Here is a 113,163-nt window from a genome sequence, read left to right on the forward strand (position 1 = left end):
GTAAGTTTGAGAAACCGGCTCGAGATACACTTTTTGTTATATTCCATGGAATGCTCTTAACATCCCGATAGCAATGAATATCTGAAGTGCTTTGACAAAAAATCCATACAAATCTGTCATCTGTGGAAGCCGTAGCGCTGTAAAAAGCACGACCAATCATCTGAGCCGGCCCGGCTAAAGTAACTGGATGGCCTACCTGCCTGTCAGCCTTCCATCTGTGCACAAACTTACCTCGTGCCCTCATTGGCCATGCGGTCGTGTGTGTTGGAGGAGGGGCTCTGTAAGGAAGTGGCAGATTTTCTCCGGTTGTGTATTTTCAAATTCTAGCGCACTCGAGCTGGTTTCTCCAAAATTACCTACCCCACCTTTAACAACTAATTGCAGTTAATATTGTTGTTATTTGTGTGATTTTGTTGTTCCCAAAATGATCTGTAAACCAATGGAAAAAATATAAATCCATAGCATTAATGTTAATCATGATACATTTATACAGATACTGCCTACCTGAAACGCCTCAATTAGACTCCCTTGTTAACTTAGTGACATCACTGTGTAACACATGCTCACGCTCCAACTCATTGTATATGATTTGCTAAGGGGCAGGAAGTTTATTAATCAGTTGACCAATCAAAACAAAGCCAGCTTACCAACCAGAGCGGATTGGGCTTTCTTTATCCTCAAGTAGCCTCCTTGCAATGTTTTTTGTTAAGTTTTACCAAGTGCTAAGGGGAAATAGATGAGAGGAAATAGAACTAATAATAAAACGCAGCCAGAGACTTGGCCCCCTGGTAAGTCTCCCTGACTTGTTCATCTGTTTTGATGAGTTACTGTCCTCACACAAAGCTGGGAAATGTTCACTCAAAGACAAAGAAGGAGAAAAAGAGCATTCTGGTTTTCGAACCATTATCTTCCATTTGTCATATATCAATATATCATCAAATGTTTACCTAGTTTTAACTGATGTTTAGACTAAAATAACCATTTATTAGCAAATGTTGGATTATTTTACGGGTATTTGATTGTTTAGGTGTTTTTAGCTTGTAAAATGTTTCTGTATTTTACAGTATATGAAATGTCTCAAATTATAGATTTCTAAGTAATATATATCCAATACTTTCTGTTTAGTGTCTGGGCTCCTATATTCTCAAGTCTCATTTTACATACCTCCATTATTTCTTAAGCGTGTATTTGTATTTTTAACAAAAATTATATTTGTGAACATTTGAATTGAATTGAAATTGTTTCCAGGTTTGTGGACCCAGTATTAACTTGTGATGATTTTCTGTTGGTTTGTGGTATCCACAAAAGCAGCCTATGGACATCTCACATCATGGTGAGGGGAAATGTAATTGTGGTAAGAAATGTGTAGCCGGCCACAAGTAATCACACGTGTGCCTCAGAGTTTCCTAATTGCTGAACAATTTCCTGTTTGACCTCAAGAAAATAACGCTCACAGTTATTTTCAAATAGGGTGCATGAAACTTGAACTGATTCATTAAATATATGCTTTTTTTAAATTTCCGATCTACTATTACATGGAGATTTCAGAAATATAGCTGCCTTTGCTTTAAAACAACAGTATGGGGAAGATTTACCAATCACGTCTTAAACACATGTCGGCAGTTCATTTGTTCAAAATCATAGAGGATAAATTGATTTTCAGTGGAATCATTCAGTTTCACAGCAGGAAGTAGTATTATACTGAAATCTTGGGTTTGTATATTATCAAATCCTTTTAAGTTAGTGAGCATTAACTTTTCCCAGCTATATAAGACCACAATCATTTTCTAACCTTAAAGGAATACTCCACAAAACATTATTTTTTAAATATAAAATACTTTGACTTGCACATCAGCTTCAATCAGTTTGGAGTCACTGCGAATAAACGCTGTTCTGTATATTCAGCATATTCCAAACAACTGCTTCTACTGCAATACGATGCTAAGTGTGTTACTCTTCAAGCATATTAACTGTGATTCTTTGAAATATATGGACAATTTAGCCCAAAGCCATACACATACGCATTACTACACTGAAAAAATGAAGCATTGATTTTAATTAAATGTATTATGTCAACAGGTTCCACATAATTGTATTTGGTCAGTTGAAAGCAATAGTTTTAAGTACAAACTATTATTTGTTATTTAAACTTAATATTATTGCTAACCTAAACAATTATATGCAATTTGTTTACATAATACATTTATTTAAGTTGACGTTTCAAATGATTTTCAGTGTAATGAAATTCTTGATAACTACTCCATCATTTCCAAAATGTATGAAGAAAGTTCACAAAGCTTCAGATTCTGTTTTTTGTTGACGCCTTAAAGCCAACATCGTATTGCGACCGGATTTCATCACATGCATATCACTAACATCGAGCACTGAACATCTGTCAGAATATGTGAATAAAATGAGTTGTTGGTGTGTAAAGTTGAACTTTAATGTCTTAAGCAGTTTGAGACCGTCTCATCTACTTCATTTTGTATTTCATGTAGAAAATGCAATTTTAAAAACACTGCAACGCAGCCTCTGGCCTTATCTCTGAAGTATACGCTTCTTTATCACTCTCCTACCAGATGGTACAAAATATATATATTTAAATTAAGTCCTCCAAATAACACTAGAAGGATCTTAAATCTGATACATAATTTAGTCAAATTAACATTTAAATGAGGGTAATGAATGTACGATGACAGGGTTTTCTTGGTATTTATTAAAGACACACTGAATTTAAGCAGGAAAGTGTGTTCTCCTTTCTCTCCACTGGGCATCGTAAAATTCCATGGGATTTTATTTGGTTCCCATTTGTTAACAGAGTTGTTGTCGTCTAGATCCATATGTTTTGATGTTAGCCCGCTAATGGGCATGCGAACTAGCAAACTGGCCTCCAATGAGAAAATAAACAACTCTTTCACTGAGCAAGGAGTCCCATTAGGAATGATTCCCTGAACACTGTATGCACGACAGGTGGTAAAGTTGAACTTCATCAGATGTGTTTTTGTAATGAGGATATTAAGCATTGTTTGGTTGCTAGGGATCTACTGTGTATCAAAGTTTGTTTCTGTGAATCAGTCAGTAAGTCATGTGAGCGTTTGTTTGGAAAAAAAGGACTGGATCATGTATACAACATTATATTGGCTTACACACAGTTATTTATATTGTTTGTCCTGTATGAAATGTTATGGTTTATTTTAGTTCACACGCTCGCGCATACACACACACACACACACACACACACACACACACACACACACACACAAACACGACAAAAGAAATACTGTTTCTACTTAACAAACTTTTGGAAACACGAGTAGAGAGCAATTCATTTCAGCAGTACTACAAATAACAGCCTTCAAAATGTATTCAATATGTGTGATAATAATAATAATCGAAATAGTGAGTTTTTATCCCAGTTTATCTTTTAAAGTGGCAATGCAACACATCAACATCTCTTACTACTGCTCCATTGTCCTTAATGTGTTTCTCATGGTTGGTGACTCGTTAAACATTCCCATTGGGGGAATTGCATGCCAACACACTCCCCCCCCCCCCCCCCCCATGCCTTCTCAGCTGATGTGACTCGAGCTGTCGCTGTGCCTTCTTGACAGCAAGCCAAGGTTCCCAGCCGAGCAGATGGTGAGAAACAAAATCCTTTCCAGATGTTCCGACCCACGGCCCTCATTTATCCAGTGAGGAGCCAAAAAAAACAGGGGTGATTTCCTTTCAATCTATAGCAGCAGGACTCGTCCCTGGTGTCCCTGATTGGGGGTGAAACTATATGTCTATTTCTATGGTCTCACGCGCTGACCCCTGAGAGTGCCTCATACATTTGAAATAACACAACCCTGTCAATGCATGGTGCTGACCGGCAGCCATGTTTACATGTTAAATAAGGAAAGGGAAAAAGCACATCTGACCATTAGATCAGATTGAACCTCTTTACTGCATGACAGGAATATTGTTTCGGACTTAATCAAGGAGTCTACTTCTTGTTATAGAAAAATAAACATTAGATTTTGTGGCTCATGCAGTTTCAGACATCTGCTTCAAGCTGTCTTTTCTCGTGTTTCGATTTCCTTCCTTTTCCTACCTCACTCATGATGGACACCATGCTTCTGTCAGGCGACAGTGCAGATTTCTTCTAATTAATAAGATTATGTTTCTACTTTTAATGTGATTAAAACACTATGCCCAAATCTCTGGAGAGGGATAAAGTTGATCAAATCCAAACAAAAAATGAATAGTTGTACTGGCAAAGATCACTGATATGCTAAGCAGGCTGCTAATAACTCACATTTCTGATGATAAATGGGGTGTGAATTGATGTCGGGTATTTATGGGATTAGTTTTGTATCATAAAGACAAAGCAACACTTTCTCAGAATAAAGCAACACTATGAGTTTAAAAGAAAAAAACTGAGTTAAGCAAAATAAAATGTTCTTTGTTTTAACATAGGTTTTTGTTTGCAGTTCTTGTTTCTTCTTTCTCAATGATCAGACTTTTGCTCTTGATGCAGCTCTTCTCGTTTGTGCTCCCTCATTTTTTGTTTGAGATTTTGAAACAAACATCCCAGGTGGGCGGGACTTTCAGGGGTGTGTCCCCATTGGCTACTCAGTTTTTGAGTGACAGCCCACTACACCACAGATCATACAGTGCAACTCATGCAGCAAACTCCGGAGTCCACTCGGCCACGTTATGGTGCATTTCCACTGCAGCGGGTAGCCCCGTTTAAGCGTCCTTAAGCGTCCTTAACCGTCCTCAAGCGGCCAGGCCAGTTTTTGGTGGCCTTTCCATATAGCCTAGTACCGGCTAGCGGCTACTTTTTCCCTGTTTTTCCGGCCCCATAAAATCGTGGTTCTATTTATCAGACCAGGCCAGGGCTGTGACGTCAACACTCTCGACTGCTGATTGGTCAGAGAGAATCGTCACAAGATCGCGCGCGAGTTCATCCCTAGCGTCGCATATATATTTAGAAGCAAGCTTGCAGCATTTTTATAAACAGCATTTTGTAAACGGAGGAGCTACAAAAATGGCTACGTTTTTTAAGAAAAGCACACCGTGGTCGACCGAGGAGGTGACGACGTCCCTTCATCTCATTGGGGATGATAAAATCCAGCGGGAGCTCGACGGAACAATGCGAAATGTAAAAGTGTTCCAGGATGTCTCTGCACAGATGTCCGAACGCGGATTTTCCTGCTGTGTAGGGAAAAACTCAAAAAGATGAAGAGTGAATATCGCCAAGTAAAGGACAACAATAACACGAGTGGTGCGGGTCGCAAACAATGGAAGTGGTTCGACTTGTTGGACCAGATTTACGGCCATAAACCGGCCAACGTTGGGAGGGAGCTAGGCCAGGGGGGTATACTGCGAAGCAGGATTTTCGCTTAGCCGGCTAAATTCAGGGAAAACTCCGGCTTTCCGGTCCTACGAAGCTGGTTCTCTTTTTAGCAGGCTAGATCTCCATGGTAATATATGCTAAGCAGCTAACCTGGTCGGGACCAGGTTAGGTTGCAGGCTAAGAGCTCAACTCAGTGAAAGCACCGCCTGCTGACCAATCAGAGCTCAGTGTGCGGAGTTTAAAGCGATCAAGTCATATTACAGGAGAAAGGAAATACAGAAAAACTGCCGTCGCAGGAAAGACGGCCGGCAAAAATCACCGACTGTGTGAACGTGAACATTAATAGAATATCGCCTCCCATCTTCAGAGCAATCTGACTATTATAACATTAGCGTTAAGAAAGCTTACTTAAATATCGGCCACAACATAAGTAACCGGATCAGAGTACATTAAGTACAGTCCGGGGCATATCACTTCATAATGTATCATATATCTCCTTATCTGAGTCAGCTGAGCCGTATCTGGCCGTGCAACACTCACAGTGTCACATACTGTATGCAGAAGTATTATTTTAAGCAACACATAAGTTGACGAAACACTCGAGACAAATGTAATTGAAGTCAGATCGTGTTTTAGACGGGGCAGTGATATCATAAACCTGTTAATGTACGCATTCAAACACTTTTTCTTTTGCCAGCTGTATTCACCTTGCAGGTGCAGCTATGTGGCTTTTATCCTGGATAAAGTGTTTAAGTCATGGATGTTTAAAGTTTAACTTCTTCATTTTTGACTAGTATTAAAGTTCACTTTTCATTCAGGAAGTATGACGCTGCGCTGTCAGTGCGCTTCTCCATGTTTGTGATTGGTCGAATGCTCCAAATACCACCCCTTTCATGTGAACGCGCACCTAACTAGATAGGACACGGTTGGCTTGAGCGATCCACTTGATAACCAGCGTCGTAGTACAGTTTAGCGAGAGCGCGTATGTTTTGGATTAAGCCAACCGGCTAACTCAAACATATCCAGGTTAGGTTGAACCAGGTTCGCAGTATAGGCCCCTGGACTCTGCAACAGCTTTACTGGAGTCCCTGCAAGGTACGCTCACTTCTAACAAAGAAGTCTATTTTATCCTTACATTAATGTTCGACAACCCATGCTTTTATGGACCCCCGAAGAGCTACATAGCTAGCTAAGGCAGATAGCCTAGGCAGATAGCCTTAGCTAGAGCTATTGTTTGCTAACACCATATGTGCCATTGTTTACGTTCAGTTTTTCTTTTCTATAGTTGTTGTTGCTTTAATAATAATAATAATAACTGGGATTTCTATAGCGCCTTTCAAGGGATCCAAGGTCGCTTTACAGGAATAGGGCAAGCACAAACAAAACAAAACAAAGGTCAGACAGACAAACAACAGATAGATTTAAGTATTGTGCTGCAGTAGTCTATTGTTTGCTAACACCATATGTGCCATTGTTTACGTTCAGTTCTATAGTTGTTGTTGCTATTTAGTATTGTGCTGCAGTAGTTTGTGGAATTAACAAGTCATTTTGCTGTTCTAGATGATTACATTGGGACTTGTGAGGAGGAACATTCCCGAACAACGGGTGATGGCAGTGTTCCGTCCACATCGTCATTGAATCCAGAACGGACCCCAGCCGAAGACCCTAACCCGACTCAACCACCAACACCGAGTGCCATCCCGACACCGCAGCGTGTGGTTCTAGGTAAGAAATAGAAATGGCAAAACGACTGGAATTGTGTTTTGTTTTTTTAAACCTTGGATCATCCATCGTCAGTAATTAAAATAAGCTATACCACTGTGTGGAAATGCTCTGTTACAAGTAAAGTCTTAGCTAGTAAGCAGCTAGTACAGTTGTGTGTGACATCCTATCATGTACATATATTTATATTTATATTCATTATCAATAGGCTGGACATAATGTAATTCACTTTCACAATCATTGTAAACATCTAGGGCCAGAACTTTCTTTCGTTCACCTTACTGTTGTTCTGTTTATACATGTTATTCTTATATCCTTGTGTGACCTGTACCAGCAGGAACGGCACCATGAACAGCACATGGCCCAGCAGGAACGGCACTTGGACTGGGCCAAAGTGTCTGCTGAGCGGAGATGGGAGTTGGATGCGGCCTTGAGAAGGGAGGAGGCCGTCTTGAGAAGGGAGGAGGCCGCTCAAGCAGAGACCTTCAACCTAGCCTTCCTGCGCACTCTTGGCGAGGTGCTAGGGGGACTGGGCAGCCAACGTGGCCTGTCTCCTCCGTGATACTACAAATAACCTTAATAGTTATTGTACATATTATATTTTTTTTTATCTAGTTAATTTTTAAATGCAACATTTGTACTTCCTTGTTTATTTATTTTCTTTAAAATGTTCATTTTATATTTATTTTTACAATGCCATCTGTGAAGAAAATATTTTAATGAGATCTGTGCATGGGAGAATTTGAGTGTTTTCCCTATGTGTCCTGTTTGTAATTTACACGGGGCAAAAGGCCCTGCCTTCCTGTGGGAGAGTGTGGCTAATACGCAGATGGTGTTAACAGACCAGTCCTTTGTGTTTGACATGTGTGATATCGATTAGGATGGAAAGCGTGCGAATATAGGCCACTCCTATATTCTCTGTGTAGAATTGCGCTGTTCTGCTCTGAAATGGGCAGTGTTGACTTGGGATTCTCATGATGAAAGTTGTGTTAATAGCTTGTAAATGCTCCGGCCGTTGACTCTCAATAAACTCCGGTGTTTGATTTAAAGCGGATTCCAGCTTCCATTTCTTTCATCAACATTACTGAGCAGAAGTTTCTCTCACACCATGTATATTTATGCTGGCTGCAATACAGTTTTACATTTTTTATTTGTATTGTTTAATGGCATGCCTTTTTGATACAATTATTTTTTTGGATTTTTATACTGCCAACAATAAAGTACTTCTTTGACTTATCTTATCTCTTGTTGATAATGAATTTCAACCAACAGAAAAAAATCAGATTCACATAATCTTGATTTAGAGAAGATATAAACATACATGAATTTATAAAGCAATAACAAACACCATCAGTTAAGAAAAAGCCCCTTAGTTTTAAGAGATTTAAAGCAAGAAATTGAGTTTGCTAGCTTGAGGTCCTCCTCTAAAACATTATTACATGTTTATTTTGTAATAGTATTAAGAATACATGATAAATACATAATACATGTAGAAATTGCTCAATTGTAATACCCTCGTTCTACTAGACTCAAACAACACATTCCTTATATATTTCAAAGACGAGAGAACAAAAGAAGAAACCTATAACCTATTCAAGCAAGCCTTTAACATGTCTAGAAGAAAGATTGAGGTTATATTTTAATATATTATTTTATGTTGTGGATACTTTAGCCTCCATCCATGTTTACAATTGTCCACACTATTTTACACTTGCATTTATGAATATAGTTTTGCTGTGTTGTACACTTTAGTATTTATGTTTATAGTTAGCTTTGATATTCGCTTAATTTATTAGAAAGATTTTCTTTTCATGATCTGATATTTCCTCAAATGTTCTTATTATGGGGCAGTACTTACTGGTGCTTGAAATTCAAATATTTACTAAATATTCAATTCAGATAAAATTTGTTTAAAACATTTGACAAACACATGTATATGAAAAAAAAAGATTTATTTATGTTCAATACAATGAATGCAAACAAGTAAACGATCGCTTCCACATCCTCCATTGTTGTGTGTGTTTTGTGAGTTGTGTCGCATTGAAGATGACGCCACTGCAGTTTTACCCAGCGTCGCTCCGCCCAAAAAGCCCGCCAAAAAGCCGATCGCCCCGCCTACACTGCGTTGCTACCCCAGGTCCTAAACTGTAATGAAAATGCGCCACGGCCTCGGACGGCCAGCGAGGCAGCCCGAGGCCTGAGCGAGGACGCTTAGGGACGCTTAAACGGGGCTACCCCGCTGCAGTGGAAATGCGCCATTAGTGTCGGTGTCTCCTGGGGAGTTTCATGAACATATCGGACTTCTCTTATGTATTGCTGTGCATTATACTTGTGTTGTGTAGTTTATACTTTATTCCAACTTTAAATATTGTAATACCTGAACACACTGCTGCTGTTAAATAATTTCCCAATTTGGGATTGATAAAGTGTCTGTCTATTTATTTATTTTAACAGACCAGACCTAGGCTGCATACCAACACAATTAGGAACATGCTCACATCTTACTATGTGGGTCTGAAGAGCTGAAGCATTCATACACAATGTGTTGTCTCATTCTATATCCTGTGAGAAAATGATAAACATTTAGCATTACTCAACATACTATTCCTAGCCTGAGGAAGATCTGAATAATCAACAGATTTGAATGGAATCTCTAACATTTTCATGTCATAAAGACAAAAGAGTGATTATACAAATTACATTTTTTGAAATTTGAACCAAGAAGAAGAAGTCTCAAAGAATGTTTTAAATAAAAGGACATAAAACAAAAAGCTGGATAATAATACAATCTATTAAATGTAAAGACATTTGGTCAAATGAAATGACACTGAGCAAGTGATAACAACAACGCGTGGATAAAGCTGCAGGTCTTTCTTCGTGCCCCCCCTCCGTGCTGTCTCCTCAGAGGAAGTGGGAAAACGGGATAAGACTCTGGACGCCACTCTGTCTCAATGATCCACACTGTTAATATGAGAGGAAAATAAATGTTTTAGGAAATGAAAAATATGAAGTTAACAAATAAAACACAGCTCAGGGGCAGTCATGGACGGTAGGTTTTCCTACAAAGTTAACTCAGCCACCTTTGATTTCCATATCAAATTAGCGTGTTAATAAAATAAGCTATCATGGCTTATACTTGCATATATAAACAGAATCATGAAAGGCTGTTGGTAGAGTCAGGCACACGAGTCCGTTTGAGTGTGTGCGGCGGTGTCTGAACGCTCACTCATTGCTAGCTATGTAGCTAACTGTTAGCTACTAGCTTGCATTGTTATGGATCTAAGGTAGTAAAAGCTAACTTTCATAGCACAGCTTTCCTTCTCACTTAACTATTACATTACTATTACATTGCATTTAGCTGACGCTTTTATCCAAAGCGACTTACAATAAGTGCGTTCGACCAACAAAATAGAAACTTGGAGAAAACAGAATCATATAAGTACATCAGGTTTCATAGAGCAAAAACATTTCAAGTGCTACTCAACTGGCTTTAGATAAGCCAGTCCTTTCTGAGTATATAAGTGCTTTGTTAATAGTTCTATCGCTCGAAGTGGAGTCGAAAGAGATGAGTTTTCAGTCTGCGCCGGAAGGTGTGTAAGCTATCTGCTGTCCTGATGTCAATGGGGAGCTCATTCCACCATTTTGGAGCGAGGATAGCAAACCCACGTGTTTTTGCTGATGGGAACTTGGGTCCCCCTTGCAGTGAGGGTGCAGCGAGCTGTTTGGCTGATGCAGAGCGGAGTGCACATGCTGGGGTGTACAGTTTAACCATGTCCTGGATGTAGGAAGGGCCAGATCCATTTGCAGCATGGTACGCAAGTACCATTGTCTTGAAGTGGATTCTAGCAGTTACCGGAAGCCAGTGAAGGGAGTGGAGGAGCGGCGTGGTGTGGGAGAATTTAGGAAGGTTGAAGACCAGACGAGCAGCTGCATTCTGGATGAGCTGCAGCGGTCGGATGGCACATACAGGTAGACCAGCCAGGAGGGAGATGCGTGAGTCTAGGCGTGAGATGACAAGAGTCTGGACCAGAACCTGCGTCGCTTTCTGTGTCAGCTGGGGACGTATCCTCCTGATGTAGCAGTTATGTTTGCAGTGAAGGACAGTTTATTATCTAGGGTCACACCCAGATTCCTTGCAGTCTGAGTCGGGGAAACAATAGAGGTGCCGATGTTGATTGTTAGGTCAAGAGTGGGACAATCTTTTCCCGGAAGGAAAAGCAGTTCAGTCTTGTCAAGATTGAGCTTGAGGTGGTGATCCACTGAGAGATGTTAGCTAGACAAGCAGAGATGCGTGCGACGACCTGGGTCTCTGAGCGGGGAAAGGACAGAATTAATTGGGTGTCGTCAGCGTAGCAGTGGTATGAAAAACCATGCGGGCTAATGACTGATCCGAGCGAGTTTGTGTACAAGGAGAAGAGGAGGGGACCAAGAACAGAGCCCTGAGGGACCCCAGTAGTTAATTGACAAGGGTCTGACTCCGACCCTCTCCAAGTAACCCTGTAGGTGCGGTCTTTGAGGTATGAGGTGATGAGGGAAGGTGCAGAGCCTGAAACTCCAAGTTCTTGGAGAGTGCGAACACAATAAAGAAACAGATCGTATAGTACAGCACAAACAACACAAATGATCAGTACTTACATATATTTTCACTTGTAGTATTATAATCATTTAAATGCTGGTTTTTCTGCGGGTGTTCTATCCACGCTCAGCTACCACGCCGCAGCTGCCTGCACTGTACAATCGCTGGAGGACTGGGCTGTCACTCAAAAACTGAGTAGCCAATGGGGACGCACCCCTGAAAGTCCCGCCCACCTGGGAGGTTTGTGTCAGAATCTCAAACAAAAAGTGAAGAAGTGCAAAAGAGAGAGCTGCAGCGAGAGCAAAAGTCTGATCATTGAGAAAGAAGAAACAAGAACTGCAAACAAAAACCTATGTTGGTTAAAACAAAGAAAAAAGACTTATAGTTTACATGATTACACAAATGATTTGTTTGCAACTTATAGTTTTATTTTTGAAATTTATTTTATTTAGCTTGAAAACTCAGTTTTTTTTTCTTTTAAACTCATAGTTTTGCTTTATTCTGAGAAAGTGTTGCTTTATCTTTATGATACAAAACTAATCCCATAGACTCTCGGCCTCCGTGGTGCGAAGCAAAGATCAAAGATCGTCTCTGCTGAGTGCTGACAGGATGAGAGGATTTTATATGTATGAATCTGTTTTTTACCGATGCAAAGATGCTACAATCGATGCATCGCGAGTTCAACCCAAACTGTAGCCGATGTGCACTCTCTCAAGCGGTGCACTCGCATCTTGAACGTTTACGCCGGTGCACCGATGCGAATCAATCAATCAATCAATCAATCAATGTTTATTTATATAGCCCAATATCACAAATGTTACATTTGTCTCAGTGGTCTTCACAGTGTGTGTACAGAATATCAGTATGACAATACGACACCCTCTGTCCTTAGACCCTCACATCGTACAAGGAAAAACTTCCGGAGAAAACCCACAGTTTAAAGGGAAAAATGGGAGAAACCTCAGGGAGAGAAACAGAGGAGGGATCCCTCTCCCAGGACGGACAGACGTGCAATAGATGCCGTGTGTAAATTGAAAAGATAATACATTTGCAACATAGGTAGTCCAAATGTTTGGAAATGCATTTGTGTATAATAAGAAGATGAATCCACGAGGATATCTATCCAGGACCGATGATCCAGGACCACAACCACGACTCGCGATCCAGGGCTCGCGATGCAGGACACAGGACCGCAGGATCATCCATGACTCCGGATCCCAGCGTATATAGACACCAAAAAGAAAGAAATTTGGGGAAGCTGGGTTAATCGGAACATGAGTGTACACAGGTATAGACAGATAGAAGGAAGAAGTAAGATGTCTCCCGACAAACTAAGCCTATATCAGCAAAACTAGGGGCTGAATCTAATCAGCCCTAACTATAAGCTTTATCAAAAAGGAAGGTCTTAAGCGCACTCTTAAAAACGGATAGGGTGTCTGCCGCCCGAACACAAACTGGAAGCTGATTCCACAAATGTGGAGCTTGATAAGAAAAGTGTCGGTGAATCTTAACATCCCTAGTGGGAAGGTATGGTTAGGTTGTGTTTGTGTAAGTGCGTGTGTGTGTGTGTGTGTGTGTGTGTGTGTGTGTGTGTGTGTGTGTGTGTGTGTGTGTGTGTGTGTGTGTGTGTGTGTGTGTGTGTGTGTGTGTGTGTGTGTGTGTGTGTGGGGGGGGAGTTATGAATACACTGATTTACATTTTAAGAACACAGACAGTTGTTCAGATCAAGATGTTCCAGAAAGGAATTGGGTGGAGGAGGTTCCAAGTATCCCTCTTATTTTGCAGTTCACATCACATTTAAAGCTGCTTCTGGTTTTCTTCATCACTCTTTGGACAGTCTTGCTGGAGAGAGCAGCACACGTTGTATGCACCATCAGTCATTTCTGCTTGACACTATTTAAAGCCTTTACTCAACCTCAGACCTTTCACTGCATCTGTGTTACTCAAGTCCATCTTTATCATGTGTGCTTTCACTAATGAGATGACTAAAATGTTACAGGGTTTCATCTCCTTGCATGTTATTTAAAAAATATAAACAAAGTTTGCCCACCTTGAGTTATGTGTTTTGCACTTTCTGTGCATGTAAAAAAATGGCTGCAAGTTGACTGGTAGATGGGAGAGAAACTCCCTCTGGAGGGAACTTGGGGATTTTGGTCTTAGCAAACTATCACCATGCACAAACACCTACATATCACTACAATGACCTCCTCATCGCAGCTGACTCAGGCTCCATCACTACACTAATTCTCCTTGACCTCTCTGCAGCCTTTGACACCATCTCCCATAATATCCTCCTCACCCGCCTGTCTGAACTCCTTGGCCTCACTGACTCCGCCCGCTCCTTCTTCCACTCATACCTCTCGGACCGGACACAGTTTGTCACACACGCTGGCTGCAGCTCCCCCTGTGCCTCTGTCAACCATGGAGTCCCCCAAGGCTCGGTGCTCGGTCCCCTTCTATTCATCACAATATACATCCTTCCGATTGGTGATATCATCCGCAGCCATGGTCTCTGTTTCCACTCCTTTGCCGACGACACCCAACTGTACATCAGCACAAAACCTTCTGCCCATCTCCCCCTCAGTCACTAATCAACTGCCTACACGAAATTAAAACCTGGATGACCACCAACATACTCAAACTAAACAGTGATAAAACTGAGCTCATGGTTGTGGCCCCCAAGGCACTGCTCGGGAAGGTTGGAGATCTGCTCCTCAACATCGACGGTTCCATCATCTCCCCATCCCCTCAGGTCTGCAACCTTGGTGTTGTCTTGGATTCAACCCTCTCATTTCAAAACCACATCAAATCCGTTTCAAAATCAGCCTTCTTCCACCTCAGAAATATTTCAAGACTCCGGCCATCACTGTCCGACTGTTGCTGAGAAGCTGATACATTGTTTCATCACCTACAAACTCCTCCTCCTCACCTACAAATCCCTCCATGCCTTCTCCCCTCAGTACCTCACAGATCTCCTCCACCCATACATCCCGTCCCGCACCCTTCGATCCTCAGACTCCGGCCTGCTCTCCATTCCCCATTCACGCCTCCGCACCTTCAGGGACTGTGCCTTCAGTGTCGCTGCCCCCACCCTCTGGAACTCCCTCCCTGCAGAAATCCGCAACGCCCCTTCTCTCAACATTTTCAAATCAACCCTTAAAACTAATCTGTTCAACATCGCCTTCCAACAATAACTCACTTCCCCCCCACTTACACTTCCATTTCTGCCCCCTGTTTTATGTTTATGTTTTGTATGTCTTGTCCTTGTATGTTTCTTTGTAAAGCGACCTTGAGGTTATGAAAGGCGCTATATAAATTCAAGTTATTATTATTATTATTATTATTATTATTAAGTGAAGACCCCTAAAAGCATAATAAAGCCTTTTGAAGCAAACGTGACCAACAGATTTGACTCTTAGCATTTAGATCATTGGCACAAGACTGTTGTTTTGGTGAATACAAAGCAGAGAGATTTCCAGGTTTGTACTCGTTATTACTGCCAAAATATTAGGCATATGTGGTTTTAAAGCATTTGACTCCAAAAGTGTTCGAACAATCTCCCAGTTTTGTTTATTTGTTTCTCAAATATCACAGATCCAAGTTCTGTTGAAGCCTATTTTGAGCTTGGGAAGAGAGCTTCTGAACTATTTAATTAAATGTATAATTTTACATGAGGACCATATGAATTCTTAAGTTAAATTAATCAGTAATTTACCCTTTTTCATATTTACTGTTTGTAATAAAAACACCCATTGCAGCACTGCTCTAATTTCACATATACAGTGTGCCCTGTAGATGAATCTTTGCCCTGTATGTCGTAGAGTATTAATATATATCCTTCCATACATTCTTGGGGTCAGAGCGGAGCAATAAGAGACAATTTGAGGAAAAGGATATTTCTACATGCACTTCCTTAATGCTTGCCCCATTCAAAGCAAACACATAAAGTGGCCTTAACCCTGAAGCCACTTGAGTTGTTTTAAATTAACTGTACCACAAAAAGAACATGAAAGACTTCAGCTCTCGAATGAAAAACAGCAAATGGTTCACATAAAGGACATCATGGACTTCCTGCTTTAAACCCATCTGCCTCAGAGCAAAAGGAAAACATATGGGAAAATTGTTCCCCTGTTGAGTTCCCAACTTCCAGTTTAATGTCACTATTCATGGCCTGTGACGGAGGCATGAAGTCAAGTGGCTGGGTGTTCAATTCCAGGAAACATACATTAAAGATCACGTGACAAATGCAAATATTTTCTTGTGGAAACAGAAACAGTTTCCCTATAAGGACCAAAATCCATCTGCATATCGACATACTGTAGATGATGTAAGATTAAAGTATATGGAATGTGGCCATGCATACTCAATATGTTATTTTTGAGATAAATAATCACCCACTAAGGCAAGCCTCTCTTTCCCTCCACATTCACTCACTCTATGAATCACTGAAAAGGTTACTGATCCGTAATTCCTCTGTGAATGATGTTTTTCTTCTCCCCATGCCCAATATCCAGCGCTAACACTAACACCTTTCACCGCTCTTGTAGAGGGACCATTTGTGGACTGTCAGTCAGTTTGATGAGGTGTGGATTAGCTCCCTGTGAGAGACAGCTCAGTCTTGTGAGGCGGCATTTTGACAGGAAAACACTTGCGTGCTCCTATGACGGAAACAGGATGCAACTGTAAGAAGTTGATGTTCAAGGTGTTTTTCTATAAACACTATCAGATAACTGGAATAGCTCAAGTTGTTATGTTATTTTATGTTGTTGGCCTCTTTAAATAAGCATGATACATATAAATGAGGTGGACATATGCAAACCCCTGTCTTGTTTATCTTTTCTAAGGGACTTGTGAACTCTGGAGGATAAATCCAACTGACGTCTGACTTTTACTCCAGCACCATTAAGCTTACACTCTTATTTTAACTGACATGTCTAGCAGTGTGGTTGTAGATTCTTCTTAGACTGTATACCGCACATTTTAGCCGTAAAAGGACATCAATGAGCTGATCAAAGTTTACATCAGGACAGAGGAGGAGATCAGTCTGTTGAGTTTATTGGTTCAGATAAAGCACAGTACTGTGATGATGAGATGATTATAATAAGATGACAATATAAATCATATTGCAGATAAGATCAAACCCTGAATGAACATTAAATAACCTAATATGACTGTTGAAATGATGAAAAGATTAAATGAACATAGTTTTAAGTCTGTTACATACCAGGACCGGATGGGAATGTTAATAAAACTGGGGGAACAAATAAAGCATCCTACGGTAAAGGGCCAAGAGGCAGGCAACAAAAAGGATAGGGGACACAGATATTGTTTGGGATTAGAGCCATACTCTACACAAACTTACATTTATGTGTAATATATGAGACATATTTAACAAAGCTTCATAGTCACCCGTGATGTTATCTCCTTTAACCTCAGGTGTATTAATAATAACAATAAGAATGACCTTATAAAGGACACACAGAGGGAATGCATAGCATACTAAATGTGAAACAAAACACACAACAAATTACATTACATTACATTGCATTTAGCTGACGCTTTTATCCAAAGCGACTTACAATAAGTACATTCGACCAGGAAGACACAACCTTGAAGAAAACAGAATCATATAAGTACATCAGGTTTCATAAAGCCAAACATTTCAAGTGCTACTCAACTGGCTATAGATAAGCCAGTCCTTTATTAGTATATAAGTGCTTTGTTAGCAGTTCTTTGTTAGTAATTCTATCGCTCGAAGTGGAGTCGAAAGAGATGAGTTTTCAGTCTGCGCCGGAAGATGTGCAGGCTTTCTGCTGTCCTGATGTCAATGAGGAGCTCATTCCACCATTTTGGAGCCAGGATAGAAAACCCACGTGTTTTTGCTGATGGGAACTTGGGTCCCCCTCGCAGCGAGGGTGCAGCGAGTCCAGGATGTAGGAAGGGCCAGATCCATTCGCAGCATGGTATGCAAGTACCAGTATCTTGAAGTGGATTCTAGCAGTTACTGGAAGCCAGTGAAGTGAGCGGAGGAGCGGAGTGGTGTGGGAACATTTTGGAAGGTTGAAGACCAGACGAGCCGCTGCATTCTGGATGAGCTGCAGAGGTCGTATGGCACATGCAGGTAGACCAGCCAAAAGGGAGTTGCAGTTGTCTAGGTGTGAGGTGACGAGAGCCTGGACCAGAAGCTGCGTCGCTTTCTGGGTCAGCTGGGGACATATCCTCCTGATGTTGTAAAGCGTGTATCTGCAGCAGCGGGTTGTAGTAGTGATGTTTGCAGTGAAGGACAGTTTGTTATCTAGGATCACACCCAGATTCCTTGCAGTCTGAGTCGGGGAAACAACAGAGGTGCCGATGTTGATTGTCAGCTCAAGAGTGGGACAATCTTTTCCCAGAAGGAAAAGCAGTTCAGTCTTGTCAAGGTTGAGCTTGAGGTGATGAGCAGACATCCACTGAGAGATGTCAGCTAGACAAGCAGAGATGTGTGCGACGACCTGGGTCTCTGAGCGGGGAAAGGACAGAATTAATTGGGTGTCGTCAGCGTAGCAGTGTAAAACCATGCGGGCTAATGACTGATCCGAGCGAGTTTGTGTACAGGTAGAAGAGGAGGGGACCAAGAACAGAGCCCTGAGGGACCCCTGTAGTTAATTGACAAGGGTCGGACTCTGACCCTCTCCAAGTTACCCTGTAGGTGTGGTCTTTGAGGTATGAGGTGAGGAGGGTGCAGAGCCTGAAACTCCAAGTTCTTGGAGAGTGTGAAGGAGGATCTGATGGTTCACCGTGTCGAATGCAGCAGACAGGTCCAACAGGATGATGACAGAGGAGAGGGATGCTGCTTTGGCAGTGTGCAGTTACTCAGTGACAGTAATGAGAGCAGTTTCTGTGAAGTGACCTGCCTTGAAACCAGACTGGTGTGGATCCAGAAGGTTGTTCTGATGGAGATAACAGGAGAGTTGTTTAAAGACAGCGCGTTCAAGTGTTTTAGACAGGAACGGGGACAGGCCTGTAGTTTATAACATCAGACGGGTTGAGAGTGGGTTTCTTTAGGAGAGGGTTTACTCTTGCCTCCTTAAGACTATTTAAGGCTATGATAATGGGTGAGAAACGGTAGAATATCAGGAGCGATAGTCTGAAGGAGGTTTGAGGGGATAGGGTCCAGAGGACAGGTGGTAGGGCAGGCAGAGGTAATGATGGTAAGAACCTCACTTGGAGAGAGAGGGGAAAAGGAGGTTAGTGTGTGGGTGAAATGTGGGTCTGGTGACCCAGTGGTGAGTAAAGGTGAGTCAGAAAAAGAAGAGCGAATATCATCAACCTTTTTTCAAAGTGGTTAACAAAGTCGCTTGACAGAAGGGAGGAGGGGGAAGGGGCTTTGGGAGGATCCAAGAGAGTGGAGAAGATGGAAAATAGTTTTGGGGATTGGAATAGGAAGATTGGATCTTATCTTGAAAGAAAGTGCTTTTTGTCTGAGAGATCGAAGCAGAGAAAGAGGAGAGGAGAGCCTGATAGGTTAGGAGGTCGAGTAGAGAGGAGAGTTTCTGCAGCAGAGTTTGGAGGCAGGAGTTGGAACGAGTCAGAGGAAGGGAGAGCTGAGAGCACCGATGAGGCAAAGGTAGAGGGGGAGAGGGAACGGAGGTTACGGCGGACAGGTGCAGGATGAGAAGAGATTAGTTTGTTATGTTTGGAAAGGGGTAGAGAGAATGAAATGAAGAAGTGATTGGATGTGTGGAGCGGGTTTACATAGAGGTTAGAAGTAGTGCAGTTCCTTGAGAATATGAGATCAAGGACATTGCCAGCTTTATGAGTTGGTGGGGATGGAGACAGTGAGAAAGCAAAGGCGGTTAACAGAGATGTTAGTTCGTCTATCTTCCCTGTCTGGAGGTTGAACAAATACAGCCTAGGCCAGAATAATGTATCAAAGCCTGCATATACATCATAAGATAAGATCTCTTATTATGGCACTACACTTTGTTGAAGTTGAAGTCATCATCGTGATAGGCCACGATAAGTCTCTACATGCTTCTTCTATAATTACACCACAAGTGGGCAGTATATAGCTGGGTACAAAATGCTTTAAATATAAACAAATTGAGAATTTACAAGTGAGCATAATAACTTCTGATATCTTTATCATCTGAAAAGTCATTTGACAATCGTTACCCAAGATATGTCTCGTTACATTCTTTGAGAGAATTACCAGATGATAAGAATTCCAGAAATACTATTCTGTCTTTTTTTACTCCCAACAACCAAAATATCAATCTTCGTAGCAATGTACATCATACAGTTGCAAGAAAAAGTATGTGAACCCTTTGGAACTACCTGGATTTCTGCATAAATTGGTCATAAAATGTGTTCTGATCTTCATCTAAGTCACAACAATAGACACACACAGTCTGCTTAAGCTATAACCACACAAACAATTATATGTGTTCATGTTTTTATTGAACACACCATGTAAACATTCACAGTGCAGGGTGAATCCTTGGATTTAATAACTGGTTGACCCTCCTTTGGCAGCAATAACCTCAACCAAACGTTTCCTATAGTTGCATATCAGACCTGCACAACGGTCAGGAGGAATTTTGGACCATTCCTCTTTACAAAACTGTTTCAGTTCAGCAATATTCTTGGGATGTCTGGTGTGAATCGCTCTCTTGAGGTCATGCATCTCAATTGGGTTGAGGTCAGGACTCTGACTGGGCCACTCCAGTTGGTGTATTTTCTTCTGTTGAAGCCATTCTGTTGTTGATTTACTTCTGTGCTTTGGGTCGTTGTCCTGTTGCATCTTCTGTTGAGCTTCAATTGGTGGACAGATGGCCTTAAGTTCTCCAGCAAAATGTCTTGATAAACTTGAGAATTCATTTTTCCGTCGATGATGGCAATCTGTCCAGGCCCTGAGGCAGCAAAGCAGCCCCAAACCATGATGCTCCCTCCACCATACTTCACAGTTGGGATGAAGTTTTGATGTGGGTGTGCTGAGCCTTTTTTCTCCACACATAGCGTTGTGTGTTCCTTCCAAACAACTCAACTTTGGTTTCATCTGTCCACAGAATATTTTGCCAGTAGTGCTGTGGAACATCCAGGTGCTCTTTTGCAAACTTCAAACGTGCAGCAATGTTTTTTATGGACAGCAGTGGCTTCCTCCGTGGTGTCCTCCCATGAACTCCATTCTTGTTCAGTGTTTTACGTATCGTAGATTCGTCAACAGAGATGTTAGCATGTGCCAGAGATTTCTTTAAGACTCTCGCTGACACTCTAGGATTCTTCTTCACCTCATTGAGCATTCTGCGCTGTGCTCTTGCAGTCATCTTTACAGGACAGCCACTCCGAGGGAGAGTAGCAACAGTGCTGAACTTTCTCCATTTATAGACAACTTGTCTTACCGTGGACTGATGAACATCAAGGCTTTTAGAGATACTTTTGTAACCCTTTCCAGCTTTATGCAAGTCAACAATTCTTAATCGTAGGTCTTCTGAGAGCTCTTTTGTGCATGGTTCACATCTGGCAATGCTTCTTAAGAATAGCAAATTCAAAACTGGTGTGTATTTTTTATAGGGCAGGGCAGCTTTAACCAACACCTCCAATCTCGTCTCATTGATTGGACTCCAGGTTGGCTGACTCCTGACTCCAATTAGCTCTTGAAGAAGTCTTTAGCCTAGGGGTTCACGTACTTTTTCCACCCTGCACTGTGAATATTTACATGGTGTGTTCAATAAAAACATGAAAACATATAATTGTTTGTGTGGTATTATTTTCTTGCAACTGTAAGTGTTTTTGATGGATGGAGTTTTTTACAATTTACTATACATTCTATCATGTATTTTAATGATAGTATACATTTTAGTGGGGATTGTTTGTACCTTCAAAATCAAAGTCAAATCAAGGTAGACAGGACACAATATAACATCAGAGGGAGATGGCTGGCTAGTTGGTTTTGAAACAACTCCTCATACAATTGCTCCAAACCGAGAAAGTGACAATTTGAGCAAGTGTTGCAATAACAAAGTAACTACTCTTTTTGCAACAAGGATTGGTGGCTTAGAAAGTCTAGCTTAGTATTACATCAAAACATCTTATTTGCAGTGGCGGAGAGCTCCAACCAAGATAATTGCCTGTCATCTATAATCTGCAAAATACCTGCAAAGACAAGAAAAATGTCTGTGTCAGCGCTTGTTTCACAAATAAAGACAGCATATAGATTTTTAGAGGTTTTTTTTCTGTTGCTTAGAACTTTTATTCAGCCTCTTGACAATTGGCTGTCAAAAAGATTGGCTAATGGTTCACATATAACAAGCACCTGGGATTTGAATTGACATATGAGTCAGGCTCATTGATCCTGGCTCAAAAATATCCCAGATCCCAGCAACCGACAGCGTCACAAGCATGGATTGTTGACTCCAGATATTTCCTCTCGCAACAGGGTGGTTGAACTCAGTGGACCTGCACAATTCAGGCATCACTCAACAGTCGGTGTGGTCTAAGATGTAGGTATATCCTGTGTTGTAGACTTATTTATATACTATTTTTGTCAGTGATTTTTTTGTCAGTGATTATGATGTATGTGCATCTTTTTTGGACCCCGACCTCCAGCCTCTCCGGTTGATATTCTGGGCTCCCTCAGTAAAAATATCCTCCCCTCTGTCATGAATCTTGGAGTGACCTTCAATAGCGCTTTTACATTTGATAAGCAGGTCAGCACCGTAGTCAAGACCTGCTTTCTTAAAATACGACTATTGGCCAAAACCAAGTCGTTTTTATCTTTTAAAGACCTAGAAAGGGTTATTAACACCTTTGTTACCTCGAGACTGGATTACTGCAATGCTCTGTATGTGGGTATGGACCAGGCCTCAATTAGACGCCTCCAGCTAGTGCAGAACGCAGCTGCACGTCTTCTAACTGGCCATAAAAAGCTAGACCAGAGCACCCCAATTCTGGCCTCATTGCACTGGCTTCAAGTTCGGTTCAGAATAGATTTTTAAATCCTTTTATTTGTTTTCAAAGCCCTAAATGGGCTGGCTCCGGCCTATGTAGCCAAACTCCTCCATCGCTACACCCCAGACAGAGCCTTAAAGAGCCTGTGACACCATCCCAACAACTGTTGTGCAATGAAATATTGGGCTACTAGTCATCTCGAACCGTCAGTTTAAAAAAGAAAAAGCGATACCGTTCCGTTAAATATCAATAATTTCGAACATCGTGGGAAATTCCTTCGACTCATTTTGAAGTTTTGGGGGAAGCCGGAAGTGACGTCAATGCGGGAACGCTTCGAGAGCCAAACACGGACAAAGTGTGTTGTCATGCGTAGAAATGGTGAATTACTGAGATTAGGCACGTTAATAACGTTTTAATGAAGTTGACTACAGTATATTCATATTCGTCAGTGCTTTCATGTCAATTCGGCGACATAAACATAAATGATCGTGGTGAAGATGATGATTACATTAGGAATACAAATCGGGAGTGAGAGCTGCTGAATTTCCTCCCGTCGGATGTGATATAAAAACAAATCGATTATTTTTGTGGTTGTAAACTCAAGTGGATGAAACTACATTTATTAGTGCTTTCATGTCAATTCGGCGAACATATGATACATTAAATGATCGTTTGTTTGAGCCGGTCTGCATTTCCTGATGAGAAAACAAACCGATGCTTTTTGTAGTTGTAGTACACCAACAACGTGGATTAAACGTGTGGTTTTTTTACCACAATGTTGGTGAAATGAATGGATAAAATGCACGGATTATTATTATTATTCCCACTCCGATCGGGACACTAGGTCCACCGTTTCCCCGCAGCGAGGCTCCCCCCGTTGACAGTTTACGTGGGCTGGGTGCAGTGGCGGACTGGCTATCGGGACGAATCCCGATGGGCCGGTACCGAAGTGGGCCGGTCGGATAAGTAACTAGCACATCCCCCATAGGCGGCGCGTGAGGCTCAGGTTTGAGAAGGCTAAATAACTTCTTTTACCTGACGCTGCCCGCCTCCGGCGTCTATAGAAAAGAGATCAACTCAGTGTGCGGAGTTTAAATCTCTCAAGTCATATTACAGGATAAAGGAAATACAGTTTAAACTGCCGTATGCAGAGAAGACGCCGACGTGTCGCACTTATCATTCATATGACATCATCAATCAGATCATCGATCATATAATATCATAATATATCATATATTTCCTTATCTGAGTCAGCTTCTCCAGCCTCATCTGGCCGTGCAACACTCGCAGTGTCACAGACTGGATGCAGAAGTATTATTTAACACATTATGTTGACGAAACACTAGAGACAAATGTAATTAAAGTCAGATCCACTCGTGTCTTAGACGTGAACGCGCTCTCAGCTGGAGAGAGAAACCCTGGCTTGATTTACCGAGTTGATAACCAGCGTCGTAGGACCCGCCGCCCCTGACATCCCCCACTCCCCCCGTTGACAATTTACTAGCGGTACCGAAGTGGGCCGGTCGAGAGTCCCGGGATGATTTTTAGTCCCAGTCCCACTGGCTACATGACCATATGATCGCCCATATTGACGCACCTCATTCCTAAACTTCTAACAGATACAACATAAACCGATCCTTCAGCCTCATATGAGCTCTCAGACACGTTCAACATTAACCTGTCATCGCTGTCTGAGCTTGCTGCTGTGTGCGCCGTCGTGCGTTTACATCTGACTGTATATATATAAAGGTTTACATGCAGATGCTGGGATCCTGGACGGTGCAGCTGGAGCGCTGTGCCCGCAATGACGTCACCCATCATTTGGCGGGACTTGAAGAATCCGCGAGAAGATCCAGAAAATTGTCAACATTGAAGGCAGATTAATGGTTATCAAAGTACAAATATCCAAAATCAGTTCAGTAGCGGTTTTCAAGGGGACAATATGTACTCAAATTGATGGGTTTGGATGATGGGGGAAAACCGTGTCACAGGCTCTTTAAGGTCGGCTGATCAGCTGCTGCTGATAGTGCCTAAGACCAGGCTCAAAACCAGAGGGTACAGAGCATTCGCAGCAGTGGGCCCCAGGCTCTGGAATATTTTGCCCCTCCATGTGATGTCGGCCCAGACCCTAGGGGTTTTAAATCAACACTTAAAACTCACTTTTTCTCTCTGGCCTTCTAGGCTTCTCTTATCAAGAATAACATTTATCCAGGACCTTTTCCCTCTCTAACCTTTCAAGTTTTATTAGAGGAAAACGGTTTGTAGAGTGGCTTAGACAGGCCGGGGAGTGTTACAATTCGTAGACACAGCGTACCTCCCTATCTCTCATCAATTTCCAACTAAGGCTCCAGTGGGGACCTTGTTCCCTGAGTGTGCCTCTCCAGCTATGTTTCTTACTCTCTTACTTGCTACCCTTTGCCCTCAACCTATTCTAAGGGAGTGCTCTTCCGTCTGTCTGTCTGTCTGTCTGTCTGTCTGTCTGTCTGTCTGTCTGTGTATTCTCTTGTTCCGATTAACCCAGCCACATGTTTTCTTGTTTTGTGTCTACATCTACGCCGGGATCCGGAGTCGAGGCTGATCCTCTTGCTGTGGTCCTGTGTCCTGGATCCTCTATCCTGAGTTCTGGATTAAGTTGTGGACTTCGGGTCGTGGCTGAACTTGTCTCTGCGGTCCTGTCTGGGTCTCGTCTTGCTGCCTCCCTGAAGGATCCCACAGGATTGTAGCTGACATCCTCGTGGATTCATCTTCTTATTACAGACACATGCATTTCCAAACATTTGGTCTACCTATGCTGTAAAATGTATTATCTCTTCGATTTACACACGGCATCTATTGCACGTCTGTCCGTCCTGGGAGAGGGATCTCTCCTCTGTTGGTCTCCCTGAGGTTTCTCCCATTTTTTCCCTCTAAACTGTGGGTTTTTCTCCAGAAGTTTTTCCTTGTACGATGTGAGGGTCTAAGGATAGAGGGTGTCGTTTTTCTCATACTGATATTCTGAACAATCTGTGTTATTGTATTAGCTGTAAAGTGTCTCTACTGTAGGCTATTTTTATTATATGTACAGCACTTTGGCTTGACCAAAAATCGTTTATAAATGTGCTATATAAATAATACTTGATTTGATTTTATACATGTCTTACGATCCTGTGGTTAGAAAATATTCAAATGAAAAACTCTCTTAATCTCTGAATCTCTTGGAAACTGTAACTCATAATATACATTTCCTTACATTGCTCTTTACAACACCACTATATTTCTAACAATGATCGACTGTGTTCTGAAAAAATGAAAGAAAGTACCTTGTGCCAGTTTAATTATTTTTATTGTATTGCTCTGTACTATTTTTTAAAATTATAATTCTAAATAAGGTATAGTTATTTGACACCTGAACAGAGCCAGTCAGGGTTGGATTGTATTTGTCATCTCACTATAGACTATTACAGTACTTACTGTAGCTCTCAAATGATTGTTTGATTTGTATACAATTAAAATACCATGTTGGCAAGACAGTAGCCTATAGACAGGTGAGAATACAAAAATAAATGTGTATAAAAAAAACTTGCTTTTCTGGAAGCAGAGAATGAGGCCTCGAAACATCTCAAATCACAGTTTAAAAAGTAGAACATGGGGAGGGATTTGTCTCCCGTGTGGTTGCAGTGTATTCCACATAACCGTGTTGTCCGAGGTTCAATTCCAGCCCTTGAAGCTTTGTTAGATGTCACATTCTCACTCCCCCATTCTACACCATCAACTGAAAAGCAACCCCCTGCCACCAAAACAATCTTAAACACATTATCGGATAGAGGCATGGATGGCTGTCATGGACATCAACTACATTGACTGAGTATCTTCTGAAGCTTTAAGCAGCTGTAAAAAGGAAAATAAACTCATATGGCTTACTGAATATAACAACCCGTTTCCCTATAAGGTAGAAGGAGATCTTGTGCATAAAGATTAACACAAAATGGACGCCCATCTGACCTTTGAGGCCCACATTAAACAGCTGTGCAAGAACTCCTTTTACCACCTCAGGAACATCGCCAAACTCCGCCCCACACTCACTCTGTCTGATGCCGAAAAGCTGGTCCACGCCTTTGTCTCCTCCAGGCTGGATTACTGCAATGCACTCCTCATCGGGATCCCTAACAAAAGCATCCAGAAGCTCCAGTACATCCAGAACAGCGCTGCTAGGATCCTGATGAGGGTGCGCAAATATGATCACATCACCCCCATCCTTAAAGCACTACACTGGCTACCCGTGGAACTGAGGATCGAATTCAAGGTCTCCGTCCTCACCCACCAGTGTGTCCATGGAACTGCCCCTCCCTACCTCAAGGAACTCCTCACCCCCCTTACCTCCTTGCGGACCACCCGTTCCAGCAACTCCAATTTCCTCAAACCCCCCAGGACTAAGCTCCGTACTATGGGAGACCGGGCCTTCTGCTCGGCTGCTCCCAGCCTGTGGAACGCTCTCCCCGACCAAATGAGAGCACCACAGACCGTGGAGGCTTTTAAAAAAGGCCTCAAAACCCATCTCTTCAAAAGAGCCTTTGCCTAGACATTTTTATCACCCTTTTATTTTTATTTTTATTTATTTTTATTTTATTTTTATTATTGCTTTTTAATTAATTCTACCGTGTTGTGTAATGTTTATTTATACTGTTCATGCTCACTACTTGTAGCACTTCGGGATTTGCATTCAAATATGAAGTGCTTTATAAATGGAACTCATTATTATTATTATTAATGTGTGTCAAAGATGTCTTAATTCAGTTTAATGGCATTTTGAGTACATAGACTGAGGTTGAATTGGATTGCATTATATTGGGTATTTCTGTTCATTGCTGTACACTAGAAATACATTACAATATGAGAGCAGACTTTACAACCATTTTACATTTTAAGGTTTGGATGTGAGCCCCTGCTTGCATTCTTTTATCATAACAATTGATCATTTGTCAAAATAAAATGTATGGAGCTAAAGTGTTATGTAACTACAGATCATAATAGCACTGCAAACATAAGATTTCAAGACAAATGTCACCATCAAGTGGTACACTTTTGACATTGCACAACAAACCTTCGCTTCCAACAACCCTCCGTGACTGGTCAACCAACCTTTTACACTCACAGAGGCCGCCTATTGGTTACTCGTTACCGCGAACTCGTATCTGATTGGTTCCTTCTAACCCCAAACAGCCAGCACGTTTTTGTCAGGATTCTTTCGTTAGCTTAGCTCTCTGTTCTGACTCCGACAATCAACAGGTTAGTGCTTAAGTTAATAAGCAGTATATACACATATGCTTGCGTAATGCTTAGCTTTAAAACATTACATGATTCCTTTTTATTCGACTTAACTTTATACTTCTTAGTAACCTAGCTGGTAATACTCACTTCGGTTCTGATGTGTGGAGTTTGCTAATTAGCATTGATTTAGCAGGGTTAAGTTTGTTTCACCTGAGGATAGCATTAGCTAAAGAGTCCTTCACTCTTGTAGTCTTGTTGGAAGGACAGCACAAGTGTCTTTGAACCAAACCGAGTCTTTGCTTAATAAACTGAAGCTGCAGCGACAATCCCAGCTGTTCTTGACTCTGCTACACATCCATTTTTAAATGTGGCGGTTTGCATCATTTGTGAAGTGACGACGTGGGAGGCAGCCAACGGAGGTTAGGTTGCTAGGCAACAACTAATCCAGAATATAGCTTTTGACACTGACCAAAGCTCAAGCTTTTTTATTTTATATGAGCGTAGTATGTGTTGCAGTGAGTGTTCCGTTACAGCATTTTAAAAAAACAGTAGGTTTATTGAGTTCTTAGAATTAGCAACATAGGATAACCTTTGGTATTTAGCGTTACGTTAGCATACCATTTGCACAGTTACCATAGTAACAAGATACAATATATATAGAGATGCTATAACCAACGCCGAGTAACGTCTGACAATTTGGACGGGTTCGGTTCTGTGCATCGTAATAGCATTAACATGGCTCTAGTGAAACGTTGATATGCTTTGCTGCTAAATAACGCAGAGGACGTCCTTGTTTCAGGTATGGATAATACAATGACGGTACGTGTAGCTTACTGTCGTTAGCATGACAGCTGTGTTTTTACAGTCACCTAGAGCTACATTAAGGTAATTAGATACTTAATGTTATGCTTAGTAGCATTAGTTGATTACTTGCACCGCATGTGCACTACAGCTAGGTTGTTTCACTGTATATTTTTGTATGAGGAAGAATGTTTGACTGTTTGTGGGATTTATTTAACGCTATATGTTCAAGAAACACCGCACTGTTTTATAGACTTCTAATCCGCTTTGCACGTCTTATTTGTAGGGATGGGACAGCCGCCTGTGGTGATCCTCCGGCGCCTCATGAGTGGCAGATAACGTTAGTGACGGTGCAAAAGCAATGTTGTGCCGCTGTGCACAATGAAGAAAATATTCAGCTTCACCAAGAAAAAGAAACACCCGTCCGGTACTCCTGACAACGGGAGTGTGCTTTCTGTTGGCTATGACCTGAAAGACAAGGACCTCGGCAAGGTTCACAAGGCTGCATCAGGGGGTGATCTGGCAAAGTTGAGGCAGCTCGCCAAAAAGAATGATATCAATCAACTTGACAAGGAAAACAGGTAAGTGGCTTTGAAGCACTTGTTGTCACATCTTTGAAGTTGTACAGTATGTCTTATTAACCCTACTAATATAGTCCACATGCATATCTTAATAAATGTTATTTTATTTGTATTAGATATACACTTATCTACTGTATATCTCTGTTAACACATTATGTTTAACCATCTTTTTTCACTCTTTTTAAAATTGGTATGTATAAGAGTTCACTATTGACCCTTGGCCTATTTTAATACTGTATCCCTTTGTTTAACAAATGAGTTGATTCAAAACAAAAACTGTTCCCCAAAAAGGAATGCAGCCAATCATATGGATCAATTTATTGTGCTCTTGAAATAGCAAAGCTCTTTTTAAGAATAGTATTGCAATACTAGAGCCATAGTTTTCATAATGTAGCAGGTTTAGGGTATGTTGTTGATACAAGTATTGAAACCTTGTCTTTGTATATTAGAGCTAGTACATGTTCAGTACTTTTGACTGTAAACAGCAAACTGCCGTCTTTTTGAAGCAACAATTAAAATGTACACGACACCCCATTGTTTCTTTTCTACTTATGTTTCAAAGTGGGATCTTGTTACCATTTACAATTGGGGTCTCAAAAGTGAGTTGCTTATGTATGCTACTTAAGGCACGTTACAGTATAGCTTGTGAAATATCATCATTGATATACAGTATTTCAGGCACCTCAATGAGTGCAGCTGTTCATCAAGGTGCTCTAAAGATAAGCTTACAATTATCCTTGTCAGCTAAGTAGAAGGATTTTTGTAAGAAAGAGATTGCACGCTAATGAGAAACACTGTCATTTACCATTTCAGAACTGCGCTTCATATTGCCTGTGCCAGTGGACATGCTGAAGTGGTGCAGTTTCTCGTTGAGAGCAAAGCCAAGCTTAACCTATGCGACAATCAAAATAGATCCGCCCTAATGAAGGTAATCCTGGATGATGAGACTCCACCAGAGAGTGGTTCTTCATTTATGTTGAACATATTGTGATGATCAAAGTTTGCTACTTTCCTCATACATTGTTTAAAGCCTGACCTGTGCAATCATATCAATCTCATCTCTATCAGGCAGTGCAGTGCCAGCATGATTCCTGTGTCAAAATACTGCTGGAGAATCATGCCGAGCCTAACCTGGTCGACATCAATGGCAATACAGCACTACATTTATCGGCAAACATCCCATCCATGTCAACTACTATCGCTCTGCTGGAGCACGAGGCCGACATCAATGCACACAATAAGGTGATTCCGTCTTTCTGTCTACAACAGCTCACAACTTAGTGATGATAGATGGTAGTGGTTGGACAATATTTAGGCATACTCCTGTTATCTTCATTGAAGAAAAAATAATTAACAGCCCTTATCATGCCAAACCATTATTAACGTTTTAAGCCACACATATTCGAGTTTCCTTCTATTAAAATTCAAAATGTTTGCTGGGAGATAGATGTCATTTTTGTATGCATTCAGTGGTATATCTGTAGGCGATAGTCAAATGCTAGAAAATAAAGAAAGATATTAAAACTAAATAAATGTGTCTGTCAGCTATCATATTTGAGTTTCAGTCTATGATGAGTTGTTGCTGTTCTGTTGATGAAAAAAATATAGTTGTTAACTGTGATCTCATATTTAGGAGGGATTCACACCCTTGATTGTGGCAGTCCGTGAGGACCATATCGAGATGGCTGAATTTCTCCTCAAAGAGCGGGCTGATATAAATATCATGGACCAAAGCCAAAGGTCAGTACTGAACAATGAGACATTTCTTAAGCATGTCCAATAACCTTAAAGGTGGGGTAGGTCATTCACTTCAGAAACACTTTTTCTTATATTCCATGGAATGCTCTTAAGATCCCGATAGCAATGAATACATTAAATGCTTTGACAATAAATATATAAAAAAATTCATCTGTGGAAGCCGTGGCGCTGTAAAAAGCACGACCAATCATTTAAGCCGGCCCGGCTAATATAACTGGACGGCCTAACTGCCTGTCAGCCTTCCATCTGTGCACAAACTTACCTCGTGCCCTCATTGGCCATGTGCGCGTTCGTGTGTGTTGGAGGAGGGGCTCTGTAAGGAAGTCTGAAGGAAGGGGCAGATTTTTTCCGGTTGTGTACTTTCAAATTCTAGCGCACTCGAGCTGGTTTCTCCATTCTTACCTACCCTACCTTTAATGTTGCATAATTCTTTGTTTACAAATGTTCATTTTGCTATCATTTTTTTTAACCTGCAGGTCCGCTTTAATGTTAGCTGCAGGCAATGGACAAATCAGTATGTTGCGGCTGCTTCTGAGGTTTGACGCCGATATCACAATAAAGGATACCAAAGGATGGTCAGCCGATGATTACGCTGTGATGAATGGGCATCATCCGTAAGCTCTGATTATTTTCTTTGCACATATTTCCCTAGAGTGGTATTTATTTTGCAGTTCATGGATTTGTGGAGTCTCTCTGGAGTGCAACACTGGAACAAACTACCAAATCTCTCAAATGGATAATTGTGTTTGTTTATTCATTAGGAAACAATTTAGTTTTAAAACTTTTACTTTTTAAGGCTTCTGACATTTTACATCATTGTCTTGACTCTCTTGTAGATGTTCCCTCCTGATCATTGAGCACGGTACCCAGAAGAATGAAGGGCCTTCTATATCAAATCAAGGGCTGAGCAAGAAGAAGACCGTGTTGAGTAGTCCTTCCCAAAACGTTGAAGCGGGCTTCTCTTTGGGAGGACCAGCCATTGATAAAGATGGTAGGGTGATGCATTTTTATCACATAATAATCAATAAGAGTGGTGTGAGGATATTATGGTTGTTTGTAATTATTATTGACTTTGATTATTTGATTTACTCCTCATGCATTACCTCTTGACTGGATTCTAGAGCATCGAGCAAATGAAGCAGGGGGAGGTATAACTTTGCTTAGATGAGCTTTTATAGTTCAACCAGTCAAATGCTGTCAGTCTGGTGACAGTACTGATCAATAAGTCCCTAAAGATGGATGTTTATGCTTCTTAATTTGTAGCGCCTCGTGCACCAAACTGTTTCTGCGTTTAAAAAATGACATGCTCTCCTTGTCTCTATTTGACAGATAATATATTAAAAAATGACATGCCTTCCTAAAATGTATCCACCTGATGCTGAACATAAGCTGCTCTGTTTTCTTGCAGATTTTGAAGACAATTCTCAGTCGGAGTCTTTAAGTCGGTAAGGCAGTTCTCTTTTTGTGGATTATAACCTAGGATTACAATTGCCGTCCTGGCTCAAACCATTCTTCTCACCTTTTCAGGGTTTCAAAGAGTGCTGCAGATGAATGGGCTTCATCAGATGACGATGATGAATCCGTTTTAATCGAAAAGGTTGGGTGATGTTCCTTTTCTTCTTGTAGACTGAGTTTTTTCTGAATTTTGTTCTATCCTTCAATTGTTATACTGTCTTTCAGAAACCATCGAAGGTAAACCTGAGGAAAATGATTGCATCGAAAAGAGGAAAAGGTAATACGAATATTTTACCCTTATCAGAGCCGCTTTTACACCAAGTACTTTGCCGTACTTAGTTCCCAGCACTTATGGCACATTTCCACTGCAGCGGGGTAGCCCCGTTTAAGCGTCCCTTAGCGTCCTCGCTCAGGCCTCGGGCTGCCTCGCTGGCCGTCCGAGGCCGTGGCGCATTTCCATAACAGTTTAGGACCTGGGGTAGCAACGCAGTGTAGGCGGAGCGATCGGCTTTGTTGTTCCGTCGAACTCCCGCTGGATTTTATCATCCCCAATGAGATGTAGGAACGTCGTCACCTCCTCGGTCGACCACGGTGTGCTTTTCTTTGACGTTGCCATTTTTGTAGCTCCTCCGTTTACAAAAATGCTGTGTATAAAAATGCTGCAAGCTTGCTTCTAGATATATATGCGACGCTAGGGATGATCTCGCGCACGATCTTGTGACGATTCTCTCTGACCAATCAGCAGTCGAGAGTGTTGACGTCACGAGTTCAGCCCGGGCCCTGGCCTGATAGAACCACGATTTTATGGGGCCGGAAAAAGAGGGAAAAAGTACCCGCTAGCCGGTGCTATGCTATATGGAAAGGCCACCAAAAACTGGCCTGGCCGCTTGAGGACGATTTTAAGGACGCTTTAACGGGGCTACCCGCTGCAGTGGAAATGCGCCATTAGTTCCCCCATGGAACTAAAGAGCAGATCGCGTTCACACCGGAATAAGTCCCTGAGGGAAGATTACGCAAATGAAGCCGCTGACGTCACTTCTTCTTCTTCTGCTTTGGGTTTACTGGCAGGCCGCAAACAACTTCACTGCCACCCGAAGTCCCCAGCCGGAAGTCCCCGGAGTTGGGGACTGGCTTCAGTAGAAGCCTTCCGAGTAAATCGCCAGAACGCTGACACCTCCTCATCTCCACCGCTCCCATGTTTTCTTTTGTGTTGCCATAAGTTATTCTCTCTCCGTTGGTGCGCGAGGCTAATGCTAATAATGCTAATGCCAGCAAATACAATGCTTCACAAAACTTTTCCGAGTTTTACGGGGCGTGGTTTGCAATTCGCGCAGCCAATCAGAAATTGGAACTTTTTCTCGCCAGGAAAGTCCCACCTCTCTAGCAGGGAAAAAGGGGGTAAACGTTCTCATGAACTAAGTTCTCTTTTTGGTGTGATCGCAAAATCCCAGGAACTATCGGAACTAAACGGGAAACGTACGGGGAAAAGTACTCCGGTGTGAAAGCGCTTCTTGTCAGTGTTCCTCCATAGTTTGTGTTTTTTTGGTAGTAATCTTTCATCCCTGCCTGCCTGCCTTGTAGCTTCTGCGATACCTGACAAATCCCTGAGCGCTACAGAATCTGAACCAGGGAGTGAGAATAGAGTGCAGAGAATCCCATCCCTCCTTAAGGCGTTACCGTCCAGCAAAGCTCCAAAGTACCCAGTAGATCCTTCTCCCATTTCCTTCCTGTCCAAAGCACCCCAGATGTCTTCTATCCCTCTTCAAAGCTACAAAAAGGTAAAATATTTGGTGTTGAAGCTGTGCTGATTGCATTTTTAAGATCTGTCCTTCTATTTTTTTCCCCCCAAAACACTCATTACAGCAGACGATCAGGAGCAAAGCAAACAATCAGAGCAGCCTTCCACTAGTAACACAAGGTCAGACTCACAGGAGGGAGAGGAGGAGGAGGAGGAGGAGGAAGAGGAGGAGGAGGAGGAAGAAGAAGAAGAGGAGGAGGAGGAGGAGGAGGAGGAGGAGGAAGAAGAAGAAGAAGAAGAAGAAGAGGAGGAGGAGGAAGATGATGATGATGATGAGGAGGAGGAGGAGGAAAGTAAAGAGGAGGAGGAAGAAGATGAGGAGGATGAAGAAGATGAGGAGGAGGAGGAGGAGGAGGAGGAGGAAGAGGATGATGGCAAATGTGTAGCTTCTGTTGAGGCCAACAAGACTGAATTTGAAGACAAACCCTCTGTTACTGCTGCTCTTAAGATTATTGACGCTGAAAACATACCTGGTGCTGACACCCCTTATAGCAGGGAAACCAGTCCCGGGATTGTAGGAGACTCAGAGAAAGATGCCACTGTCCACCCACCTGGAACAATTAGTTATGCACTGCCAGCAACAGACTGTATCGTGTCGGCCATTAGAGTAGAATCTAAGTTTTCTGATGAAGATGACAGCCTTGGTTCAAAAGGAGGCCCCCTCCCTTCCAGACTTCACACAGAAACTTCACCAGCTGTGGTAAAGGAGGAAGAAGGAGAAATGGATAAGGATGATAATTCCTGGAGCAATGGTAAAGGTGAAAATACACACGGTTCCTCTGATGGTGCATCAAAAAAAGAATTGTTCAAAGAGAGTAAACACAGATCTTCATGGGGCTCCTCGTTAGACGACAGTGACAATGACCTACCCAAAGAATATGAGGTAAACAATGAAACCCTTGATCAGAAAAGTGATGTTCCAGATGTACAACCAGAAGCAGAAACACTGCCTTCAAAATGCCCATTAGCTCAACCAAATGTAGATCAACCAGATACCTTGTGGGATTCCTCATCACCACGGGTACCAAGTCCAAAACGTGTGTCGCATCAGCCCCTGATAGAGGAACTTGTGTCTGCTTTGGGGTTACGTTCAAAAAGCACCCTTCAGTCCAAAAACAGACTAGCGAAAGCAACAGTAGATGAATCCGAGTGGGATTCCTCTACTGAAAATAACCATAAAGATGATGCGCATTCACCAGATTTTAAAACAAATATTGTATCTGCAAACCAGACTGGTGAGCAGCAGTGTTCTGATGACTTTGCGGAAGAACAAGATAAAGAAAGTGTTGAGAAAGTTTTAAATTACCCTTCTACTGCAGGGTCACCAGTACCTGAGGGTGAAAAGGCAACCACAATCCATACACTAGAACTAGATAACGATGAGATTGAAACATCGCAAAAGGAAGACAGATTAAAGTCGGAGAAGGAAGAAGGCGATGACAGTAGTTGGGATGATGAGGATGAAAGTAATGAGTCAGAAAAGCAGAAGTCAATGGGGACAAAGGATAATGATGTTGAAGTCTGCGGTAACGTCTTAGAGACAAATCATTCCACCCCAAACATGTCAAGGCCCACGAGCGCAATAGACAACAAGTTAGAGGGAGATGAAGATAATGAAAAGGATCAAGAATCTATTATTGATGGAAAGGATCAAATTGTAGAGAATAACGGGCTGGAGGAGGAAGACAAGCTGGTTGATGTCGACAAAGATAATGAGGGAAGTGAGGACTCTGACAGCCAGGACCAGAGACTGCTGTACGATTTCGCCAGCGCAACGGTCAAAGTGTCTGACGATGAAGACGAGGCTAGATTAACTTCATATGTTCCGCTAGAAAATAGTAGTGCCATTGTTTCCCAGACCAGAGTGTCATCGGACGACCTCAATGAAGAACCGACAAGGACAAATATGTGTTCAAGCCCACCCACTGTCGATCAACACCGTGACTCAGATGGGAACGCATCGCCTGACGATGAAGCGTTACCTCAGACGGACATTGATGATGTTGATGTGGTCTCACCTGATGAGGCAGAGAGCTTAGGCATGAACAGTCAAGAAGTCAGAAACATTGACGAGCCGGTCATTCAGGTAAAACAGGAACACTACAGGTAGTTTTTAGTTGTAGCGTAATAGTTTCTGAAATGAAGTGTGGCCTCTTAAAACCAGCACTTTACAAGCTATTTTTATATCCTTTTCCCAGTGTTTTTCATACCATTGGAGTTGCCTTGTGAAATATGCTATAGATGAGAGTAACACCTACGTCACTTTCGGGCGAAAATTACGGCCCCGCCCACTTTTTGGGGAAAACACCGCTGTCATTTGAATGGCGGTCAATCCGATCAGAAATGTAAGAAAACCGTGGATTTTTGGATCTTCAAAGAGTCCGATTACGACGGCCAGTCGGGCAAACAATTACATTAAATCCTTGGAAATTGACGATCGGGCTCGATATATGGTTAAATTAAAATCAGTAGGCAAGTTTGTAATTTCGCCAGCTGTTACTCTCATGAGCGAGGCGGAAAATGATAGTTTTAACATGCCAAAAAGCTGCTGTGTCGTTTATTGCACCTCAAACATTAAAACAAATCCAGAGTTCAGTGTTTCTGTATTTCCTCTAAGAAAAAAGGACAGTAAAAGAAGAGCTCTTTGGCTTCAGGCTTCATTGCCATTCAAATGACAGCGTTGGTTTCCCCCAAAAGTGGGCGGGCCGTAAAGTGACGTAGATGTTACTCTCATCTGTGGACATCGATCGCCTACTGCTGTATAATATTCAACCATATATTGAGCCCGATTGTCGATTTCAAATTATTCAATGTAATTATTTGCCTGTCTGGCCATCGTAATCGGGCTCTTTGACGATCCAAAAATCCACGATTTTCTTACATTTCTGATCGGATTGGCAAAAACTTCATAATTTGTATCGACCGCCATTCAAATGACAGCTTGGTTTTCCCCCAAAAGTGGGCGGAGCCGTCATTTTTGCCCGGAAGTGACGCATGTGTTACTCTCATGTATAGTAGCTTTTGAAGTTTATGCTTATGTAAAATGTATTTGTAATTTTTTTTTTTTTTTAGAAAGAAGATTCAACTGGGGATGAGGATGATGATGACCAGGATGATGATGACCAGGATGATGATGAGGAGGATGAGCAGGAAGAGGAGGAGGAGGAGGAGGAGGAGGAGGAAGAAGATGTCTCAGATGATAATGAACAACTTCAAGCAAGTGCAGAGTCCCTTGAGGCCTCAGCTGTTCCTGAAACAGAAGTCTCTAAAGATAAGAAAAGGGGTAAGGAGCTATTTATTTATTATCGATGCACTATGTACAATGCACGGCCAACTGTATTTCTAACACTACAACTTCAACATCTGGTACCTACTGGTAGTCTTTTCCTCAGTAAACAATAACAGCTTTGCACCTTTATATTGTTTGCTTTAATGACAGTCAGATACAATTTTGATTTTCTTCAACTGTAGACATTCTTACTGAATCGAGAAATTATATGATGTTTACCAAATCAACTATAGTAACTATAGGCGCATTCACACCGCAGTACTTTTCCCACAAAGGTTCATGAGAACTTAGTTCATGAGAACTCTTTTGTCGCGTTCACACCAAAAAGAGCCGGTACTAAAATTAGTTCATGAGAACCTTTTCACCCCCCTTTCGTGGGAGAAAAGGGTTCCTATTTCTGATTGGCTGGGCGGATTGCAAGCCACGCCCCGTAAAACTCCCAAAAAGTTTTGTGAAGCCGCCATTTTATTATCCTCACATTAGCATTAGCATTAGCCCAGTGCAGAAACGCAGAGAGACTAACTTATGGCAACACAAAATAAAACATGGGAGCGGTGGAGATGAGGAGGTGTCGGCGTTCTGGTGATTTACTCAGAAGTCTGAAGTCCCCAACTTTGGGCGGCAGTATACGCCGTGAAGTTGTTTGCGGCCTGCCAGTAAACCCAAAGCAGAAGAAGAAGAAGTGACGTCAGCGGCTTCATTTGCCACCCCCAGGGATTTATTCCGGTGTTTCTAGGCGCAAATTCACACCGCAGTACTTTTCCCACAAAGGTTCATGAGAACTTAGTTCATGAGAACTCTTTTGTTGCGTTCACACCAAAAAGAGCCGGTACTAAAATTAGTTCATGAGAACCTTTTTACCCCCTTTTCATCACTTTCGTGGGAGAAAAGGTTCCTATTTCTGATTGGCTGGGCGGATTGCAAACCACGCCCCGTAAAACTCTCAAAAAGTTTTGTGAAGCCGCCATTTTATTATCCTCGCATTAGCATTATTAGCATTAGCCCAGCGCAGAAATGCAGAGAGACTAATTTATGGCAACACAAAATAAAACATGGGAGCGGTGGAGATGAGGAGGTGTCGGCGTTCTGGCGATTTACTCGGAAGGCTTCAGCTACTGAAGCCAGTCCCCAACTCCGGGACTTCCGGCCGGGGACTTTTCTCCTTTGGGCGGCAGTATACGCCGTGAAGTGGTTTGCGGCCTGCCAGTAAACCCAAAGCAGAAGAAGAAGAAGTGACGTCAGCGGCTTCATTTGCCTAATCCACCCCCAGGGACTTATTCCGGTGTGAACGCGATCTGTACTTAGTTCATGAGAACTAAAGAGTTCTCATGAACTAAGTTCTCATGAACCTTTGTGGGAAAAGTACTGCGGTGTGAATGCGCCTAATGTTATTGTAAAAGTGGTTATTCATTAAAAAAATTAAGTGCTGCTGCCTTGTGTATTTTCTCTATATCTCCTACCATTACTTTTCAGTTTCAGCATTGTAATAAATCTACACCTGTTGAAACAGATTTCCTGTCCGAGCTGGGTCTAGAGCAGGGAGAGGAAGAGCAGGACTCTTGGGACTCTGAGGTACAGTGAAGACACATTATGTAATATCTATGAGGATCAGATGTTAGCCAATCAAATTCTCACAGATTGCCTTTTCTCTTTCAGTCCCACTCTGAAAACCCCAAAATTCCACAGCAAGAGAAACAAAGCTCGCTTATCAAAGTTAAAGAAGAGGTGGCCACTGTTGAAGAAGGTATTTTTTATTTTTAACTTTTTTGAATCAAATCATTCAAGGCGCCATTTCACGCTTCAGAAACAATATGACCTTTTGATATCATGTTTATAAAAAACTGCTTTAGTGTAGGGCTGCTCAATTAATCGTATTTTAATCGCAATTACGATTTTGGCTTGCAACGATTATGAAAACAACATAATCCAAATAAAACGATTATTTATTTATTTTTTATTGGTTTTTCAGTTGAATTATACTTAAAGTTCAGGGTAATCAACTGTTAAAAACATATTGTTCAACATTTTTTTTTTCAATAAATAGATGTTTTCAAAGTAAATGGATACTCGTTTTTTAATAATCGTTATATCAATTATTGACCCAAATAATCGAGATTATGATTTTTGCCATAATCAAGCAGCCCTACTCTAGTGTATAAATGTATTAATATGTGTCTGTGAAAAAAAGCTATAGAATGTGCAATGCAATACATAATTTCCATGAATCATAACAGCTTTTCCAACAATATGTTACATTTCTTTTGTAGACTTGTTTTATATTCCCTCGTTTTTAAGAGAGGAAGGAGGGAATAGGATCCTAGAGCCTCGGAGGAGTGTAGGCAGGCCGAGAGGCAGCCAGGGAGAGGGTATGAATGCTTTGACTCATAGGTCTGAGGAACAGCATGGTAACCATCACCTCATGATCACCATTAGAGAATGCATGCAGCATACAGTACGCCACTCCACCATGCCTATACCCTCAAACCCTATTATCCCACATTTTGATCATATTTATTTTCTTAACTAGCTTTGTTTCAGCAGGTTTTGGCCCAAATTATAGAAATAACTAAGTGCAGAATGCTTGGCAAATGCTGAAATTGTGTCCCAGTGTATATCAGGAATCTAATTGCCCAACCGATGCCTAACCATTGTCTCTTCACGCTAATTAACCATGAGCTTGTTTGCATGGGAATGCGTTTTGATGTTCTGGCAAACTCAGCCAGCTTCACCAGAATGGTTTTTACATAAAAAGTGTATTGTTTTTCACACATTTCACAAGTCATGTCTCTTTCAGTTGGAAACAACCATACTGGTGATAATAGACAAGGAGATGTTGAGAAAGATGATGGTGTACAGAAAGAGGTAGGTCCAGCAACTAGATGTCCTAGAAAATCAAGTAAATTGTGAAAACTGTTGGAAACATGTTCTTTTTCTTTCTTTCTTCCAGACTGAGAAGTCAAAGTGGGAACCTCTTCGTGTTTTGAGCAAACTTGAAGCCGATCACGAACAGCAGACAGGTGGATAGAATAACCTGAAGCATTGTGGTTCCTTTTGGTCTGTTGTTTTTAACATGGTAGACTGTTTCTCTTTGACAGACTTAATGGAAGAGCTCGGTCTTGGTGATGTTGATGATCTTGAAGGTAATCAATAATAATGAATTCTCCACCTTTTGTAATATTTTTTAAATATGGTGATCACAAGGCAGTTGATCCTCTAATGCAGGGGTGTCAAACTCAATTTCATCGCGGGCTTCATTCGCATAAAGGTTGCACTCAAAGTGCCGGTTGTAACTATATTATATAAAATAATGTATTATATTACATTATTGCCTCTGAATTGGATTATTATCGGATAGGATAATAACTTAGTAATTAACTTTGTCTGAAAGCAGAAGTCCAGTGCAAAATGTGCAAGTCTCTTCAGTGTGCATGTCACAAAACGAGATGCATTGTGGGACATGTAGTTTATGGGCATCCTGCTTCTGTAAAGTGGCCTGTAACTGTATAATAAACGTATTATATTTTTTGCAAGCTCTTGCCGGGCCACATAAAATGAAGGCCCCCGGGCCTTGAGTTTGACACCCCTGATCTAATGCCTTTGCCTGCCACTAAACATAATGCACATACATAGTCCTTTTTGCTGAGAAACCCTTTTTAGATAAAGAACAGACCGGGGACCCCCTTATGTACCTCTTTTGGAAGAAATTGACGTAGCCACTTTTTTAAACTATAGCCTAGTTATGGTTAAGAACAACCTTAAAAATATATATTAGAAATATAGATGTAACATTTGCTCCATCTTAACACAGAATATCCATGAATATTTAAATGAATGAATCTGATTTTTTTTGCAACAAACCCTTCTTTCAGAATCACTGATTATCAGGTCGTTTTCTGGTAGATTATATATGTCTGAGTAGCACCCGAAAGCGTCACTTTCAAATATTAAAGGTAGGGTAGGTAATTCACTTCAGAAACACTTTTTGTTATATTCCATGGAATGCTCTTAACATCCCGATAGCAATGAATACATTAAATGCTTTGACAACAATAAATATATACAAAAATGTCATCTGTGGAAGCCGTAGTACTGTAAAAAGCACAACCAATCATCTGAGCCGGCCCGGCTAAAATAACTGGGTGGCCTACCTGCCTGTCAGCCTTCCATCTGTGCACAAACTTATCTCATGCCCTCATTGGTCATGTGCGCGTTTGTGTGTGTTGGAGGAGGGGCTCTGTAAGGAAGTCTGAAGGAAGAGGCAGATTTTTTCCAGTTGTGTACTTTCAAATTCTAGCGCACTCGAGCGGGTTTCTCCATAATCATAACAAATGGTCTATCTCATTTCAAACCTTTATTTATACAGATAAAATCCCATTGAGATCATTGATCTCTTTTCCAAGGGAGACCTGCTCAAGTAGTTCCACATGAAACATAAAAACATAAATAGAACAACAAAAGGACATCATACAGCATCATTTACATAATTATCCACATAAACAGGTACCAATAGCTTCCGATTGAGTAGCATCCAACCGAGCTTTAAAAACATTTAGTGGCACCAGATTGTTCAGTTTCCATTTAATTTGCAGACTATTCCAAGACAGAGGAGCTGCGCATCTAAAAGCTGTCTTCCCTAAGACAGTCCTAGCAGTTGGCACATTTAATAAAACCACAGCATTCGATCTCAGGCAGTAGCCACTTACAATTCTCTGAGATCAGGGAGCAGATATAAGATGGAATGAATGAATGAAAACTTTATTACAGACTCAGGGTCCAGATAAAAGACAAGACATTACATAGATAAAAGACAAGATATTACATAGATAAAAGACAAGGCATTAGATATAATAAATTACATACATAGCATAAAAAGAATTCATAGTTTAAGAATAATTTAAATCAGTGTCCTACAAAGAGACAACTATACCAATGTCTCCACAGCTGCGATTGGTAGCGTGTAGTACTAAACCTTATGTTCGATAAGGCCAAGAGGATTTCATTATCAGAGTCATTAAGCCGGCAAATACATTTATACATAAGATTTCTTAAAACAGCTTGTAGAGTATTGACTCCTGCAGCCACAAACATTTCACTTGCACTAGACCATCGAGGTCTCTTCAGCAATATTCTCATGGCATCATTATAAGCTGCTTGAAGTTTCCGTAAACTTGCTTTTCTGTAGTTTGACCACAAATGTGCCGTATAGAGCGGTGTGCAATATGCTCTGAACAGAGAGATCTTCACTCCATCTGTACCAGCACCAAACTTACGTAGGAGAATGTTTGCTTGTGCAGTTTCCTTAACATGGCTTTGTATATAAAAATGTACCAGTGACTGAGCCTCCGTACAGTTAGTGAAAGCAAACCAGCCCTTGCATACAGGGTACAGTGATGAGTTAATGCTTTACAGTTTGTCACAAATCTCAGTGCACTGTGATACGCAGCATCTAACTTGACCAGGCAATTGGCAGGTGCATTCATATACATCAAATCACCATAGTCCAGCACAGGTAAAAGGTCACAGTGACGAGCCTTTTCCTGGCCTCAAGCGAGAAACAGGACTTGTTTCTGAAAAAGAACCCTAGCCTATTCCTCAGTTTTTTTAGCAGGTTATTGACATGAAGTTTAAAAGAGAGACAATCATCAAGCCAGATACCAAGGTATTTGTAACAGGCAACAACTTCAAGTTTTGTTCCTTGCGTAGTTACAATATCTAAAACAGGCTCTGGTGTCTTTTTTGCTTTTGAAAAGAGCATTACCTTGGTTTTATCCACATTTAAAAGAAGCTTTAGTTCAGAGAGCTGAGTCTGAATAATGTTATAAACAGCCTGTAATTTAACAACAGCCTCTTTAATGGAGGGACCTGCACAGTACATCACAGTATCATCCGCATAAAAATGTAAAGTAGCTTCATCCACATTATCACCTACGCTGTTAATATATATGGAGAATAAAAGTGGTCCTAAAACAGAACCTTGTGGTACACCATTAGAAATGTTTAACCACTCAGAAGACAGTCCATCAAAATGAACACATTGGGACCTTTCAGAGAGGTAGTTCACAAACCACCCCACTACAAGGCTGGATATGCCAATACTGAGTAGCCTCTGCTTTAAGATGCGATGATCAACGGTGTCAAACGCTTTGGAAAGGTCAATAAACAGAGCTGCACAACTCTGCTTATTATCTAAGATACTAGTAATGTCATTCACCACTTTCATTGTGGCAGTGATGGTGCATGCAACCCTGGCTTAACCACCCTTTCTATTTTTCTGTCATCATCGCACTTGTTGAAGCTAAAAAAAGAGGTCAGTAAACGTGAACTAGCTTGTAAGAAAGGTGAACTTTTGACCCTGGTAGCTGTAGTTACTCCTTTGAATCCTCAGTCTCATGTGAGTGCAATAGCATCCCAGCCAATACCAGATGTTTTTCATTGAGTGGTTGAGTGTTGGCTGTTGTTGTTATCCCAGTGTAAACATACCTTCATCAGCATCAATGTCATTTGTTGTTTATTTACCTACAACTTCTTGTATTTATGACACAGATGCGTCAGACTGGGACTCCGCCAGTACGGCCAGTAAGAGAACCCTGCCCGGCCGCAGAATGCCCTCCCCTGGACTGGAGGAGTCTCCAGAATGCTCTTATCCACCTAAAGAGCAGGAAGATAACCTTGCTACAGCTGCACCTCCAACAACTCCAAGAAGCATCAACCCCAACAAAACAACACCCAGCACACACCCCCAACCCGTGCCCCAACCCCAGCCTCGAGCAAAGAAGATGGTGCCTGCAAAACCAGAGAGTGAAGAAGGTAAGGCCTATTAAGCCCTTCTGTGATATCCTTTCTAAACACATATTGAGACAAAGGATATTATCACAGCATTGTCCTCTCTCTGCTCTAATTCAGAATCGGATTGGGAACAAGACAATGTGGCGTCCACTAGCAATACAGCCAAAGTTGACAATCAGCTGCAAAACCTAGCTGAGCTTCAGATAGCAGTTACACCAGGTAAGGCTGTCTGGTTTTCTTTAGGTTGACTACAGATATGTGTGTGCTCACGCCCTGTGTTCGTGATAAAGACTCTCTGTCTCCTTAGGTTCCCCTGAGCTCCCACCGAAGGCAAGAGATACCAAAACTAAGGAAGAGTCTGACCAGGAGCAACAAAAGGTGAGAAACACCCACAAACTACCATTTCTACCAATATGTTGATTTCTTATTCCTGACTTTAGTTTGTCCCAGCATCACCATTCATGCTTTCCAAGGAAATGAAACATTTGATCTGTGTCAGTTCAAACAATTATGAAATTGCAGAAGCTCTAGGCTAGTTCTGCTCGATTTTGGCAAAAATCATAATCTTGATTATTTGGGTCGATAATTGATATCACGATTATCCATTTACTTTGAAAACATCCATTTATTGAAAAAAAAAATGTTGAACAGTATTTTTTTAACAGTTGATTTCCCTGAACTTGAGGTATAATTCAACTGAAAAACCAATACAATTTAAAAAAAAAAAAAAAAAATTAAATAATCATTTTATTTTGATTATGTTGTTTTCATAATCGTTGCAAGCCAAAATCGTATTTGCGATTTAAAATACGATTAATTGAGCAGCCCTACTCTAGGCAAGATCAAAGATTGTTTTAGTAGTATTGCTCAGTAAATAACAAAGTTAGTCCATCTCTTGTCCAAAAATGTGAGAGAAAATTGGTAAAATATTTAAATTTGCAATTGTGGGATAAGGCTACAAATACTATTAGCATGTACTGTGCCAGAAATCAAATGTTCTGTTTTAAACAATATAAGCCAAACAAGTAAGAACAAATCACAAATTACCTTATCGTAAATATAATTTTTGAGCAATTCCTGTATGTTTAAATTCTGCCATATTTGTTTGATTATTGTGTGTTTTAATTTAAAGTCCAAATGTGGTTTTTGTATGTTTTGTCTTGTCTGTGTTTTGTCTTCCTTGTCCACCATGCCATCAAAGGAGGTAGATGGTGCAGTAGATATATGCGAGCTAGATCTAAATAACTCGAATCCATCTGGCCATGCGGGCTCTGACGATGGAGAAAAGGATCATATCTTTAAAGATCAACCCAGTTATGAAGAAAGGGGTGAAGCTAGTGATGGCGTCCCATGGGAGAATCGCTACGAAAAGCTCTGGGTGGAGGTGGAAAAACGGGAGGTGAAATCCACCTTCAAGAATGTTGCTGGGGAATTAAAAGAGAAGTTTGGAGAACTGCTTCGATCAAGACAGACTGCAGAAGTAGTCGTAGAAGAAGAACAGGCCACGGCGGAATCTACTTCTGCAGACGAAGAGTCGAGCGATGAAGACGAAGATGGGGAAGTGATTGTGCGCCCGACGGCCAGAGCCAGGAGTACCGTCCTTCTCACCATACCCGAGCAGAGGGAGTCTGGACATGAAGACTCTCTGGCGGATTCAACTGACAACTCGTTATGCGATGACCTGATGCAGGTTTCAGCGCCCCCCCCACGTAGTGAGACCAACATGTGCCGACAGTCAGATGTACTCACTGACGAAGCCCTTGAGGAGCGCAGATCTCCGTCACCTCCACTCACCACAGCACAAAGAAACAGCTGCGTACATCACGTTCCCACGGCTCTGAATGATGATCGTACCATGCCCATGTCCGATGTTGACCGGAGCACATTCTTAAAGGATGAGGCCAAACTGAAGCCATCCCACAAACCACATCTGGACCTAATCTGGAAGGACAGCAGTGCTAATTTAGATGATCAAAACAATGCCAGTTCAGAAGAGGACCCTGAGGAATTCGCCAAGTTTCGTCCCCCCTCAATGAGCAGACGTTCAGCATCACTCCCAGGTGTTTCTGATGAAGAGCTCGGGGAGGACATGGGAAGATTTAAACTTGAGGTAGGGGTGCTGAAGGTTGTCTTCCAGGATTTGGAGAAAGAAAGAGCCCAACTCCAGAAAGAGGTAGAGGATGGCCGCCCCTCCTACAGTCTTGATCGCCTCTTTCTCTTCATTCCATCCATGTTCTTCGTTTCATTTCTTTTAGTCAGCGGTTTTAAATGGCCCAAACTAGCCATGCATCCTATTTTCATTTTTCAACTTCTTGATAGCCATTTTCTTTAGGTTTGACTTTAAGTTGAAGTGTCCATCTTGCATGTTTCTCTGTTTATTTATTTTGTGTCTTTTTAACTCACATGTCAAATTGAATTGCTGTTGGTTGAAAGTCACATGCACTGCACTCCAGAAAAGATGTTGGTTGTTTGGCATTCTTAATACTCCTGCAACACTAAACGAAGTGTATGGTGCGTTCACACCGGACGCGATGCGAATAATTGCCCGAGTTTCACCGTGGCTGTCAGTTGTGTTTACTCGCGTGATTCAAACAAGATGTGCTGGCGACGAGGCGGGGCTTATCTTTATGTAGATACTATGGTAGATAATCAGGCCAATCGCGCCGAGTCAATCTATCCGCGTCTTTGCATTCACTTTACATATAATCGCGAACCACGCATCGCCTCCGGTGCGAACGTACCATTATGTGTTCTTTAGTACTGATTTGTCCTTAGTTCCGCATGAAACTTGCATGTATCTTTAAGTTGACTATGTTTGTTTTAACTAAGTGATGTTGTGTGATGATTGAATGAATAATGGCCTTCTTTTCCACAAAAAGAAGTGCTTTCTTGGCAGTTTGCTGGATCTGTTTTTTTCTTTCTCCGTGATATGCTTAAGTTATACTGATTTCCAGGGAAGAAAAATATTTATATTTCAGCCATCCTTTTGTAGAGTGTTTTGATACCTCCATGGAAATACAGCATAGAAAGAAATACGCTTTATTTACAGACAGTTTGTCATTGTAATTATTGGATAGAATATCTGAATAGTGTGTGAGACAGACGTGTTTAAGAGAAAGTAATACTGTATTGTTGAGCTCATTTGCAATAAGTAAAGAACCTTTGACTTCAGCTTGTTCTCAGTTTAGGTATGCCAAAGCAAGAATTGCAATGCATGGCAAAATGCATCCCTGTAATTTAACTTAAAATAGCATGTCAAATAGAGTAACCACACCAAGGTGTTAGGTCTCCAATGGGAGGGGTGACACTAAATTATGTATGACAAAGTCCCTGCTTCAAAATGCATCTTAAAAAGCCTGGCCCCAACCTGTTCCAGTTGGGAATAATCCCTCAAGTCCTGTTATTTAATATCAAACTTTGTATCTTTTCAGGTTGGCAAAGACACCAGAACGACTGCAATGGAGGTGCACAAATCCAGTACCTCTTGGGATTCTGGTGGAACGGCATTGGAAGAAGTGGGCACTGAGAAACCTGAGACCAGGTTAGGAGGCATGTCAATTCCAGCGGGAGCAATTCATCAGGAGAAGCCGCCGGCAGCCATCAAGAGGTATGCATTCATTTCTCTTGTACATTGTTTTCCACTGACATTCATCACAAGCACATGTTAACCCTTACAATTTCAGAGTCACATGCTCCAAAATTGAGTGTGATATTACCTAAAAGCTACTGTAGGATGTTACTTGTGTGTGTTTGTGTGTGTAGTTGTCCTGTTGTCATTTCATAAGTCTTATAAGTTTGATAAATGTTTTTTACTGAAACTACATTTATTTTTCAATGACGCATTCAGCCGAGAGCTGCACTTTATGTTATTGATTCTATTTGATTCTTCAGCAACACCTCCACAAGGGCCCTGACGCGGAGAGGTCACAACTTATTTTTTTTGTTTAAAAGTTTTTATTGAGATTTCCAAATCAGAGAAAATATACATTCAATAGCATTGCATACTACCCCTCCATCCCACCAGTCCCCCCCACCCCACCCAACCCTCCCCACCCATCCCCTTGATTCCAGATCTGAGATGTCACAACGTATTGACTATCAGGTGTATTGCTCTCCATAGCACCAACGAGGCACCAGTGCAATTGCGTCTCCCGCTCCAGCAGACCTACAATAGCGGCAAACAGGAGGGACCAGCTGTAGAGGAGACCCTACAGCTGGAGCTGGTCCGAGGGGCCTCGCGCAGCAGAGCCCCTCAGACCAACGCTCATGTCAATGGAGATCCTCTCTCTGTGTTTGACGATAGCACATTAAGTGAAGTGTCGGACGATGAAGGAAGGTATATATGCAGTATCAATTTCACCTCTCTGTCACTAACTCATAAGGTGTGTTCTGACTGAAGGCAAAGTGAATTATACAGGAAGCACGAATGTGTGGAAAGTCGATGGAAAGAAGTGATCGGATGTGAACAGTTACAGATTCGCTCTAGGGAGAGAAAATGATGGTCTCTAAAGGCCTTTCTGTAACCTGTAGTCGTTAACTTAAAGCAGTGCAACCACTGGCACTCGGCACCGTAACCAGTGGCACACTAGGAATAAGTGGAATAAGTGTGCAAAATATTTTAATTGTATTTTCGGATCCTGAACGAGACCGCCGCCAGAGCGCGTCTCCCCGTTACCTGCAGAAGGAAGCCATGCACGCAACGCAGCCCCGCTCTCTTTAACTCCAGTCGACTGCTGCTGCTTTCCTCCGTGGGGAAACGATCAGGGGTGAAGTGCTGCCGGAGCGCGCCCGCACTTCAGACATTGCAGTAGGCTACCCATAAGCCATACAAATGCCGCAGTTTTTGCGTGGCTGTGTCTTTAGTTGAAAGCCCAGTGGCGATCTGCTCATCTCTTATCGAAAATAATATGCTACACAGGGGCGGACTGGCCATCTGGGTGTTCGGGAGAATCACGGACGGTCGTCATTATCATTATGCCCTTTAATCCAATTATTTAAATTTGTTTAAATCGCATCATGTAAGTTGCGCTGACGAAAAGAGGTCCACACACTGCTTCCCCCCGCCCTCCTGATCACAATTTTTTTTTTTAAATTGCACTTCATATCAAAAAGGATGCCGACCCCTGACTTAAAGGGACAGTTCGCCGTTTTAAAAGAGGGTTGTGTATAAGGCACTACCAAATTCATTGTATTACTACCTCCAGTATATTACCTTCAATGCCTTCAGTAACAGATACAACTGAATAGGCAACATTAGAGAAACCACTGGAGTTGTTGGTAAGTTTAGATCATGTTGCATTGGTAGTTTTTAACATTTGCTTTGCATTCAGTCTAAACAAACTTTCTCAATACCGGTGGTGGGTGATCAGTAGGAATACATTTTCCTTCCTGCAGTACATAGGTGCATGACTAACCAATGATTTCCATAAAAATGAATAGTATACTGCATTATACCATTACACTTTCAACAAGTCTGCAATGCAGCTATCATAGCTTGGGAACAGGCAAATCAGTTTTTCAAATAACCCCTGTTTTAATTCTCTGCGCTCAGGTTTCCAGCTAGTGGACAGCAGAGAAACAAGGTAAACGACTTATTAACTTGTAGCTGGGAGTTTGAGAAAGTGAATCATATTCCCAACCGAGCTGTTTCCATATACAGAATCCTGAAGAAGTGGAGATGGCAGAAGACTTTGATGAACTCACTCAGTCGTCGGACACAGCCACGGACGACTCTCCCACTTCAGGCTATCGCCACGCATCCCTCCTCATTCAGAAGCTGGACTCGGCCACTTTGGGTACTGATTCAAATGCTAACATACATATAATTAGCTAAATACATGTAGGCAATCCACCTTTGAAAGAGACTTGCAATATTATATCCCTAGACTCGAGAAGCATGGTGAAGCTGCAGAACATTTTCCACGAGTATGAGCGCTCCATCCAAAAGGCAAGGAGTCGCCATGGGTACCTGTCAGACAAGGTGAGCCAGCTGGAAATGGAGAGGGCGGAGTTGAACAGCTCTCTGGAGGAAGTTAAAGATGTGAAATCGGCCTTGGAGCGCAACCAGCTGGAGCTGCAGTCTGAAGTCCCAAACCTCAAGTGAGAGCAACTTCCTTTCCTAGAACGACAGCTTCCTGTAGCCGTTTCTTTACATGCTCTTGCTCTCTCTTGTCATATTTGTGTGATGGCCTAATTTATGGATCTTTTTTAAATGTATTTAAAAACTATATTTCGTCTGAAACTTGCTCTAGATTCCAGCTGAAACAGGAGCAGGAACATCGCCGCAACGCCACCATGATGTACAACACGACCAGAGACCAGCTTAGAAGGATGGAGGAGCAGCACCAGGGGGAGGTGCAGGACAAGCAGAAGGTGGAGCTCACCCTCAGGAACCTGGAGCTGGAGATGAGAACACTGGTCAACAGCATGAAGCAGGTACACCATCTTAAACTCCAATTGTTTTCTGTCAGTGCGGGACCATTTTTCTTTTTCTTGTATTGATGTTGGCTAATGTCATGTTAACAATATCACATTATGTTTTAAAATATCTTTAACTAAGCTTTAATGTTTAGATCATTTCACATGTTTTGTATGATGCTTAATACTCATTATTAGGCATTAGTTAGAGCTTATGATGATGTAATGAGATTAGCTTTGTTTGGTGTAAAACAGATTGATGCATTAGTTCACATGTGTCAAACTCAAGGCCCGGGGGCCAAATCCGGCCCGTGGTGGATTTAATTTCGGCCCGCAGGATCATTTCTAATTACTATTAGATCTGGCCCGCCGGTATATTGCACGCACACCTTCCCTCAACCCTGAGGGTCTCCTCAGCTCAGAGCCTGAGCCCAGACATTGATGAACTTGCACCCGAGATGAGATGCCAAGTATCTGCTTGAGCTAGCATCACAGAGCAGCACACTGAGTGTAATGGATGTTTCCTTCTGCACTTTCTTTCTCACGACAACAGGACATGTTTGGTTTTCTCTTTGAGGGGAATAGTTTTTTTTGAAGCTGCTGTTGGCCTGTGGAAAAATGTAATCATAAGAATTGACTCCGGAAAAGTTGCAGATATTTAATGTTTAATGTTGTTTTTATATAGCTTTGTTAGTTACAGGTTTAATATGTGCAATAAGTTCATTTCAATACGTTTAGCAATAAACATTGAACCAGTCCGACCCTCCACTAGTACCCATTTTTTATTTTGGCCCACTGTGTGTTTGAGTTTGACCCCCCTGCGTTAGTTGGTTATATGTTATTTACTCCCAGCTTGAAGAGGACCACAGTGAGACCCAGAGACTGCTCGCTCAGGAGCGCAGCGCTCGGACGCTGCAGGAGAATCTGCTCAGCAGCCATCTCCGTAAGCAGCACGAGATAGAGCACGAGAACAAAAGAAACATCAGCAAAAGCAATGAGGTAATCTTCACACAGTGATATCCATCATTTTAGTTTGTTTATAAGGTTTAGAACCGATGGTATTTTAACATGTATAACCATGGGATGTTGTGTTTCTTTATATGTAGCTGGAAAGGAATATAATAAAGGTTTTGAGGTAGACTCTTAATGCAACATGTGAAATTATTGGACTTTCAAATTCAAATATTTTCCTATAAATTCTATTTTGAATTTTTATTGTAATTTGGGAATTTAATGGTAAAGTTTACAGTTTTTTCCTTTGTGACTTTATGTGAATACTTTTCTCATACATTTTCTATCTTAAATGTTATTTATTTTTTGGGGGAAATGTTAGTTATTTTCTTATCAAGCATTGTTTGGAAAATGTCTGGACTCACACACACACACACACACACACATTCCTTGTGTGTGTGTGTGTGTGTGTGTGTGTGTGTGTGTGTGTGTGTGTGTGTGTGTGTGTGTGTGTGTGTGTGTGTGTGTGTGTGTGTGTGTGTGTGTGTGTGTGTGTGTGTGTGTGTGTGTGTGTGTGTGTGTGTGTGTGTGTGTGTGTGTGTGTGTGTGTGTGTGTGTGTGTGTGTGTGTGTGTGTGTGTTAACGCAACATGTTTTTTTCCCTGTCTGTAGGCTTTGTCTCAGCTCACTGAGGCCAGTGACAGGGAGAGGGAGCTGCTCCAGCAAACTGCCACCTTCCAGGAGCAGCTGAGCATCCTCAGAGCAGACCTGGAGCGTTCACAGGCCAACAGCAGTCTCAAAGAGAGCCACCTTTTGGAGGAGAATGAACACCTCAAAGAGCAGCTGGAAGATGCTCGTCGAGATCTTAAACTCAACAGTGAAGCCTTGACCCAAACTGTGTTCAACTGCAATAACCAGCTGACCGCCTTGAAGTCTGAGTTTGCTATGACGTCAAACCGTCTGGAAAACGAGCGACAGACTCGCGAAACGCTGGACGCAGAAGTCGATTCCACTCGTGTCCGCCTGGCTGGAGCCGTAAAGGAGGCGGAGCTTTGCCTGTCAGCTCACACAGAGACAGAGAGAGCTCTGCTCCGGGAGAGAGAGGAACACCAGCGTCTTAAGGACAGACTCACAGGTTGGTAGAAATGGGCTTGGAGACCAGTGGCGGTGCTAGGGGGTGGCTACTTGGGCTCAAGCCCCGGATGTTTTCTGAAAAGCCCCGAATGTTTCACGTAAAGCTCTTAGTCTGTGTTTTATTGTATATGCAGACTTTTGTTATGTGCATCTTTGTGTCCTTCCATCTTTTTACTTCACTGAGATATGTTCTTTGAACTTACTAGCCTTTCACATCAACAGGTGAAGTAGCCAATCAACGTGAGTCAGTCAGCAGCCTTTCCCAGAAGCTGTCCAAGGCAGAGACTCGCGCTAACAGCCTGGAGAATGAAGTTCACCGAGCCACACTGCAGCTGACGGAGAAAAGCCTCCTGCTGGACGTCCTGCAGCGGGAGAAGGACCAGGAGGCTGCCCGGGTGAAGGGTCTAGAAGCGGCCCTGCAGGTGAAGGAGGAGCAGGTGAACCGCGCCGGAGCACGGCAAGAGGCCGCACAGGAGCGGCTAGCCCAAACCCAGAGTGAGAGCATGTTACTACGGCAGCAGCTCGAGGAGTCCCAAAACAAAGGCGTGGCAAAGGAGCGTGCGGTGACAGACGCCCACGATCGCTTCAGTGACCTCCTGTCCCAGCTGCGCTCCGACAGCGAGGAGAGGGTACAACTAGTGGAGGAGAGAAGCAAGGAGCTCGCCAGTAAGGCTGCTGAATTCCGAGAACAGCTCTACAAGAACGAGGAACTGAGGAGCGAACGAGAGGTAAGATCAGGACATTAACCTCTTCCACCAGACTCATAGTAAGCCTTTTTCCCGAATGCCGGTCTTTATCTCTAATCCAGGGGGTCCGCGGGGTCTTAAAAAGTATTACAAGTTGATAAATCAATTTAGCGAAAATGAAGGCTATTAAAAAGTATTAAACGGCATTTTCCAAGGTGTTACATTTTGTAGCTTGTTTTCAATAAGTATATAAATGGTCCAAAGAGGTTGTATTCTACAGTCTGCCTGAATGTAATCATGGCGTAGGTGTGTAGTGTGACTCTGTGTAGTTTATTTATGGCATCCCGTTGGATGTGACGTCATCTGAACAGGACATCGCACGCTCACTGCTTGATAGCGCGAAGGTCCGTTTACGCCGGTTGTTAAGCAACATCGTTATGGGGAAATGCAAGTCTGCGTCCAAATGGTTGGAAGATAAGGAGGAAGGACGATCAATACTGTATATAGTAAATGTGAGATAAAGTCAGCTAAAATGCAATGTAATGTAGAGTGTGTTGCCAAGGTAACCGGTTAGAACTCGAAGTGGCGATGAGGTCTTAAAAGGTGTTACATTTGACTTCAGGATTCCTGCATATACCCTGATACTCTGCTTTCTTTGGATTCTGTCTGAGCGCAGACTACCTTAAGGCATCTGCAGCAGGAGCTGGCTGACTCACTCAAGAAGCTGTCAATGAGTGAGGCTACTCTGGAGGGTCAACACACGCTATCGCAATGACCTGGAGGGAGAAGGCTCGACTCTTTAAAGACTTGAGAGGCTCAGAGGAAAGGTACAGCAGGGAACAGTGCCACCTTGTGGTGTCACGTCAGCACCATGTCTCTGATGTCAAGTGTGGTCATGCTTGTGAAGCAAAGCAAGCTGATTACTGCTCACTGTCACAAGTTGAGGTAAACTGACATTTAGGTCCACTGTTAACATTTCTGACGGTACGGATCGGATGCTTTGTCTCCGTCTTGTAGCTGGAGGAAAGCGAAGACCAGTATGTTCAGGCTGAGAGGCCATTAACGTCTGAAGAGCAGTCTGGATGAGAGGGGAAAGAGCTCTGCACCGCCGTTCAGAAACACCAGGAGGCGCTGTTAGCCCTCGGCAGCTTCTGATATCACCATCAAACAGCTGGAGGAAGCTATGCAAAGGTATACACACACACACACACACACACACACACACACACACCACACACACACACACACACAAGGAGTGAAAGATAATGAGTTGATTTTAAAAGAACTCTGAAATACTTATATATACATTCTATAACTGTGTTAAAAAGTATTGTCGGGAAATGTTTCGGTACACAGTATATGAGTATATGTGATGCAGGTGTCAATGTTACGTCTCATTAGGTTGGAGATAGAGAACGCCCGGCTGGAAGCTGCTGCAAAGCAACAGGCCAACAGAATTGAAGCTCTTCAGAAAGGGGCTCAGGAGTCTGCCATGGTGAGATGCTTTCACACACACATTCTACACAGGATCTCACTGGCGCCGTATATCCTTTATGTGTGACGTAAATAGCTAACTCAACATCTCAGTTTGTTGATTCTTAGAGAAATCTCTCTGACATCAAAAAGCTGGCGTTTGAAGTATGAAGTCATTAAGGTATCACATTTTTTTCCAGCAATCCGACTGCTCGCCTGGAGAAGGGGTTGGTATTGTGGGATTTAGGCTTAGTCCGCTGTGTTGGTTTACCTCTGTCATTTCTTTTATTACTACACATAACAACGTAAATCATATTTGATCTATTTACAGAGTGACATTCACTTGGGCTTCGTGGGCGTTTGCTCGACCAGAAATCCTAACTTTTGTGTCGGTTTTTCTTGGTGAACTAAATGATGGTTTCCTCCCTTAAAGCCTGATTTTGGTATGTGGGTTTCTGTCACTTCTTCAGTACCACTTACAATAAGACTAAAGGGTTTACCAATAGTTTGTCATTCATTTATTATTAGGTTGTGAACACTTATACATCATTAATAAGCTTTATAAGATATGAGATAAACAGGCGACTGTGACCGGTTGCTTGCCAATAGTGAGCCCACATGTATCTGTACTGCTGAGCTTTATTAGAAATGGTAGTACTCATTAATAAATGGTTACTTGTTTCACACTTTACAATAAGTGTGAAAACAAGTTCTCATCTTCCTCACCTCCCTCACCCATGGCAGTACATCTTCCTCACCTTCCTCACCTTCCTCACCCTCCTCACCTCCCTCACCCATGGCAGTACATCTTCCTCACCTTCCTCACCCTCCTCACCTCCTTCACCCATGGCAGTACATCTTCCTCCCTTCCTCCCCTCCTCCCCTCCCTCACCTCCCTCACCTTCCTCACCCTCCTCACCCATGGCTGTACATCTTCCTCACCTTCCTCACCTTCCTCACCCTCCTCACCTTCCTCACCTTCCTCACCCTCCTCATCTCCCTCACCCATGGCAGTACATCTTCCTCACCTTCCCCCCCTCCTCACCCCTCCTCACCCTCCTCACCCTCCTCACCCTCCTCACCCTCCTCACCCTCCTCACCCTCCTCACCCTCCTCACCTTCCTCATCCTCTTCACCTTCCTCATCCTCCTCACCTTCCTCACCTTCCTCCCCCTCCTCACCTCCCTCACCTTCCTCACCCTCCTCACCTCCTCACCCTCCTCACCTCCTCATCCTCCTCACCTTCCTCACCCTCCTCACCTTCCTCACCCTCCTCACCCTCCTCATCCTCCTCACCTTCCTCATCCTCTTCACCTTCCTCATCCTCCTCACCTTCTTCACCCTCCTCACCTTCCATCAAGATGGATGGGGGGGAATAAACTCGGTGAACAACAGATACCAAGGATGCTGGCTGATGAAGAAGACGAAGTAGTAGCCAATATAAGGCTTAGTCATCTTGCCAAATAGTGAGCCTGTGTTGATGTATGCAAACTATGTTAACCTAATTATAAACCCTTTATGAATCCTTTATAAGGGTGGTCTTATTGTAAAGTGGTACCCTTCTTCATGTCTCACTCTGCCTGATGCATGCAACTACATTTTAATCAAACTATCCTCTCACTTTTCTTGATGAATGATAAACAGACAACAGGAACACACACAAATATGTTTACAATGCTTTTCCTATTTGTGTAGGTGAGAGGTCATTTGGAGGAGTTGGTAACAAACCTCCAAAGCAGTAAGATGACTTTGGAAGACCAACTCAATCGAGAGGTTGGTGGCATATTTCTTTCCTTACTCGAACAAAAATCTGCTTATAACTTCTTCTGGTTTTTAATCTAGTAAAGAACAACCAGAATGAGCAGGGAGTGCTTACATTTTGAGGAGACGGCCAAAAGGGAAAGAATCAAACATTTCTAAAGAATCTTTTTTTTAACCAAACAGGAAACACTATTTGAAAAACTAGGAAAACTGTTTTCGTTGTGAACTTTTCTAGAAAGCGTACAGTGTGAAACTATTGAAGCAAATAATTTCACTAATTTAAATAAATAAGAAGAAGGTTTCGGTTTCTAATTTTTAGACTTCTCCTACTGATACATTCGAATTAAACAGATTGTACAGGTGAGAAGAACAATAGGCTGTAACAATCTGATTGGAACTTCCTTTTATAATATTTATATATAGTACATTGTATATATAATAGGGATGTAACGAGATATCGCGATAAATAAATGTTTCAATACCGTCGTGAGACTGACTAAATCTACCAGGTGGTCCCATTGAGATCATCGATCTCTTTCTCAAGGGAGACCTGTCCAACATGGCAGCAAGTAGGTTACAACATGAACATAAAACAACAGATACACAAAAGGACATCGTATTTACAGGGCTACATGTACATACCTAGAGACATTGACAAGTACCAACAGTGTTTATATCTCGCCCTGTCAATAAGCCTCACCTTCTTGGCAAAAACTGTATTGTTTTTGAAGTGGTGGAGAGACAATGCACAGTTTTACCCACTGCTGTCACCCATGGCCAAAGCATATCTCTCTGTCCCAGCAACATCAGTACCAAGCAAGAGAGTTTTTTCAACAGCAGGGGATATGCAAACGCCCAAACATCCCAGCTTCTACCTGGAAATGTGGACATGCCATATTCCTAAAAACCTGTCTGAGTGAGTGCGTTAGTGAGTTAGAGTTGAGTTACTTGAAAAACTAAAGTGAAACTTTATTTATTTTATTGCAGGGTCTACTATCCTACTAAAATGCTGTAAAAATCAGATTTATAATTTAATACAGAACATTTTTTCAAGTAAAAAGAAATATATTTTTCAATATCGCGATAAATATCGTACCGTGGACTTGTCATCGTGATATTATCGTACCGTGAGTTTTTGGTATTGTTACATCCCTATATATAATAATTAGATTTCTTGTATTTATGTTTCTCTCGTAGGTCCAGAAGCAGAGCATGCTGTCCCACACGGCGCACGACTCTCAGGCCCTGTGGGAGGAGGAGCTGAAGAGCCGCTCTAAGCTGGGACTGCGCCTGGCAGAGCTGGAGAAGGAAAAGGGAGACCTGAGCACCCAGGTGACTATGACCCATAGTCATGCCTTCATACGGGCCCTGAAGTTGTAGCAATCACTCCTGGTGATGTACCATCACCTGAGTCTCACAGCTACGGGCCTGCTTCCTGTGTTCCAGATGGAGATAGAGAAGAAGAAAGCCAAGAAGATCTCGGAGCAGAAGAAGGCTATAGACGGCCGGCTGGATCAAGAGATGCAGAGAAACACAGAGCTCCAAAAAGAAATGTACAGGTGACTCCTAGCCTCCGCCTCGCACCCTCCCTCCCTCCCTCACCTCCCTCACCTCCCTCACCTCCCTCACCTTCCTCACCCTCCTCCCCCATGGCAGCACATCTTCCTCATAATTAGACACAACCAGGATCCAGTAGAGCGCAGCTTTTCCTGGCTTATGTGGCTGTTATGTGTACAGTATATCTGGTGTAAGATTTTCCGTTTTTTATTTGAGATGAACCCTTATTGATGTCCACAACCTATATAATAGGTTCCCGCAGTGGTTTTTTGTGTATTACATGGTCATGACCTTCATTGTTGGAGTTTGCTTTTATTGAAAGGTGTTTTTTTGTTGTTGCGATTTGGTTTTCATCTGAGCTTGTCACTTTAAGTATGAATGAATGATCACTTTGCATAGTGTACGAGTAATAACAGTGTTTAGGGAATAATGGATTCACTTTGCATATCAGTCAAGCAGTGGCGAGCCGTCAGGGCCCTCTAGGCCCCCTGCTAAGATATTCTACAAAATAATATTTAAAAACATTAAAAAAGATTTAAACAAATTATATATTTTTTTTAAATATTTGTTTAGTTATATTTTTCATTAGTTTTACCAAAATAACTTGATTTAATAAGTCCTTCGAATCTGCCTGTTCAGTTTCTGTTTGAATGTGAAGGGTTAAATGAAAGAAGCTCCTCTCTGTGAGGTGAAGAGAGGAGCTGATTGGTGGTCCAGCTGTAAATTCACAGAGGGCCTGTTAGGGTAACTCAACGAGGGAGTAATGTCAAATGACAGTACAAATGACCAATCATATCGTCCCTCTAAATGGGTGGGTTTTATTATGGCGGACTTTATGACCAGTTCCCCCTGCTGTAAAGCTTTTCTTGTTTCCGTAGCAACAACAACTTCCTGTCAACAGCTTAAACTCGCCTTCAAAATAAAAGCATGCCAAATTACACTTAAGACATACAACTGCAACGAAAGTAACAAACACAATGCAATATCCTTTTCAATTTCAAAGAACACAAATTGGGTTATTTACAGGTGTTGTTTTGTGTGGTAGAGGGTCGCTGTCATTGATGCGTTTGCACCCCGGGCCGATTTTGATATTCCGCTGAAGTATACGCTGTGACGTAATATCTCTTTTTTTCTTTTTCTTTTTTCTTGAGGGAAGGGGTGGGGGTCAGAGGGCCTAGGTATAAAAGTCACAGCTCGCCACTGGAGTCAAGCTAATGGTCTTCGAGTATACCACTTGTATTAGTTTGCTACTTCATTTCAAGTTGTTTGCTGGTCCTCAGAAGAAAGGTTTGTATTAGATATTCTCTTTTTATTTATTATTATTAATGTTTACTTATATTATTTGTGCATATGTGTTTAAGGTTGCGTACTTTAGTGAAGACTGCCAAGAAGAAACTGCGGGATCAGGACACAGGTGGAGCGGAGTTTGCCTCTCCTCTGGGCAGCCTGCGGGTGGAGCAGGGCAGACACAGCCAGGCCGAGGGGGCGATTGGCCGGATGAAAGAAAGGTTGTCTGTCAGCACTCTAATAGTAAAGTTTGAGTCCCTTAGACGTAGTGTTATTCCTCAGACCTCGGCCTCTGTCTTTTCTAACCAGGTGGACGATCTGCAGGTACAGCTTGAGAAGGAAGCGTCCCGCCGCAGTCAGCTGGAGAAGGTGAACGACAACCTGAAGGATCAGCTGTCCTCCCTGAAGTGCTCGAGCCGTGGCAACGAGCAGCTAGAGAGGAGTAAGAGGCAGCTGGAGGAGGAGGTGCTGGACCTGAGACGGCGAATGGAGGCCGTTCAGATGGAGCAGAGCCAGGTGGAGCAGTACCGCCGTGTGATGCCGAGAGAGGGCCCGTCAGGAGATCCAACAGAAACTGGAGCAGGTCAACGTCTTCCTGCAGGTAAAGGCCAAGATCAACTGGTTATTATGATCAATGGCCTTCTACTTCTTAAAGGTCTCCTATTATACTGTTTTTCATCAATATATTATAGGTCTCAGATATATACAAAACATTCAGGTGATAAGGAGGGGGGGGGGGGGGTACCTTGGTTGGTGATTGGTTAATGGTTACGCAAGCAAAGGGGCCAAAATCTGATCAGCTCATTTTCAGACAGGTTTTTATATAAATGGATCAGGACAAAAGAGAGAGAATCTTTTTTCCTGAAACTTTCAGAATCTCTTTACACAGAGGGGACACATGTTGATGTAGAAGAGACACGAAAAAGTGGATTTTGCATAATAGGTGACCTTTAAAAGCTGATAATGAACATATTGTCTTTCGATAAAGAAATGCACAGTGTCTAAGCCTGATGTAATATGTATCTGTTTATTCCTCAGTCCCAGGCAGCATCCCAGGAAGCGTTGGATCAGATCAAAGCGGCCAATGAGACCAACCTGCGCTCCCAGCTGGAGCAGAAGATCCGGGAGTTGGAGGGGGAATTGAACCGGGCCCGCACCACTCATCATGACAGCCTCAACCAGAGAGACTCCACCCGCACGGAGCTGGAGCGATACCACCAACTCTACGCCGAGGAGCTGCGGGTCCGCAAGTCCCTCGCTGCCAGACTTGAAAGGTGAGACCAGCTTGCTCTGTGGTTTTGTAGGGGCTCAGTCTTTAACACCTGATTAGATAGATGGATGAATGGATGGATGAATATATAGATGGATGGATGGATGGATATATGGATGGATAGATAGATGGATGGATAGATAGATGGATGGATAGATGGATGGATGGTGGATGGATGGATGGATAGATGGATGGATAGATGAGATGGATGGATGGATAGATAGATGGATGGATAGATAGATGGATGGATGGATGGATAGATAGATGGATGGTAGATGGATGAAGGATGGATAGATATGGTGTCTCTTCATTCCATCCATGTTCTTCTTCGTTTCATTTCTTTTAGTCCGGTTTAAATGGCCCAAACTAGCCATGCATCCTATTTTCATTTTTCAACTTCTTGATAGCCATTTTCTTTAGGTTTGACTTTAAGTTGAAGTGTCATCTTGCATGTTTCTCTGTTTATTTATTTTGTGTCTTTTTAACTCACATGTCAAATTGAATTGCTGTTGGTTGAAAGTCACATGCACTGCACTCCAGAAAAGATGTTGGTTGTTTGGCATTCTTAATACTCCTGCAACACTAACGAAGTGTATGGTGCGTTCACACACGGACGCGATGCGAATAATTGCCCGAGTTTCACCGTGGCTGTCAGTTGTGTTTACTCGCGTGATTCAAACAAGATGTGCTGGCGACGAGGCGGGGCTTATCTTTAGTAGATACTATGGTAGATAATCAGGCCAATCGCGCCGAGTCAATCTATCCGCGTCTTTGCATTCACTTTACATATAATCGCGAACCACGCATCGCCTCCGGTGCGAACGTACCATTATGTGTTCTTTAGTACTGATTTGTCCTTAGTTCCGCATGAAACTTGCATGTATCTTTAAGTTGACTATGTTTGTTTTAACTAAGTGATGTTGTGTGATGATTGAATGAATAATGGCCTTCTTTTCCACAAAAAGAAGTGCTTTCTTGGCAGTTTGCTGGATCTGTTTTTTTCTTTCTCCGTGATATGCTTAAGTTATACTGATTTCCAGGGAAGAAAATATTTATATTTCAGCCATCCTTTTGTAGAGTGTTTTGATACCTCCATGGAAATACAGCATAGAAAGAAATACGCTTTATTTACAGACAGTTTGTCATTGTAATTATTGGATAGAATATCTGAATAGTGTGTGAGACAGACGTGTTTAAGAGAAAGTAATACTGTATTGTTGAGCTCATTTGCAATAAGTAAAGAACCTTTGACTTCAGCTTGTTCTCAGTTTAGGTATGCCAAAGCAAGAATTGCAATGCATGGCAAAATGCATCCCTGTAATTTAACTTAAAATAGCATGTCAAATAGAGTAACCACACCAAGGTGTTAGGTCTCCAATGGGAGGGGTGACACTAAATTATGTATGACAAAGTCCCTGCTTCAAAATGCATCTTAAAAAGCCTGGCCCCAACCTGTTCCAGTTGGGAATAATCCCTCAAGTCCTGTTATTTAATATCAAACTTTGTATCTTTTCAGGTTGGCAAAGACACCAGAACGACTGCAATGGAGGTGCACAAATCCAGTACCTCTTGGGATTCTGGTGGAACGGCATTGGAAGAAGTGGGCACTGAGAACCTGAGACCAGGTTAGGAGGCATGTCAAGTCCAGCGGGAGCATTCATCAGGAGAAGCCGCCGGCAAGCCATCAGAGGTATGCATTCATTTCTCTTGTACATTGTTTTCCCAATGACATTCAGCCAAGCACATGTTAACCCTTACAATTTCAGAGCACATGCTCCAAAATTGAGTGTGATATTACCTAAAAGCTACTGTAGGATGTTACTTGTGTGTGTTTGTGTGTGTAGTTGTCCTGTTGTCATTTCATAAGTCTTATAAGTTGATAAATGTTTTTTACTGAACGACATTGATTTGTCATGACCTTCATCCGAGAGCTGCACTTTATGTTATTGATTCTATTTGATTCTCAGCAACACCACCTCCACAAGGGCCCTGACGCGGAGAGGTCACACTTATTTTTTTGTTTAAAAGTTTTATTGAGATTTCCAAATCAGAGAAAATATACATTCAATAGCATTGCATACTACCCCTCCATCCCACCAGTCCCCCCCACCCCACCCAACCCTCCCCACCCATCCCCTTGATTCCAGATCTGAGATGTCACACAACGTATTGACTATCAGGTGTATTGCTCTCCATAGCACCAACGAGGCACCAGTGCAATTGCGTCTCCCGCTCCAGCAGACCTACATAGCGGCAAACAGGAGGGACCAGCTGTAGATGAGCACCCTACCAGCTGGAGCTGGTCCGAGGGGCCTCGCGCAGCAGAGCCCCTCAGACCAACAGCGCATTTCCAATGGAGATCCTCTCTCTGTGTTTGACGATAGCACATTAAGTGAAGTGTCCGGACGATGAAGGAAGGTATATATGCAGTATCAATTTCACCTCTCTTCACTAACTCATAAGGTGGTGTTCTGACTGAAGGCAAAGTGAATTATCAGGAAGCACGAATGTGTGGAAAAGTCGATGGAAAGAAGTGATCGGATGTGAACAGTTACAGATTCGCTCTAGGGGAGAGAAAAATGATGGTCTCTAAAAGGCCTTTCTGTACCTGTAGGTCGTTAACTTAAAAGCAGTGCAACCACTGGCAACTCGGCACCGTAACCAGTGGCGACACTAGGAAATAAGTGGAATAAGTGTGCAAAATATTTTAATTGTATTTTCGATCCTGAACGAGACCGCCGCCAGAGCGCGTCTCCCCCGTTACCATTCAGAAGGAAGCCATGCACGCAAACGCAGCCCCCGATCCTCTTTAACTCCAGTCGACTGCTGCTGGCTTTCCCTCCGTGGGGAAACGATCAGGGGTGAAGTGTCTGCCGGAGCGCGCCCGCACTTCAGACTTGCAGTAGGCTACCCATAAATGCCATACAAATGCCGCAGTTTTTTGCGTGGCTGTGTCTTTAGTTGAAAGCCCAGTGGGCGATCTGCTCATCTCTTATCGAAAATAATATGCTACACAGGGGCGACTGGCCATCTGGGTGTTTCGGAGAATCACGGACGGTCGTCATTATCATTATGCCCTTTATCCAATTATTTTAAATTTGTTTTAAATCGCATCATGTAAGTTGCGCTGACGAAAAGAGGTCACACACTGCTTCCCCCCCGCCCTCCTGATCACAATTTTTTTTTTTAAATTGCACTTCATATCAAAAAGGATGCCGGACCCCTTGAACTTAAAGGGACAGTTCGCCTTTTAAAAGAGGGCTTGTGTATAAGGCACTACCAAATTCATTGTATTACTACCTCAGTATATCCTTCAATGCCTCAGTAACAGATACACTGAATAGGCAACATTAGAGAAACCACGGAGTGTTGGTAAGTTTAGATCATGTTTGCATTGGTAGTTTTTAAACATTTGCTTTGGCATTCAGTCTAAACAAACTTTGCTCAATACCGGTGGTGGGTGATCAGTAGGAATACATTTTCCTTCCTGCAGTAATAGGTGCATGACTAACCAATGATTTCCATAAAATGAATAGTATACTGCATTATACCATTACACTTTCAACAAGTCTGCAATGCAGCTATCATAGCTTGGGAACAGGCAAATCAGTTTTTCAAATAACCCCTGTTTTAATTCTCTGCGCTCAGGTTTCCAGCTAGTGGACAGCAGAGAAACCAGGTAAACGACTTATTAACTTGTAGCTGGGAGTTTGGAGAAAGTGAATCATATTCCCAACCGAGCTGTTTCCATATACAGAATCCTGAAGAAGTGGAGATGGCAGAAGACTTTGATGAACTCACTCAGTCGTCGGACACAGCCACGGACGACTCTCCCACTTCAGGCTATCGCCACGCATCCCTCCTCATTCAGAAGCTGGACTCGGCCACTTTGGGTACTGATTCAATGCTAACATACATATAATTAGCTAAATACATGTAGGCAATCCACCTTTGAAAGAGACTTGCAATATTATATCCCTAGACTCGAGAAGCATGGTGACAGCTGCAGAACATTTTCCACGAGTATGAGCGCTCCATCCAAAAGGCAAGGAGTCGCCATGGGTACCTGTCAGACAAGGTGAGCCAGCTGGAAATGGAGAGGGGCGGAGTTGAACAGCTCTCTGGAGGAAGTAAAGATGTGAAATCGGCCTTGGAGCGCAACCAGCTGGAGCTGCAGTCTGAAGTCCCAAACCTCAAGTGAGAGCAACTTCCTTTCCTAGAACGACAGCTTCCTGTAGCCGTTTTCTTTACATGCTCTTTGCTCTCTCTTGTCATATTTGTGTGATGGCCTAATTTATGGATCTTTTTTAAATGTATTTAAAAACTATATTTCGTCTGAAACTTGCTCTAGATTCCAGCTGAAACAGGAGCAGGAACATCGCCGCAACGCCACCATGATGTACAACACGACCAGAGACCAGCTTAGAAGGATGGAGGAGCAGCACCAGGGGGAGGTGCAGGACAAGCAGAAGGTGGAGCTCACCCTCAGGAACCTGGAGCTGGAGATGAGAACACTGGTCACAGCATGAAGCAGGTACACCATCTTAAACTCCAATTGTTTTCTGTCAGTGCGGGACCATTTTTCTTTTCTTGTATTGATGTTGGCTAATGTCATGTTAACAATATCACAATTATGTTTTAAAATATCTTTAACTAAGCTTTAATGTTTAGATCATTTCACATGTTTTGTATGATGCTTAATACTCATTATTAGGCATTAGTTAGAGCTTATGATGATGTAATGAGATTAGCTTGTTTGGTGGTAAAACAGATTGATGCATTAGTTCACATGTGTCAAACTCAAGGCCCGGGGGCCAAATCCGGCCCGTGGTGGATTTAATTTCGGCCCGCAGGATCATTTCTAATTACTATTAGATCTGGCCCGCCGGTATATTGCACGCACACCTTCCCTCAACCCTGAGGGTCTCCTCAGCTCAGAGCCTGAGCCCAGACATTGATGAACTTGCACCCGAGATGAGATGCCAAGTATCTGCTTGAGCTAGCATCACAGAGCAGCACACTGAGTGTAATGGATGTTTCCTTCTGCACTTTCTTTCTCACGACAACAGGACATGTTTGGTTTTCTCTTTGAGGGGAATAGTTTTTTTGAAGCTGCTGTTGGCCTGTGGAAAAATGTAATCATAAGAATTGACTCCGGAAAAGTTGCAGATATTTAATGTTTAATGTTGTTTTTATATAGCTTTGTTAGTTACAGGTTTAATATGTGCAATAAGTTCATTTCAATACGTTTAGCAATAAACATTGAACCAGTCCGACCCTCCACTAGTACCCATTTTTTATTTTGGCCCACTGTGTGTTTGAGTTTGACCCCCCCTGCGTTAGTTGTTATATGTTATTTACTCCCAGCTTGAAGAGGACCACAGTGAGACCCAGAGACTGCTCGCTCAGGAGCGCAGCGCTTCATGGACGCTGCAGGAGAATCTGCTCAGCAGCCATCTCCGTAAGCAGCACGAGATAGAGCACGAGAACAAAAGAAACATCAGCAAAAGCAATGAGGTAATCTTCACACAGTGATATCCATCATTTTAGTTTGTTTATAAGGTTTAGAACCGATGGTATTTTAACATGTATAAACCATGGGATGTTGTGTTTCTTTATATGTAGCTGGAAAGGAATATAATAAAAGGTTTTGAGGTAGACTCTTAATGCAACATGTGAAATTATTGGACTTTCAAATTCAAATATTTTCCTATAAATTCTATTTGAATTTTTATTGTAATTTGGGAATTTAATGGTAAAGTTTACAGTTTTTTCCTTTGTGACTTTATGTGAATACTTTTCTCATACATTTTCTATCTTAAATGTTATTTATTTTTTGGGGGAAATGTTAGTTATTTTCTCTATCAAGCATTGTTTGGAAAATGTCTGGGACTCACAACACACACACACACACATCTTCCTTGTGTGTGTGTGTGTGTGTGTGTGTGTGTGTGGTGTGTTTGTGTGGTGTGTGTGTGTGTGTGTGTGTGTGTGTGTGTGTGTGTGTGGTGGTGTGTGTGTGTGTGTGTGTGTGTGTGTGTGGTGTTGTGTGTGTGTGTGTGTGTGTGTGTGTGTGGTGTGGTTGTGTGTGTGTGTTTTCGGGTGTGTGTGTGTGTGTTGTGTTAACGCAACATGTTTTTTTCCCTGTCTGTAGGCTTTGTCTCAGCTCACTGAGGCCAGTGACAGGGAGAGGGAGCTTGCTCCAGCAAACTGCCACCTTCCAGGAGCAGCTGAGCATCCTCAGAGCAGACCTGGAGCGTTCACAGGCCAACAGCAGTCTCAAAGAGAGCCACCTTTGGAGGAGAATGAACACCTCAAAGAGCAGCTGGAAGATGCTCGTCGAGATCTTAAACTCAACAGTGAAGCCTTGACCCAAACTGTGTTCAACTGCAAATAACCAGCTGACCGCCTTGAAGTCTGAGTTTGCTATGACGTCAAACCGTCTGGAAAACGAGCGACAGACTCGCGAAACGCTGGACGCAGAAGTCGATTCCACTCGTGTCCGCCTGGCTGGAGCCGTAAAGGAGGCGGAGCTTTGCCTGTCCAGCTCACACAGAGACAGAGAGAGCTCTGCTCCGGGAGAGAGAGGAACACCAGCGTCTTAAGGACAGACTCACAGGTTGGTAGAAATGGGCTTGGAGACCAGTGGCGGTGCTAGGGGGTGGCTACTTGGGCTCAAGCCCCGGATGTTTTCTGAAAAGCCCCGAATGTTTCACGTAAAGCTCTTAGTCTGTGTTTTATTGTATATGCAGACTTTTGTTATGTGCATCTTTGTGTCCTTCCATCTTTTTACTTCACTGAGATATGTTCTTTGAACTTACTAGCCTTTCACATCAACAGGTGAAGTAGCCAATCAACGTGAGTCAGTCAGCAGCCTTTCCCAGAAGCTGTCCAAGGCAGAGACTCGCGCTAACAGCCTGGAGAATGAAGTTCACCGAGCCACACTGCAGCTGACGGAGAAAAGCCTCCTGCTGGACGTCCTGCAGCGGGAGAAGGACCAGGAGGCTGCCCGGGTGAAGGGTCTAGAAGCGGCCCTGCAGGTGAAGGAGGAGCAGGTGAACCGCGCCGGAGCACGGCAAGAGGCCGCACAGGAGCGGCTAGCCCAAACCCAGAGTGAGAGCATGTTACTACGGCAGCAGCTCGAGGAGTCCCAAAACAAAGGCGTGGCAAAGGAGCGTGCGGTGACAGACGCCCACGATCGCTTCAGTGACCTCCTGTCCCAGCTGCGCTCCGACAGCGAGGAGAGGGTACAACTAGTGGAGGAGAGAAGCAAGGAGCTCGCCAGTAAGGCTGCTGAATTCCGAGAACAGCTCTACAAGAACGAGGAACTGAGAGCGAACGAGAGGTAAGATCAGGACATTAACCTCTTCCACCAGACTCATAGTAAGCCTTTTTCCCGAATGCCGGTCTTTATCTCTAATCCAGGGGGGTCCGCGGGGTCTTAAAAAGTATTACAAGTTGATAAATCAATTTAGCGAAAATGAAGGCTATTAAAAAGTATTAAACGGCATTTTCCAAGGTGTTACATTTTGTAGCTTGTTTTCAATAAGTATATAAATGGTCCAAAGAGGTTGTATTCTACAGTCTGCCTGAATGTAATCATGGCGTAGGTGTGTAGTGTGACTCTGTGTAGTTTATTTATGGCATCCCGTTGGATGTGACGTCATCTGAACAGGACATCGCACGCTCACTGCTTGATAGCGCGAAGGTCCGTTTACGCCGGTTGTTAAGCAACATCGTTATGGGGAAATGCAAGTCTGCGTCCAAATGGTTGCAAGATAAGGAGGAAGGACGATCAATACTGTATATAGTAAATGTGAGATAAAGTCAGCTAAAATGCAATGTAATGTAGAGTGTGTTGCCAAGGTAACCGGTTAGAACTCGAAGTGGCGATGAGGTCTTAAAAGGTGTTACATTTGACTTCAGGATTCCTGCATATACCCTGATACTCTGCTTTCTTTGGATTCTGTCTGAGCGCAGACTACCTTAAGGCATCTGCAGCAGGAGCTGGCTGACTCACTCAAGAAGCTGTCAATGAGTGAGGCTACTCTGGAGGTCAACACACGCTATCGCAATGACCTGGAGGAGGAGAAGGCTCGACTCTTTAAAGACTTGGAGAGGCTCAGAGGAAAGGTAACAGCAGGGAACAGTGCCACCTTGTGGTGTCACGTCAGCACCATGTCTCTGATGTCAAGTGTGGTCATGCTTGTGAAGCAAAGCAAGCTGATTACATGGCTCACTGTCACAAGTTGAGGTAAACTGACATTTAGGTCCACTGTTAACATTTCTGACGGTACGGATCGGATGCTTTGTCTCCGTCTTGTAGCTGGAGGAAAGCGAAGACCAGTATGTTCAGGCTGAGAGGCGCATTAACGGTCTGAAGAGCAGTCTGGATGAGAGGGGAAAGGAGCTCTGCACCGCCGTTCAGAAACACCAGGAGGCGCTGTTAGCCTCGGCAGCTTCTGATATCACCATCAAACAGCTGGAGGAAGCTATGCAAAGGTATACACACACACACACACACACACACACACACACACACACACACACACACACACAGGAGTGAAAGATAATGAGTTGATTTTAAAAGAACTCTGAAATACTTATATATACATTCTATAACTGTGTTAAAAAGTATTGTCGGGAAATGTTTCGGTACACAGTATATGAGTATATGTGATGCAGGGTGTCAATGTTACGTCTCATTAGGTTGGAGATAGAGAACGCCCGGCTGGAAGCTGCTGCAAAGCAACAGGCCAACAGAATTGAAGCTCTTCAGAAAGGGGCTCAGGAGTCTGCCATGGTGAGATGCTTTCACACACACATTCTACACAGGATCTCACTGGCGCCGTATATCCTTTATGTGTGACGTAAATAGCTAAACTCAACATCTCAGTTTGGTGATTCTTAGAGAAATCTCTCTGACATCAAAAAGCTGGCGTTTGAAGTATGAAGTCATTAAGGTATCACATTTTTTTCCAGCAATCCGACTGCTCGCCTGGAGAAGGGGTTGGTATTGTGGATTTAGGCTTAGTCCCGCTGTGTTGGTTTACCTCTGTCATTTCTTTTTATTACTACACATAACAACGTAAATCATATTTGATCTATTTACAGAGTGACATTCACTTGGGCTTCGTGGGCGTTTTGCTCGACCAGAAATCCTAACTTTTGTGTCGGTTTTTCTTGGTGAACTAAAATGATGGTTTCTCCCTTAAAGCCTGATTTTGGTATGTGGGTTCTGTCACTTCTTCAGGTACCACTTTACAATAAGACTAAAGGGTTTACCAATAGTTTGTCATTCATTTATTAATTAGGTTGTGAACACTTTATACATCATTAATAAGCTTTTATAAGATATGAGATAAACAGGGCGACTGTGACCGGTTGCTTGCCAAATAGTGAGCCCACATGTATCTGTACTGCTGAGCTTTATTAGAAATGGTAGTAACTCATTAATAAATGGTTACTTGTTTCACACTTTACAATAAGTGTGAAACAAGTTCTCATCTTCCTCACCTCCCTCACCCATGGCAGTACATCTTCCTCACCTTCCTCACCTTCCTCACCCTCCTCACCTCCCTCACCCATGGCAGTACATCTTCCTCACCTTCCTCACCCTCCTCACCTCCTTCACCCATGGCAGTACATCTTCCTCACCTTCCTCCCCCTCCTCACCTCCCTCACCTTCCTCACCCTCCTCACCCATGGCTGTACATCTTCCTCACCTTCCTCACCTTCCTCACCCTCCTCACCTTCCTCACCTTCCTCACCCTCCTCATCTCCCTCACCCATGGCAGTACATCTTCCTCACCTTCCTCCCCCTCCTCACCCTCCCTCACCTTCCTCACCCTCCTCACCCTCCTCACCCTCCTCACCCTCCTCACCCTCCTCATCCTCCTCACCTCCTCATCCTCTTCACCTTCCTCATCCTCCTCACCTTCCTCACCTTCCTCCCCCTCCTCACCTCCCTCACCTTCCTCACCCTCCTCACCTTCCTCACCCTCCTCACCTTCCTCATCCTCCTCACCTTCCTCACCCTCCTCACCTTCCTCACCCTCCTCACCCTCCTCATCCTCCTCACCTTCCTCATCCTCTTCACCTTCCTCATCCTCCTCACCTTCTTCACCCTCCTCACCTTCCATCAAGATGGATGGGGGGGAATAAACTCGGTGAACAACAGATACCAAGGATGCTGGCTGATGAAGAAGACGAAGTAGTAGCCAATATAAGGCTTAGTCATCTTGCCAAATAGTGAGCCTGTGTTGATGTATGCAAACTATGTTAACCTAATTATAAACCCTTTATGAATCCTTTATAAGGGTGGTCTTATTGTAAAGTGGTACCCTTCTTCATGTCTCACTCTGCCTGATGCATGCAACTACATTTTAATCAAACTATCCTCTCACTTTTCTTGATGAATGATAAACAGACAACAGGAACACACACAAATATGTTTACAATGCTTTTCCTATTTGTGTAGGTGAGAGGTCATTTGGAGGAGTTGGTAACAAACCTCCAAAGCAGTAAGATGACTTTGGAAGACCAACTCAATCGAGAGGTTGGTGGCATATTTCTTTCCTTACTCGAACAAAAAAATCTGCTTATAACTTCTTCTGGTTTTTAATCTATGTAAAGAACAACCAGAATGAGCAGGGAGTGCTTACATTTTTGAGGAGACGGCCAAAAGGGAAAGAATCAAACATTTCTAAAGAATCTTTTTTTTAACCAAACAGGAAACACTATTTGAAAAACTAGGAAAACTGTTTTCGTTGTGAACTTTTCTAGAAAGCGTACAGTGTGAAACTATTGAAGCAAATAATTTCACTAATTTAAATAAATAAGAAGAAGGTTTCGGTTTCTAATTTTTAGACTTCTCCTACTGATACATTCGAATTAAACAGATTGTTACAGGTGAGAAGAACAATAGGCTGTAACAATCTGATTGGAACTTCCTTTTATAATATTTATATATAGTACATTGTATATATAATAGGGATGTAACGAGATATCGCGATAAATAAATGTTTCAATACCGTCGTGAGACTGACTAAATCTACCAGGTGGTCCCATTGAGATCATCGATCTCTTTCTCAAGGGAGACCTGTCCAACATGGCAGCAAGTAGGTTACAACATGAACATAAAACAACAGATAACACAAAAGGACATCGTATTTACAGGGCTACATGTACATACCTAGAGACATTGACAAGTACCAACAGTGTTTATATCTCGCCCTGTCAATAAGCCTCACCTTCTTGGCAAAAACTGTATTGTTTTTGAAGTGGTGGAGAGACAATGCACAGTTTTACCCACTGCTGTCACCCATGGCCAAAGCATATCTCTCTGTCCCAGCAACATCAGTACCAAGCAAGAGAGTTTTTTCAACAGCAGGGGATATTGCAAACGCCCAAACATCCCAGCTTCTACCTGGAAATGTGGACATGCTCATATTCCTAAAAATAACCTGTCTGAGTGAGTGCGTTAGTGAGTTAGAGTTGAGTTACTTGAAAAACTAAAGTGAAACTTTATTTATTTTATTGCAGGGTCTACTATCCTACTAAAATGCTGTAAAAATCAGATTTATAATTTAATACAGAACATTTTTTCAAGTAAAAAGAAATATATATTTTTCAATATCGCGATAAATATCGTACCGTGGACTTGTCATCGCGATATTATCGTACCGTGAGTTTTTGGTATTGTTACATCCCTAATATATAATAATTAGATTTCTTGTATTTATGTTTCTCTCGTAGGTCCAGAAGCAGAGCATGCTGTCCCACACGGCGCACGACTCTCAGGCCCTGTGGGAGGAGGAGCTGAAGAGCCGCTCTAAGCTGGGACTGCGCCTGGCAGAGCTGGAGAAGGAAAAGGGAGACCTGAGCACCCAGGTGACTATGACCCATAGTCATGCCTTCATACGGGCCCTGAAGTTGTAGCAATCACTCCTGGTGATGTACCATCACCTGAGTCTCACAGCTACGGGCCTGCTTCCTGTGTTCCAGATGGAGATAGAGAAGAAGAAAGCCAAGAAGATCTCGGAGCAGAAGAAGGCTATAGACGGCCGGCTGGATCAAGAGATGCAGAGAAACACAGAGCTCCAAAAAGAAATGTACAGGTGACTCCTAGCCTCCGCCTCGCACCCTCCCTCACCTCCCTCACCTCCCTCACCTCCCTCACCTCCCTCACCTTCCTCACCCTCCTCCCCCATGGCAGCACATCTTCCTCATAATTAGACACAACCAGGATCCAGTAGAGCGCAGCTTTTCCTGGCTTATGTGGCTGTTATGTGTACAGTATATCTGGTGTAAGATTTTCCGTTTTTTATTTGAGATGAACCCTTATTGATGTCCACAACCTATATAATAGGTTCCCGCAGTGGTTTTTGTGTATTACATGGTCATGACCTTCATTGTTGGAGTTTGCTTTTATTGAAAGGTGTTTTTTTGTTGTTGCGATTTGGTTTTCATCTGAGCTTGTCACTTTAAGTATGAATGAATGATCACTTTGCATAGTGTACGAGTAATAACAGTGTTTAGGGAATAATGGATTCACTTTGCATATCAGTCAAGCAGTGGCGAGCCGTCAGGGCCCTCTAGGCCCCCTGCTAAGATATTCTACAAAATAATATTTAAAAACATTAAAAAAGATTTAAACAAATTATATATTTTTTTTAAATATTTGTTTAGTTATATTTTTCATTAGTTTTACCAAAATAACTTGATTTAATAAGTCCTTCGAATCTGCCTGTTCAGTTTCTGTTTGAATGTGAAGGGTTAAATGAAAGAAGCTCCTCTCTGTGAGGTGAAGAGAGGAGCTGATTGGTGGTCCAGCTGTAAATTCACAGAGGGCCTGTTAGGGTAACTCAACGAGGGAGTAATGTCAAATGACAGTACAAATGACCAATCATATCGTCCCTCTAAATGGGTGGGTTTTATTATGGCGGACTTTATGACCAGTTCCCCCTGCTGTAAAGCTTTTCTTGTTTCCGTAGCAACAACAACTTCCTGTCAACAGCTTAAACTCGCCTTCAAAATAAAAGCATGCCAAATTACACTTAAGACATACAACTGCAACGAAAGTAACAAACACAATGCAATATCCTTTTCAATTTCAAAGAACACAAATTGGGTTATTTACAGGTGTTGTTTTGTGTGGTAGAGGGTCGCTGTCATTGATGCGTTTTGCACCCCGGGCCGATTTTGATATTCCGCTGAAGTATACGCTGTGACGTAATATCTCTTTTTTTCTTTTTCTTTTTTCGAGGGAAGGGGTGGGGGTCAGAGGGCCTAGGTATAAAAGTCACAGCTCGCCACTGGAGTCAAGCTAATGGTCTTCGAGTATACCACTTGTATTAGTTTGCTACTTCATTTCAAGTTGTTTGCTGGTCCTCAGAAGAAAGGTTTGTATTAGATATTCTCTTTTTTATTTATTATTATTAATGTTTACTTATATTATTTGTGCATATGTGTTTAAGGTTGCGTACTTTAGTGAAGACTGCCAAGAAGAAACTGCGGGATCAGGACACAGGTGGAGCGGAGTTTGCCTCTCCTCTGGGCAGCCTGCGGGTGGAGCAGGGCAGACACAGCCAGGCCGAGGGGGCGATTGGCCGGATGAAAGAAAGGGTTTGTCTGTCAGCACTCTAATAGTAAAGTTTGAGTCCCTTAGACGTAGTGTTATTCCTCAGACCTCGGCCTCTGTCTTTTCTAACCAGGTGGACGATCTGCAGGTACAGCTTGAGAAGGAAGCGTCCCGCCGCAGTCAGCTGGAGAAGGTGAACGACAACCTGAAGGATCAGCTGTCCTCCCTGAAGTGCTCGAGCCGTGGCAACGAGCAGCTAGAGAGGAGTAAGAGGCAGCTGGAGGAGGAGGTGCTGGACCTGAGACGGCGAATGGAGGCCGTTCAGATGGAGCAGAGCCAGGTGGAGCAGTACCGCCGTGATGCCGAGGAGAGGGCCCGTCAGGAGATCCAACAGAAACTGGAGCAGGTCAACGTCTTCCTGCAGGTAAAGGCCAAGATCAACTGGTTATTATGATCAATGGCCTTCTACTTCTTAAAGGTCTCCTATTATACTGTTTTTCATCAATATATTATAGGTCTCAGATATATACAAAACATTCAGGTGATAAGGAGGGGGGGGGGGGGGGGGGTACCTTGGTTGGTGATTGGTTAATGGTTACGCAAGCAAAGTGGCCAAAATCTGATCAGCTCATTTTCAGACAGGTTTTTATATAAATGGATCAGGACAAAAAGAGAGAGAATCTTTTTTCCTGAAACTTTCAGAATCTCTTTACACAGAGGGGACACATGTTGATGTAGAAGAGACACGAAAAAGTGGATTTTGCATAATAGGTGACCTTTAAAAGCTGATAATGAACATATTGTCTTTCGATAAAGAAATGCACAGTGTCTAAGCCTGATGTAATATGTATCTGTTTATTCCTCAGTCCCAGGCAGCATCCCAGGAAGCGTTGGATCAGATCAAAGCGGCCAATGAGACCAACCTGCGCTCCCAGCTGGAGCAGAAGATCCGGGAGTTGGAGGGGGAATTGAACCGGGCCCGCACCACTCATCATGACAGCCTCAACCAGAGAGACTCCACCCGCACGGAGCTGGAGCGATACCACCAACTCTACGCCGAGGAGCTGCGGGTCCGCAAGTCCCTCGCTGCCAGACTTGAAAGGTGAGACCAGCTTGCTCTGTGGTTTTGTAGGGGCTCAGTCTTTAACACCTGATTAGATAGATGGATGAATGGATGGATGAATAGATAGATGGATGGATGGATGGATATATGGATGGATAGATAGATGGATGGATAGATAGATGGATGGATAGATGGATGGATGGATGGATGGATGGATGGATAGATGGATGGATAGATAGATGGATGGATGGATGGATAGATAGATGGATGGATAGATAGATGGATGGATGGATGGATAGATAGATGGATGGATAGATGGATGAATGGATGGATAGATAGATGGATGGATGGATAGATGGATGGATGGATAGATAGATGGATGGATGGATAGATAGATGGATGGATATATAAATGGATAGATGGATGGATGGATAGATGGATAGATGGATGGATGGATAGATGGATGGATGGATGGATAGATGGATGGATATATAAATGGATAGATGGATGGATAGATAGATAGATAGATAGATGGATAGATAGATGGATGGGTAGATGGATGGATAGATAGATGGATAGATAGATAGATAGATGGATGGATAGATGGATAGATGGATGGATGGATGGATAGATGGATGGATAGATAGATGGATAGATGGATGGATAGATGGATGGATGGATGGATAGATAGATGGATGGATGGATAGATAGATGGATAGATGGATGAATGGATGGATAGATAGATGGATGGATGGATGGATAGATAGATGGATGGATGGATAGATAGATGGATGGATATATAAATGGATGGATGGATGGATAGATGGATGGATAGATAGATAGATAGATGGATGGATGGATGGATGGATAGATGGATGGATAGATGGATGGATAGATGGATAGATGGATGAATGGATGGATAGATGGATGGATGGATAGATGGATGGATGGATAGATAGATGGATGGATGGATAGATAGATGGATGGATATATAAATGGATAGATGGATAGATGGATGGATGGATGGATAGATGGATGGATATATAAATGGATAGATGGATGGATGGATAGATGGATGGATAGATAGATGGATAGATGGATAGATGGATGGATGGATGGATGGATGGATGGATGGATAGATAGATAGATAGATAGGTACTTTGTGTCCCAATTTGGGAAATGTTTGCGTTGCAGCAGCATAAAAAACACAAGGCAATGTACATAAGAGAAACTAAGACACAGAAATAAACAGTCCAACACATTTCAGAAATAGAAATAAAATAGCATTAAAAAGTTAAAAGATACAAAATATATATACATGTGCAAAATATACATGTGGAAATACAAATTTCCAGTAACAAATATAATGCAGGATATTATTGTGCAAGAATGGATTATTCAATATTAAATAGAATATGATATGCTATGTGCAATCAAACGTAAATAGTGCCAACAGTAGCAAACGTGTATTTCATCAATGACTTTTCCCCCACAGGGCCAACAGTCGGCTCTCAGAAGCCAATTCCAAGCTGCTGAACGAGCGCAGCCGCTCTCTGATCACCAGCAGCATCGCTAACGGAAGCCTTGGGGGGCCCACGCTGGACGTGAGCTCTCTGGGTTCACCATTACACTACGGAGCCACACTGGGGCCCCTGAACAGGAGTCTTGGCCTCGGACTCTCACTCCTTAACCCTGTAACGGACGGGCACAACAGCAGAGTCGAGGACTACCTAGCAAAGGTCTGTATGGTTATTAATCCACTCACATGGTGATGACGGTTGCATCTCTCTAATGGATACAAGTTCATTTACTTTCAGCCATTTTCATTTCCATAGCGTCGTTGGTTTTCAGTTTTCTTTGTGAAATTGGTGCCATTTTTTGCAAAGATGTTGGTTTAATACACTGGTTAGTGTGTTGTTACATTGTCATATTAACTACAGAAACATATTATGCTGTGGGTTTTCAGGCCCACACATTAGATATTTCTGATTGAGGAAAAGCATACTAAAAAGCTCAACTATCAAATGGCTTTCTAAAGTCTGATAACACCTGTCTTCCCTCTGAATTTTCTACATTTCTTCCCCCTTGTTCTTTTCTTTCCTCGCTCCTGCACTTTTTTTTCTTCACTCTATCTCTATCCTTTATGGTAGTGGGACTTTACGTCTAACCTGTCTTCTATTTCTCACTCTTCTAGCTTCTAGCTCAAAAGTCTGTCTCTCATCTCTCCTCTCTTCAGCCAGACCCATAACCAGGTGTGTAGATGTGTTTAGCTCAGTGTCCTATTGGCTGCTGTGAAGGGATGCACAGATTCAGAAACTCTTGACACATGCTGGCATCCTTTACTGTTTCAAGTCATGCCAGAGTAACCAAATCCAAGTCTGGCTGCTACTAACTAAATATCATCGGAGGCACTAACCTGATAGGTCAGCGGCCAATCAGCACATTTTTCAATCGGGCCGATAGCAGTCAAAATGGTGGGCACTAATGTTCGGCCAATAAATCAGTGCATCCCTACGGGTGTTCCCTCTAACCTGCTGTGGGCCTACATTTCTGTTCCCATGCTTCCCATCATGTTCAAGTTTTACATAGCATACAAATATTGTTAGGGTTAGGAATATAAAAGTATATTGAGTGGATGGAACCAGTTAAATTACAGAAAATGTTCATATTTAGGAGCTCTCCCCATATATGTGTTTTAAATCACATGGTCCTTATTATTGCAGAGCTTTTCCCTTCTTCATCTTTCAGGAATTGCCTTCTTAAGGGCAGAAACTCCACTTACCCTAAAGCAGAGCGTGCATGCTTGGCATTTCCTGCTGTGTTTTACAAACTAGTCATGATTTGTTTTGCAGTGTTTTGTCTTCACCATCCAATAGGGCTGGGTAATATGGAGAAGATACAGATATCGTATTTTTTTTTTACCAAATAATTTGTATTAGAATTGGTGCTTTTAATATATACACAGTTAAATGTTTTATCAATATTCATCAGTTGTGTGCATATAAGGCATGGATGTATAATAAGAACTGGATACAGCGTGGGAGGCGGGGCCTCGTTCATTTCCATGAGAGTTGCTCATTGGCGCATGAAGAACAAATGGCCCTATTTTTGAGAGAGCGAAACGTCACGAAAGTTTTCATATAATCCGTTTTTATTATGCATCCATGGGTAAGGGTGAATCTCATGTAGTACTGAACACGTCACATGAACGTGCCGGGCGGCGCGGTCCCGTGGGTTAGATCCGCGTTCATAATCCCGAGGAAAATAACTCTCAGAATAACGTTATTAGCACATTTTACAATTTGAGGACCGAATGTTTTTAATAAGGGCTATACAAACGTTCATACTGGGTAGTTTATTTAGTTTAAAAAAAATTATCCAATGATTTACAGACGTCTCTTTCCCAATGTTAGTCAATGGGGAAAAGTCTTTCCGGGCCCAGCGACTGATACGGAGTTGTAGTACCGCCGCTTGGCCACAACGAATATTTTCCTCAGAATCCGACGCACTTCCTGGGGGCTTGATATAATGGCTAAGTGGGCTAAGGCAAATAATAGAGCAGTTAGAACAGTCTGGTAAATTAAAGAAATTCAATCACTTCACTGGATTGCAACTTTTAAAAGCAGGAAAATACAACACTGTTATATTATGATATCCAGAAATGTAGACAATATTTAATTTAATATTAACATATAATCTGTTTATTGCCTAACCCTGCTCTCAAAGCATCCACATTCATGTGTTGCCATTTCCTATGGTATTGTGTTTTGTTGTAAAATATCATCCTTGCTTCTTTGTCTTTTTATTTTAAACGTGTGAAAACATTTGTTTCTGTTTTATCTCTCAACATCTTAATCTAACTGAACTTTGCTTCTTTTGTTTCCAGATGCAGAGCGAGTTGGATAGAAACATATCAAAGGAATTAAACAACGGTGAGTTCACTGAAGCTGGAAACATGGCCCACATCTCAGCTCGTAATAAAGTCTTTCATAAGATTATTGGGGATATTTTATATTTCGCTTTAATTATCTTCTTTAGTTTACATTCTCACTTCTTATATTATAACATGTATTTGTATTCCTTCTATAATGCAACAACTGTCACCAAAGCACATTTCTCCCTGGGATTTTTTATGTATTTCGGATTCTGATTTAATTAATTTGATGCTAGCAGTATTTGACTTGTAGCTGCTGCTCACTCGGGTTATTAAAACAAAATTCAATGTATTTACAATTTGTAAACAGTCCCAGCTTCCTCTGGAAACTTATATGGTCACACAAAATAATACTGCTAGTTATTTTTACTATGGTGTATTTATCTGCTATTGTTTTTTACTTATTGTGTTTTTTTATTATTAATAACATTTGCTCACTTAAAAAAGTTTTTAAATACGTAAGTCTATTCTCTTGACTTTATCTCCACTATACTTCTGCTGTTATCATAATGTAAATCCTCCCGTTGCAAAATCAATGAATTCGGACTCTCTCTCTCTCTCTCTCTCTCTCTCTCAGCCTCAGCAGAGCTGGACGTAGCTTCAGCCCGGATGTCCCCGGTGGGCTCGGCCTCGCGGGTGGAGCTGGACCCCGTCAGCAGGGCCACGCAGCAGTACTTAGAGGTACTGAAGAAGAACAACATGATCTGAACACACATCATCATCATCATCACTGCTGCTCGCGGACATTTTAGCCAAAAAAAACGTCAAATTCTGACTGTATCAACAGAAGGCCAAAGCAACCGCCCTTTCATAAAACACCATAATCCCACTTTGTACGTATTCACTCTCCTTTCTTATATGGAAGAAGCTAACATAATGCACATTGCACTTAACCACTCAGGAGCAAAGGGCATGAGTCATATGAATATATATATATACATCATTGATGGGTACACTAGGAGAGAACCTCAAAAGTATTTGTTCCTTCTGTTTAATCTGTTACTCTTTGGTTTATATTAGCACCCTAATATATATATATATATATATATATATACGGTTTTGATTTTTATTTGTGAATATTGGTTGCTAAATGTTAAGTATTTGATGTTTGCATCATTAATAATCTTGCCAAGATATTACATTTGGTACGTGCCATCAAATGGTGCAATATCTGTCTTGGTCTTACTTTATTAGACTCATTGTAGTATTGTGTTAATAATTATTTATTCATTAATATTTTTGTATGAACATGATATACTTGAATAAGACGAGCTGGAATGCTCTCTGGCTGAAACAGGGTGACTACATTTGTGTAACTCTAATTTCAGATTTGTGTTGTCTTGCTTTTTGGACCACTAAAAAGTGAAACACGCTTTTTTTGTTTTTGTTTGTTGTTTTTTTTTTAATCATTCATAAATACTGTAACAAAATACATATACATTTATGACGCCTGTAAATAACAGAAGACTCTAAAGATGTAATTAAATACTAAAATGACAAAACCCTGAACTTGAGTGAGCTGTTGATCCTGGAGGGGCCGTTAACCACGAAAGAACATACATAAAATACATGTCGAGATATGATATTCAACAAACAAAGAAAAAGAAGGAAACTAAACATTAAACGTATCAAATCAATCATGGGACATCGGCTTTCTGAGGCACATTGTTTTAAAGGTCCCATGTCATGCTTTTCCGGTTATTTCCGGCAGGAGCCCCAACAAGCCATTTAGGACAGAGAGTGAATACACATACTATACAGAGATGCTGTATGAGAAACCAATGTGAGTTTGGAACATTGAACAACATACATTTATTTTAGTAGACCTCAACAATGGAATTATGATCAGTAGAAATGGCCATGACGTGGGACCTTTAAATACACTTTAAAGATGAATTAAAACAAACTTTAATTGAATCATGACATTGGATAGAAAAAGTGATATCTAAAACATCTGCACTATATATTTCCAAAGTGATCCTTCCCTGCCATTAAGCATAACAACTACTAATACTGGACTATCTTCACTATAATAAATGTTAATACATGCATGTTTGATTATTAAAGATGTTACTTATTATACAAATATCACATTACTAAAATAAAAATACAGTCAATAATTTACAACACGTCTTAAATGAACTGAAACAAAAGCTTTTTACACGAGTGAAAATCTATAGATTACCGAGGATCTGACTGAACAGGTGAGTTTGATGAAATAACAGTAAAATATTTGCTTATTAAATCGTTTTGAGCTGTGGAAGAAAAGTATATGTTTAGCAGTGACCCTGTTATTGTGTGCAGAACATTCTTTAGATTCCAGGTATCCTGCCATCAATATTTCATGCACAGCCATTTTTAACCCAGCCCTCATTAGCTATGTTTTGATGTACTTCACTTTACCCCCCCCTTCCTCTCGCACTCCAAAACACATCGATGATATGCGCTGGTTTAGAAAGCATTCCCCTCACTTATTAAAATGAGACAATGTGTTTATGATTGCCCCCCTCTGGTGTGTCTCTCTTCCCTTTGATCCGTCCTCTCTGCGTCAGACTCAAATGTTAGATATTCAAATCTGGTTACATTTATTTTTGTTTCCTTTACAGAAGATGGGCACATCTGACAGACTGACTATTAGGTGTTATTATTTCCCCTTATTTTCTTTCAATAGACGCCACTTCATACACTACACGTAAACCGTGTTTTGATTGAGGAGGTTACAACTGTTGTCATGAAGCTTTGGAGGCAGGAGAGAATACAAATAGACAGATGCTGAAGAAAGAAAAGTGTTGAAAGGGTTGTTTTTGAAAAGCAGCTCAGGTTTGAAACAAACGGCTCCTCACTGGGTGGGTCATAATCATCAGTGATGCCCAGTCCTCTTATCTCAGACTGCCAGTCCGACAACTGATGAGAAAAAACAAGTTGTCGGTTTGTCAACTAAACAGGCCACTTTATTTATAAATATCACTGCCATGGTACCATCTCACATACTCTGACTGACGCCCAATGAGAGCATGACACTAAATTACAATATAAGAACAGTCAGACATGTTTAAAGCCGTATCCAAACAGATGCAGTTGACAGAAATGTCGACCAGAAACCAAAATGTTATCTTTATTTATTTATTCACCTAACTGGTCATTTAAACTTGAAAGCCAGCGTGATGGGCTATATTAGGGGACTATTGTAGTTAGGGTTTCAAATACTTTTTGTTGGCCCAAAAAATACTTGAATCGTCAAAAACACAGAGCAATTAAATGTTTATTGTAATTGTGAAAAATATAATATAACATGCCAAACACTTTTAAAACATACCAATTTACCAACAAAACTATAAATGGGGAAGTTCAGATTCTAGCTGTCTCGTCATTAATATGAATTATTAATAATACATTATTTTCTTTTAAAATGTTTTACAAAACTCGTAACCTAATTCCATAATGTATACATCAATATCAATAGGTTTTTATTTTTAAATTATTTTTAAAAAGTACATAAGGTTGAAACTAAGGATTTGTATTATTCATTTGTCTGCTAATTGGTTTTACATTTACAAATTATTATCTTAAATGTAAAGATGTACTGAAGATAAATGTATGTATTGTCCCATACAGAAAAAAGCAACACATGTTGACAATAGGAAGGTGAACTGTGCAATACTTTTTTTTAATTAAAATGTACTGAATTGATTTATCTATCAACAAAACAGTTTGGTTATTTTGCTGAATCAATAACAAACCAACATTTTCTCAGCTTCTTGTTGTTTTTGTTTTACCGAAATAAAATGGAAAGTGATGTCCTGTCACTTCATCGTTTTGTTTTCAAATCAACATTTTAGTGCAAATACATACATCCATCTTTAACATATAGGTTCTGAATTGACTCTGACACTATCCGCTGTTTGTTATCTGTGGAAGTAGACATCAGCGGCGGGGAAAGGGTAAAACAAATTGAGGGGGACAAGTGGAACAAACCTGAGTGTTTATTTGTTGCTGTGTGCTCGCCATGCTCTAAATTGGACGTCAGCGCTGTTTCTTGTCACCAGCAGAATCCAAATGTGTTGTGGGCAAAAGAGATACTTAAATTCGATTTACTCGCTCTAACATGATTTAAATGAGCCTCTTGGCTCGCCCGGACAGATTGACAGCGTCGTCTTTATCGCCGCTTTGTTTTATTTTTGGCTGTTTACTCTGCCTCTCTGCTGTCATCTCTCACGGCGACTTTAAAGGAGCCGGCTTCAATCTTCCAACATCTGGAGAGAATAAGCATCCTTTTATGTTCTAAGTGCTTTATGTGACAAATATGAAAAGGGATTCAAGAGAGAGCTGACACGTTTTCTGTCGCCCTGTTCCTCAGCTGCAAAGAGCTGCGCAGGGAGAAGTCAAACCTGCGATCTGATAACATAAGAACCCGAACAAAACTGAGCAAAGAGGTCAACCCCTCTCGTTCAGGGTCTTCCCGGGTCAAATTCATTAAATGCAACTTGATGTACAAACAAAACACTTTTTTTCTGAAGAATATAACCTGAATATTGTACCCACAGTAAGCCCTTAAGCTTTATTGTGTTTAATCCGTTTGACAAATACGTCATAGGGAGGCTGTTCATATTAATTAACTATGTCTTGTATTTGTCGCATATAGTCTACTGTAGCATGACCATTCTGAGGTGCAGCCATGTGATCAGAGACAACAACACCCCAGTATGCATGACTCTAACGCTGGCTTCAATGTTAATCACCATTGCTTACCAAGGAGATTTTAAACGCAGGACAAATGACCTTGACACATGTATTTTAATATTTTAAATGGTCCTTCAATCTATTTTCCACAAACACAACATGGACATAAATGATATATCTATAGTCATTGTGTTGACAATGATCTGAGAATACACAGATGCACAGATGATAAAGAAAATGTTTTGAATATACAATATGTTTGCACCCTCTTGCAGAGAGTTCGATAAGCACATTATCACCGGTCGGAGTCAAGGGGAAGTTAGTTTAAAAAAATATGTCGACAGTTTACCTGGTACCCGGATGTAGCTTCATATTTAATGGTGAAGTAAGATTGCTATCACACTTCCTTATCCTACTCTCTGCAAACTTATTTCACATATTTCCCAACATTTCAAACTATTCATGTTAAAGGCGGGGTAGGTAAGTTTGAGAAACCGGCTCGAGATATACGTTTTGTTATATTCCATGGAATGCTCAGAGTCTTAACATCCCGATAGCAATGAATATATTTGACAAAAATCCATTAAAAAAGGTGGAAGCCGGAGCAGCCTACTGTAAAAAGCACGACCAATCATCTGAGCCGGCCCGGCTAAAGTAACTGGATGGCCTACCTGCCTGTCAGCCTTCCATCTGTGCACAAATTTATCTCGTTCCCTAATTGGTCATGTGCGCGTTCGTGTGTGTTGGAGGAGGGGCTCTGTAAGGAAGTGGCAGTTTTTTTACGGCTGTGTACTTTCAAATTCTAGCGCACTCGAGCTGGTTCCTCCAAAATTACCTACCCCACCTTTAAGTATGGAGTTTGAGGTAATTAGCCTAGCTTAGCATAGAGACTGGAAGCATTGGAAACAGGCAGTCTGGTAAATATGATTCAGTTCTGTTGTTGTAGGGCTCAAATAAACACAATACACTAATTTCCGAGCTTAAGGTGTTGGGAGTTGGATTTGTTATTTTATTAGGCCTACTCTGAAATGTTATGCTAGGCTAAATAATCGCTAGCTCCAGCTCAGTACGGAACGCAAATTAAAAAAACATAATAACACAAATATTTGAATGTTTGTACTTACAATTCCCTTGACTGAAGAAGAGAGTGAATCACCCAAGTAACATCTAATGTCTTTAGACTGAAGACTAAGTGACTGTTAAAAGTTTCATTTTAGCAGCATTTGGTGTAAGAACAATTAGTAGATAAATTGGTGATTGTGTTTTTTTAGGGCTCCATTGAATTCTCGTTGCAGTGAGAAATCCCACATTGGCTTTAATGTCTTATATGCAAGTCCTCAGGCGTCCTAGCTGCGATGGCAGATGCCGCAGCACTCCAGACAGAACTCGAGCAACTCGGTGGGCTCGCAGCAGGACTCGAACATCACCGAGTGGCAGTGGGCGTGGCAGTTCAGCTCCTCCACCGGCACCTCCTGGATGGCCGAGCAGCAGCGGGCGCAGGCATGGCAGCAGGAGGCGCAGAAGGTGTGCAGGCAGGAGGAGCAGGCTTCCAACAGACCCAGGATCAGCACTGAGCACTGGCATGACAAACACGCCAACAGCATCTGTAAACAGGAGTCTGTGGCTGAGAGAAAATGACACAGAGAACTGATTTACCTACAGATATCACATCTGAGGTCACGAGAGAGCTGCTGTGTGTTCTAAAAGCCTGTCAGACCCCGTCAGAAACAGGGATTAACGACTCTATTAACCCTAAATTAATCTCTTGCATGTTTATTTGTCGTGCCAGCTACGACTTAAAAGAGAAACTACTCTGCTGCAGTGATCAAGTGTGATTGTGTTTACTTAATCACAGAGCTTCGTTCAGTCCTCGGGGAAAATCAGAAAGGCCAAGGAGGCTGCCAGTGATGAACAACAACGAGGAAGACGCTGTCACAAGATAATTGCTCTCCCGCCCTAATTAGGTGCAGGTGAAATTGCATATATTAACCCCGCTGGTGTGTTGCGGTGCGTCTCTCGTGATCCTCACTGTTGTATTGTTACTCAGCTTCGGTTTCCATCCTCACAAGGACCTGAGAGTGAGTGAGCTCATGCAAATGGAGCTGTTTTATCCTGTTTACTCAAGAAAGTAAATGAAAAGCCGATGGCAGTATTCCCTGGGGAGTTGGGTTCAGCGTTTTCCTGCTTAGCCGCTCAAATTATCCACCCCCGCACATAACTTATGCTAATATCTATATATGTGTTTTCAGATGAAAAAGGAATATAATGTGTGGATATACTGTATTGATTTAATGCATAACTTCATAGAGATAACATGAACACAAAGATAAACAATGAGTGGCCCACCGCACGCTTTGATACAACTGGAAGAAAGTGCATTTGGAAGTGTTCAAAGGGAAACTTTTTACACCAAGATTGTCTTTAGAATCAGAATCAAGTTTATTGCCTGGTATGTTTACCCGTACAAGGAATTTGCTTTGGTGTCTGGTGGTGCTAACATAATCAATCTATGAAAATAAGAAGCAATAGTAGGTCCAAAATATAAAGATAATAAGTACTTAAAGGTAGGGTCGGTAAGAATGGGGAAACCAGCTCGAGTGCGCTAGAATTTGAAAAATCTGCCTCTTCCTTACAGAGCCCCTCCTCCAACACACACGAACGTGCACATGACCAATGACGGCACGAGATGGAAGGCTGACGGGCAGGTAGGCCATCCAGTTATTTTAGCCGGGCCGGCTCAGATGATTGGTCGTGCTTTTTACAGCGCCACGGCTTCCACAGATTAAATATTTGTATGAATTTATTGTCAAAGCATTTCATGTATTCATTGCTATCGGGATGTTAAGAGCATTCCATGGAATATAACAAAAAGTGTTTCTGAAGTGAATTACCGACCCCACCTTTAATACAAATAAGTAATTTGAAGAAACGGTTTAGTATTAAAAGAGAATAAAGACACAAATCAAATCAATTCTTTACACAATTGTTGAAACCCTCTCATTGTTACACATTCTCCCATAAGGCTAGATGATGATTAGGTGAAATATGTTCTGTAATTGTATAAAAAGAAAGATAAGATTCAAGGCTTGTATTGCCATGTGTACAGCATTAGCTAAAGTGTAGTTATGACAATCTTAGGTCACCGGCTCCTCCAACAGTGGAACACAATAACACAGATAATAGTGAAAGTAAATAAAATAGAATATAATAGAAAAAGTGCAGAATAGTCTACAAGTAATTGGAATATTGATATAAGTTGCAAACAGATAAAGAACATAAATCGTGTGCACTGAGGTGCACAAAGTCTTTAGTTAATATTGTTATCAAGATAAATGTGACAATTTATCTATTATCAATTTTAGATCATCCAGTCCGATTAAAAACAGTAAGTAAATAAGGCCCATGGTTGCACTCACCAGCAGGAGTAGCAGTGGGGGGATGTGATCCTGCCCCCCCGCTCCTCCTGCTGCCCCCGCTGTGCACCGACAGGCCCTGCAGCAGGGAGGGTGGGGGACGCCGGGGGTCTGTGGAGGAGCGGGGCAGCCGGTGGTCTGCGGCTGTGAGGCCACATCGTGGGCAGGTGGGCCTCTGGAGGTCACACTGAGGCCTCTTAAGCCCCGCCCCCTCCTGTGAGGCCTCGGCTCCTCGGGCTGCAGCGGGCCTCGGCTGGGCTGCACAGAGAGGGGAGGTGGTCTGTCAACTTCATCACAAAGCCAATTTCACCTGTGATCAATCTGGTCTTTCGTAGTAGAACGTTTTTATCAGTTTTTCAAAGAACGTCCTTGTTTTGCACCCATCACTTTCTCCAGGAGTCTCAGTTTTTCCTCGCTGTATTGTTTGCTCTACGGTCTCACAGTTTCCACTTACTGCTGATGAGGTCAGGGGGGGTGGTGTTTCCTCTGCTCACAGGGTCCCGTGCTGGAAGAGTTTCCTCCACTGCTTTTAAAGACGCACTACCTTGAGAGTCATCAGAAGAAAGTCATGTTAGCTGCTAAGTTTTCAAAAGGTACTCCAATGACCACACCAACATAAAAAGGCTGCACATTTCAGAACAATTTGCTTTTATTGTCCCACATTAAGACGGTAGTCATTTATTAAAATCACTACTTTATATAATATGTTCTGAGTAACCCTGCCTTCTCAACTTTACATAATTAACTAAGATGGTTCTTTCATTTTTATATTGTGTTTCTTGGTTTTTAATACCCTGCCTCGTGGGATGTTTTTTCAGCGACACTGAAAAGCTTAAATATCTTTGGGATGAAAATGGTAAACTTTACAGATAAAGAGTAGCTCTACAACAGTATATATAACATCTATTTTGTATTAAGTTTAAGCAAAAAAATAACTAAAAGTGTGCATGTAAAAGTAGGCTTGTTTAATAGCTTTTCAGAAGTACTTTAGTACTTTACCTTTAGTTGGGCTGCTCTGCTCTTCCGTCCCGTCCTCAGGTACTTGGTCCCCAGATAACATGTCTGATACTCATCCTGCTCTAATCTCCGTTTCCCTGTTTATAACCGTTCTCCCTGTGCATCGTCCCGCTTCTGTCAGCACCGTCCGGGAGGTCAGGAAACCTCCAACAACACCCAACATGCCGGCTGAGTCACCGCTCAGGAGACTGTGAGCTGCTCTCAATCTGTGTGTGTATGTTTGTGTGTGTATTGTTGTTCAGGAACTTAATTGCACTCCCTTTTCTCAGCCGATCCCTGAGATCCGCTCTGAGGTCTGCTGGTGTGACTCCAGGTCGCCTTCTCTGTTCTGCTTTTAGTCACCTAACACAACGGAGACACATACCCCATAAGTGTGTCAGCTGAAAACTGTATGTATGCAGGCTCACTCACCCTCTAATTCACACACACACACACCCACACACACACACACACACACACACATACACATTCAATACAAACAATACAAACCTATGGAAACAAGGACAATTACTAATTTGCTCTGTGAAATTATAATTCATGCTAAAAGTAATGGTTTATTATTAATTATTATTTATTCAAACATTTGGTCCAACCCACATGGCATAAGAAAATGTAAAAGCATTTCTGGATTAAACATATCATGTTCAAAACAAACAAGTTATTACATCATGCGATTCTCTTTACTTTCAAAGGACATACTGTATGTGTGTACAATACATATTTTCAGAATAAGGACTATTAATGCACGGAAATGTACAGACTTGATTATCATATTTGAATTATCATTAAGATTATCGTATCGTATCATAATGTACACAATTAGCTTATCATGGAATTATGCTTATTGACTTACAAATCCCCTATAGGACAAGTAATGCTTTGAGTTGTATTAAAGGTCCCATGTCATGCTATTACCCGTCCCCTTGTGTGTTATGTCGCTTTTTATACATGTAAACGGTCTGGAGGGTCACAAACCCTCAAAGTACACCCTGTAGCTAATACAACTCTAACACAGAAAAGACCTGTCTGTGCTGCCCCAGAACGCCTCATTGGACATTTCTCTTTTTCCATTGTTTACTTCTTGGGTATAGTGACGTATTTCGGGTATAGTGACGTTAGCGGAACACCGTGAGCTGGCTCACTGGTGAGACACTGGTGAGACAGCGAGACACCGCGGAACTCAGCCTGGGCACACACACAAACTCCCAGCCAGGCTGCGGGTGTGTGTGTGTTCGGGCTGGGGGGGCAGGAGCTCCAATAGGACAGAGAGTGAATACACATACTTTACAGAGATGCTGTATAAGAAACCAATGTGAGTTTGGAAAATATATATATAATATACATTTATTCTAGTAGACCTCAACAATGGAATTATGATCAGTAGAAATGGCCATGACATGGGACCTTTAAATATAATTGTTTGGCATAAAGAAAACATAATTTAAGGCTATTGTATGTCCTTCCTCAATATTTGGAGTTTCCACACTATAATTATATAACTAAATAACTATGTTATAACTGATGCCATTAAGATGCAGTAAATATAAATATATTCTCATGTATCCACACCCCTATTATTTATTGTTAAGTACGCCGTGTGAGAGCACAGTATCAATCAATCATTAATTCTGAGCCATTCGTAAAGAAAATCCAACCATTAATATCTAACTAAATTAAAGGTGGTGACATAAAAAACACAGAGGAGGAGTTGATGAAGACAGGACAGCTGGCGACAGCATCATCATCATCACTGAGCAGGAGATGAACAGAGACCAGCCCTTTGTGAGCGCTGTTGACTAAGTGCTGTCAGAAGAGCTGCGCTGACGAGATGTTGACTCGCCTCACCGTGAGTCTACGGCACATCAAAGCAACACATAAGTGAAGCTGTTGAAGTTGTCTCGCACCATGCTAACTTTCAGTCAGCGAACGCAGCGTGGAGAGGCAGTCATGAAGGAAATGTCATCTAATAGGCTGACAGCGAATCAAAGGAAGCCCTGAGAGAACAGCAAACTTAAAGACAACTCGTTATCAGCAAAGACAATTACTGACATTAGTCAAAACAAGGAGCTGAGAATCTGAGGCCTTTGTTCTGTCGTAACATCTTCCCTGCATGGAGGAGAAGAAGGTGTGATGCTTTGCTTTTTTATTTAGTTATTATTATTAGCATTTCAAATGATAAAAGTAAGGATAACCTAATATATAATTTCAGTAATCATCAAAAGACAAACAACCATGAATTTAACAAAACAATGTTTATGTGATAATGTTAATAATTTTTATTTGAAGCAGGAATGTATGGCACTTTTAATTAATTTAATTCATAGATTTTTCTAAATCATAGGTAACTTTCATGTTTTCACGCTTACTACATAAACACGAATTGAATAATAATTGTTTGAAATAATATTCAAAGTTGTTTGTTGCAGCAATGTTGTAAAGGATTTGGATTGGACAGAATATTCACTGTATGTAAATATATATTGTGAATTATCCTCATAGTTCAGTTTGACATTATCATACTTCTAGTTATAATTAGCCAGACTGAAAAATATAACCCTGCTTCTGCAATCCAAAAAATATATACTTTTAAAATGTATTTTCCATTTAAAATACCCTTTTTCACTCCCGCAGGTGTAAACATGCCATGTTAGAAAATGTGTGGTGTTAAAGTGTACTTGTGGGTAACAAAGCTAAACCGTGCAGAATATTTGAATTTGGTCTTAATGTAAAGTTTTGACTCAAATGTGTTTTTTTCAACATCATTAATCTCACATGAAACAATGATACCATAAACAGCTTTAATGACACGGTGACAAGTTTGGATATTAATTACATTGTAATCAGACACTTTGTACATAAAGTTACAGACACATTTATATAAATACAGAGGTGTTTGTGCACAGCATCTAATGTAAACACTCAAAATGGTACAAAAGTGGAATGTTTGGCACAATCTTTATTCCATAAGTTACATGTAGAGAAACAGGAAATCACACGAGACAAAAAGACTTTGGTCACTAACATTGATAAAACACCTTCAGCAGACTGATGAGGCGTGTGGCGCAGTGTGTTGGTGTTCGGATCAGGGGGTCACAGGTTCAAACCCCACTGCAGTCAGCATGTCGTTGTGTCCCTGAAGACACTTCACCCCAAATTGCTCCTGTGGGGATTGTCCACAGTATGGAAGTCGCTTTGGATAAAAGTTTCTAACAAGTGACATGTCATGATGAGATGACAGAGAGAAGCCACAGCACACACTGTGTTATCAAATATTTCACAAACAGAAAACCGTCACCAAAAAACATCCGTGTCTTCTCTCTTACTCACAGAGACCAAACAGTAACTCTGTACATCATGTTGTAACAAAAAGATCAGTGCTTTGACCGTTAGAATAAAACATTTACATGAAAGAGTTGGACCCTTAAAAAGACATAATTTCTCCGACCCATCAGTTCCCAACTCCCAGTTTCTGACTGTGTACATTTTCTCTATATTTTATTTACTCTGATGCTTGTCATGATGCACGTTTTTCGCCATGTCTGAAAACTAAAATATCATCTTTTTTCCACTATGGATCGTCCAGATGTGACGGCTTTGGAACCACCCGATTCTACACCTTGAAATACATTACATCTCATTTTTAACTGTGATCATTTAAGTGTTGATCTTATCTTTGAACTAATGGTTTCAAAAGTCCAACACGGAAAAAAGGCGGCACTATATTCTACTTCCTTTTCTTTAGGGCTACAATGTCAGAGTTAAAAGTGGATAGCTGCAGATTTATGAATCGTGTATATCTGCCATATAATGAACCACATTTCAGAATGTCTCTATTTCAAGGTGTATTAGATCAAATCGTTTTATTTTGCCGACAATTTCAGGCTGTCTGACACAACGCACTGAAGGCTACCATGACGTAAAGATGGTATAATATGTCAACTGTGGTCTACTCTGACTTCTGTACAAAGAAGTCTAACCTATTCTGCTTTGCAATCGGATTGTTTTGAAACCGTTCTCCGTCATTCAAGGTCAAACAAATGCTCTTCGTCGTCTTCAGTCGCGTCGTGCTGCAGACCGGCTGCATTAACTGCTGGATTCAGCGCTTCTTCTTTAAGGAAAAGAGACCTGCAGGCGGTAAAAAAACAAAGACATGGCAATCAATTATTGCAGCACATCAATCACTTTTTTAGGTTTAACCGGTTATATAAAACTCACTGCTGGACTCTTGTAGAGAAGTTGTGTTTATTGTGGCTGTTTATTGTTTTGTTGTCCTGTATTTCACTCCTGGAGTTTCTGCTGACACACTCCTTGAATCCTGGCGGTGAACCCTCAGCCAGGGACGTCTACAAAGAATAATAAGAAATAGTCAACCTCAACCAGATCAAACTCCTGTAAACCAGAATCTGTACGCTCACACATCCTCTCACCTGTAAACTGCCATTCACAACGGTCCCATAATCAAGGTTGGGGGACGCATTTTTAATCAGCGATGGACTCCTGTGGAATAATAAAGGTAACATGTTTTATAATGGACACAATCCATGTCTAAATCATGGCAGGCAGATCAATGCCTAGTGTATATTCAGTAAGACTCAACATTGGTAACCAGCGATAGTTTGAGGTAAATCATTCAGTCGCATAAACAATCAGGAAAGAGCCATCATTATAAATAATTTGTCATTATTTGATGAGGTTTATTATGGAAAAACAGGGTTAGGGTTAGCACACAGGACTTTACTGTCAATGTTGACTCTGATAGCAATGCAGTGTTGTCACAACGAAGGTCAATACTTAAAAAGTCTCAATTTCTGTTAATGACAAATTCCGCTTTCACACCAAGCACTTTGCCGTACTTAGTTCCCCCATGGAACTAAGAGCCGATCGCGTTCACACCGGAATAATTCCCTGAGGGAAGATTACGCAAATGAAGCCGCTGACGTCACTTCGTCTTCTTCTGCTTTGGGTTTACTGGCAGGCCGCAAACAACTTCACGGCGTATACTGCCGCCCGAAGTCCCCGGAGTTGGACAGTAAAAGCTGCTGGGACTCCCAGCGAGTAACGGCCCATCCACACTACAGCTTCAAAAAAAGCTTGGAGCTGGGCTTGTCTGAAGCTCGACCAACAACCAATCACATGAATCTCCCGCCCCTGACACACAAGCAGCGGTTTGATTGGCTAGAGCTTGTACTGGCATATGATTTGATTGGCTGACGCTTCCACCGAAAGCTTTAGAAGCTTCAAAAGTTGAACATTGCTCAACTTTTGCAGCCTGAAACGCCAGGAAAGCTCCGCTCTGCTTCCCACAATGCAGTTTGGCGAAAAGTGACATCACCCCATTCAAAGTGAATGGGCAGACGCGTTGGAAACCGTTTTTGATAAGTAAATCGCCAGAACGCCGACACCTCCTCATCTCCACCGCTCCCATTTATTTTTTGTGTTGCCATAACTTATTCTCTCTGCGTTTCTGTGCGGGGCTAATGCTAATAATGCTAATGCCAGCAAATAAAAGGGCGGCTTCACAAAACTTTTCAGAGTTTTACGGGGCGTGGTTTGCAATTCGCCCAGCCAATCAGAAATTTGAACTTTTTTCTCCCCAGGAAAGTACCACCTCTCTAGGAGGCACTACAAAGGGGGTAAAAGTTCTCATGAACTAACTTCTCTTTTTGGTGTGAACGCAAAATCCCAGGAACTATCGGAACCAAAAGGGAAAAGTACTCCGGTGTGAAAGCGCCTAAAAGGTCGAAAAGATATTGCTTTTTATCTCAAAACAAAGGCCATTTACAAGCATTGATTCAAAGGATAAATACCCTACATTTCAAGCTTGAGCTTAATTTAATTCAATCTTTTTAGTGATCCATGTTAAAACTCAGTAGAAGCAGAAGAAGAACATGTTATAGTTGTTCTACTCTAATGTTGAAGTAAAGAGAAAAAACCTTCGAGTTTTCTTCAAAAACATTTTTAAATGTTGGTTCTGGTGAATTTAGAAAATGTCTTGAATGTTTTTTTATTCTCATTGAAGTGTATGCAGGTGCTCTGAGGCCTGTGCTGTGATGAACAGGAAGTCACCCACCCTGTGATCTTCTGGGATCTCCTCCTCTGGTACTCCAGCTCGTCCACCGTCCACACGGCGCCTTTCACATTCTCCACACGCACAAAACACTTGTGCAGGCTCAGGTTGTGGCGCACCGCGTTCTAATCCAGAGAAAATCAGAGTGAAGCACATATTACTGAATACACGTTGCATAAATCAGGTATGACACACACTGGGAGTCAATTATCTCGGGGTGCGATACCTTCCAAGTGGCAGCGTTGCGTCTGAAATAAGCAAACGTCCGCGTGAACCAGTTGTAAATCTCGTTCAGGGTCAGCTGCATGTCGGATGTTTCCATAATAGCCTGTAGATGGAGGGGAATACAAAAATAAAATACAAAATAAGGACAGGATCAAGTTACAAACCTCACTTCTTCAATTATTATCCAAGAAAGGAGGAGACAGTGGCACACTCACAAAGATACAGGCGTTTTATTTAATTATTGCTGAATCAACTGGCTTTACTTTCTTAGGATAAAAGACCACTCTCTTGTCTGACACAAGACAAGTGCAGTGTTGTTAATAAGGTTTATTTTCATTATCAATTAATCTGCCGAGCCTTTTCATGATAAATATACGACCCAGTCCAACATTAGATGTCAGAAATGTCAGAAAAAAGCACAAAGCTCAAGTCAAATTCCTATCTTTTCCATTCCATAAGAGATATTAGTTAAATATAATTAGTTTTATATGATGGTCTACAATGAGAGCCAGACAATTATAATATTATAGAAAGTAATCCAAGGGGAATCTTGGCTTGAGTTGACATGATTATCAAAATGTTGCCAATTTATTTCAATTCGTAAAAACAGTTGATTCAAATGAATGAACTGACATGGCCATCAACATGAGAGGTTGTGCATCGAAAAAGCCTCTGATAGGGCAGATTTCACATCATAGGTACCATTGAATACAACAAATCTGCATGCATCTACACTGAACAAAAATATAAATGCAACACTTTTGTTTTTGCTCCCATTTTTCATGAGATGAACTCAAAGATCTAAAACATTTTCTATATACACAAAATAACCATTTCTCTCAAATATTGTTCACAAATCTGAAAGAATCTGTGATAGTGAGCACTTCTCCTTTGCCGAGATAATCCATCCCACCTCACAGGTGTGGCATATCAAGATGCTGATTAGACAGCATGATTATTGCACAGGTGTGCCTTAGGCTGGCCACAATAAAAGGCCACTCTGAAAAGTGCAGTTTTACCACACAGCACAATGCCACAGATGTCGCAAGTTTTGAGGGAGCGTGCAATTGGCATGCTGACAGCAGGAATGTCCACCAGAGCTGTTGCCCGTGAATTGAATTGAATTTCTCTAATCGGTTTGCATAACCAAAGAATTTCTGCACAAACTGTCAGAAACCGTCTCAGGGAAGCTCATCTGCATGCTCGTCGTCCTCATCGGGGTCTCGATTCGACGGTTCGTCGCCGTAACCGACTTGAGTGGGCAAATGCTCACATTCGATGGCGTCTGGCACGTTGGAGAGGTGTTCTCTTCACGGATGAATCCCGGTTTTCACTGTTCAGGGCAGATGGTGTGTGGCGTCGTGTGGGTGAGCGGTTTTCTGATGTCAATGTTGTGAATCGAGTGGCCCGTGGTGGTGGTGGTGGGGTTATGGTATGGGCAGGCGTATGTTATGGACGACGAACACAGGTGCATTTTATTGATGGCATTGTGAATGCACAGAGATACCGTGACGAGATCCTGAGGCCCATTGTTGTGCCATTCATCCACGACCATCACCTCATGTTGCAGCATGATAATGCACGGCCCCATGTTGCAAGGATCTGTACACAATTCCTGGAGGCTGAAAACATCCCAGTTCTTGCATGGCCAGCATACTCACCGGACATGTCACCCATTGAGCATGTTTGGGATGCTCTGGATCGGCGTATACGACAGCGTGTTCCAGTTCCTGCCAATATCCAGCAACTTGGCTCAGCCATTGAAGAGGAGTGGACCAACATTCCACAGGCCACAATCAACAACCTGATCAACTCTATGTGAAGGAGATGTGTTGCACTGCGTGAGGCAAATGGTGGTCACACCAGATACTGACTGGTTTTCGGACCCCCCCAATAAAGCAAAACTGCACGTTTCAAAGTGGCCTTTTATTGTGGCCAGCCTAAGGCACACCTGTGCAATAATCATGCTGTCTAATCAGCATCTTGATATGCCACACCTGTGAGGTGGGATGGATTATCTCGGCAAAGGAGAAGTGCTCACTATCACAGATTTTTTCAGATTTGTGAACAATATTTGAGAGAAATGGTTATTTTGTGTAGATAGAAAATGTTTTAGATCTTTAAGTTCATCTCATGAAAAATGGGAGCAAAAAAAAAATGTTGCGTTTATATTTTTGTTCAGTGTATATTGCAAATTATACAATACAAGTCTACAAATATGATATATTAAATATTACATTACATGTCACTTGTTAGACGCTTTTATCTAAAGCGACTTACATACTCAATACTGTGGGCAATCCCCACAAGAGAATTTGGGGTGAAGTGTCTTTCCCAGGGACACAACGACATGCTGACTGCAGTGGGGTTTGAACCTGTAACCCCCTGATCCGAACACCAACGCACAACCCACTGCACCACACGCCTCATATAATATATTACGTGTAAGTCACGTGTTTACATTGGTTAAAGTTAAGTAAAGAAAATGTCACTTCTTTCTTCATTCATAAACGTTACAAACTGTACCTGTCTTATCAGTGTTGCATAGGTGAAAGGCGGTCTGATATCGTTGTTCTTGTAGAGCTCATATTCATTTTCTGAAACAAGACAAATATTTTAAAGTGGAAAATGTGCTATAAAGTCTTTATTTCTGAATGAATACATTACTAGAGTATTTAGTTTACCTGAGGACAGGGAGTAGACCAAAGGGTGATGGCGACTCCTTATAGCCCCAGCACAGGACGTGTGATTGGTCAGATCTTCCTCACTCCCCTGGAATGAAGTACTGACAGGAGCCAGAGTTCGAGGGCACATCCGGGGGGGGTCCGAGGGGCTCAGCGAGGGCAGGTTGTCGCTGGCAGAAACTGAACTGAGCTGAGAGCGACACAAGCAGAAGATCCAAGTTAACAAAGGAAACAAGCGGAGTGGAAAGATTTACGGAGAAACAAAACAGAGCGGGAGATGTTCAGCTGAGTGTAACAGAGCGATTTGATGCGCCTCCTCAGAGGTGATTCCACTAATATCGCAAGAAGAAGGGAGCCAATTATTGTTCATTATAGGGTGAAATTGTTTGGTGAGTGTTGTGATTATGGCACAATATTTGCAAGATTAACATCTGATTAGCTTTCACGTTATGAGAGCATGTCTGCTGTCTGAAAACACAAAGGCAGCCATCTGGTGGCAACAGCTGGGAGGCGAAGGAAAGGAACGTAGGTAGTAAGATGGAGATCTCAACAAAGGAAAAAGTCAATTGAGATTTAAAAACACGGGAGAAGAGGAAACTTTTAAAAGAAATGCATTTGTGATCTGATCTGGAATCATTTTTCTTAGGTTCAAATATTTCTGAACTTCATTTCAAGCAGATAAACCCTAAGCCATGTTTATTTGTTTCAAGGAAAATGCATACTTTTGCAACTCATCCAACTGTAAAAGTTCCCACGGTCAATTACAGGGTGGCGTTATCATATCAGTGCTACAAAAGATGAGGTTCCAAAAACACTTGATTTATTCCCATTCTCCATTACGGCTCATTTACTCTGCCTCTGTTGTTCACACAGCCGATCTACCTGAAGGTGTGGGTGAGCGGCCGTGTCAGATTGTGGCGAGCGGCAACTCGGGGGTGCAGAGATCAACTGAGACTCTAAAGATGGCAGATGCAGGTGAGCCATCATCGCTCGCAGACGCTCCCGTTCTTTGCAGAGCTGTGAGAGCAAAATCAGAGTTGACGGTGTCGCTTCAAAATCACTGAACACAGGTTGTCACAAATGGAACGCTGTGAACCAAACACACATCAAAAAGATCCTTTTCTCACTGTGTCAAACAACATCAGAGAGGAGGTGGGATTGGGAGGACACTACATGAATATTTACCCGGAGCATCAAGGTGTTTGGGTGTTGGAATTTGGGGAGAACTCCTGTGTGTCAGACTTATATTTCTGCTATAAATATCAGATAAGACAAATCTAAAATAATGAAAAACTAAACTGTATTACCCAGGATCAGAATCAGAATCAGAAATAGGTTTATTACCAGGTAGGTTTACACGTACGAGGAATTTGACTAGGTGTCGTGGTGCATACAAACAAGAATTAAAAACACAGGTAGAGAATTAGAAAATAATTAAAAATATAGCAGTATTTATATTGCAATTGAATGGAATAGAAGGAATAAAATATGGAATAAAAATCAGCAGTAATAATATTAATAAACACAGGGTTGCACAGCCACTAGTGCAGACAGTAGTTATAACATGTACTGTAGTTGGACATTTTCACAGCACTCGTGCCCACCTGGAGCTCAAGTTGCTGCACCACCTGCATCTGCACTCTGCACTGCGCCGTACTCCTGTCATCCAGAGTGTGCTCACTGCCTATGTGCCTGAAACACATTGGGGTGACGTTAAAGGAATATTCAACAACAAAAAAATCACATTGCTCAGTATCATATACTCCAATTGCTCCATCACAGAGATAACAGTTATTTTGAGCTACAATTTCTTCCAATGTATTTGGGAGAGAAACTTCCTCTGGATATAAAACACACCAGGAAAGAGAAAGCCCCAACAGAGCCCCTTTAATATATAAGATGGTGAAGATTTGTTGGACGCATACTGAACAGAATCAACAGCAGAGAAATGGATTATGTTTGAGTGGTTTTAAGAAAGTTGAATGTTTTGATAATACACATTATGGTTTTGTGTTTTTACAAAATGGAATTACATTGTAGTACATTTTAATCCAAGCTGACTGCCATTTAAGCCTTCTCATGTCCTGAAATAGGCATCAGTTTTTCAGAAAAATTTATAAAAAACCACATTTTGAAATTATTACCATTATCCCCAAATACTCTTCTGTAAATCAGGATAACAAAATACTCTTTTCTGCACAATGAATACAATTGTTTCCCTGTTTTCCAAGTAGTAACTCTATTTCTAAATAATGGTTGTAGCCAGAAATGACTCTTTTTGTTTGATACTCAATTGTGTAAAATGGATTTATGGAAAATGGATTTATGGAAAATGGATTTATCATAAATTGGATCTAATGACAAATCTGGAGCTACTCAATTTCCAGAGCCACTTTTTAAGCCATTTGATAATTTGACACTGAATAGATTATTACTGAAACATTCCTTACATTTAACACAGAAAGGTGATATAAGTTAGGAATAGATAAACTTACTTGATGAACTGGCTGACGTTTTCACACAGCGACTCACATCCAGGCCAGTTACACACACCGTGCCCGTAGAGAGTGTGTGTGGCAGCGCGATCAGCTGTGACGGCACTGGATTAAAAGTATTATCATGATTAAAAAAACATGTTTTCTTTCATCTTCAGGTGACAGAAAATGACAGAGAGAGGTTGAGGGGAGCACAGAAAAACAATGGAAAACTATTTACTTTTGATTTTTGGGACACGTAGTCATGTAAACTTTTTCTTTGCTGAACCACTTCAGGTGGTGGAACACAAAGCAAACAAACAAGACAAAATAAATCGTCCCGTGGGGAATTAACAGTGAAGCAGAACTGCTCCTCTCCCGTACCTCGAGAGAAAGAAAATGTCTACAGATGACATGTGTTTGATGTTTAGAAAGAAGCGGTATCAGTTCTTAAAATCACTTTACAGCACAAAGAGAGAAATCCTACCATTCTGCGCTGCGAGGAGACTGCTGGTCACCGCTCGGCCTCCCGGTGACTTTAGCTGACATCATGTTGTAAGCAGAAGAGTCCTGATTGGCCTTCGATGTCATTTTATCTTCAGTTATTCCATGTGTGAGCTCTTTCCATATCTGCAGCATCTCTGCAGGGCTGAAACCAGCTAAAACATAAAACAACGTATTGGATATTTCTCCATTTGAGAGTTTTGTTTTCAATGTTGATTGAGGAATCAGCGAAAGTAATACATGATTTATTATCTCTAATACATTAGAAGCTTGGTGGCATATTTTTCCAGAATGATGATATTTTTTTGAAGATTATTCCTTTTCACACTTGCCCTTTTTTTTCATCTCTGCCCCACATTAACACTGTTTCTACTGGTTCCCGTCTCAAAGCAGTTTGAGGGCAGAAACAGGTAGATCAACTCTTTCATGACCTCATGTAACCTCTTCGCTGTAATCTAGGAATAACTATAATTAATGCTAGAAAATGAGTCAAGATTAATCATCCTATTTTAGGTTTCACTTACATCACTGTCTCTTTTGAGTTTAGTGCAGTTATGCAACTGATCGTAAAATCAACAAGAAACAGATCTGCCTGTGTGGAGCACTCACTCAGGGGCGCCGTAAGGGGGTGAAAAGTTAGGACAATTCTAAGGGTCCGTGACTGACAGGGGCCCAAACTATTTTAGAACATTAAGAAAAAAATGTTTAAGTAACCAATGTGATTATCTTTTCATGGGGCCCAAAATCCCTGGTGGCGCCCCTGCACTCACTTACAATATTTGATCAGATACGTGTCCATGTTAGAGTATTATTGTGTCATTGTGAAATAAAACAACATACTGTAGTAGTCTTATGGGCTATTTCAGCCTTAAATTTGCAAACATTCAACACTAAAATCACATTGACTGTACAGGAAATGTAATCATGCATTACGTCAAAGTAAAACAGCTGACATTTCCTTTATCCAACATGAAGTGGAATTCTTTGCCGAATGATTTAAAGGGCTGTAAGAAATGTTTTATGTTTAAGAAAATGTATAAAGAAAGCGTAATTAGACAGTATGAAGTTGACGATTGATTGTGTTCTGGTTTTATGTTTCAGTATTTGTAAGCAACTGTGACAGAAACAATATTGCTTTTATTTTTACTTTTTAATGGTTATTACATTTTTTCCCCTTTTTTTTTGTAAGAAGTTGCAGGTAAAATATGATTTTCTTCTCCCTGCTCCTTTACACCATGCGCTATAAAAAAGAACCAGTATAAGTGTACATGTTTTGTAAAGTGTACATGTTTTGTTTTAAAATAACTGCCATATGTGAAATAAACAATTAAATCTGAGGGAGGTGAAGCATAGTGACCTGGGGGGAGGGCAGCGGAGGAGAGGACGGGTCTCTGCGCCCGGAGGATCTGCTGCTGCTGCTGCAGCTGGAGGAGCTGCTGGAACACAAGCTGCTGAGCAGGGAGCTGCGGGAGGATGAGAGACATTTCAGAAAATAGTGAGGTAGTAGTTTCAAGTTTCAAGGCTTTTATTGTCATTTGTGCATAGTGTAGTTATGACAATGGAAATCTTAGGTCACAGGCTCCTCCAACAGTGCAACACAATAAAACAGATAAAATAGTACAGGTAGATAAAATAAAATAGAATATAATAGAAAGTGCAGAATAGTCTATATACAGTAATTGTAATATTGATATTTATAAGTTGCAAACAGATGAATGTTATGGATGTTCTTTCAAAAGTTCAGGTGTAGTATTCATTTGATAGTCTGCTCACACTTTCCCCTCTTTGATAATTGTCAGAGTATTGATTCTGGGCTAAAATCAGTGGTTTGTACTGCGTCTTTAAAAGCTTCCTTTAACAAATACCTCCACTTGTATTACATACAAATATTCCAAAATCCCAAAAGCAAGTGACAAAGCACACACAAATGTTCTCCTAATTTCTACAATTAAATAAGATATTAAATGTTCATTATTTGTGTCACTTACAGGCGACAAATTGTGAACATATTTGTCTAATTCAATTGAAATTACAGAAGAGCTTTTGCCCCAAGATTGATGTTATAACTCTTGTGCAAAACTAGTAAAAACAAATAAATATATATATAAAAAAAACACTCCAGATAACTACTCACCTCTTTCACCACTTTCTTGCTGGGCTTCTGTTGAAGCAGCTGCAGATGAATCTGTTGTTGCTTCTTGTAAAACTCCTTCAAATGTTGCTAGAGAAACAGTCAAGGAAAATGATTATAACCGAATATCATAACAAAATCCCAAAACAGTACAATATAGGTGTGCTAAACTTTTGAATTAAAAGTGACCAACAGTTAAACATATTCATGCATCCCTAGATCTTGATGTAAAACACATTTTTATTTTGACAACATAGCACAATTTCACTAATAGGCTATTTGTTGTTTAATGGCAAAGTGACAACAACATTAACAATAAATCACTGAGTTAAATGCCAGTGGGTAAAGTGGTCGAACAGGTTAAATAGTCAACCAAAATACATATACATACAATCCAATGTATTTGTTATTCATGTTTGCCTCAGTGGGCCGTGTTTACTTTGATAGCTGTGCGGTAGCTTAGCGGCTATCTTGGAGGATGATGCTAGCTATGGTCCCTAGCTAATTTAACAGTAACATTAGCAACTTACCTAACTCAATAACTGAATTTTCTGAATTGTTTTCCAGTTTGAAATGTATGCTCTAGCTTAACAAGACAATGTGTTCCTAAAACATGTCTTTGTTGTTGGGTAAACTAGCTTATTTCCTAGAAAATGTGTATAGGCTACCTACATTTACTTGGCTGAGCTAACTGTTGTGCCTATATTATCTTGCTGTTTAGCTGTTAAAACTTTTTACAGTAAAATATATTACTGTTTCAATTTTAATAATACAAATTATATTTAAGGACAACTTTGCTAAACTATAGCTCATCAACACACTAATAGGGCACTTTATATTGATTCCTTTTTAGTTACAATAATTTCAGCAATACATGTTTGTTTTTTAACAAATTGAAATTGTATCCTGCACAGGTAGGCTATATTTCAGTAAGCCTGAATGCAATGTGTTATTATTAGAAGTAAATAACAGTATTTGTATAAATACCTGCTGTAGCAGAAGGGCCTGCTGCTTCTGGTGGATCAGAGCCTGCAGCTGGTTTGGGGACAGGAGCTGCTGCATCTGCTGAGGTGCCATCATCGCCAGAAACACCTTCAGGAAGAAGAGGATACAAAGATGAGGAAGGAGGCAGGCAGAGTGAAGGCAGGCGTACAAGTGAGTGAGACGGAGGCAAGTGTCAGGTGTTAAACAGTATTTTTTTTCCCCCAATCCAATTACAAAATAGTGCTGTCAACCCTTTGATGCCATCATGCTGGATTGTGTCATTGACCCTAAATGAGATGGGAGATAGGCTGACCAGGTAATTAGCAACACAATTGCATGCTTGTTGTGACTCCTAATAGAAGTGTATGGGTATTAATAAAGGCAAACACTCACAGAATAATAACTGACCTGCACTGTGACTGATGGAGTGACAAATGACAGAGTGATCGTCCACCATTGTAGTGAAACAGAGGCAACAGCAATCCCCATGAATAAGAAACATCACTTATAAATTCAGAAATGAATTACAAATAATGCAAATAAAAACGGTGATTCTGTCAATTGATTGTTAAGGGAAATATGTAATTTATTATTTGAACAATATTCTGTTTTTTCTAGAGATGTGAGGTGGTAGTCAATATAAAGATATGTGTAACAGCTGTTCCCTGATGTGCTTTGGTTTCAGTGAAGCCTTATGTTGGAGTAATATCTCAGCGGTTTGTATGAAAGAGGAACACATCAGGGACTACGGATTCATTTGTGTCATCAGTCCTTTGACGTAACTTCCTGTGGTTTGACTAGACTGATAACAAAACTAGAACGTTTGAAACAATATAGAAATTAAATGAAAAATAAACACAATGGCACAGCAAATGTAATAATGTACATTGCATGATACACAAAAAAGTATTTTTTAAACCTGAGGAAAACAGTACAGCGGCAGTGGCTTTTCCAAAATGTACAAAACCAAACTTTAGTAAACTTACGTATTAAGTTTGACAAAACAAAACAAACATCTAATTCATTAACATTACAGGATGTGAACCAGCCAATAAACCTTGTGTGTTAAATCATCTCTTGCACTACCTAACTTACCTTATTCCTTCATTCAGTTTAAGTGAGACAAAACAAGCAATTTAAATAGGTAAATGTGTGATTTCCTGAAAAGGTACTGATCAAAAATTGTCATTTGATTGATTGTCAAAATACTGAAAACTAATTAATTGTTATTATACAAAGAAAATAATTGCTACTGTACATGCAGCAGTAGATTTACACTTTCCTACATATTTTGTTCAGTAAGGCACTGACGAACAGCTGGCTCTATTATCATGCTTTACAAATGATTAGAAAACCTTTCGTTGTGTGCAGATTGGATGCTGCAGTTAGAATAGAAATACATTACAGATGGATGCTTCATTTTTTGTGAAAAGAGAGAACTGATATTCACTGTAAATAGCCTTCATTTGTAAAAATGTTCAGAGTTCGGAGTTAGAAAAAACTTCAATATCACACTCATCATCATGTTTGAATTCTTAAATCACACTCCTCAACAGTGGCATCATGACATTGTCATTGAAAATTACAAAAACATAACATGCTTAGAAATGCAGCTCACCAGCTACCGTCAGGGCTAGTAGAACCTTCACTAAGGAAAATGGCAGGTTTTTCTATTATTGTTTATTAAAATACTGTAGGGTCAAAAGTTGTGTGTCTTGTCCAGGTTTAGAAAGTGAATTAAGAGAAAAGAACAGAGCAAAACTGACAAGACGTGAAAACAGACTGAAGGAAAAGGCGTTTAGCAGGCATTCATTATCCTGTTGTTTCATTGATCCTCGTACATTAAGATTCCCAAGGACGGAATCACAACAGACAACCATAAAATCACGTGGGGTCATGCCTATTTGCCTTTCACTTGCTTCTGTTTGGCCCAGGTCTGTGGACAATCACTCCTTCTCCCTGGCCCTGACTCACAAACTAATACTGAAGGACAAACAGAGTGCTGCGTGTCAACTCCCAGCCCGGATCACATGTCATATGAAATCTCAGAGGCTCCAGGTACGCTGTCCTGTCAGAGGACGTCCAATATATGACATCTGTTTGCCTAACAATGTTCTATTTCCCACTTATGAAGAGGAGGAAGAAGAGGAGGACGAGTGGGAGGTTGAGGAGTAGTAGGAGGATGAAGATACCTGTTTATGGTGGAGACTCTGCCAGTTTTCAGCGCTCACCTCGACTGCAGGAGTCCCCATTAGCTGCTCTCTCTCCTGCACCGACGTGTGTGTGGCTGAGGAGGCTGCTGGCTGGCGGTTTGACGGGCTGCCGGGGGACTCAGAGGAGACTCGGGCATGCCAGCTCAGCTGCTGAAAGAAAAACAGTCAACATTATATAAGCTGGTGAGACACACACACTGTAAATACATTTCAACTCATCTCTAATAACACTTATATGTGACCTTTGTGAGACATGGGAAGAAAAAGAAGTGCCACAGAGGAAGGGGATGCTTTTTAGGAACATACAATAACTAATTTGCAATACTGTTAATAAACAAAGCTAGGCTTCACATATAATTAAACAATAGTGATGCAATTTACAATACTACGCTAGATTGAGGTTATAAATCTGTGATGTTTTGAAATGAATCAGGAAAAAAATACTTATATTTCAGCATCTTTCATTCTTAATTTCTGGATATCAAATGCTTCTACATCTCATGCAAGAAATAAGATTGGCACACCAACATACTGTAATGTAACGTACTAAAAGTTAACAAATGGTTGCCTAAATTAATTATGAATTCCGTTTACATACAAATGTTATTTGTCATAGATTATATTTACTTGATGTATATGTTTCCTTTGCAGGGCATGAGTAATGCTTGCATGAACTTACATTAATCATAACAAATCTTTGCGTGCATGAGTGAAGAAAGTATGTCAAGATCCTTCAAATATATGCAAGAGAGACATACAAAACAGCCCTAAATTGAGCACAAATATTAGTGTCACTTTAGTTTTAAACTCCTAAAAACATACAAGCAGTAAAAATCTCCTCAAAGCATTTTGATGTCTTTTTCTGTCAGAATGATATTAAAGATACATACCGTTGATGTGGAATTGAGAGCAGCCAGGCAGAGTTTATGTCTCCAATCTTGCAGTTTGGAGTGAGGATGGGAGAGAACTGATGGATTTGTGTTTCTACCTGAGAGGGAGGAGTCAGTGTCAGACAGGGAATTAGAAAAGTGAGAAAAGCACTTTATGACCAGGATGTGAAAAACAGGGAAAGCTACATCTATAGATAATTTTTATTTTAGGCTTGATGGCAACATGCTTACGTGGTGACTGTCTCCATAAATTATATTCTAATAATATATCATTATTTTAAAAAGTCTACTTTGCCATGATATACATATACAATGTTTAGTGTTACATGAGGTGGTGATTGCCAGTTCCCTTCCTTTGCAGGAAAAACATTGCTTTTCTGGTTGATATTCAAAGAGTCACACACTAATAAAAACAAAATGCCTCAAAACAAGCATCATTTATTGTCTTTCATGATTAAAACAGAGGGGCTTTGGGAAAAGACAAGTATAGTTGACTGTGACTTTATTTAGATATAACAAAAACAGCTCTGCAGCTACACCGCTGTCAAACTGTTATCAAAGAGCTATTTACAGTAGTGTTGGCACTTCTTTTTTAATATCATATTGGAACATCTGTTGAAAACAAAAAAAAGTGTTTCATTTTGGCTGTTGATAAATGCAGTGTATGCTGGAGTGTGAAAACACAGCCTGACTGAGGAAACAACTGAAGTGACTCTCAACTTTGAACATCTCTGCACAGTCATGTCTTCATGTGTGGGTACACAGTATTTATTTTACCCTATCATTTTTTTCTAATATTATTATTATATTTTTAAACACACTACATTTTACACTCCTGCAGTGGCTTCCTGTAATGTAAAGGGACAACAACTTAGAATGGTTTTCAGACTGCAATCACATGATGAATGCAGATATATAGGACCAAAGGCATGGCTGCATAGCATTAGGGAAAAGTATGCATCGAGACGGATATCAAGGTAAAGAACAAAGACCCTGAACATATTATTTTATATTTTTGCAGACACAATTTTAAGAGTATCCCGCTTGCCATGGCATAACAATTCAAACAACAAAAGTAGCACAGCTATGAATCTGCAAAACAATAATGTAGTATTGGTAAAATATTCCTAATTTACACCATAAACTGTACATTAGATATAACGCATGTATGAGTGACAGATGAGCAGAGAGACTGAATACATCTTCTCTTTACAAAAGATGTCTTGTGGACTGAGCAATTAGTGATTGAATTGTAGATATTGTAAACCAAGGTAACTTTCTGCCACCTACTGGATTAGTATTTACCTGCCCTGCATTTGTATTCAAAGTAAAAAGTCAATTTCCTCTATTCAGACAGGAACAATCTTCCATGTAGTGAAAACATGTGTCTTCCAATTTCCTTTTTGTGTGATTTCCTACCTATTTAGGGTTAAAAAAAGATCTTGCAATTTAGACTTTTTTAATTTAATTTAATTTAAAAATGTTACAATATGTCTACTGTAGAGGACGTCGGGACCATATTAGTTTGAAAAGACAGCCAAAATTAACAGATGGACTATGTAACGTATTATGGTTAGAGAGTGATATTAATACAATAATACATTCACCTTTATTTAAAACATGAATAAGTATTTGATCTGAACATTGCTGTTTATTTGGTCAATACAAAACTAGCTTGTTTTTTGGTGAATCTTTCCAGATCTTCAAAGACTTTGTAGTCAATGTGGGAAAGTACCTCATTGGACTCCAGTCAGCACGGGCTGTAGGGTCTTGACTAGTTTTATGGATGTGGTCTCCATTTGACCATGCTCATAGAAACAAACTTGCATTCCTGAGGCAATTCTCATTTTTCATGGCTCCACTTAAAATAAAACAACAATAAGACATACGTGCTACTCTTGGCCCACAGAGGGCCATGTCTTTCCAGCTCGTCCCTATCTGTCTCTATCTGTGCGCTCATGGAGCCTCCTGCATCTTCCCCCCCCCTTCTTCTTGACCCTCTTCTATCCCAGGTGTGAAAGCCTCATCTCTCTCATCACCTGAGAGCTCAAAATCTTAATCTCCCTGAACTATCTGGTACAGAAAATGTCTGCTTCAGTTCCGTCTCCTGCAACAATATTGAGTCATAAAGTATGAAGATGGTCCTGACGTCCACTAGAATGGACATTTATAAAAGGGCTGTTATTTGAAAACTTGAATTATTTAATTGCTTTCAGAACTAATTATATAGTTCCTCACATGTTAATAAACAAGAACATATATGATTTTCATGGTAAAAATTACAATTATTCAACAATATGTGACTTCTCCTCCTGCTTCTATACAATTTAGTTTTTCGTATGCCAGCCATTTTGGATGAAAAGAAAGAGGAACTTCCCAGCATGCAATTTTAACCAATGCTGGAAAGACCAGGATGTCCTCTGTACAGTACATCAGGGATTGATAGAGTAGCTCAAAAGAGTAAAAGGAGATGCATGTTAACAAAATGTCCACTACAGTGGACATTTTCAATGGGCTGGGTCCCAGGAGGATAACCGGCAGTTCTGATGGCCGGAGAAAGTTCACACTTGCCAGGAAACCTGAGCTCTTGCACTCGTGGAGTCGTGATGTCATTCGACTCTCTCATACTGGGCCACTCATCTCCCAAAAGGGCAGTCTGGAGGTCAAAGGTTGACCCTGTTTGACCCTCATGCCTTCTCCCAGTTGTAGCCTTGCCACAGGATTAAGTTATATCGCATCGTCTCATGAAACTGCTGGCTGGAAGTCTCTCAGGTATTCCCGGAATAGCCGCGGGAAGTAGGGGTGCAGGTGCTGCAGCACCCCCTAGAATCTGGAGAATCACAGAACGACCGGTCATCAAGGAAGGGTTGTTGACGGCCGGCTTGGTTCGCTCACGGCCGGCACCGCCCTTAAAATGTTTTAAACGGCATCATTTCAATGATGCCGTGTCCCCGCAGCGAGGCTACCCCTAGCCTCGGCTTTATAGAATAAAGGTTTCACAAATCTGAAACTGTGTTATAAAGAATCTTTAGACCCTCTGGATAATCCAGTCCAGATTTGATGAGTCTAGGTCTAGTGGTTTCAGATCAGGACCTGGTCTACATGTAAAAAAAAAAGCACTGAAATCTCCCTTGTTTGTATTTTCACAAACAGAATAAAGGTTTTCACAAATCTGAAACTGTGTTATAAATAATCTTTAGACTCACTGGGATAATTCAGTCCAAATAAATCGGCTATGCAGCTATTTAAGAGGTTCAAACCAAGCGGCAAACTCTGGGGGAACAGCCGGGAAGCCAATACGGAAAGTGCCACACACTGCAGTTCATATATTGGCCGATAGGCGATGGCTGCAGAAAGGAGCAATTTCCCATAGACCCCCATGTTAAAATGCCCAACTTTACAGCAGAAAAAAAACATGTTTCTGTCCCTGGCTCCATACATTTTTATTATCGATATAGTTAGATTCCACCTTCATGATTATGGATCTGTGAGTGAATTGTTTTCTAAAGCGACCCGTTTATTTATATTAGGTCTTAAAGTTTTGCATTAATTAGGGCGTGGGTCACTTTGATGACAGATACGTGCCTCACTGTCAGCTAACAGCAACTTGTCCACTCTGCTAGGCTACAACCATAGAGGCTACAACGTAGTTAGTCATAGTACTGTACTTGACCCTTTAGCTTTAGCCGTGTTCGTGGTGATATACCAGACAATTAAGATGTCGTACTGTGCGCTTGAATGTACTAACAGAACTTCCAAGAAGTCTACTCTCAGCTTTTTTCGGTGAGTAAAATATACATATTTACATGTTAAACCCCGCTTAGCAGGTGTTTGTGTGCTTGTTAGCTTAGCTGTTTATGCAGCTTATTAGCCAGCTAAGGACGTACCCCTTTATACATGTGTATATATATATACAGTTTAGTTTATGATTCAGCCTTGGGTAAGACTTTTATAGTCTATGGCTATGACACCCATAATGCTAAATGGGAGCAAATGTAATAGAGGACCCAATTATCCCAGTGGTGGCCCGCCGGAGTCCGCCGCCGAAGCTAACCGGAGCCGTAGCTAGCCCTTTGCGGCTCCGTTAGCTTCGGCCAGCGGCGGAGCCCCGGCGTTATAACTGGAGATCAAGGAATGCAGCGAAACGCGGACTTGGTTCGCCTGCAGCCCGCTATAGTATTAGCCAGAGCCAGAGCCATTTAATAGAAGATTTACGACATCTCCGTTCACTCCATGGCCACTTTTTTACAGCAATGGCGGATCGTGGAGCCTCTCAATCGTTCCCCGGAAGTTAGCGCCAAGGCTGGCAGAGCTGTGGAGTTGCAGCATAATAGACCGTTCGTGACGGACTTTTAAAGGTAAGAAGAAGTTTAAAGATGTATATTGCGGATATTATCAGTACATCTGATTCAAATGAACATGTGTATTAAAGGATGTCAGTGGATTATCCCTAAATTAGTAGATTTAGGGAACGTTTACAGATAACAGATTAAGCTAGCATACCGAAGCAAGTTAGCAACACACGTTGAACAGCCTTTTAATTGTAAATTCCGTTCTCTCTGTCATTTCGTCCAACATGTTGAATTAGAGAAGAGGGCTTCTAACGGGATTGTATGCGGGGGTGGAGGGGAGTTAAATATTAGATAAATATAACTTTGGTGCGTGTAAGAGTGAGTGTTTTTAGCAGAGCCATATTGTGTCCTGTGATTATGTTGATTATTACCCGTTCTGTATAATGTTGCAGCCCAGCTGATTCTGGATTGATGGCAAAGGATAGGGACTTAAGTGAGAGGTGAAAACACAAGGTACGTTTAATACTACTGTTTTATATAAGTAAACACGTTATCTCCCCAAGGCAATAGGTGTGCTATATAGGTGTGTATAACCCTTTCTCCTGTCTGTTGCTCCCTCTCAGCACAAGAACCAGAGGGGGGTTCAATGGAGCCTGAATACCTGCACTGAGACCCTCACCCTGCACCCTGAGTCTCAACTCTGTGTTTTTCAAGCCTTTCCCTTTTGTTTGTATTAAACAAAACATTAAGCTTTCCCAATGGTGTGGTTTTCGTTTTGTGAAAAAGTTTGTATATAAATCACATATTTGTTGCTGTTGGTCGTGAAATTGCTCCTGCTGACTTGAGCCAGCCATTTTTTCCTCCGCTCTGTGTCAGTGGGGAAGCCGTACATTCGTACTCCTTTCTCTGAGCGATTGAGCATCCCCAGGCAGCACATCAAACCATGGTGGCGACTAGGAGGCAGCACAGCAAACCATGGTGGCGACTAGGAGGCAGCACAGCAAACCATGGTGGCGACTAGGAGGCAGCACAGCAAACCAGGACAACACGGAGGAAAAGGCACCGACAAACTGCATGATATGCTATTCAATGTTTATTGAATTCCATGTATTTGCAATGGATGTTCCTAAAACAACACATTTAACATCATCATTATCATCATATGCTGCTAGTCCTGCTGCTGCTGCTCGTCCTTTGATAGTCACCTGTCGGTCTCCTGTCCTTTCTGAAAGCCATAAAGACGACATTAGTCATTTAGATAACTTGTGTCCTCAGTTACCATGGGATTACTGAAACTACCATGAATTTAAGAAAATGGTAGAAATGAATCCAATCTGAATTTTAAAGCATTACTTTAGATCCCCTCCCTCTAAATGTATCAATAAACATTAGAAAGTGATGCTCCTGACTACCATACAAGTTTAAGAAGATAATATTGGTTTGAAAGAATTCAAAGCTATACATAAACAGCAACAGGCTCTTTAACCAAGGCACTGTTAGTAACATGTAAACTAGTTGTTCACACTAATCCTAATATTATCACTTAATATTAGCAAATTCGATTTTATTTTTTAAAACATATTGATGTAAATACATACACATATCGATTTGTTGAATAAATATTGCAAATCAAAACCTTTATTCACTAATAATTAACAAAAATCGTAGTTCTATCTCCTGTTATCAATGCATTCACATTGCCCGCCATGAACTTCCGGGGAACGATCCTCGTCTACATGAACCACGTGATATTGATACATTTAGAGGGAGGGGATCTAAAGTAATGCTTTAAAATTCAGATTGGATTCATTTCTACCATTTTCTTAAATTCATGGTAGTTTCAGTAATCCCCTGGTAATTGGACACAAGTTATCTAAATGACTAATGTTGTCTTTATGGCTTTCAGAAAGGACAGGAGACCGACGACAGGATATGATGATGATGATGATGATGATGTTAAATGTGTTGCTTTAGGAACATCCATTGCAAATACATGGAATTCAATAAACATAGAAGAGCATATCATGCAGTTTGTCGGTGCCTTTTCCTCCGTGTTGTCCTGGTTTGCTGTGCTGCCTCCTAGTCGCCACCATGGTTTGCTGTGCTGCCTCCTAGTCGCCACCATGGTTTGCTGTGCTGCCTCCTAGTCGCCACCATGGTTTGATGTGCTGCCTGGGGATGCTCAAATCGCT

General features: G+C 41.5%; 5 protein-coding genes and 1 pseudogene across 5 annotated transcripts; 4 read left to right on the forward strand and 2 right to left on the reverse strand.

Annotated features, from left to right (window-relative positions):
* Nucleotides 1-27,774: 27,774 nt before the first annotated feature.
* Nucleotides 27,775-81,110, forward strand: ankrd26 (ankyrin repeat domain containing 26). The gene is made up of 44 exons (XM_034085124.2): nt 27,775-27,833; nt 28,903-29,197; nt 30,011-30,125; nt 30,266-30,439; nt 30,831-30,937; nt 31,432-31,569; nt 31,792-31,946; nt 32,364-32,400; nt 32,483-32,552; nt 32,636-32,687; nt 33,992-34,188; nt 37,281-37,491; nt 39,008-39,069; nt 39,154-39,241; nt 39,765-39,863; nt 40,292-40,359; nt 40,445-40,514; nt 40,593-40,637; nt 44,041-44,304; nt 44,401-44,502; nt 44,591-44,661; nt 45,485-46,393; nt 47,715-47,890; nt 48,404-48,619; nt 49,835-49,865; nt 49,943-50,078; nt 50,169-50,382; nt 50,535-50,718; nt 51,553-51,699; nt 52,323-52,785; nt 53,007-53,512; nt 68,799-68,951; nt 69,145-69,320; nt 69,528-69,621; nt 69,801-69,827; nt 71,299-71,376; nt 72,576-72,710; nt 72,825-72,937; nt 74,297-74,444; nt 74,534-74,824; nt 75,267-75,502; nt 76,959-77,202; nt 79,350-79,395; nt 79,975-81,110. The coding sequence occupies exons 2-44, from the start codon at nt 28,998-29,000 to the stop codon at nt 80,103-80,105; spliced, it is 7,179 nt and encodes a 2,392-aa protein (XP_033941015.1). The 5' UTR covers nt 27,775-27,833; nt 28,903-28,997; the 3' UTR covers nt 80,106-81,110.
* On the forward strand, nt 54,618-59,921 carry LOC139433937 (golgin subfamily A member 6C-like). Its single transcript, XM_071203360.1, has 8 exons — nt 54,618-54,661; nt 54,872-54,965; nt 55,144-55,170; nt 56,639-56,716; nt 57,902-58,036; nt 58,151-58,263; nt 59,623-59,769; nt 59,858-59,921. Exons 1-8 carry the CDS (start codon nt 54,654-54,656, stop codon nt 59,919-59,921), a joined length of 666 nt encoding a protein of 221 aa, XP_071059461.1. The 5' UTR covers nt 54,618-54,653.
* On the forward strand, nt 64,594-65,347 carry LOC139433938 (ankyrin repeat domain-containing protein 26-like). Its single transcript, XM_071203361.1, has 3 exons — nt 64,594-64,711; nt 64,892-65,015; nt 65,170-65,347. The coding sequence occupies exons 1-3, from the start codon at nt 64,594-64,596 to the stop codon at nt 65,345-65,347; spliced, it is 420 nt and encodes a 139-aa protein (XP_071059462.1).
* Nucleotides 67,247-68,167, forward strand: LOC139433939 (ankyrin repeat domain-containing protein 26-like). The gene is made up of 3 exons (XM_071203362.1): nt 67,247-67,259; nt 67,366-67,437; nt 67,659-68,167. The coding sequence occupies exons 1-3, from the start codon at nt 67,247-67,249 to the stop codon at nt 68,165-68,167; spliced, it is 594 nt and encodes a 197-aa protein (XP_071059463.1).
* Nucleotides 81,111-85,423: 4,313 nt separating the features above from the next.
* Nucleotides 85,424-87,874, reverse strand: LOC117448511 (myoD family inhibitor domain-containing protein-like). Its single transcript, XM_071203413.1, has 3 exons — nt 87,871-87,874; nt 87,494-87,748; nt 85,424-85,701 (listed from the first exon to the last, which is right to left on the reverse strand). The coding sequence occupies exons 1-3, from the start codon at nt 87,872-87,874 to the stop codon at nt 85,424-85,426; spliced, it is 537 nt and encodes a 178-aa protein (XP_071059514.1).
* Nucleotides 87,875-92,241: 4,367 nt separating this feature from the next.
* On the reverse strand, nt 92,242-105,926 carry LOC117448623 (forkhead box protein P2-like; annotated as a pseudogene).
* Nucleotides 105,927-113,163: the final 7,237 nt, after the last annotated feature.

The sequence above is a fragment of the Pseudochaenichthys georgianus genome, chromosome 6 (genome assembly GCF_902827115.2).
Source record: "Pseudochaenichthys georgianus chromosome 6, fPseGeo1.2, whole genome shotgun sequence".
NCBI classification, from domain to species: Eukaryota; Metazoa; Chordata; class Actinopteri; order Perciformes; family Channichthyidae; genus Pseudochaenichthys; species Pseudochaenichthys georgianus.

Bases quoted from the DNA above. Each gene is read 5' to 3' on its own strand.
- LOC139433939 (XM_071203362.1), top strand. The intron at 67,438-67,658 runs GTTGGTAGAAAT...TCACATCAACAG, and splicing joins TCTTAAGGACAGACTCACAG to GTGAAGTAGCCAATCAACGT.
- LOC117448511 (XM_071203413.1), bottom strand. The intron at 85,702-87,493 runs GTGAGTGCAACC...ATTTTCTCTCAG, and splicing joins CCCCACTGCTACTCCTGCTG to CCACAGACTCCTGTTTACAG.
- ankrd26 (XM_034085124.2), top strand. From the start codon at position 28,998: ATGAAGAAAATATTCAGCTTCACCAAGAAAAAGAAACACCCGTCCGGT. The intron at 44,305-44,400 runs GTAAGGCCTATT...GCTCTAATTCAG, and splicing joins AAAACCAGAGAGTGAAGAAG to AATCGGATTGGGAACAAGAC. The intron at 69,321-69,527 runs GTATACACACAC...ACGTCTCATTAG, and splicing joins CTGGAGGAAGCTATGCAAAG to GTTGGAGATAGAGAACGCCC.
- LOC139433938 (XM_071203361.1), top strand. From the start codon at position 64,594: ATGGCAGAAGACTTTGATGAACTCACTCAGTCGTCGGACACAGCCACG. The intron at 64,712-64,891 runs GTACTGATTCAA...GGTACCTGTCAG, and splicing joins GCTGGACTCGGCCACTTTGG to ACAAGGTGAGCCAGCTGGAA. The intron at 65,016-65,169 runs GTGAGAGCAACT...AACTTGCTCTAG, and splicing joins TCTGAAGTCCCAAACCTCAA to ATTCCAGCTGAAACAGGAGC.
- LOC139433937 (XM_071203360.1), top strand. The intron at 58,264-59,622 runs GTGACTCCTAGC...TATGTGTTTAAG, and splicing joins CTCCAAAAAGAAATGTACAG to GTTGCGTACTTTAGTGAAGA. The intron at 59,770-59,857 runs GTTGTCTGTCAG...TTTTCTAACCAG, and splicing joins ATTGGCCGGATGAAAGAAAG to GTGGACGATCTGCAGGTACA.